This window comes from Theobroma cacao, chromosome 9 (assembly GCF_053813885.1).
Source record: "Theobroma cacao isolate CCN51 chromosome 9, ASM5381388v1, whole genome shotgun sequence".
NCBI classification, from domain to species: domain Eukaryota; kingdom Viridiplantae; phylum Streptophyta; class Magnoliopsida; order Malvales; family Malvaceae; genus Theobroma; species Theobroma cacao.
In genome coordinates, this window is record NC_142647.1 from 41,390,281 (window position 1) to 41,534,459 (window position 144,179).

A 144,179-nucleotide genomic window follows, 5' to 3' on the forward strand; every position below is an offset into this window, starting at 1 on the left:
GGATAATTGAAATAATAATTTCATGTTTAATAACTACTTTATGCAAATAACAGTGAAACTAATCTAGTATAAATAGTAAAGTTCATAAGTTACTTTCACATTAAAATATTTAAAGAGTTTAACTTGTTGGCTTATTTATTAAAAAACCTTCATTTTAATTTTTTTTTAAAGTATAAGTGTTTCTCTCTCTCACTCTTACCTTGTCTACTTATATCTTTTCATGTACATCTTTTTCTTTTAATTTGTTATTGTGAACTTTTTACATATACCTTTTCTCTTTTCCTTTTGTTCAAGGATAAATCTTTTTTTATTATTAGTATTTATGAAACTCATTATTTTAATAGTCACATGATGTGTTTCTAATTGTTATTCATTATATGTAATAAAATTACTCTTTTAATATTTATATAATAAATTTTAGTAACGGTTACTCATTATTCTATTAAAACCTACTTTTGAATAAACATCTTTTTTAACACCATATATAAAATCTTCACAATTCATTGTAAAGAGAGAACTTTTTTAAAACTATTACAATATATTTTTATCTAGAGCTTCTCTTTTTAAATTCTCTCTAATTCTCCTCTATTCACTAATTCTTCACTTATTCACTTCCACCTATCAAGACACGGTACTAAAATTGCTCCACCCTTCCTTTTATTTATTTGTAATATTTCCTCTCCCTTTCAGAAAGAACCCACTGGAAGGCCAAAATTTTCAGCGTGAAGAAGGTGAAAATGACATGTCATTTCCATTATTGTACCTCCTTTATAGTTGCGTCTCAGCTTTCACCAACCATAAATTAATGATCATCCTCGCATATATAAAGCCCATACACTCCAAACACTGATTTCAGTTTGTCTAGAGTATTTTTCACCCATTCAATCGTGGCTAGTGGCATATGTAAGTCCGAACACTTACATTCCTTTCTGTATCATATGATCCACCATTCAATCGTGGCTAGTGGCATGCTTCTCTAGTGGAATAGTACCTCAATTTCACATCAAACCCATCCTCTTCTCATTTTGCTCTGACCTACTGGGCCCCCCTACCCATGCATACAGGCACAGATACACAGACATAAAGCCAATTTACCGGAGTCTTCAACTTATTACCATCATACAACTTTTCTCATATATTCTAGACTTCTGCTTCACATCCTTAGTATTCCAGCACAAAGGTCCCAAACTTCCGCTTCATATAATCTAAACTTTCATGGCTACGCGGCTTTTCTCTCTAAAGAACCATCCAAAGTGCACCCTCGACCCTACCTTTCAAGGTGCCTTACCAAAATGCAAATTGAACAAAAAAACCAAAAATTTTATCTTCCAATACAAGCCCTGTTTTCCAAGTTCATCAACATGTATCAAACGTTCAACATCCTTGTCAAGTTTAACTCCACAGCTAGAAGAAGCTTTAGTTTTAGAAGAAGACGAGAGGCCTCTTTGCCAAATCTGGAAGGAAATTCAGGGCTGCAACGATTGGGATGGACTACTAGACCCCATGAATCCTCATCTCCGCAGAGAAATCATCCGCTATGGTGAATTTGCACAAGCATGCTATGATTCTTTCGACTTTGATCCTCACTCCAAGTACTGTGGTTCCTGCAAATACCAAGGAGCCCATTTCTTTGAAAAGCTTGGAATGGCAGACCGTGGCTACCAAATCAGTAGATACCTCTATGCTACCTCGAATATCAATCTCCCAAACTTTTTCCAGAAATCTAATCTAAGCAGTGTATGGAGCACCCATGCAAACTGGATGGGGTACGTAGCCGTATGCACTGACGAAGATGAGATCAAACGGCTAGGAAGGCGCGATATTGTCATTTCTTGGAGAGGTACCGTAACATACCTTGAATGGATTTATGATCTCAAAGATATTCTTCATCAAGCAAATTTCACCAAGGACCCTTCTATTAAAATGGAATTGGGGTTTTATGACTTGTACACCAAGAAAGAAAACGCTTGCAACTATTGCTCATTTTCGGCTCGTGAACAAGTGTTGGCTGAGATTAAAAGGCTTCTTGAATACTATGATGGAGAAGAAATTAGTATTACAATCACAGGGCATAGCCTTGGGGCAGCTTTGGCTTTAATCACAGCTTATGATATTGCGGAATTGGGGCTTAATCTTGTTGAAGAAGGAGAGCTTAGCAATAAAGTACCAATTACAGTTTACTCTTTTGCCGGTCCTCGAGTAGGCAATCTTAAGTTTAAGGAAAGGTGTGACGAGCTTGGAGTTAAGGTACTTAGAGCTGTAAATGTGCATGATAAAGTACCAACAGTGCCAGGGATTTTTGCTAATGAGAAGCTTCAATTTCAAAAGTATTTAGAAGAGGCTGTATCTTTTCCTTGGAGTTATGCACATGTCGGGGTGGAATTGGCATTGGATCACACCTGTAGCCCATTTCTCAAGTCCACCAACGACCTTGCTTGTGCACACAATCTTGAGGCCCATTTACACTTGCTCGACGGCTACCATGGGAAAGGGCGACGGTTTTGCTTGGCTAATAAAAGGGACATTGCCCTTGTTAACAAGGATAGCAACTTCTTGAAGAGCGATTATGGGGTGCCACCCTATTGGCGGCAGGACGAGAATAAAGGAATGGTAAGGAATAGCGATGGCCGTTGGGTTTTGCCGGAGAGACCCAGAGTGGAGGCCCATCCACATGATATCTCCCACCACCTTGAAAAAATCCTTAAGGTTGCTTCGACTTCTTCACAATCGAAAGATGCATAATGTTTCGTAGTAGTTAGACACTGATGTTTGATGTCAATGCTCAACTATGAAGATTCTTTTTTTTCTTTCTTCTTTTGTGGTTTTGTTCTTGTGCCCCATAATTTGTACATTTTAAATCTGCACTTACTCATTGCGCCATTTTCTTTGATATGATAAGACATAACACAGAAATGTGGACCTCCATTGATTATTTTCTTTAGAGGCTGTTAATGTGCAAACTTAATCGTCTGTTGTTCTACCTCAGTCTATAAAAGCCAAATATGAAAACTGAAAGCCTTATCCTCACATCTATATTCAAAGTGCAGTAGGTAGCAATCCCATCAACCACTGTCCTTATTGACTGAGGTATAATACTCAAACTAGATTACTACAATTCTCCAATGAAAGCACAGGAGAGATCTGCAGACCTCTTTGTAGTTTAGATTATTTAAACATTAAATGTACTTAACGAAAAATAAAATTGAAACCTTTCCAAGTTTTCCAACACAAAGCCAACAAGAGTTTATCTTGTTTGAATCATAAAGGCAACCCAACCCAAGATACCGGCGTCCAATTAGCTTAAATAGTAGAAGCGGAGCTAGATTTTTATTATTTTTTCTTCGAGACAAAAAGAAAAAACACATGAACACCAAAGGTTTGGCTGCCGCCAGTCTCATTTGCTTCACATATCACCAAAGCTAGTTTGTACTTTATTTGTTTTATGAACAATTCAAATTTTGTTCCCTTTTTTTTTTTCTCTTGAAAAAGGAACATTATTCAGCTGCCGTACCTATCCCTAATTAAACATCTACACTTACGACTAAGATACTTTTTTTTTTCTCTTTCCTTGGGTAGGAAAAAAAAAACGAAAGAAAAGAAAACAGAGAAAAAGAAGGGAAGAGTAAAAATAGAAATCTAATTGAATAATAATTTAATTGACAAAAAATGAATAGATTAAAAAATTATTAATATGATTAATGTAAAGAAAGATAAAAATTATTCAATTAATTTTAATTATTAATATGTATAAAAATATTTTGAATGATTTTAAAACCTATATTTATTGTGTGCTATGTTCCAGATATAATATTTTTATACATAATTGTATAAATAAATGATGATATTTACATCCAATTCCATGACTAAAATTGGCACCCAATTACCTCACGCTAGAGACCTTTACTTTCCGCAGGTCCTGATGGTTGATCACCCATCACTTTCTTTTATTTTCATAAACAGCATGCCACACATTAAGAAGTGCAATGATGATATCTCCACTATTAAAGTCTTCCAGATATATACGCCTTTTTGCATCTAAAAGGAGGTAACAAACAACATGATTCACATGCCAGTTTTCCCACTCTTTCTTCACGTTTTTCTTCGACAAACAAGAATGCTTTTTTGCTTCTTTTAACGAAATATCCAACATACCCGGCCGGCAGGTCATCCTAGGTCTTTAATCAAATTAGTGATTTCTTCATTAAAAATAATTGAATAGAAATTAAATTCTAATAAATATGTAAAAATATTATTTATAACAAAATTTAATTTTTATTTTTTCATTTTTAATAAGGAATGTTGTGAACTAAATTTAAGTGGCTTTATTTAAGTATTGTACACCCAGTCAACGTTAAAATTATAATGACCCTATGCTAAAACTGGAGTCCGAAGATCACAAACTATTTATGCTGTAGAGATGTACAAACTTACTAAATCAACCAAGCTCTTTAACAAAACAAGAATACTTGCTTTCTTGTTATTGCAACTAAAAAGGGGAAAAATCCATAGAAGAATGTTACAAAAGTTTTTCTTTTTGAGGAAATTGTGAAAAATGGTCAACTTCATAAAGTCATTTCAAAAATAGCCCATAATATAAAGTTAATTGTTTTTACTCAATTTTGTCATGATTTGACAAAAATGTCCTTAAAACCATTTTAGATAAATTAAACCATTTATCACAATTTTTCCTACTAATTTCTCTCTCCGGCATCCATTTGTTGTGCTCTAGATTTCTCTCTCTAAGCCATCTAGCTTTTCTAAATTTATCAATTTCTCTCCACCACATCTGTCTACTGTGCTCCAAATTTCTCTCTCCCACCATCTAGCTCTATCTAATTTTACCACCATCGTCATCTTTCTCTGTCTATTTCTCGTCATATCGTCATCAATTTACAAATCGAAGAGCAAAAATGACATCAATATTTGTTCTTGGGTTTATTGATTTACATTCACAAATCTCAAAATAGATGGGTTAAAGTTATATAAGTAAAATTTGTAAATTAGAACATTGCCTAAAGTTGTTACATATCATGCCTGCATGTAACAATTCTAATGCATTTGGCCTGTAACAAATCTATTGAATATGACATGGTTTAAATATGATATGTAACTTGATTTCTATTTTTGTATTTCACTAGGACATAAACTCTTGGAGTTAAACACCTTAAATACGGAGTGCACTAACATTTTTTTTAACATGGTGTGTAACAATTTTTTTTCAACATGATGTGTAACTTGGTTTCTATCTTTGTATTTCACTAGGATATAAACTGTTGAAGTTAAACACCTTAAACATGACGTGTAATAATTTCTTTTTTCAACATGGCTTATAACAACTTTTTTTTTTATCATGGCGTGTAACTTGGTCTCTATTTTTGTTTTTTACTAAGACATAAACTTTTGGAGTTAAACGCCTTAAATATGGCGTGTTGCATACCACCAGTACATCTTTAGTAATGCTGCTATCAAGGCTTTGGAATCCTTCCGCAACAACCCCACCAACTACAGACAAAAAAACAAAAGGCTTGTAGAAAACTAAAATAGCTTTATCTCCACTTTTCTTTTTCTTTTTCTCCATTTGTTCGTTTGTATGTGTCAGAGGATGATTATGATGATGACCCTTTTTTCCCTTTTTCATCATTTCTTTTATAATTTAAATTTGTTGTTGTTAACTTTTGCACGTCTATATCATTATTCCTGAGTAGTGGTGGTGTTGATTTTGTCTTTCTAAAAAAACAACATTTTTTTCCAACACACAGGTTTCATTAAAGTTAATTTTGTTTTAAAATTTTTTTCTTGGCTAAAACCAATAAAAATTAAGAAGAGAATTATTTTAGAAAATACCTTATCTGTGAGAGTTAAAAAAATTCGCTCATTTTTTTTTTAAAAAATGAAAAGCTTATCCATTAATCACATAAAACTACCTACTTTAAGGCAACTTTGTCTTGCTCTAAGACCGTCTTTATAAAGTTCATAACAATCGATGCCAACTTAGTTTGATGTGAGGTGTATCCCTGATTGGCTCCTTCCATGATGTGTAACTTGTGATTAAGTTTAATCTTGGCAATTTCCAATACATCTTCAATGGGAATTATCTCATTAGTAGATCCATGGACTGTCAAGATCTGACATTCTTTGTCAATCTTAAGGCAAGCTTCATGCATATCTGTTCTTAAACATTCCATCAAACTTTCCTTAGTCAGACGATATTCAGCATCTCCTATCTTTTTTTTTTTTGGAAAAGTTATTTATTAACACTAAGCCACCGTGCCATTGGGAGTCTTTAACTGTTTGCTAAAGACTCTCCTTAGCATAATACATTTGGTTTGTGCGACAAAGATATATACACTTACAACCAGAGACTGCATGAGCAGTTCCTTTACAATTTCCTTTTGTAACACCCCTTATTTTTTGATATAGCCTAAATGTGATGTTGGCCAAGTGATTTGATGAGTAAACTTGAAAATTTGATGTATATGCTTGTAAAGAAAGCATGTGGTCTATAGAAAAAGACTTTGAATTTCAATGTGCATTGAGGATTCTAATAATATGATAAAATAGTTTAGCTAATTGGCAAGCTAAATTGAATTTTTTATGTATCTGTTTAAGAGTTTAAGGGTATGCCTATGTCCATAGAACAATAAATATGATATATGAGCATGTGAAGGCCCAAAATAATGTTGTGCATATGTTTGGCACATGAATGGTATAGTGCATTGTTTGGCACTTAGATGAATATTATACTTAAGCAAAACTATGCTAAGTTTTGATTTATATACTATGTGACATAGTGCATAATGAAGATTTGAAACTGTGTGATGAGTTTATGCTTTGATGTTGAGCATTCTTGATGAATTGAGGTGAAAATGATAATTGTGATACTTAGAACACAAAACCTTAAGGCTTAGCTAAATTTTGAGGAATGGGTGATAAATCTTGAAATTTGAAATTTGCATTGAGATTTGATTGTGTGCTTGAGTATATGAATGAGGATTATGAGTTAAGATAGTCATTTTGAAGTATGACTTAAATAAGAAATGATTTTTGAGGTGTTGAAGTTCAGATTTTTAGAAGTTGAAGTATAGAAGAAGTGTAATTTGGGCAAGATGTATCAATACATTAGCAAATGTATTGATACATTCTTGATATGGTGAACATCTATTGATACATTGACCAATGTATCGATAAATTTAAAGCCGAGAATAATCTAAATAACATGTATCGATACATGTTCTCATGTATCGATGCATTTAAGGGGGGATTCGTTAAGAATATATCGATACATTTTCAAATGTATAGAGGGGATTCGTTAAGAATGTATCGATACATTTCCAAATGTATAGATACATCCCTGTATGAAGGTAAAATAAAAAAAGGTTTCGGGGCATTCGGTCTATTTTAAGAGAAAACCCATTTTTTCTTTTTCTTTCTCTATCCCAATGGAAACCTTAAGCCCCCAAATGGCATTTGGAGCCTATTTAAGCTAGATCTAAGCTCAGAAAATCAATCCAGAGGTAAGATTACATGTTTTTACCGATTCATTTTCGATTTAATTGGTTAATAACCTTGGATTTAAATATTTTCAGATTTGGTCAAAATTTCTCCCCTTGAGTTTATTGGAGATTTGAAGCCTAGATTTGGACAACCTAGCTTCTAAGGTAAGGTTTTAGCTCATTTGTTGAAAGAATGAGCATGTATATGAAATTTTGGTATTTTTGAAAAGTTGGGATATTTTCAACAGTTAGGAAACAATTATTTTTATGATGTTTTGATTTGTTCAAGGGGAGAATGGAGGCTATTAATGTGTTTGTGAGCTAGAGGATGGCTGAAGGCTAAAAGTTGAGTTTGATTTTGGTGTGCTTCCGATTGTCAAGGTGAGTTGGATTTAATTAAATGCATGTGATGCATCTCACATAATGTATGTGCTGCCATGGTACTTAAATGTTATGTGTATGCCTAGAGGAGAATGCCTAGGTTAAAGAATTGATATGTATGATATGTGTGTGTGTGTGTGTGTGTGTGTGTGTGTGTGTGTGTGTGTGTGTATGTTTGCCTAGAGTTGCATGCCTAAGCTAGAGAACAAATATGATTGTGTGCCTAGATAAGGATGCCTACGCTAATTAGTTATCAGAGATAAGAAATTTGTGTTTATGTGATTTGTGGTGAACCACAACGTGGCATTGTGTTAGAACCCATGATTTGTAGGACCTAGAGCGAGAGGCCTACACAAGGTGTGATATGAAATATGGATTAAGGACTGTGCCAAAATTATGATGAATGGGCTGCCAAGTAGGTATATGGCCTGATATGTGTTTAGGTTAATGGTACAACGATTGAGTGATATTAAATATGTGAGGCCGAAGGGCCATGATTACTTATGGACATGATATAGGCATAAATGCCCACATATTCGTGGTTGATTTGGGGATATGCATAAGGTTGTTAAGCCACGATTGATTGGATTGAATATGATGAATACTCATGTGGGGTTAAAGGCATGAGGTCCTATGGCCTTATTATGTTTCGTTTGATAATGCATTAGAAATTTGAAGGCACTTAGAATTGTACCAAGCTTAGAGATAATTGAAGCTCATTGAATTTGAAATATGATTTGAAATGGAAATATGGAATGTTAGAAACTTGATGGCTTGATTTGTGGATATGTGTTCTGTCCGAAAGATGAATTTCGGATGTTTATTTGATTTGAGGTTGAGTGGAGCCCCACGCCCTGTGACTATATGTGTGCTTGCATGGATGGTGGTAAGTAGGGACGATGATATTAGTCCCACATGTGATTCTTGCCTACAGTGTTTTGATCCCGCTCATTTGAGAATACTTTTGGTGATGCCGATCGTCAGGAGATTACTTCGATCGATGATTTTGATTCTCCACCAATTGCTTTGGCACGTGTGTGATTTGTTCTTCGCTAGTTACTTTGGCACTGTGCTTGATTTGATTTTCTACTAGTGACTTTGCCTTAAGCGTGATTTGTTCTCCACTGGTTGGCCACCGTGTGTGATTTGACGATGACCAGGGTAGGACCACTCATTTGATTTCATTTGACTATGACGATATGCATCAAGTATGGCATGACTTGATTTGAATATGAAATTATGTGACTGACTGTGAATGATATTTGTTGAAAAGCTTGAGATAAGCAATTTATATGTAAATGAAATTTGAGGTTGGGCTTGACAACTAAGGTGTGCCTATGAAGCCTAGTTTGATGGTAATGGCTTTAAGGGTAAGCCTTGAATTGATATGATTTGATGTGAGGATACAGAACTTGTAAATTATGGATACGATACGCCGTTGAGATGTAATCTGGCAAGGATTAATATGATAAGTTGTGCATGTAGGATATTAAGATGATCCTTGCACATTTTGAATTGGAGATGTTTGAAAATGAATATAGTATGGCTAGAAAGGCCTAAATATATAATTTATATATGAAACATTATGTTATTACAATATCCCCTCATTGAGTATTAGATGACTCACCTCTTTGTTGTACCATGTGCAGACAAGATAAGCTATGGGGTTGTGTGGCAAGTGTCATCGATTGGACGGACACATAATTGGCATTTGGTAGGTTTCCTTCCCATTGTGTCACTCCGCAGAGTTTGTATGGGCCTTCCACCTTCCAAGTTGGTTAGTTTGTAAAATATGTTAGACATGATGTGCCGTTTGAATTGTATAATGGTTGTTATGTGTGAATTCGATTTGATGGCCAATGTATGGCCTTTGAATATTTGTATGGATTGTGAGCCAGGGATAATGTAATATATCTTAATTTTATTATGACTATTTGCTTATTAAATCCCTTGGCACTTGTGTTGCATGATTTTGGATTCTATGGCTAGCTCATGTGTAGTAGGCTTGCCTGCTAAGCTCGCGCTAATCACGAACCCCCAAGTTAGGTCGTGACACCTTTCCTATTGTGACCTACAAAGAAGTCAAGTAGCTTTCAACCTTTCATTTAAGTGTTATACAAAAAGTGACATGGACTCAAAGTACCATCCAACAGAACAACTACAACTCCCCTAACCCAAAAATCCAAGATAAATGTGGCTATTCAAAACAAAAAAGAGACAGCAACTTATCTCATACAAAGAGTCTTCAAGACAAAGAAAACAAGATATCTAGGTGCAGCAAGTTCACAAACCAATACGCAATAGCAAGCTAGAAGGATAACCCAAACACAACAGAGAGGCATCGGGATTTGGAGAATGAAATGCTCCTCATCCCATAGAGTAACAGGAAATGCCACCCTTATAAGGACTAACCACAACAACCAAACATGTAATCAAAGGGCATTTTGACAAGCACCCTATTCTTAATCCCCTTAGCACCACGCATTTAAAACATCTATCGAAACCACAACATCTAGTTCACAACCAAACTAATCATCAGAAAAGAAACTGATAGCAAACAACAAAGCAAATCAAACCAGCTTGTATAGAAACTAGCAAGCAAAGCAAAATCCTAACACAACTCCACACGCCATCCCACACAAGCATTAAAAACTAGGGCATTTTAATAGCACCCTGCACTCAATCCCAGGAGCACCACACATTCAAAAATCCATCCAAACCACCACATCCAATTCACAAATAAACCAATCATCAGGAAGGAAACAAATCACATACAACAAATCACATTTGACCAGCTTGAACAAAACCTAGCAAGCAAAGCAAAATCTTTACCCAACTCCACAGTCATCCTACCTTTTTTTTCTCTGCAACATTACAACTCCCCAATCCAAGAAAGACTCCACAAGCAACACAAAAAGCAAAGAGAGCCTAGTAAGTCAAATTGAAAGCAAAGAAGGTCCAGTAACTCTTATCAACATTTCGCCAAACAAGCCCCCACTCTGTAACCCTTCCCTTTCTCACCTTGAGAACAAATAAAATCAACCTTCCTATGCCCCTTCAACCATTATGACTCCACTAGCAACCTTAACCAACCCATCATTTCAAATCGTACACAGTATCATAGACTTAGGATCTTTTATTGAATACCCCATTGCCTCTTTTCTTTTCTTTTCCACCTTCCCCCCTTTTTTTCTCTCTTACTCTTTTTTTCCTTTCACTTTTATTCTTATTATCTTATCAATTTTTCATCTTTGTTCTCCTTTTTTCTTTTTTCTTTTTTTTCTTTTTTTTTCTTTTCCTTTTTTTAACCTATTTAAAACAGAAATGGCACAAAACATATAAACATGCCAACAAAACAAGCACATCAATGCATAAACAGTCACACCTCTTTACAGAGAATAAACCTTATGCTTGCACATAGTATTGAGCCCCTATTCCCTTCATTTTCTAGAAACAGCCCTTGTAATCCCATCCAATAGATAAAACAAAAAGAACACGACTCCCAAGAAAATCTTGTCAAAACAACCTCACTCCCCACCTATCCCAAATAAAACAAAAAAAGTCTTGAAAAAAATTCAACCCGACATACCCATCCCCTAAAACCAGAAATATCTCCACTCACACACCTCTTCCCAATATTACACTTCAAAGACAGCACAAACTGTCAAGCCCTACTCTATTATATACTTGTCATGTCATTCATGTGCTTGATAGAATGTTTGCATAAGTGAATGTATCGAAAAATCGTTAAAAGTCGATATTATACCTAATGGTACAATTAAGTTGATTAAAGCCTTGAATTGGTTCAAATAGAGATTTTAAGATGCATTTAAGAGTTATTGAACCTTAGAATGTTTTAATATGATGATTCAAAATTTGAGGATTGATTTGGAGTTAATTCGAAAATTTTCATAACGTAGAGGCAAAATGGTTATTTTGCCACCCAAGGGCAAAATGGAAATGTTGGATGATATTTGACTAAATTTGATTAATTAGAGCATTATTTGAATTTGAGAACTGAAAAATTTTAATTTCGACATTTTTCCAAACATAGGGGCAAAACGGTCATTTTAGATGTCCACGGGGACGTAATTGGAATTTTTGAAATTTAACACCACCATGACACTTGTCAAACCCCTGAATTTCACTCATTATTTTTTTAAAGTGAGAGATTATATGTGATGAGACTGAAATAATTAATTATTAAGTTTTAAGCATAGACCAATTACATGGTGACACGTGGTAAATTTTAATCATTTTATAATTCCCTTTAAAAAAATAGCACACACTCCTCCAAAATCACTCTTATGGTCGGCCAAGTAAGGGAACAAAGAGAAAAAGAGAAGAACAAACCCTAGGAAGGAAAATTCAAGAGAAATTGTTAGATTTCAAGGAATCAAGCAAGTAAAGGTAAGATTTTTTAATTTTAGCTTGTAATCTACCTTTCCCATGCATTCTTTTTCATTCTCCATGGCCGAAATTCAAGTTTTCAAGAGGGAACCTTTGCTGGCCAAACCTAGAGAGAGAGGTTTTGGTGATGAATTTTGCTGGATTTCATAATATCCTAGTGTTTTTAGTCATTTTGTGATCTTTGGAAGGAAAAATAAGCAAGAAAATCACATGTTCTTCAGCCACCCTCATTTGGCCGAATTTTCTATATGGCATGTTGATGATGGATTTGGTTATATTTCATGTTATTTAGCTAGGAATTGATGAATTATGGTATTGGATATCGAAACCGGTTATTGAAAAGTATAGTTCCTTTAGAAATGGCTTGGTGGAAAATGAGAAAATCATAGTAAATGGACTTGGATTTGATTCCTAATGATATATATATGGATTTAAAAGACTGTGTAGACATTGATTAGTATGTTACTTCAGAATCGGAATGAATTTCAGAAAATGGTGAAGTTAGTCAAAAATCAAGTTCATTGTAATGCTTTGGTGTATTAGATTATTGGGAGTGTAATGAATATATCTGGAGTTGAATCAGATGTTTTGGTTAAATCAATGGTGTATAGTTCGAATTAGGTCGAATGCAAATTCAGTCCGATCATAATTGAACCCACGTAGAATACCGTCTTTAAGTGATTATTTGGACAATTCTCATTCAATGTCATGCATTCATATAGAGCCTGAAATAGTTTTATAACAGTTTGGCACAAATATATTGAATTACGTGTCGTGTATTATGTATAAGTGGTGAGCCCTCTGATAAGGGTAAAGATGTTGTGTCTGAAGATCGAGAATATGAGTACTCCTACCACTCCAAACTCCCGTTACTGTGAGTAATAAGATGTTCATCTTAATTATCTAAAGTGGTTTATACTTGTTTTAAGATTTTAAAGAATAAGGCACTTAATTTGTAAATTATTATGTTTTACATTTTAAATGTTGGTTAAATGAATGAGATTTATAAATTATTCTGAAACTAAATGTTGATTTTCGAAATAGAGTAAGTGGAGGCTATATATTCGTATTATATATATATATATATATATATATACATGATTTGAATTGATGGCTTATGAAATTGTGGTAGCATGAATGGCTGAAATTGTAGTTTTGTGAATTATATAAATTATTTTGTCATACATTGACAAGTTGGACAGTACTATATTAGCCATTTTATGCTGCCAAAATTTTATTAATTTGGTGGGTTATGTATTTAGCTTACTGTAGTGGGCGGGTTTCCGTGGACCAACCTATTAGAGGGGTACGGTAAACCCCGTTATATTTTACCTTAGTATGAGAGGCGCGGAGGGTATCTCCTAAGGTAAGTTTAGAGTTCACTTCACGCCGAACTACCACATGAGGATGAAACGCAACCAACACCAAGGAATGGTTATATTTTAAAAGTAAAAACATGTTTATGGGTATATGTCGTTTTAACATTCTTAACGGACTCGGTTGGATGCTTGGGCCGAGGTGTCCCCAAGTATGAGTTTTGGCACAAGCCAAGTTTTTAAAAGAATCATAAGCCTTGTTGATTATTTTGATGAAATGTAATTGTTTTATATGAATTGAAATGAGTTTTGGAATGTTATGAATTATATTATGATTGGATGATTTAACTGTCTCCATTTCCTCGACTTTAGATGTTATAGATGAATTTTGCTTACTCACTGGGTTTATAAAAACTCACCCTTTTTCTCACCCATTTCAAGCTCAGGATAGTCTGTAGATAGCTGATTTCGTCGAGGATCTACTTTAGGATTTACATCCTTAGAAATCGAAGCTTTACCCTTTTGTACATATTTGTTTATTTTGGGGGCCCACATGTCATTGTAGAATATTTTGTATACTTGGTTGCGTGTGCCACTGTATGTATGAATTTATTTTACTTTTACGCTACAAAAATTATTCATGCAGGATTCTATAAATATTGTTTTATAAGAAAATGAAATATTTTATTCAATATTTTTATTTAGTTTGATTAGTCATAATTTCATTCTTAATGGATGATTTAGATTACTAAAATTATTTTTAGATAAGAAATGTATACTTTTCAATTGTATGCTGTATTTTTACCAAGTTTCAAAATTTTTGTGTAAAAATGATCAAAATACCCCTGTGTGGTAGAAATTATTTTTTTGTTTGTTTTGATTTAAAAATAGTTTATATTCCCTTAAAACATTATATTTAATAACTATTGCTCATAGAAAAGATGTAAAATAGATGCGAGAACCTTATGAGGTTTCGGTCAATATTTCGGATAATAAATGTCTATCAAGACATCGCGGCGGATGTCACGAGCTCGAAGGGAGTACCGAGTCGTGACACAAACCTCCTGAGAAAAAAACAACAAAAGGACACTTAAACAGGAAGTCAACATCAAAAACGATCATTTGATCTCAACAAAATGCACTTGAACCACAAAATTCAATTGCTTGATTTTTGTTTTGTTTTTTTGTTTTTGGTTTCTTTTTTGAGAATTCACACTCAATTTTTTTTTTCCTTGCCTCTTTTTTCCTTTTTTGTTTTCATTTTCTTATCGAGATCCTTACTTACTATTGGCTTCAACTCACCCACAAGCTTGTCCTCCATTTGTGGATCTTAAAAACCTTGTACATCAACAAAAAAAAAAAAATTACAACAACAAGTAAACAGGTTAAATCCTTTAAGTAAGAGAAAATATCATCACACGGCACAAAAAACTTCTACATGCACCACCTTAAAACTTAACCTACTCAACCATCTACAATAAGTCAACTCTTCTCTCCACTCTTTCCTTTGCAAGCTCATCCACCAAATTATATGCAAAACTATTTACCTTGAGACCTTCCCACTGCCCAACTTGACTTCTAAGGCTTTTAATGCCAAAATTAGCCTTTTCATTCTCCATGAAGCTTTGTCCGGATTAACAACCCAGTGAACATTTTTTGATGAATTGCTTTCAACTACAAGCCTCACTCTATCCTTCCATTTAGACATTATAAAAATCTTAAGAGCCTCTTTAATTGCCATTTCTTCTATTGTATTCACATCCATAACCCCAACCACCTTAGATAACATGACTTTCACTGTTCCATCTTCACCTCTAAAAATCCCTTATCCCTGCTGGCGTTGGAGATCCACAAACTACCCAATCCATATTAAATTTAAAGGTTCCACTTAAGGGGTTTCTCCAACTGGTAGTGACTCTCAATCTCGTCTCCCTCTGCCTGATATGAATCACACTTGGGTTTTTTATCATCCCCAACATCTGGCCACTTTGCCTTTGCCACCATGCAAGCCTTGTTTCAGCCTAATCAAGACAGGGGTTTCCATACCACACTATACCTTAAAGACCATTTCATTTCTCATTAACCAAATGGTCCACCTTATCGCGAAAAAAGCCAACCTCTATAATTCTATTTCTATTTTGGACCATGTCATTCTACTAAAAAAAATGGCATTGCTTTTTCGTGGGCCACCCATTGCACACCCCATTGTTCACCCTATCTTACCCAAACCCTTCAAGTTTCAAAACACTCGAAGAACAAACGATCGACAGTTTCAATTTTTCCTTTATATAAAAGACACAAAGCTGAGTCGACTCTCATCAGTCCCCTTTTAACCAACTCTGCTTTCATTACCATTCTCCTTATAATGACTCTCCATCAAAAAACTTCAACCTTCAAAGGTGCCAACCCAGTCCACACTCTTTTCTACACTTCTTGGACATTGTTATTCTAGCTTGCCACCATTTTATAAAAAGACAACCAAATATTCACCTCCCAAGGTCCATCTCCTTATCATCCTATCCTCCAAATTATTAGCTACTAGACTATCTTAAATAACTTGTAGCAATTGTTCCCACTACTCTCTCTTTCACCCAAAAAGCTCCCTCTTCAAATTTATTTCCCATTGCCATTTTTGTTCCTTCACTTTCCCAAACTCTTTAACCATACCCAGTTTATTAACAGGTAAGGAATAAATTCTAAGGAAAACTTTCTTTCAGTCTCACCCTTTGATCCATTCATCCTCCCAATAAGAAAACCTCTTATCATTTCCTAAAATAACCCTATCTTTTCTATGATAACATCGTTTCACCTTTCCTCTTAATTCAAGTGTTTAACAATGTTCCTTCAAATCATTGATTATTTTCTATTTCTCTCCATTCTAAGAATCATAGCTCTACCATCATCACCCTGTTTCTCCACAATTACCTTCTTTCATAAACTTTCAGTTTCATTGGCCATTGCCATATTTCCAAGTCCACTTATTCAACAAAGCAATTTTTTTAACATGTAAATCAATCAACCCAAGTCCGCCATAATATTTATACTTGCAAATACACCCCTAATCAACATAATGAATCTTTTGGTCCGTAAATGTTTCACTACACAAAAATCTTCTCTAAATTTTATCCAATTCTTTTTTCACACCCATTGGCATCTTAAATAGGGACATATAAAAGATGAGCAAGTTAGTCAGCACCTTTGTTATAAGTGTAACACCCCCTATCTTATATATTCTTAACATCCATATATCAAGCCTTCTTAATTATTTGCATAAAGTCCTTTCCCAAGCATTCAACAATGCCTCTCGTCAAATCATAATAGCTAGAAACATTGACAACTATATGGATATATATCTCGATACTTAGAAGCATAAAGAAGCACCACATTACCTCATTAGCTATGCCTAATTACATTTACCACTCGATTTTCCCCAGAAAAATGTTGAATTACAACATGTAAATCATTAACTTCTTAGGAATAGTTATCGTGTTGAAGTGAACCTTCATTGCCACCACTTTCAGCAAAATCAAAATGAAAGACATTAATTCTATTTTTCTTTAAAGCAGTAGCAAGGTTCACCATAGTATTGTAGTCCTTTCTAGATATAAAATTTGTTACAAAATTTGTCAGGTTTTCTTTGATGAAAAGGGCCTTCGTTTTCACAGAAAGATTGTTAAATTATACAATTAGTCCTTATAAATTTAATAATTTGTAAAAATTAAGTCCTTATACTTTTTAAAATTGATAATGTCAGTCCAATTACTAACAGTAATTAATTTTTTCTATTTTCATGCAGGCATGACATTTTCTTGCTAATATGGCATTGAATATGATAATCTATTAATATAATGTGGCATTTTTTTTATCTATTTCACAACACTTTTTTCATTACTTTAAATTATGGAGTACATAAATTCAATTCTTCCTTATCTCACAACACTCTTTCCTTAACTCCTGGAAACTTATTTGTATTTTTTATTTATTTCTTTTCCAATCCTTTTTAAACCTTTACCTCACATTTGAAAATTCTACACTAGCACTTATAAATCTATGTCAGTGCTTGGTCACATCATGTCGACACTACTATTACATCATTCATGAAATGTCACATCATCATTACCGTGTCGTTAGATTCAATGCCACATCAACAAAAAAATGTCACATCAACACAACCAAACACTATTAGATAACAAAGAATTTTTAACGCATTGGACTAACATTTTTAATTTTAAAAAGTACAAGCACATAATGTTTATAAATTATTGTATAAGGACTAAATCTACCATTTTGATAAAGTATAGAGACTAATTACATAATTTAACCTAGAAAAATCTTGTTGCAGAAAGTAAGATTTGATATTTTCAACTCTCACAAGTTAGAATGATGCAGTTTTACTTTTTATCTTGTTATAAAAGTTTGCAAAGGAAATTTATGAGATTAAAAATGATGGGCTCTAATTTGATAACTTTATTTTGATGTTTGGCTTTTCAGAACAAACAATATCAACTCATTATTGCTTTTGACCCATGTTTTTGGAAAGGGAATGGGGATTTTTTTTTTTCTTTTATTCTAAATGGAAGTTTCAAAAATTTTTGGGTGTGAACTACTTTACTTAGATTTGTTTTTCTAGCTAGTCTTAATTGATTATTAATTGATTAAAATTTAACTACATATAAAAGTTAATGATAGAAATGTTAATACCAAACCATAATTAATTAGAGTACTATGCTCAAGAGAAGGTTTCAAAAATCTTTAATTTAACCGTAGTTCAAGTTAATTTTATAGTAGTTTATTAATTGAAAGTGATTCTGTAAATGTGAAAAAAATGGATTATAAACCCTTTTAATATATTCAACACTCTTTATTGAATTTAATCTTTCCTCAGCTGGCTATATCATTCATATATATTCAACACTTTCCCAAAAAGAAAATTTATAGATCAATGTCTTTCAAGTTAAATTCTTTATTATATACTTTAAAAAAAAATTTCTTGGTAAGGGGATAAATCACTAAGTTGAAAACATGCAAGAGCCTATTATTCAATCATCACATTGCAGGACAATTGTATGATTGAATCATCACAGGGCAAGATAATCCTCTTAACTACATGTCCCGCATGCTGGTAACAAATTGACAAACCATCTTGCAAAGTCTGGTGTGGGATGAACTGATGGCCTTCTTTAGATTTTTGATAGCCACCCTTCACGTGAGAATGATTGAGTTCTTGGTGGAATGAGAAGAATGTCAAGGTTGCTTTAAGAAACCTCTTTTCTTGATCTATATGAGTGAATTCACCTTAGGGGTTTGTCCATTCCTGAATATAAAAAATTACTACCAGTTGTAAAGCTTGACAGAGAATCTTTGCCTGAAGTTCTTTTATGGCTTTTTTTATATGGAAAAGGTTTTGAGCAAAGCTCAAGTTGATGCTTTATAATTGCATTGTTGTGTTATTGTTCCTAATTATGTGTTCAAGGCTATTGATGCTCTCATGTCTCAACTCATCCAATGACCTAGTACTAGTGTTATGGCACTCAAAGTTGAATTCTTATGGGTTGCTAAGCTAGTGTTCAGCATGTGGATAAATTCTTACGAATTGCTTATGACAGGGGTGTTGGTTCCACAACTCAATTGGAAAATTTATTATGCTAGGGTTCTTTTTCCTTTCCCTACAAATTTCTTAAAGGTTTCCTTTGTGTACAGGGGTGTTTCTCTTTTTCCCTTTATCTATTCCTTGTTGATTGTTGTGAATGTCTTTTGGGTTTGTACAAGGGGCTGTTTTGATTTCTGTTGTTGTGATTATCTTTGGCTATTGTTTGAGGTTCCGTTAACCTTTGTGTTTACATTGGAGATTGTGAATGTTAGGTGTTTTGAGTGATCAGGGGTGATCTTTTTTTGTAAAGTGATTTTTGTTTGTCTATAGATTTTTGTTTTTGGTGGAGGGAGTGTTGTCGACCTGTTGTTCTAATGTTTATTTTCCCTTTTGATGAATGAATTCCAACTTTTCAAAAAAAAAAAAAAAAGGGAGGAACATAAGCCACTAGACCTAAGTCCATGACTCTAGGAGATTAAATAATCTTAAGCAACATACTAATTACTTTTGGATTTGAAAAACAGGAGAACAAACTTTATACTAGGGAATTGAAGTGTTTGTTGGGGGCTAAAAATGAAGAGGAATGAAAGCTAAAATTTTTTAAAACTAAGACATTGCTTTTAAAGAACAATTAAAAGATTCATAATAGACAATAATTTTATATAAAATATAAACCAAAAGAAATAAGAAAAGAAAGATTCAGAAAAAAGTTGTGCTCGATGATATTTCCTAAATTCATAAAATATAATGCATAAAATATAAATAGTTAATACGATATACATGATTTCACACAATGGTTAAATATATAAATAGTTAAATAATATAAATAAAAAAAGATAAAATAAAACTTTACCTCCTTTTAATTTTATACAATAGTGGTGAATGGTCCTTATCTAGGCTCACAAGTTAAGAAATTTCTTTTAAAAAATGAAGTGTGTTCCAGTAGTGAGTTACATAAGAGAAAGTAAGTAAATATAAAAGAAGAAAAGAGAAAAAGAAAGAGAGAGAAAGAGAAAGAGATGTGAATAAATTTAAGAATTAGAATAAAATTGATTAGGGTTTGTAGGGTCATTTTATTATTTTTATTTATATTAATTATCAAATAAAAAAATTATTTTGAGGAGTATTAAAATATATATAATAAATATATAATTTTAAAAATTTTGGATATGGTCACTAAAAATATATATATAATTATGAAAAGTTTTTAAAATTTTTTACCATAAGCAAATGACACTCCACCCTCTTATATATATATATGAGTTTGAAAGAATTGTATTAGTTTAAATGTTTAGTTTAAGACAAATATGGAGATTAAATATCCCTCAAGAATTTGACTTGTTAGTTTTTAACTTTTAACTTTTTTTCGTAGAATTTTTAAAACGAATATCCAATCTAAAATTAATTGAAAATTGGTGGAGAGACCCTTGTTATACTTATATGTCTATGATACCTATAATTTAACAGATGTGAAATTTCTTTCATTAACTTTAATATTTCCCTTCACGTGTAGAGATCATTGATTTATCACGTGATATGAATCAACAAAAGGATGATATCAAACAACTTTACTTTAATTCATACTACATGATAGGCCTATAATCCATACAAATGAGGGAAGTATTGGAATGGTGATAAATAAAGTCTTTCATTTATTAAATTAAGAATATCTTGAGCATATAAATATGAAAATTGTATCTCAACCTATTGCCATTTTGTCTTGGATTGGATATTCGTTTTAAAACTTCAACATGGTATCAGAGCAAGTGCTACCTTCATTTGTTGGTCCCTTTGTAGACTTCTTTTCTGTTGATTCATGCTATGTGATTGGTCTATGATCTCTACACGTGAGAGTGATCCGTGAAGTAATGATAAAAGAGATTCCACATTTATTAGATAAGGAGTATGTTGAACATATAAATAGAACAATGACATATTTACATATTGGCAATAAATTTTAGGTTGGATATTTATCTTAAAAATTTAATAGTTCTATTTCCACATGTATGTTTTATTTATCTTTAAAAATTATTGTTTTATTCATTGATAATGGCTACAATTGAGCTTAATTGCATGTCACTTCTATATATAAAAATGATTAAGTTGGCTATATTTCTAATCATGTAGACACATAATATATATATATATGTATTTAAATTTACTTATAAAATTTTAAAATATGATCAATGTATTTTCTTTTAATAAAAGTGGGATTTTATTTCATTAAACTTGAATTAATATAGGGAAGCAAACCCCTAACATATCATACATCAGTAATCTCCTAACGTCAACTATAGGATTATTAAAAACAATAAAGTCTTTTGCCATTGTAAAGCCTCTATTTTCCATATGGTCCGCCACAATGTTCCTTTTCCTGTATATATGCATAATCAACACCTCCCATGGCCTTTGCAAAAAGTCTCGAATGGCCTGGATAACATTTAAATGTGCACATGGGTTAGTTGTATTTGCTGTGATGGCTTGTACAACTAATTTGTTATCCACTTAAAGCCAAAACTTCTTTATTCCCATATCCCATGCAATTGATAACCCATAAAAAACCCTCTAAAGTTCTACTCGGTAAATAGAGCATGGACCTAGCTTTACCATATATCCTTTCAACCATGTCCCATTTGTAGATCTAATCACACCACTTTACAATTGCTATCCTAATGGAACGTCTAAAAACACCATCCAAATTAAGCACATACCAATCTCGTGGAGGGGGTTCCACCCAATCAACACTTTTTCTTTCCTTCTAGTTGTATCATAGACCATATCTGATAAAGCAATAATAGAAGCAATGGCTGTTACCATGCTATGTACTATGTTTAGCTTACCTTCAATGGGCACAAACTTTTCCTCAAAAATAAAACTATTTCACCACTTCCACATGTACCAACATGTGGTTCTAAAGACGTTAGACCATGAGGCTTCATACACCGTAAGCTTTTGGTTGCTCAAGTCCCATAATAACCATTCTTCGAAAGGAAGATTGAAGAACTGGGTCTATTTAGATTACGAAACCAATTTCAACTACACAGCATTCTCCACATTACACTCTCAATAAGTGGATAATAGTTTCGGTATCCATACCACACTGTGTATAGAGATCCTTGTCCACTATATGCCCACATTTTCTTTCTTTATTGGTTAGTATCTGACCATGCAAATAATGCAATAAAAACATCTTGATAAGAAATAGGCCATGTCATTTCCATGCAACGTTCCAAAACTCACTTGGCAACACAGCACCATTGTCCGATTCTTCCCTCAAGTATTCATATGCAGAAGATGCAAAGAATATAACAAAAAAAGTAATAGCCAAATAATGCTCATCCACTCTAAACTGTAAAAAAAGGGAAATTAAGTTTGTTACCTTTAGAGCAATTTCTTCAAGCAAACAATGCAACAACTCATTGTTGTTCGACGCCCCATCTTCTGTTAAAAAATCACAGACTAGGACATGTTCAAAGGCATACTCATCCAAATTAATACCATGGACAACCAATGACTCCTCACCAAACGAAAGATTCTTCCAGAATCTAACATTCATCCTATCACCTAAAGCCCATCTAAGGTTGGCTATAAAAATTGGCCATAAAAGGCTTAATGATGACCATAATGCTAATGCACCATTACGATGAATGCTCCCAAGACGTCGATCTACATCAAACCCATACTCACCTTTCATGACTTGCACCCATAATGCATCAGGTCTTGTAAAAAGTTGCCAGACTAATTTCAAGAGAATGGCATCATTCATATGAAGATGTCGAATCCCTATACCTTCTTTTTGTTTTAGTCTATATAAATACAACCATATAATCAAATAAACTTTTTTTATTACTAAAATTTCCCCCACAAATAAATTTTCTATACAATGCCTCAATCTTCTTACAAATTCCTACTGGAATAGAGACCATTTGCATAACATAGAATGGTATCGTCATCAAGACAAACTTCACCAACGTAAGCTTCCTAACAAAAGATAAAGATATTGTTGTCCAACTACTCAATCGACTTCTCACTTTATCAATCAAATAGTTAAAATCATTCAAACCTTTCTTACCATTAATCAATGAAACTCTAAGATATTTCCCCACATCCTTGGTAAAACAAAACTCATACACGTTTTCAACTCATTAATATAGTTTATGTCAATATTCTTAAAACAATAGAAAATAGATTTTTCCACACTTACCTTCTCACCTAAGCAGACACAAAATCATTTAATACTCCTTTAATAATTCCATTTGCGAGGTCAAAGTTTCTGCAAAAAGAATGAGTTCATTTATAAAAAATAAGTGTGACAATGGAAGGCATTTAAGACTCAATTTAACTGGTTTCCATAATCTTTGGGAAACTGCTTTATTAATTCCGTGTAAAAGCCTCTCCATGCAAAGCACAAAAACGTAAAGAGACATCAAATTTCCTTACCTTACACCTATAGATAGGATGGATGCATCAGATTGCTCACCATTCCAAAAAAGTTTTGTAGCTTCTCCAACTTCTAACTAGGACATCAATTATCTTCCCAATAATGTTAGCATCTAACATGGTGTCATATATGAACTCCTAACATAACCTGTCATATGCTTTTTTTAACTCTATTTTCAACATCATCCATCCTTTCTTACTTTGCCTATGCCTAAAAGAATAGGCCACTTCCTGTGCCAATATCACATTATCAATTATTTACTTCCCCAAGATGAAGCTTGATTGAGTACTTGCAACTAAAGTACTCATGAAAGGCTTTAATATGTTAGTTAATTCTTTCATCAATAATTTAAAATAATTGAGAGCAAGCTTATTGGACGAAATTAGGAAATGAATTCAAGCAAATTCATCTTCGAGATCAACATAAGTAGAGACCTACACATGTCATCACTAATCTAATCTCTTTCAAAAATCTTGGTAATATAGGAAATCACGCTTGGTTTAATCACAAGCCATTATGATTTAAATAATAATGCATGATAGCCATTAACACCAAGGGCTTTGAGTGGCTTCATCTCAAACAAAGCGTTTTTGACTTCCTTGTCCTCAATGGGTCTGATCAACTTATTAGCTTCAGCCTCCGGTGTTATTGGAAATTGGTCTTTAATGGGATAACAAGGCACCAAATCCAATTCCTTGGTATGCAACTGCTTAAAGAAATCCATTGCAAGCGCCTTAAGCAAACTTGGATCATTACACCAATCCCCACTTGAGTCATGAAGGCATAAGATTTTTTATTTGTTCTTACGTCGAGCTACATGAATGTGGAAGTATCTAGTATTAACATCACCAAATTTTATTCATTCAGCCTTGGCCTTTTGCATCTAGAAGATTTCTTCTTGACTCAACACATTTTCATACTCAACCCTTAAATTGTGGTCAATCTCTCTAAATCGTTGAAAAGGGTTAGATTTTAAAGTTTTTTCCACCCCACCTAATCTAGTTAATAGTTGTTTCTTTTTCTGAAAAATATAACTGACTATCTCTCTATTCCAACATCAACTTTTATAAAAAAATTACTCATATCTTCTTTAAAATCCCTTGAATGAAACCACTCTTGATGCATAAAATTTCTGAAATCCTTGTGTGTCACCCATGCTGCTTGAAAATGAAAGTTGGGTTGCCTTTGAATCCATCTATTTTTAGATAATGAGGTAAAAATAGGCTTGTGATCAAAATTTTACATAGGGCAAAGAAGGAGAACTACCTCTTGAAAAAAAAGACGCTAATTGGAATTACACAAGGCTTTGTTTAGTCTCTTTCAAACTAACCCCACTGCCATGTAAAATTAAGACCCTTATACTCATATCTATCAACTCAAATATATTAATAAAATTCAGGAACTTGGTATAGGGCTGACTACCTCTCAATGATCCACTTATTTTTTTCATGAGAGTACAAAAAGCATTATAATCTCTAGTTAACATCCATGACCTGTCCACCTATTGAACAAAATCTGATAATTCTTCCCACAATGCTTGTTTACCATATGAGGTAGGATGGCCGTAAACAGCAACTAATATCCAATTGGAACTTGTGGGATCTTCGTACACCATATGCACGCACTAGGAATGACTTCTAATCATGAAACGTTGGATACTATCCCGCCATAACACTTATATTCCTCTAAAAAACCTTAGTGCTTCAACTATGTGAGACTAATCAAAACTTAATGCATCAATCGTCCTATTTGCATCCAAACCACTTATTCAGGGTTTAACTAAGATTAAAATAGAAAACCTGTACTAGATCATAAAATCCTTGATCAAACTAACACATTTCCTATCACCTACACCTTGGCAATTCCACACCATTCTTTTAATATCCATAAACAAATAAATCAAGAAAGTGAAGGGTTACCTACCCCCTGGCCTCTCTCTATCAACATAACATTATTTAAAGAAAAATAACTATTACCATAGCTAACTTACTTAGCTCCTCACTTTCTAATAATATGGTATAATCACCTTCCATATTCAAACTTGGAGAAAACACATAATTTTTTAATCCGACCTTCTTCTTAAGTAAAATTTTCTGTGGATGAACAACAACTCTTGTATTTGGTGTTCTTTCTTTTTTCTTGCTAAGAATGGCACCACCAATTTTCTCGACCATAGATTCCATGTTCTTAGAATGTACAACAAATTTGTCTTCAATAACAATCCCTGAGTGTTTACTTGGATCAAGCAAACGACCCTATTCTTCTAATTTATTCTATTGTGTTGTGCTAGATAAGACCAAGGATTTGTCTTCATTGTTAGCATCTTGAACCTCTTTACCTTTATTTTTCAATTTAACCTCAACATTCCTCACCAAAGACGTACCTTTAATTACCTTCATCCCTTTACTCAGTCTCACAAAATTTCTTTTTATCTCTTCATGCTTTTCCTCTTGTCCAGCACTAGGTCTCCCTACTAAGATATGTTTATCAAATTTTAGTTTATCATAATCTTTACGGGTCTTAAACATTGCATTAGAAACAATCCCTATTTGATACACCTGCACATAAAAACTTGGTTTTGCTTCTATTTTTCATTCAGGACTGGCCTAGCATCAAAAGCTTCACTGGTTTCTCTTTTCCCCCTTGAAATATCGAACTATGAGCCCCTAGTGCCTCTATTATTATTTCGAGCCTTAAAAGTAATGACTTTCCTCTCTTTCGTATCCTTAGGTTTCTTTTTTGTAACAAGCATCCTTGGCTTGTAAGGATTGTCCTTAAGTCCTTGCTCCTCACTGACTTGATCCCTTAAAGGATTTTCTTTCTGTTTTTCATCTTCCTTTTTACATTCCTCTTGTATATGCTTGTAAACTCCTCAAAAAAATAAAACTTATGGCAAACCTTCATATTCCACCAATTGAATCCTATCATCAATAATGAATATGGGGATCAGAGGTTTAGTTAAGTCTAGTTCCATGACGATCTTCACAAATTTTCCACACTTCTCTTACCCCATGTTATAGTTAATCTTTATCAATCTTCCCAACATAGAGCCAATTTGGCGTAACACAGATTTATGATATAAGTGTAGTTGCATTCTAGGAAAATGCACCCATGTCACTACAATAGACAAGTCCTTCGAACCCCAACGAACTAAAAAGACCACAGTTGAACCAACAAATAATGCCATCGTATCATCCAAGGGCCATTCAAAATGCCCCAAAAGTAGTCACCTTCCTTAGAAAACTGCACCAGATACAATTCCTCATCTAGATCTACCATAGAGTATAGTTTTTTAAGGTTCCACAATGCCATAATCTTATCACACAAAAGATGGTATGAGATTGGACGTCCCAACATGCTGAAGATAACCAAATGTTGTCACCGTTTAACCAACTCAGGCTTCTTCTTCTCAGATATTTTGATCATTGAGATCCCATTCTTTGGCTTCTGCCAGAAGTCCTCAAAATTCTCCTCACATCCATCTGTGTTATCCATGTCACTGTCATTAGACATCTCCTCTTCCATTTCCATCTCTTCATCCGAGAACAGGTTTCCATCAAATAACAAACCACTATTTTTCGAATGCATCAACGTCTTTTTAAAAGAAAGATTGTCATGCATTTTTACCATCGTGCTGCCAACCAAAGTCTCAGTATTTTCTTCTCTTATTCTAACCTTCTTCTTGGATCTGTTGTCTAAAAAAGAAGGGTTATGGTTTTTCTTCATGAAGTCAATCGTCATCATTATTTCTTTTATTTTTCATGTATTTAATTCGATAGGTGACAAAGAAGGACACAGTGATATTACTTCATCCTTACATATACACCTCTTGGCACATCGTTTCTTACTATATACGGTTCAACAGACTCGTTTTGTTGAACAAATCTAAATAGGAAGAGATAAAAGCAATAAGGATCTCAAGTGTATTACCCATAACCACACCAACCAAGTCAATCAATGAGGAACCTAACTTATTTCCATCACTTTCCTTGTGGCCGGTAACATATACCATTTCTCAATTCACCATAGCTTAATTAATGTGTTTTTTTTTATCAAATTTGTCATAATGAATAAATAGAGTAATAAAAATAAACAATTAACATATTCATGACAAGTAAAATTTATATGAAGTCTATTTGAAAGTAATAGGCTACTTGTTAACAGTAAAAAGATCAAAGAAGATAGTTTTGGTAGGATGAGTTTTTGGGTTTTTTTTATCTATCAAATATTTTAATTATTTTATAAAACTTATTATGCGTTTGAGGTTCTGGGATGGAGTGTTCATTCTCGATACTAATGGATTAAAAGTGAATTATAGTCAAAACCTAAGGGAGAGAGTAGTTTATCCAAATAAACAATTACATATTCTTGACAAGTAAAGTTTATAAGAAGTTTATAATAACACAATTTCTTATAAATGCTTAGGATAAAGTTAGTGGGAAAATAAATAAGAAAACCCATTACAGAATATAAGACAATGAAATATACATCTACTTGGGTTTCACCTGCTCTAACTATAATGCAATTCATCTTCTTGCATTGTTTTGATTGATCAAAATCCTCTGCCACTCTAGTATCTTCTTGGAGACAAGTTCTCTTGCCTAACACTAGCATAACCTACTTTTTCCTTAAACATGCCATGCATGTAGACATATGTAAGTTCCTTTTTGTGTTTTTCCATTTTCCTTAGATTACTTGTATATGTAGGAGTACAAATTAAAATGGCAATCAAACCATTCTCTTGTATCACACAGAAAAGAACAAACCATGGAAGAGAAGGCTACTTAACCGTTAGCACTATTATGCTCATAATAATTGGAAGATATTTGTACTAGTATAGATTTTGATATTACAAAATATCATAGTCAATGTATGTTGGCAAGGATTACTATTTAGATTTTACCTTATAGACATTTTTTGAGTTAGAAGTTCATGATAAATGAACCTACCCAACTCTTTATTGATATAGTACCACCCATCAAGATCGAGGTAGATCTGAATCAAACTAAATTATACATTTCATATCAATAAGAGATAGATAAAACTATAACTTATATATAAGAGCATTCCTCTAATGTTAAGTTAAAAATTATGTAATAGATCCCACGTCATTAAGAGATGGAACGAATCCTGAACTTATAAATAAAAACCTTCCACACAAAAAAAAAAATCTACAAAGTGTAAAAGTATATTGGCGTACATACAAGTAACAATTCCTGTCATGGTAAGAATATAAATTATATTGGTCAAAATACCTACCAAGTCTCTATACTCATGCATTTTGTTCAATTTAATCCCTATACTCAAAACCTAAACAAGTTAATCCTTTTTCCTAATGGCATCTAATTTTACCGTTAAATGGATGACATCAGCATTGACGTGGTACCAACATAATAGCGTGGTTATGCTGGTGTGGCACTGACATGCTGATGTGTCAGTGTCACGTGGTAGATCAAAAAATTAAAAAAAAATATATGCCATGTCATAGGGACTAAATTGAATAAAACTATATAGTATAAGGATTAAATTGAATAAAATTAAGGTGCTAAGGGACTAAATTGAAATTTTTTTTTGAAAAATATAAAATTTTAAGTAAATGATACATATACTTATTAATAAGATAAATGTTTAAGTTTAAAAGATTTATGGTGTTAAAAAATATATATAAATATTTTCTTACTTGATTATTTGATTTCAAAATATGTATATTAATTTATCTTCTTCGCAAAATTAAGTTTGAATTCCTCTCCTATAAAAAAATTTCAAAAAAAATTTTATACCTTAAGATAGATTTGGATGAATAACTTGCATTATGTTGGAAAAAAATAATATAAAAAAACTAAATAAATTCTTTTTTACTTCTATTTATAATAGTATAAAAATTTAAAATTTATTTGCCTTAGTTTTTAACTTGAGCTGAACTCAAATTGGTAAAATAGGTTGATTTAGTTACTATTTTCACAATTTACAAATATCCATTTTTTTGGAATTATTCAACCATTATCCAATTTACTTTTTATTTAAATTTATTCAAAATTTCTTATAAAACAATTTTATTTAAGTTCAAAAATCATAATCAAATTCTACTAAATTTAAATATAACATGAAATATTAAGCAAAATAAAAACATAAAAAATAAATAAATAATTGAAGATGTGGAGTAGTTCATATTCTATAGGTGTAATAAAAAGGTTTGTCATGCCCAAATTAAGCAAGTCAGATCGAAAAATTATTTTTATAATCATGGCTAACTCTATATCTCATTTCTTCATTTTTTAAAAAGAAAAAAAAAACTAAGAACAATACGGTTCAGACATGCACAAACATTGTTATTAAAGAGCTGTTTGGTCTTTAAATTAAAAGAATTTAAGAAACAAAATCCAAATCAGAATCTAGAAACGTAAATATGTCATCATTGTCCTAATTTCGTAACAATTAATTGATGAATTAAACTTCTCATAAGAAAAACAAAGAACAGAGAAGAAGACTAAGGGGTGGCCAAAGAGAAGAGTAGTTATTGCCTTTTATAATTGCGAAAACAAAAACATTTATTTTAAGCATTTTTAAGGTTTGTGTGAATGATGATGTTGTCTTTCTATAAGTATATATCCAAGATAAAATATTAAATTTTTTTTATAAAATGAGAATTCAAACTTAAGTTTTGCAAACTAGATAAATTAACAAACCTATTATGAAATCAAATGATCAAGAAAATATTTATATATATTTCTTAACACCATAACTTTTTTATACTTAAATATTTAGCTTATTAATAAGTATATATATCATCTACTTAAAGATTTGTATTTTTCAAATATTTTTTGTAAGTTCGTCTCTAAACACTTCAATTTTGTTCAATTTAGTTCAATTTATTCTCTATGACATGACAGAATTTTTTTTTTAAAATTTATTTTCAATCTACCATGTCTGTGTTGTCACGTAACATTGACATGTCAAAATGTCATTACCATGTCATCATATTAATACCATGTGACACTACCACGTCATCACGTCAATACCATGAGATGTTGCCACATCATCATGTTAGTGCCATGTCACCCAAATGTACCATATCGGCACTGACGTTACCTACTTTAATGGTAAAATTGTACACTATTAGGAAGAGAAACTAAATTATTTCAATTTTAAATACAAGGACTCAATTGAATAAAATATATAACTACAGAAACTTGATGAATATTTTGACCAATTATATTAATTTGTAAACCCCATAAGGATCTTGGAAGCTTATTTTTATTAATGGACATGTCTAATTTCAAATACACGTGCAGTGCCGTCAATGGAAACAGAAACAAGAAACTCCAGATTGGAAGATACAGACAGAGATTGGATGGCATGTTGGTGCCCTTCCAAGGTTGCTACACATTTCCCCGAGAGACAATTCCACAGGCGTATTCTCCCATCACAACACCCTGTAGCCAAGAATTTGGATGCTCCGAGCCAAGCCAAGCATGTCACTCCCTCCTGCACAAGGATGTTTCACCAGATGATAAAACTTTACCAAATTAACCATGGGTAGTTTTAGCCATGAGGCATAGACTAATTATTAGTGTGTAAAACATTAGTATGAGTTTCATTTTGAAACAAGTCTACTAACCTCGTGGTTACATATGAAACGCGGCGACGAGTGTTGTACATCTCATATGGTAAGGTTTCGATCCATGCCACCAGAAACAGCCCAGGGGAAGCTGCCATGTATAATTTTAACAGAAGGTCAAACTAATCATAGAAACAGAAAATTTTACATGGTGCAAAGATTCGCAATTGCCATGTTATGGAGATATAAGTAGGTATGGGCCATTTTGTGTGGTTTATGTGCTATCTTCTCTGAGACAAGAAACGGTACAGACAAAGACACCCTTGCAAGACTTTCTCATTACTTCACATTTGCATGCTTTCCTATTTTATGTTTGAGCCATAAGAATGTTAAGAATGTGCTTGCTAAGAGTTCTTCTATTCTCACTAATGAACTTTTTGGACACGTTTGGTTTGTGGAATAAAATAGTTATTACGTGAGAATAAAATGAAGTGGAAATAGAATAGAATAAGTATTACATAGTTTGGTATGATGAAGGGAATAGAGTATGAATAATTATTATAACTTATTACAATGTTTGGTTGGTAACAATAGCTTTGGAATAAGAAAAAAATAAAAAATAAAAAAATAAAAATACCATTTATTACATATAATTATTTATTTTTATTTTATATTTTAAATATTAATAATGTATAATTAATTAAAATATTAATAATTAATAATTTAAATATCAATATTTTAATATAATTTAATTATTAATATTTTAATTAATAATATTTTATTTATAATTTAATATTATTTTGATTAAAATATTAATAATTTTTATTTTTTTATTTATACTCATTAAAAATTTAATATATTAATAATTTAATAAATAAAACATTAATAGTTTAAAATATTAATATTTTAATACTTTAATCATATTAATATTAATAATGTTTAAATTATATATAAAATATTAATATTTTAAATTTACAAATAATTTATTCTTTTTTATTGTATTTTTTCCTTTTTCTTTTTTTTTTCATGGGCTGGTCATCGGAAAAGCGATCGGTGTAACAAAACGTCGATCTGGCGCACCATGTGGTCGGATTTAGCCACTACAGCACTAGATTGACGTTTCCCCGCAGCTGGATCTGGCCGTGGAGTGCCAGATCCAATCGTGAGATTTGGTCAGGAAGCACCAAATCTGATGTTTCCCACGGTCAGATCTGGCCATAGAGTGTCAGATCTGGCTAGATCTCGGTTGAATGTTGTCGAAAAAGACTAGATCGATGCTTTTCGACCATATTCGGTCGCTGCCGCCACTGTCGTCGGTATTGAGTACCAGTTAGAGAGAGAATGAGAGAGGAAAGAACTTGAGAAGAGAGAGAAAGAAAAGGGAAAATGGGAAAAAATATTTATAGATATAGGGTTGTAATATTTTTAAGTTATAAGAGGTATTTTAGTCATTATATATTTGAAAGCTATTTCATGTCTCATGGAATAGATATTACCGGGAGGAGAAAGGAATAGCTAAAGCTGACTTTTAACTAGTTTTATGAAATTTTCATTCCTGAAGAATTGTTATTTCGTGTGCTAATTTTAAAACAAACAAATGTATGAGAAATGAGTGAGAATAGATGGAGAATAGCATAGTTATTTTCCGTACCAAACGTGCAGTTTAAGATTTAGTTATTTCTCTCTGTTTTTCAAGTAAGTTCGAGACATTTGATCAGATTGATTGATAGTGTAATTGTGATAAAATCACAACATTCACCAAAATTTTTAAAAGAATAAATCTCTAATCAAAACCAGGCCACTACATTCAAACTGTTAAAAGGCCCACGATCGGGATTTGACATAGTAGACTTTCTCTTTAAATTAACCATATTATATAGAGAATATATTTCATATTCATCATAGAAAACTCTTGTCTCATTGCCCAAAAAAAGGTGCGTCTTTCTCATTTCTTAACTTGCCAGCACATAACTAATTATCTTTGAAACCTTCCACTTGATAATATTATTTTCTCCTCAGAATGGGGAGTATCCACAGCATTTTTTATCTTTTTTTCACTGTTCTAGTTCAGTTCTAAACATTTTCACGATCTCAATTCAAACTTATTTCACAAATAGAAATTCTCTTGTCAAGGCATGCATGTGCGCGTGCACTCACACAAACACACAAAGGAAGAGAGAGAGATTATCTACATACTTTGGTGAAAAAGAAACACATTCAATTGACTCTGGATTCCCTTCAGTTAACCTTGATTGAGATAAAACTCAATCTAGTTATGGGTCAAGACAGCCACATCGTACAAGGCTCCTATCATGACTCTTTACATGCACTCCCTCAAAAGGAAAAGGTGAAGAAATGGGGCACAAATTATTTTTATTTATATTTGTTTATTTTTTTCATTTTTATTTTATTTGTTCATATGTTCTAAGTTTTTATAGAGTTTTTTTTTTTTTTAATTTTTACAAACCATCAATCATTTTTTTTTCTTTCTTTTTAATTATGTCATATGTGGTACCTATCTTCTACTTGTTATGTTTTCTATTCGTAGAATTTATTTTCGATGATTTTAATTTTTAAAAATTAATAAATTATTATATAGTACTCAAATATAAGTTGTAATGTTACATTAATACTTAAAATTTTATCAATAAATTATTTTTTTATTAATCCTAGTTATATAAGAGAAAATTAATTTGAGTATTTTTTTTTATATTTTTTACATTTTATATTTAGTTGAAAAGAAATTATCTTAAATATATAGTCTTTAAACGACAATCTTAATTATATAAGAAAAAATTATTAATCTTATATATCGTATTTAACTATTTATATTCTACATATTATAATTTTATATTTCTATTATTGATCTTTTAATTGTTGATTAAATTTAATATATTAGTTTTTAAAATTTCTAACCTTTATTTTTCTGTGTTTGGCCCTCCAAACAAAAATTAGCTCACTCCGTCCTTGTATATATATATCCATTGCAAAATGAAATTAAGTAGAAAAATAAGATGCTGAAAAAAATTCAAGAAAATTCAAAAATTAGTGCCTTTATTTGGTGTTGGGCTATCTATTTTTCTTTAAATTGCATGAGGGAGTCATACCTTCCCAGTTGTGACATTCACTATGTGAACAGAACCATCCTTTGAACCAGTAACAGCAAAAGTTGAATCTGAACTTATAGACAAGCATGTCAGTCCATCAGTATGATGTGGCTGACCTACAGAGAAAAAGACTTATTGTCAACAATATGAAAGAAAACTGTGAAAAGGAATGCAAATAAAATAATAGTAACTCTTTTTACAAATTAAATGAAAGTAGTCAACATACAAGGGCTGGTCACAAGTCTCTTCTAACCAGATTTTATAACATATGAACTAAAACATTCTAGTACTACAGGTTGTGTTTGCAAACTCGAAAAAGAAATGTATTAATAAAATAGATATGTAGTGATATACTATGCAAATATAGAAAATTTTTTATTGCATGTCAGCATGTGTAAAAGGCAGTTTAAATTGAGCCAAATTGTTACCAGTGGCAACAGCCCTATTTGTCCAAAAATTTACGGAAAGTGAAATAAACACTTTCCAAGAATTATGTCCACTGCGACAGAGCTAGCTGTTTTGGATCCTATAATGGCTATCCGTTAAAAATTCCATCGTGCAGTATCTCAGGCTAAATCACTTAGTTTGGCAAGTGAAGATTCCACTACTTTGTGGTGTAACTACATATCATCTTTAGTGTCTTTACTTGATCTCAAGCATGCTTTCCATCGATTATGTTCAATAGTGTTATCTCAGATTGACTAAGTTCAGAGTTTGCTGTGACCATATATTCAGGTTGGGTCTCAAAAAGGACACTTCAAATTGGATTGGATTCCGGATGAATGCCTGTTACAACATGAGCGCTTTCATCACTTAGATTCCGTATCCTCAAGGTAGCATCTTCAGAACCAGTGCATATTGTTTTGCCAGGGTAAATGACATAATATTTATTAAATTTCCTGTAAACAGAAAAAAGAGATGCTAAAAAGAAAAGGCAGAAAAAATGCTCTGATAGGATAGAATGAAGAGTTAGTACCACAAGTCACGCTGGCTCCATAGCCTGAGAAAAGACGACACCTATTATCAGCATTCCACATCCAAACAGAGTAATCCTCAGATCCTGCCAAGAACTGATGTCCTTTTGGGCGCCACCTGACCCACTAACACGTAACAGGCACATAGTTAATTAACTTTCAATGAAAATTTTCAAATTATAATGATGCAAGAGGACTTAATGTCCTAGAATTATATGGTTTCACCTCAATGCCACCTCGTGGACCCTTGAGTGTGCATTTCAGTTTTCCTGATGTATCCCAAATTTTAACAAGTCCGTCAAACCCTCCAGGTGCAACTGTCCATCATTGCTAAAGGCTAAACTAGAGACCGAATCAGTATGGCCTGCACAAGCATTTACAAGAGGTTTAGTAGAAGAATAAAGAAATGAAAAATGCTAAAAATGTAAATGTGTTTATTTTTTCACATTTTGGCAGTAAGGGACAAACAATAAAGCACTTTTGGTTTCAGCAAAAAACTTATTAATTACTATAAACATAAAGCCTAAAGATGTTTGTATCATGGCCATACCTTGGAGTTCAGAAGCCCAATCAGCGTGACCTATTTTCCAAAGGAACAACCCATCGTCCCCATTCCCAGCTGCCACTAATACTGGATCTGTTGGGATACAGGCAACTGCACAAAGTTCACCTGTGAAGAGAAAGGAAAAATCAAGATTAAAAAAAATCCTGAGTAAGATAACACATGCAACATGCTAAAATTCACTATCAAATCATGAGTTTTGAAGCTCCTAATAATTCATTATTAGTTTACTTCTGTCAATCTAAACTCTTATTACCAATTAGAACATTACTCTCTTAATTATATTTGTTTATTGTGAAACATATCCTTCAAGGAGAAAGAAATACTGAGCAGAAAGTTAGTCCATTTTTAATATCAAACAAGAGAGATATTGCTTTATCAAGCCGGAACTTCTGTGTAGTAGACCGTAAATCAACAAAGAATAAAAATTCCAATAATCTGATGGGACACAACCCTTTTACACGATTCTAATCCCCTGGTTCCACATTGAAGGATTCATTTATGTTCATGTGCACACAAGTAAGTTTCCATCAAGAGAAACACTATGACAAATTTTTTATAGCAGAAAAATAAATTTTAATATATAGACAAAGATTTAATAAACTCTTCAAGCCACCTCTCATATAGGTGCATGTTGAATTTTATACTAATGTTTTATATAAAACAAGCTATATTTTAGAGTAGTTGATATATAATTTAGGATTTATATTATTATGATCAAACAGTATAAGCGTAAGAAATATAATGTCCGCACATTTAAATTAGCAAGTAAATGATTTTTTTTTCTTTTGTTTTGCACGCAAAAGAAAGTAATATGCATACGTTAATGATCATTTGATTTATTTAATCTAATATTTTACATATTTATCATGTACATTTTTACAGAAACGCTATAAAAGTGTATCATCTAATATTTTATATGTTTATCATGTTTATCGTCTAATATTTTATATGTTTATCATGTACATTTTTATGACAAATCTTAATTTCCATTAAAAGTGTATGTATAAATTAGAACGTAGATATTTTGTCAATTCAGCTGAACTCCCAACTAGAAGTTCAACCATTTGATTAAGGTAGCTGCACTACTGCTTTTAAAGGAAAAGATGGAGCTGCTTACCTTTGAACACCCACCGCATGATCAATTAATGCCCCCGCCCCACCAAACAAGTTGCTAATTTTTCTGTTTCCCCTTTAATCTTCTCTGTAAGAGGAAATCAACTTCTTTAACCATTTTTTTTTTCTAATTTGTATGCATATGTGATTTAAAAATAAGGTAATAAAAGGTCACTCTCTCTTATCTCATATGTTTTATTCTTTTTAATTTAAAAAACGAAAATTAGAATTTCAAATTCTAATTCTTAGGAAATCTGATGAGGGCTCAGAGTGTGTTGAACATGAAATTATTAAGTTATATCATGTCCTATTTAGTGACTTTTTATTTGTGTATATGGTTTGTTCGAGATAATTAATCACCTTGAGACAAAAATAACTGATCAAATTAGAGTTAAATATTTACCCCTGGAGTCTCTCTAAACTAGGTTTAGGAGAGTAACGACGTCTTGTGAGAGCAAGGTGATTACCAGGGTTGTTCTTTTACAATTACTGGTTTTCAGTTTTTTGTTCTATTCCAGTGTTGGTCATTACGTAAAACTCAAATTGAGGAAGTTACTACATGGTAGTTGTGGAGGATTTGAAGGATAGATAGAAAACTTTTAGGCTATTGGAGGATGAGAATTCTCACTTAAAAATTGATAGTAAGGCTTACAAAGGATCCTCGAGTAGCCTTAATGATTTTTGCTTACTGAGCTCGATATGGGACTGTAAGAAAATCAACAAGGATCAGATGATTAAAACCCTAGGGAATTTATGGAACATAAGAGGCAGTTTGGTTGTTAAAAAAATCAAAGAACAAATCTTTTTGTTCACTTTTGATGATAAAGATGATCTTGAACGTATCAAAGCAGGCAGGCTGTGGAGTTTTGATAGAAACTTGATAGTCCTAAAGGATTTTGATGCTGACTTGATGGAACTAAATGATATTGATTTTGGGACTGAGGAGTTCTGGGTTCATATTACTGGATTGCCGACTAGATTAATGTCAAAAGAAACCACAACTGCGATGAGCAAAAAGGTTGGTCAGTTTCTCAATGTAGATGGCGGAGACAATGATTTAAGAGACAAATTTCTGAGAATTAAAGTTGCCCTAAATCTATCAAAACCATTGAGAAAAGGAGTTATCATATCCATGGAAGATGGTCAATCCAAATGGATCAATGTGCAATATGAGACACTGCCAAAGTTCAGTTTTAAATGTGGCATTATTGGACATAAGGAGAAAGAGTGCAGGAATTCATGCTTGGATGAGAATGGAAATGAAATGCATAACCAATATGGAGTTTTCCCTATTGCTCCGCCACACAAAAAGGGTGCTGTAGATGTATTTCATGGATCGAAGGAGTAGAGGGGAGGGATTAGGAGGGGTAAACCGACTGGCGAAAATGGTAGCAGTAATGAAGATAGAGGAAAGGGTACCAAATTCACTTCAAGAACACAAAGTGAGATTTTGAGAGAAGATGGAAAAGATGACAATGAATCTTGTTTTGCTGGCAGGGACGCAAGAAAGCAAATGAAACCAAATAATTGGAGAAATTGTGCTGATGTGGGGGAGGAAAATTTTTTGCAAGATAGTAATGATAACAATGAGCGACAACTGAACACGGAGGATACCGATAAGAATTTTGTGTTTAGTGTCAATGAGGATGGGAATGATTTGTTAATCTCTAAGATAAAAATGGGGGTGAGCTTGTCGAGGAATGCTAAACAAAAAATGAAATTGATAGTCAACTAGGAAGAGGAGGTTGTAAAAAAAGTTTAAAATGGCACATGAACCAGCTTTTGAACTAGCAATGCAAAGTGGCCAGCATCGCTTAGATAAATGACGTTATTATGCTGGAATTGTCGAGGGCTCGGGAACCCTCAAACAATTCAATTGCTTCTCTACTATTTGAGAAGTCGAAATCCCGACGTTGTTTTTTTATGGAGACAAAGAAAAGTAATGTAGAAATGCAAAGAATTCGGGTGATGATGGGTATAGATAATTGTGTAGTTGTTGATTCTAAGCGTAAATCGGGTGGGTTGGCTTTGGTATGGAACAAGACGACAAACTTATTGATTAGTTCATATTCCAAAGATCATATTGAAGTCGTTATTGTGTCTCCAAGGTGTAAATGGAGAGTGACAAGTTTTAATGGGAGCCTGTGTGTTAAAGGAAAACAGGTTGCATGGGATTTATTGAGGTAGTTAAATACGTAAAATCAGATGGCTTGGCTTTGCATGGGAAATTTCAATGAAAATTTTTATACCAATGAAAAAGAGGAAGGATTAGAACGCAATGAAGCTAGAATGCAAGAATTTCGAGAGGCTTACTTTGATTGTGGTTTAAGAGACTTAGGGTTTCTAGGATCTAAATTTACTTGGTGGAATAATAGGGAGGAGAGAGAATATATAAGGTGCAGCCTAGATCGAGCTTTGGGTAATTCAGAATGGTGTGATATGTTTCCTTCAACTCCAATATTTAATGATGTGATGGGAGTCTCTGATCATGTGATGCAATGAATTGAATTGTTTCATCATATGAGGCGGACATGGAATCGAAGATGGCATATTGAATCGGCATGGACAAATGAGCCTGGCTGTGAGCAATTAATTTCGAATGAAATGGAGGATTGGGAAGGAAACTCAAACAGATTTATAAATAAGTTAGACATGATTCAGCAGAAATTGAAGTTGCTCAAACCAAATCCTATTAAATAAATTCAAGGGAAAATTAGAAAGAAAAAGAGAGAGTTGCAAGTTGCTCATGAAGTTGATGGCTAATTTGTAAAAGTTAGGCAGATACAGAATGAACTTCATGAAATTTTAAAGACTGAAGATTTGATGTGGAACTAAAAATCTAGAGTGGAATGGTTAAAAGATGGTGACAAAAATACTAAGTTCTTTCATAGTCATGCTTCTGAAAGACAAAGGAAGAATACAATTTAGGCTCAAAAAGATAAAGGAGAATGGACAGATTCGTAGGGAGAGATGCTTGATGAAAAGAGTGATGTCTTTGCAAACTTATTCTCTACCTTAAGGCTAACTCTAATAGATGATATTCTTACAGCCATAAAACCGAAGGTGATAGAGGAGATGAATACATAGTTGATTGCCGACATTTCTTTTAAAGAAGTCAAAATAGCCCATTTTCATATACACCTTACAAAAGCTTCTGGTCTTGATGGACTGCCTGCCTTGTTTTTCTAAAGATATTAGCATAAATTGGGAAAGTATATCCACAAATTTGTTGTTGAATTTTTGGAAGGTAAGGTGAATGGTCCGAATATAAATCACACTTTTCTTGTGCTTATCCTAAGAATTGCCCAACTAGAATAGGTAAGCCAATTTTGACCCATCCGTTCATGCAATGTTCTTTACAATATTGTTTCAAAAGTGTTCACCAACAGAATTAAATCTACCCTGCCTTATATAAGTGCTGAAAATCAGAGTGCATTTGTCCTTGGGAGGTTGATTTCAGATAATATTATTGTGGCCTATGAAATAATTCATCATCTTCATAATAAAACGCAAAGAGACATAGGTAAGTTTGCTTTGAAATTAGATATGAGCAAAGCCTATGACAGAGTTGAGTAGATATTTCTGTAGAAAATAATGAAGAAGATGGGGTTTAATATACTTTTCGTTGATATGGTGATGAGATGCATTACTTTAGTGACTTATTCAGTGCTGGTTAATAGAGATCCAGAAAAAATCGTACCATCACAGGGACTCCAACAAGGGGATCCTATATCTCCATAGTTGTTTGTAATTATTTCTAAGGCTCTTTCAGGTCTTTTGGCTATGGCTAAAGATGCAAAGGTCATCTCGAGAATCTAAATTTGTCGAGGAAGTCCGAATGTTACACACCTTTTGTTCACAGATGATAGCATGTTGTTCGAAAAAAAACAAAAAGATTAAAGGTGTTGGCTTTAAAAAATATTTTTGAATGGTACAAGTTAGCATCTGGTCAAAAGATTAATTATGATAAGTTTGCAATACTTTACAGTAGAAATACTAAAAAGGAAGATAGGGCGATGGTTTCCCAACTATTAGGTATTGATATTCGTCAATGAGGGAGCTATTATCTTGGGATGCCACTGATAAGTGGATGCTCTAAAAGGAAAATATTTGCATATGTGAAAGAGAAAGTCATGGAGAGAGTGCTAAACTAGAAGAACAAGTTATTGTTGACAACTGGACGTGAAATTTTAATTAAGGTAGTGGCTCAAGTAGTGCCTAATTATGTTATGAGCTGTTTTAAGATTCCACAAGTTATTTGCAGTGAGATTGATTCTATGATAGCACATTTTTGGTGGGGTGGTGACGATGTGAAGCAAAAAATTTATTAAAAGAGTTGGAGGTCGATGTGTTTATCGAAATTTTTTGGAGGTTTCTGATTTCATGACATGAACAGCTTCAATCTAGCGGTGTTAGCCAATCAATGTTGGTGATTGCAAATGCAACAACTATTGGCTCCATTAATTTTTGATGATAATAAAACATTCACATTTATTTGTATTTAATTTTTCTACTTGAGTGTGCAGGACAAGAATTGTATGCTTATGATAAATAAATTACTCCAAGGGACATATCAAAAAACATATTAATAAGAAGCCACAACTAATCAACAAAACAGAAGCCTTTTAGTTGGATAATAAAAGGTATTAGTCAGCAAAAATTCATATCAGAAGTTGGCAGGCTCAAGAGTATTAAGAAATAAAAAAGACTTAGTCGACCAAGAAATGGGTTAGTCGACTAAAGCTATTGTCAGAAATCTGGACTTCAAGACAGAACCAACTTAGTCGACCAAGAAATGAGTTAGTGGACTAAATGCTCACTGTCAGAAATTGGGATCAGAAGACAAAGATGACTTAGTCGACTAAGATATCAGTTAGTTGACTAAGAGCATTCTGCCAGAAAATTTGAATTATGCACTAAAGGATAGATTAACGGTCAGAACTCAACAAAACTGTTTCCAAAAGTCAAAAACTACCTAACACCTATCAGAGCTGATTATTCAAGTATTTAAGAGGCTTCCAACGGCTAGAAATATAATGAAGGCTTCCAAGAACTAAAAGAGCTAAAAAAAACCAGAAAATAGTATTTGCTCATTTACTGCACTCAACTCCTATCTTTGTAATTATGATTTGCACTTTACTTTATACCACTTAAATCAACCGTGTGGTCATAAGTACACTCTTATCACTTCTCTTCTTGTATTCTTAGAGTGAGCGAGTCACTCTAAGGGGTTGATTCAAGTTAGGATTGCTTGATTGAGTACAGGTTCTAACTTAGCCTTAAAAAGTTAGGTGTTGGGTTTTAGTTGATCCCGGTAAAAACTATTGTGAAAGGTTTTGGCTAAGCCTGGTAAAAGCCATTGTAAAAGCTTGGTGAAAGCTTGTGAATTTCACCATTCATAGTGGATTAGTTTGAAAAATCCTTGGTTGAATAATCAAGGTAGTGGATGTAGGTATTGGACCAAACCACTCTAAATTCCTATGCATTGTCTACTTTGTTTTTATTTTCATTGCTTTTTAAATTAGTTTCTCATCTTACTAAGAGCCAAAAAGTACTATTCACCTCCCTCTAGCACATTTACTTGGGACCAACAACAACCAACATTTGCTTATAAGATACTAAAAGCAAGAAATTTTCCAATGTTAGTTTCATAGAAATACCAATAGGGTCCAACCTAAGCTATCTATGGAAGAGCGTTAAAGCAAGCCAAGCTATCTTGGAAAAAGGTTTGATATGGAGGTTTGGCAATGGCAGGGATATAAAGGCTTTGAAGGACTCGTGGATACCATATGATACTCCAAGGGCTGCAATGGCATATGAGGTGAATGTAAATGCTTCGACGATGGTGTCACAATTTATTGATGAAGAGAAAGCCATGAGGGATATTGAAAAAGTAGTGAGTTATTTTCCCCCATATGAGAGCAACCTATTTCTATCAATTCCACTTAGTTGGAAGCTTCCACCAAATAGATAAGTATAGAGTGATGCTAAACACGGTAAGTATACCATAAATCTGGATATCACTTGTTGGTTTTGAGGTTGGTTTACTCTGAGTCTAGTACTTTTAATGGTAATTATGATGTTTTTGGGAAAAAGCTTCGGAGCTTAAATATTCCAAGAAAAATCATTATCTTTGTATGGAAAGGTGTGAAAGGAGCACTTCCTACAATATAAGCTTTAAACCAAAGAAAGGTTAATGTTGAGATAAAATGTGAGTTCTACCAAATAGCGGAGAAAAATGTATTCCATATCCTATGTTGTTGTTAGTTTATGAGAGCAATATGGTTGATATCCAAGTGGGGATTTAGAGATATTGAAGTACACTATCATTCGGCTTTTGACTGGTTATTTCAATTAGGAGGTAGTGTTGGTCAGGAGGACTTGGAAGAAATAACATGTATACTATGGGCAATTTGGAAATCAAGGAACCTAAGGATTTTTAAAAACCAACATATGGACCTTCTATAAGTTCTTCAACTTGGCCGCAACATGAAGAATCAGTACCTTTCTACTTCGACTAATGGATGGACAGATGGAGGAATCAGGGAGGATAATATAAGGTGCTTCAAGCCCAGAGGAAACACTTTACATGTTGCGTAAACACCTTTCTTTTCTTTTCCCCAATGATGAATAATAAATTAAATAAATAAATAATAAAATATAAAAAAATTGAAAACATGCTTGGCCTCCATAGCCAACAATCTACATAGAGGATTGAATGCTCATTGGGCAACCGGAGTTGGGGTCACTTTCGGTTGATTTTTTTTTACTTTGAGGCTTTTAATTTTCCAAAAATTTTCCAAGAACCCTAAAAATTTTGGTTCAAAGGAAGGATGAAAAAAAACTTAAAGGAGGAATCGAATCTGCAAAAACGAAGAAAGAAAAAAAAACAAAGTAGCTAGAAATATCTAGCAACTAAAAAACTTAAAGTAGGACCCAAAAATCTTAGCTTTTCACTCTAGCAGCTGGTGAAATGCCCAACAAATCACAAAAAGAAAACCATATTCTCTACCAACATAATATCCTAACCATAAAAAAAAAAAAGAGACAAAAGCAAAAAAAAATCAAAATCAATGGAGGGGAGGTTTTTTTGGTTTTGCATGGGTTAGAGATTTGTTGGTTGTTTGTAAGGGTGAGCAAATATAAACTGAACTGAATCGAAATGAGTTCAATTTTTTCGATTCAGTTAGTTTGGTTAGGATAGTTTGGTTAGTACAATTATTTCAGTTCGATTTAGGAAAATTTCTAACCGAACTAGCCGAACTAACCGAACTTAAATAAGGCTATTTTGGAGATTTTACATAAAAAATTCCTAAACCTAATACCTAATCTCAGTTCTCCTTTGGCCCTTTCTGTCTTTTTGGTTTTTGTCGACTGTCGTTTCGTCTCCACTCTCGCCTTTTCTAGTTTCTGCTGACAGCTGTCCCGTCTCCACATCACTTAATTATGTGATGGCGTCCATATCCAAAATTCATCTTATCTCATCACTTTTTATGCAATTGTGCACAAATAGGAAGAATGCTAGTTATAGTAACTGGATCCATCATTACCCTTTCCAATCTCATCTCATTCAAAACTTCTAATGCCTCTGCAGCGTTGCTGTTTTGACAATATCCAAAAATCATTGCATTCCAAGAACCCATATCTCGTACTAGCATATAATCAAACAATTTTCGAGCAGAGCCTACAATTCGAAACTGAGTATACATATGGACCAAAGAAGCAGTAACAAATACATCCCATTCAAAGCCCAGTTTTAGAACCAAGCAATGCATCCTCATTCCATCAACTGGATTTTGACAAGCTTTTAGAATAGTAGGAAAATTGTATAAATCTAGTCGAAGACCTAAAGTCGAGAAAAACTTATAGAAACATTCTACAGCTTTTTTAAAACGGCCACTGCGAACATAAGCAAAAACCATTGAGTTCTAGGTATACACATCTTTTTTGTTGATCTGATCAAAAGTGCGACAAGAGAATGAGACATCGCCAAGTTAAGCCTAAAGATTAATAAGCTTGGTTGAAATAAAGATGCTTTGAGCTTTTCTCGAAACCAAAACAAGGGCATGAAGGCACTTCTCAAGGTGCAATTAGGTGCAAGATTTGAACAGATGATTGAAGTCAATTGATTTGTCATTGTCTTCACATCCATTTGATGTACCTTGTAGAGAATTTGCAGCTGTTGAAAACAAAGGGCAACACACTTGAAGCAATGGCAAAACTTTAGAAACATGCCTAACTTTGTAGGTTGGCACCAATCTGAGTAAAATAGGCAATGCATAAGGCATACTACATATTACTTCTAAAATTTTAAACACACACCATGGCCTATTTATAGCTAGCATATATTAATATACAAACCAAAATAAAAAAATTTAGTAAGTTTGGTTTTTGAAAACAGAACCAAACTAACCGAATTAGTTCAATTTATGTTAGTTTGGTTAGTTATATAGTTCGATTCGGTTTCAGTTATTTTTATATAGGAGTTCGGTTAGTTCAGTTATTGGATATCCAATAATCGAACTAACGGAACTAACTGTTTGCACAACCCTAGTTGTTTGATTAGAGATAAAGAAGAGAAAAGTCGTCATTAGAGAGAGAAAAGATTGAAGGCTTAGGGTTAGGTTTTGTGTTTGAAAGAGAAAGGAAGAAGTGATTTTAGAGAGAAAAGGGAAGAGCCACCAAATAGAAAGAGAAAAGAAGAGAGGAAAATGAAGAAAGGGAGACAAAAATAAGCTTTTATACATAGGGTTAGATACTAAACGACATCGTTTTGGGTGTGAAAAGGGGAAAGAAATGGATTGGACCAGACTTTGGGTCATTCTTGAAGCTGGATTGAGCCCGTTGTCCACTTGAAAGTGGGTAAAGCCTTGGACAACTTGTTGGAGCACACCAAAGCTATGTGATTTGGGCTTGTTTCAACGTACTAGATAATGGGTCTCTTGTTGGATATTAATTGGGTTGGCTATTGGGCATGGCTTTGCTTGGTTTGCATATTATTATTTCCTTTGTTCATTTGTTATGCAATATTTTTTTTTATTTTATTGTTTTCTTAGAATATATATGAAAAGTAAAAAAGGTAAAAAATGAAAAATTGTAAATACTCATCCATAAAAAAATAGGTTGGTCAAGTAAGTACAAAAATATATATTTAACTATAAGAAAAGATAGGATAGGCAAATAGAAAATAGATCTAAAATATATTTAATTGCAAGAAAATAGGTTAAGCAAGTAGGCAAAATAAGATTTATTTGGTCAAAAAAATAAAATTTATAAGAAAAAAGAAAGATATTTATTCATAGAAAAGGGTAGATTAAATAAACTATACATGCATATAATAATAGAGTGGAATATTTAGTTATATAAAAATTAGATGAAGATTAAAAATAGACATTTATTGTTAAATACTAAAAATGGTAAGATAAGAAAAATAATGATAATAATAATATAAAATATATTGTTAGAATAGTATCTAGGTTTTATTTTTTAAAAAATATATTATAATATTAATAATTGCAAAAATTATAAGTCATATCGATGATGGGATGTTCATTCGGAACGTGAAATGTCGCAATTTCTAATGAATTTCTCTAAGTAAAGGATTTTGACTAAAAACCCGCCAATATGATAGGAGGGTTTTAATTTTGAATGCCGATATTTACAATTCTAAATAAATGAAAAACATATTAACTTAATTACTAATCAAACAAAATATAAAAAAAATAATAATATAATCCTAATGACAATAATAAATACAAGAAGGAATAAATGAAATGTATTGTTTTAAAATATAAAAGGTTAAGAAAAATGATGATATTCATAATGATAAATAAATAGTAAAAATAAAATTTTCAAAAATAGTAAATTCACAATAGTCAATACAACTAAAATATAAAATAGATTTATGAGAAAAGATAAACAAAATAGCTAGTCAAAAAAAAAGTAGGTTAGGTTAATAAAAAATAAGGAAGAAATTTATTTATAAAATATATATACATAAATAATAATTATGAAATACGATTTTTGGTTTAAAAAGAAATAGTATTTAGGTAAAAAGGAAAATTCATACAGTAAAAATAGATAAATACTTAAATTTAAAAATATATTCACAATAAAATGAAATAAAAAATATAGTTAGATAAAAATAATAGGTATAACATGTTTATCCGTGATATATATGCATACTAAAGAAATTTCAAAGAAATAACAAAAGAGTTGTAGGAAGATTAAGAAACAAATATTGAAATTTATGGGCATACCACACATCATTATTGTATTGTTAAATGCCATGGCATGTAGATGTATTGTGTACACGAATCAAAATTCCGATGACGGGACTTTTCGAGAGAGCTGGTAAAGGTGAGTTTCTTCGAAAAATTTTCTAGGTGAAAAGATATCTTTGAGTCTCACCAGTACGATAGGAGAGCTTGGAGAACGTTTTTAATAAAAGGCTTTTGCTCATATAAAGGACGGCATTCACGAAAATATTATTTTTACCTACAAACAATTATCCCGACAATATGACTTACCTAGCAAATTTGCGAAGGCGAGTTTTTTGAGTATTATCCTATGTGAGAGAGTACTCTCGAATCCCACCAGTATAATGGGCGGATTCATGAAGTATTCTCAATAAAATGTATTCGTTTGGCATTATCTAGATTTTATGCCTTGCATTTTATTATTGCATCATGTGCATGTCACACTCGTAAAACCAAATAAAATATCTTAATTTTTAATAAAATTAAAGATAAAATAAATAAATGATAATTAAGGAAACACAATTAAATAAATTTAAAAATTAAGGCTCTAATAGGATAACCTATAATTAAATAATATCGTTCGTGGAACGGGCATCACGAGGAGTTAATCCTTCCCCATGCATAACCGTACTCCCGAACCTAACTCTAAAAAATCATAGGCCAATTTATCATTCTTTCGACAAATCTAAAATTAATTTAGGGCCTCTTCAATTAGAACTGAGTCAACAGGTGATCAATCGCACCTAGAAAAAAAAATTTGATAACAACTTCCAAACTCTTGAATTTTTCAAGTCTAACGGTGAGGTTCTCGGACCTGACAAGTTACGACACGTTGGTGCTACACTAGACTAGGTTGCTGGAACAAATAGAGTGGGAGCGGGTTTTATAATCAGAGGCGTGGATGGTGACTTTCTTTTTGCGGCAGCAAAGAAATTACAAGCAATTTTAGAAGTGGAAGAAGCTGAGCTGCTGTCTTTGGTCTGGGCATTATCTTGCTGTTAAAAAGAAAATATTCTTGTTGCAGATATTTTTGTGGACAACCAATTGATAGCAGGGTGGATTAAGATGAGGAAACTTAGGGGAACATTGGGCCATCTAAATGAAGCCCGTTTTGTGCTGATGGAAAGAATTAGATGCCACTCGATTGGTTCTAGTCCAAGAGTGAACAATAGGCAAATTCTACTGCCCAGATTGCGAAAGGGATCGATGGGGAGCTATTAAAGTGGAACAAGTCAGAAGAGTTGCCAATGTCTATCCAGCATGCACTGGCTTATGATAAAAATGGATTTTTGGGTACAGAGGGGTAATCTGATTGGTACTTAAGGGTGTAACACCGCATGCTAAATGAGAACTCTTTTTCCTTAGATAATAAGGGTTTTTAATGAGGCTCTTTTTCATGGGATAAGCACCAAACAAGGTGGGGATTCGTTTCACTGTGGAGCTATATTTTTTTTATCAAATGTTCTCACTTTGTTTGATTGTTTGCCAAAGTAATGAAAGGCAATCTTTTCTTCAAAAAAAAAAAAAAAACTTATGATATTTGTATCATGTATGCTGTAGCTTTCTTATTACCTGTTTTATTTGTGTCTGCCTGATCAGTTACTTAGGCAAGGAAATTATGATACGAAGATCGGATAAGTGTATTGCTTGATTATATTCTTATCTATATTTTGTCTTCTCTTATGCTAAAACAAGTAGCAAGAATTAGTGTTGTTTCAGAAAGATGGCAACACCTCTGCCACTTTTTCACTGGTAGTTCAACTTTGAAATGCATGAGGATGCAGAAGGTTTTTTCATTTTTTGTTAAGGGTAGAAGGGTTCTTTGTAATAGGAAGAGAGGTAATGTTGCAACAAATAGAACGAGATGTACAGGAGGCAATAAAAGGGAAGATTGAAATAGTTTCTGAGACGATGATGGATAAAATTTTAAAAAAATGTGGAGAAAGTGAGGTGGCAAAGGAAGATGGAGAATATGTGGAAACAGCATAGTAAGTATTTGGAAGAGTTTAGAGAGGCACTTTGTTGAGTTTCAAGTTCATCTTTGACGAATTGTCATAACTCTATGTATAGACTAGGAAGGACTCGAGCATTTAATGGGCATCATGTAGAGAAACACATTTCCCCGTTATGCACAATGAGGCACATAGTGGAACGTATTGAACAAACCACAGTTGCCGCAAAAAGCAAGCCACTGTCGCACCATCAAACGCAGAAATTGAATATAATGCTGCTGCCAAACTAGCAGCATAAGAGTGCACTTGGCTTTGTAGGATGATTGCTGGGATTTCTCATTTATTTGACAAATCAGTCCAGATCTGTTGTGACAGTTTAGGCACTGTTCGTTTGGCCTATAATCCAGATGTTCATGCTAGAACTGATTAAGCGCATAGAGGTACATCATTTCTTTATCAAAGAAAAGGTGCTTGCACAAGAAATTTTGACCTTGTCAAGGTGTATAATAATGAGCAATTAGTTGCAGACATCTTTACCAAGCATTGTCTAAGATGAAGTTCGAACAGTTTAGAGTAAGTTTGGACTTCGTTTCCCAAGTAAGCACAAAGGGGGAGTATATGTGTCAACTTGATGGCTGCCGCAGATACTTTGCGGAGCTAACGCTGATATATTTTCTTGGGACTTGTAGCATGCATGTAACTTTGGTGCCATGTGTTGTGATTTTGTATCGTTAGCTAGTTGTTTATTTATTGTTGTTGTTTTTTTTTTTTTTGGGGGGGGGGGGGGGGGGGGGGTCATTGATTCTTTGCAAATTAATGGAACATTTAATCTTGTTATATTTTATTCGAATTACTCCTATTTTATGTTTTACCATATCTCAACTTTGAGCTGTATATATTGAATCTCTACAATGCTTTTGTGCCAATGACACAAGTGCACCGGAATGTGCGAAGATGTGAAATTTCATCCGTCATGTTTTGGATGTTATGAAACTATAAATTATAAGCTAAAAATCTTAATTATAACCCATGAGATTTCACCTCACAACTATAGCGAAAGTGACTGAATTAGATATGAAAAGTTAAAAATCACCAATTCAAAGTAATAATTTGAATATCCAAAAAAAGTCTTTTATTATAAAATTGTAAATAAAACTACCAATGTTTTATGATAATTTGCAATTAAAATACAATCAAAAGTTTAACCTATACTTTCACACTGTTTTTTTTTTCCTAGGAAATCATTTTTGCTGGATGTTTTTCTATAAAAAGTAGTTTATGAAACATTTTTCTTTTGCAAAGAAACTGGTAGTTAATTTATGAATATAAAATTTTATTTTATTCGCCTAGTGTTGTTTCTTTATCCATGCATTTTTTTAAAGCCATATCTTCATTAAATTAATGGAAAGGACCCTCCACTGGTGAGCTCTCATGTATTTTACCCGTGCATTCTTAACAAGCTTTTGATTGATGTTCAATGCACTATAATGTCAAAAAAATTATAAAAAAATAATTTATAATATTAAAAAAGAATATCAAATGTCTAAAAAATATTATTTTGATAAAATGAAAAGGAAAAGGGAAGAAGTAAATATAACAAAAGAAACAAAATGCATATAAAGCAAAGTTTTTTTTTTTTTTTGATACAACCAGAGTATTGTTGAAAGGATCTTAGCTTTAGACAGTTGTCTTGTGCTAGGGTGGCAACTGGCAACCAGGAGACATTTGACTTTAACTGGCTGAGACTTCCCAAGTTCTTGGAAGTTATCATTTTTTCCAACTATTCTTTTGTTTTTTTTAAAAAAAATTGTATTTTTTATAAGAAAATGTTTGTATATCTTTCACTTCTTTTTTCACTTTGTATCACAAATTGTCATTAAAAATTATTATACTCACTAGGACTTTGTAATTATATGTGCAACATTATAAAAAAAAATGGTAAGGGGAGGGGGGAACAATTAAAATTGCTTTGCATATCCAATTATAAGTAATTACAAAAGAATTGTAAAGTATTATTTGTTTTTTGTATTTTATTTTTTACAAAAAATAAAATAAAATTCAAATAAACACAAATTACCAAATCTGAGTAATTCTTAACTATAAGCATATAATATAACTAATTTTGTCTCTAAAAGAACATTCAGCACAAAAATTTTTTAAATTTCATTTTACAAGTCTCGTGTTTAAGTTCTATAAGTTCTATAGTTAACAAAAAGTCATGATCTTTTTTTTCTTGTATTAATAATATTATAAAAATAACAAATTGTTCATTATTAGTATTTTTTAACAAATAAATATTTATTAAAAATTTCAACATTTAATGAGTATATTTATTGTTTAAAATCTAATTTTACAAATATATAAATATTATTCCATAAATACTTTTTCAAGAGTCTTTTGTTCTCTTAATAGAAAAAAGAAAAAGACTCTTTTGTTCTTATACTGCTTTAAAAAGATTCTTTAATTTTTTTAAATAATTAAATTCAATTTTTAAAGATTCTTGACAATAAACCTAAAAGTCAAGACCTAGCGGAGTCCACAGTGCTCGAGTGGCACCCACCGCAAAGCTGTGGTTACCGTGTGCATTCTGTAAGTCTCACCAACCCCGTCATGCCACAAATAAATGGCTTCTAAACGTCTGTCTTCGAGGCGGTGTGCTACACGTTCCCATTGATAATTTATTTTCTTACTTTTGTTCTATTATATTAGCAGTAAACTTAAGAAAGCATCTAATTATAGTATATCTCCTAGAAAAAAATTAAATTAAAATTTATAAGCTACAATCTACACCAGAAAATAAAAAGATAGAGACCCAATCTGTTAAATTACCCTAAAATTTGTCAACTTTTTTGATTATTTTTAATAATAGTAAAAAATTATTATTATGAAAATATTTAGCTAATGATATAGTGCACTTGAGTATTTGACTCATTAGTTATTATATGATTTTCCTATTAGTTAGTGTATGACCTCTCTATCTAAAAAATAAAGTTCGAATCCCTCTTCCGTTAGTTATAAAAAAGAAAAAACCTAACCAATGATATAGAGGGATATATATAGAAGTTCAAGTAAATTAATATTGGTTTCTTGTTTATTAAAAAATTTTCAATTCTTAATTATTTGGATAATCATTTTCTTGCTGAATTTTTTTATCATATTTTGATAATTTTTACATTACAAAACTATTTATAAAACAAACTTAGTTTATAATTAACTTGATAATGGTGATTTTTAGTTATTGTTGTATTGGTTTTCAGTTACAACCATTGACAATTTGTCTCCATTCATTTCTCATGAAGTTACAAATATAAGTAAAAATCATAATTATAATTAAGTATTACAAGTCATATGGAAAATCAATGATTAAATACAAATCAATTATTAAACCAATATATAGATGGACAAATTCAACATAAAATTAGACTAAATTCACACATGTTGAGATTTAAACATGAGATTTTAAAATCATCTTTTTATTAGTAAAACGAGATTCATTGACTTGTCATAATTTATTTTCATCAAGTATCAAACACAAGATTTTAGAATAAAATTAAAAATGATTTTGTTGTTAAAAATGAGATAAATCATTTTATTGAAAATTAAATTTTCTAATATGACATTAGTTTGCCTAATCAAGGATATCATTAAAAAACCCATCCAAAATTTTATACCAAATAGAATGAGGTATAAAAAAAATTATTAAATTTCGTGAAGTATAAGCAACTTATTAAATTTGTGTTACACAAAATACTGAGAACCTCTTCCATATTGTAAATTTCTTTTCTTTTTTCAAGATTTGAATATAAAATCTCCAGAATTTCTCTAAATATTTAACTATCTTTTCTTATTAAGAACAACTATTCCTTCTATTTATAAAGACACTTTTTTTCGGTATATATTGAATTAATTGGTGTTTAACTATAAAGAGAAATAATTTTCTCATTATACGAATCATATCTTTCAATTTGTAAAATTCGAAAATAGAATTGTAATGAAAATTTATATATAATGTAAGAAATTCAACTTCAATTTAAAAAATATATTATCTATTTTAATCTAAAAAATTTGATTGTTTTATTCATAAAAGACGTTTCGTAAGCATGAGTGTCAATATCTACAAATATATATTATAACAAATATTTGGAGATTCATAATATGATACTTGATCGGGGTCACAAAATACAAAAATAAGTCAACTTTATCGCACAGACCAAAACAAAAACCTTTAGTACTTTTTTGGGTTAATTATTAATTTTTCTTCTTTGATAGCATAGAATAGCAATATTTTTGTTTGATTAAAGTAAGAGGTATTATTTTTTCTTTTCTTGATAAAATCGTCAGACAGAAGAAGGAGCGTGAAGTTTAGAGGACAGGAAAAGAGAGTATGAAAGAATTTAACCCTAGAGTTGAATTGCAGACAAAAGCCCTTTAGGTAGCCGGTCTGGCGTCTGCTCAGATCCTTATGTTTGAAAACTAACGCCCACAGAGAAAGCAACAAACCATAACACATACTCTGAAAATAACGTAAGGAAAATACACTCCAAACTCTGACACAAACCCATCACCGCCGGCCACCGTCAGCCACCGCAACAATGTCCATCGCCGCCGGCCTTTTTACCCTAACCCCTTCCCCCTCCTTCTCTCCTCTCCCTAAAACCACCCCAAAATTCTCCAACACTTTCCCTCGCCACCTCCCCCTCGACCTTTCCTCCTCCTCCTCCTCCTACACCACCAGTCTCCGCCACCGCCAACCTCCCCCATTTTTAGCCTTCTCCACCCTTCCCGGCGGCGATGGTGGCGACATTAACAACAACAACAACTCAGGTGGTGGCGGTGGAAACAATGACAATGGAAGAGGCAAAGGTGGTGGTGAAAATGCAGGTGATGAGAACAGGGAAGAGGCGATGATTTTGTTGGCAGAGGCTGGGAGGTCATTGGAGAGTTTACCGAAGGACTTGGCGGCTGCGATCCAAGCAGGGAGGATTCCTGGGTCGGTTATAGAGAGGTTCTTGGGGCTTGAAAAATCGGGGCTTATGCAGTGGTTGATGCAGTTTGGTGGGTTTAAAGAAAGGCTTTTGGCTGATGATCTTTTCTTAGCTAAAGTTGCCATGGAGTGTGGGGTTGGGATCTTCACAAAGGTTTGTGTTTTTTTTTACTTTTGAATTTTGAGTTTTGGGGGTTTTTTTTTTTTTAATAGTACTGATGATGATATGAATGGGTGGTGAAGATTTATTCATTTGTTTTTCAAAAAAATTGGGTTTGAATTTGTCAAAAGTTTCCTTTTAATTCTCTTTCCCTTCATCATTTGTATTGCTATGACAACTTATAATGCGGTTTTCATTATTTAATTTATTTTAAGTAGTTTATCATGGTTGATTTGTTGTGAAATAAGTAAAATATACTTCGTAGTATGAATCATGGGTGATTTTGTAGCAAGGATAGGTAGATTTTGGATAAATGAAGAAGAAAAACTTAAGTTCTCTTTCTGAACCTTGTATTTATTGGAGTTACTTTCTTTTTTCTTATGATATTTGTCTGCATGTTGAATTCTAGCCAAAATTTTGGAGTACTTTGCGTTCTGTTCGCTTTGGAATTTATATCAGAATTTACGATGGAACATCAATAAAATAAGAGGTATGTTGGGAAGAAAACTGCCTAAATAAGGCAATGATGGAGTGGAGAAGTGCTACCAAGTTGGAAGGTTTTATCCATGCTGAAGCCCATCGGTCTTGCTTGTGGATGTATATGGTTTTTTTAGAATTAGATGTTCCTAATCCAGCTATGAATCATGGCAGGTTCGCATCTCAGCCTGTGTAAGCTAGTAAAACAACTTGGTTGAATTTTAGCCTAAGCAATTGAACCTGCAAGAGCCATGGTTATGCATGACCCAAATTTTGCTCTCGTGCATTATCCTAGGTTTAAAGGGTTGTTTTCTGTAATGACCTCTGTCTCTCTTGTACACCATGCTGTGTGGCTTGTTCAGTTTTGTTGATTCAATCTTAACAACTAATATGCTTATGTTTATTTCCTGTTTTCTAGACAGCTGCAGAATATGAACGTCGCAGGGAAAACTTTTTCAAGGAGCTCGAAATTGTTTTCGCGGATGTGGTATGATTGTTTACCATATAGCTAGTTCATTTGAATATGCACTTTTTCAGCCTTCTTTTGGTCTGAATAACAAGGATGACTTGTTTGGATAACTTAAAAATTTAACTTCAAGGATGTCTTTATGCAAAGAGATTGATTTCATGGCGGATGCTGAATTTTGATGCCACTTTAAGGCTATTATTGTGATCCTTTAGAAATTCTAGATTGACAAGCTATTGCTTTCTCAAAATGCAAAATAAAAATTTCTTTTCATGACTTAAGGAAAATTAATATACTTCCATTTAATGCTCTTTTTCCCACAAAAGGTAAGAAGTCGGCGGCCTAATCATTGTTAGATGAATTCTATGACCTGCTTAAATTTTTCTTTGATTATGAACTCTCAACTAAATTAATTCAATATATGCATTGGTAATTATAATTACATCACATACAAATTTTAAGCATTGGTAGGAATGTGCACTATTTTTTTTTTTTAAAGCAAAAATCTTGTCATCATTAGGTTAATTGGATGAACATGCTGAATTCACTGATGAAGCATTGTATATAATTTTTCTAAAAATAGAAAAAGATAGATAGGATAACCACTTACCAGCCGTGGCACTTCTAACTTGGTTTGAGTATGGGAGCCCCTATCCTCTTGGGGACCAATGCCAGGAGGGGCCTTAAAATGTTAAGCTTGTAGACCTTGGACTCTTCCTTCAGGGCTTGCTGCAGATGCTTTATGCCATCCATCAAGGGAATTGAGCTTTAGCTTGCCTCCTGAACCCATTGAGGGAGTGGTAAAGAAGTTTATGGTTCAAGATTAATGTGAATGAATGATTCTCATTCTCCTCAGCAACCAACATGTGACTTGTACCCATATGCATGTCCTACTAGCAACCAAACCATAGAGGAATAAGTTTTTAACCACACCTTTCTGTTATTTTGCATGCTCATCCTCTACTAGGCTGCTAATTCTTCTGAGACAGATAAGAGACTGAGCTTTGTTGAATGTGAAGGGGAAAATAGCATGATTAAAAGGTTTTATCAGAGAATTTAGGTCTTGAGAATTGAGAATTCAGATCTGGTTGAGTTTAGTTTTATGAACTCACTAATTGACACAAAGTAGTAATAGAAGATAGATTTTTGCCGTTACTGTAAAAGGATCTAGGAATTTCTCCTTAGAGAATAGTGCCTTGCATTTTTTAGTGATTGTAACATCAGACAGCTGCAGCCTGCAGATTCTGGTACTTCAACGGACTGTGAAATGATGTGAACTGATATAATAGGTAATGATTTGTTATTTTGATTTAATGAAGGCTGTTGGTTAATGAGAAACATCAAGAAAGATCCTTCTTATCTTTTTTTCATCTGTTTCTTTTCTCATAACTATAAAATATATCAGGTGTTTTGGCCCCCATTATTATCTGTCTACTTTTTATTTATGAGCAATAGAATTAATTGCAGATGGATACCTTTTTCTGAGCAATATTGATAATCTATCAGAAATTGATAATATGAGGAAGCAATGAGGCTCTCTTTGAAAATTTATGCTATTTTTAGCTTCAGAGTATTGTGGTGGTGTAATGTATATTTTCACCGAGATCCATTAGCACATAACATATAGATTATTATGAAATATGAATTACATGTACAACTACGTTATTTTCACCATTTTAAATTTCCAATTTGTGTTTCTAGGTAATGGCAATAATTGCAGATTTCATGCTTGTTTATCTTCCTGCTCCTACTGTCTCTCTCCGGCCTCCTCTTGCAGTCAGTGCTGGAGCTATTTCCAAGTTCTTCTACAGCTGCCCTGATAATGCTTTCCAGGTTTCTGTTTTTTATCTTCGCTGATGAGTTTGCATGGAGATTGTGCAGAGTTTCTTTCTAAGATGCTAAAATACAACTGTTCTATGGTCATAAAATTCTGTCTGCAGGTTGCTCTTCATGGAACTTCATATTCACTTTTGCAGAGATTAGGTGCAGTAATGGTAAGGAGATCTTTTTTGTCTTTTAAACTTTTAAAAGTTATGATTTCTGCATATCTGAGTTAGGAATAAACAATCATGTTGTGTTTAAATTGTGTGCGCTCTGCAGCGTAATGGAGCAAAACTTTTTGCAGTAGGCACCACTTCTTCACTGGTAAGTTTTTTGGCTGTTCTTACACATTTTTCCCTGATAGTTGGTGATTGAGAAAATTATCTGCAATCTAACATTTACAGTAATTAAGCTTATTTTCCCTTTTCAATTTTTATCAAATCTTATTATCTCTTCTGTTTCTATCGAGAATATCATTGCTTCTTGCAAATCACTCTATCAAAGTGAAAGGCCAAATCTGGATTTGCTGGCATTTAACGGACTTTGTTCTCTTGTAGGTCGGCACAGCTGTCACGAATGCATTGATTAATGCAAGAAAGGCTGTTGATAAGTCTTCTGCAGCTGAAGTTGAAAATGTTCCCATACTATCCACCAGTGTTGCCTATGGTGTATATATGGCAGTTTCTAGCAACCTCAGGTTTGTAGATTTAATATTTTTAGTGAATAATGGTTCTAAGGCATGAATTTTGCTATTTCTTGTGGAACCGCTTTTACGATTATTGTTAAAGTGTTCAATTCTGATAGTTTGAGATAATGCTGGGCTACACAATTGGAGGTGGTCTTCTGCCATCCTAAGATAAGAACTGTAGACCTCCAAGTTGGAGTCTTAACTTCTAGCCATTGGGGTGTCCTCTTGGGACTCATGCTGACTTGCTGATTTTTTGTATAGAATCATTTAAGCATATTAATAAGTCTGAGGTCTTGCTGGAAAATTAGTTTTGCATATTATCTCTGGCTAATGGATAGCTAGAATTAGTTTTGCATATTATCTCTGAGTATGTGTCTAGCTATACATGTAGCTACGGGGTTGTTTGGCCCTAAATTTAGCTATTGTAAGAGACTTTTTAAGTATGCCGATTGAAGAATAGATGTATCTTCTCCTTACAGAAAATTAAGTATGCTTCCTTGGAATTATGGAATTTTGGTAAAATAAACCAATAGGGAGGTATCTCCAATGTAGTGTTTTAAGTCTATTTTGTACTGATTTATGCAAAGTTATAGATATAAGTAGAAGGATGATTTCTGTTTAGGCCAAAACTGGTGAAATTTTATGTGCAAGTCATCAGTACCAATAAGGGTTCCTTTGTCTCATCGCTCTCTGTTGTGATATACTTGTGAGCATTTGCTTGGGACATTTTGATTGATATATACAAAATTAAATGAGCTGGATATTTAATCTTTTTGATAGAAATAGAAGATAATTAAAAATGTTCCTGTTTTAAATATGCTTTTCTGATCTTAGTCTTTTGTTTGAATAATCTTTTTCCTTATTTTGGGCTTTAAAACTTTTATTTTCTTGTGTTGCGAGAACTTTGTGTTGCTTATTTTAGTGAACTGGGAGTCACCACAATCTGCGATGCTTTTTTCACTGTGATATTCTGTTGTTAGGACTGATATTGACAATATCAGTTTTCCAAACCCATTGAGAAGTCAAAATGATGTTCTACTTCCCCCTTTTTTGCACTTTTAAAATCCATTGGAATCTTAATATGTACCTTGATTTTCTTCATTCAACTTATTTTTTCCATTTTGATGTTGTCTTAAATTTATTTAAATACTAATTTATGCCTCGCTGAGGTTGACATCTTTCTAATACTCTAGCAACTTATTTCACACTTCAAAAATGAACAAATATTGAACCCTTTGAAGATATTTAGCTTTTAACTTTTAACACTTGGATGTCACAGAATACTTTGCACCCTCCTCTGTAAGTTTTTTATGGCATGCATTCTTGAGCATAATTCTCTGCCTGTACAGGAGAAGTTTGATGTTTGAAGCTGGTATGTGTATTTCCAGATTAATACCTGTGAAGCAAACATGTTTGAAATAGTAATTCTATGCTGTGAAAAGGCTTGGAATTGAGTGTTGTCAGATTTTGGAATGTTTTGCTGAGGGTTTGTTTTGTTGAATAGGTACCAAGTGCTGGCTGGTGTAATAGAACAGCGGATTTTGGAGCCTTTGCTACACCAGCACAAGCTTATGTTGAGTGCAATTTGCTTTGCTGTTCGAACAGGCAACACATACTTGGGTTCCCTGTTGTAAGATTCTATATTAATCTTTAAATATTTTACTTGCTAGGATAGCCATTTTGCTGGTTAGAGTATCTCAGGTTTAACAACCTCCAACTTGCTTCTATAGGTGGGTGGACTATGCTCGATTGGTAGGTATTCAGAAGGCTCATGAAGAGAACACTGCATTGGAGTGATTTATGTTGATTAAATTTTCCAAGGTTGGAACTACTAGTGGTGTTGCCCATCACAGTTGCATGAAAGTAGGTTTGCTGGTCTCAAGATTTGAGTGATGGGAAGCTTGGCTCCCATGATTGGTTTTTGGTTGACAACAACTACATTGTCTAGATCATGGCTGAGCTGACGGTTGAATAGTTTGAATTTTCTTCAGCTTTCAGTTTCTTGTTAATGCGCCGGCCCCTGATTAGGGTGGCCTAACCAATGGGGGAAAGAGAATTCTCTTCTCAAATGCCTGTGGTGGGGACCTTTACTATAAAAGAAAGTTTTGTCTGGAGATTCTTTCTTATATGTGTATTGATATAAAGGCAAAGGCGAAATTTTCTGTTAATTTTTTCTTTATTTATTTTCGGGGCCAAGCGTTAAAATTGAGTTGTTGTCCTTTTGAAACGCTCTTGATTAGCGTGGGGGGAAGGTCAAAGATGCGTTGAAGCAAAATGAGCTTTTTCTTTATGATATGACCTCCCTCAAGGATCTCATTAATATATACACTGTATTGTTTTGCCCTCTCTTGACAGAGTCAATGCGCAAACCCCTCCCCATATATGTGTTCCATTTTTGTAAGATACCATAAGAAGGGGATTGAGCATTTGTTTCTAGTTTTCCTACATACCAGAAGAAAAACAAACGAGCTTCTTCCTTTTATATTGAAATGAGGGATCACATTCCATTTCTGTACTTTCTTCTTTTGAAGAAAATATAGGTCATCCTGAATTTTGGTCGTAACCCACTTGATTAGCCTCCTCAAAGAATTATATCTCATAATTCTTTTTCTTCTTTGCGCTTCTTCAAGTGATTAGTTTTTATCAAGTAACATGGAAGATAGAAACCCAGCATGGGTCTACCTTTCTAAACATAGCAAGCCACCCAGAAACCACCTGAAAAACAGAGGACAAAAATCAAGACACAGGTTCCATAGCTGGAATCGGTCCACCTAAAACAGCTGAAACTGGGAAAGACAACACCTGGAGACACAGATAACAAGAAGGGTGAAAACAGATCAACACCCGGTCCCCCCCCCCCCCCCCCCCCCCCCCCCCCCCACACAATACCAAAGACACGTTACACAGCTTTTTTTTTTAATTCTTAAATTGCTACCTATCTTAGCTGGTGCATAGGGCGTTGTATGGGACACAACTGTCGATGGATCAGGATGTTTCATGCTTTCTTCTTCCTCTTCGCAAAGAAGGTAAGTTGAGAGCGACACGTTAAACAGCTTGCAACACAAGAAACTCATATAGAAAACGTGTCACCCAGAACCACTCAACGCCTGCAGATGGAGAACCATTAGTCCACAACTGATAATCTGGCCATGCATGTAGCTTGTGACAGGAATGAAAGGGCCTACCTGCATCAGTTCCAAACGCAAAACCACCATGGTAGCGCCATGCTCGAAGACGTCAGAGCTATCAGTATCACCACCTTTTGTAAAATATTTCCCCTATCCACCCCAAATCGAGCCAAGAAAGGACTTAATACACCCCTAGCCACCCCCTCAATGCCATCCTCGTATCTCATAATTCGGGTAAGCACATTTCCTTCATTCTAGACAATCTACGCTTCTTTTACCCATTCCCATGTCAAAATTTCTCTCAAGCCTTTGATAACTTATTGTGAAACTAAGTACCAGCAACTTTCAATCAATGAAGCCGAAATTTCGAAGCCCTTTCCTTGTTCTTCCACACATTCTTGTATAACCTTCCCTGCAATAAAACTTCTGATCTTTCCTCACCGTTTGAGGTCAAATGGTCGAGTTCACCTATAACTGTGGATTATCCCACCAATGTTAGCCACATTAAGTTTGTTTTAGTCGGTAGCTTAAAAACATGGAAGCAAAGAAGAGCATACACTGAAGCCTGGTGGAGGCCAAATGAAAATAGGGGAAATATCTTTCTGGATTCACCTCCCTCAGAAGAATTTCTACCTTGGCCTGAAACTTCTCCTCATTTACAGGTCAATGAAGATGCCACTAAGCTAGCAGTATACCCTAAGCTTGCAAACCCGATTGAAGCACGAATCTTCCGTTCCGTTTTGGATTCATTCAGACTTGGAGATAACAAAAATGTGAGATGGTTTGTAATAGCAGATGATGACACTCTTTTTTTCGTCGATAATTTAGTAGAGGTACTAGCAAAATATGATCATGCTAAGCACTATTATATTGGAATGTATTCGGAGGCTGTTATATCAAACTTTCCTTTCTCCTTTGATATGGCTTATGGGGGGCGCTGGATATGCTTTGAGCTATTCCCTGGTAGAAGGACTCGCGCCATTGATGGATGATTGCCTTGAGAGATATCCATTCATGCATACCAGCGATTATCTATCATTCTTGTGTTTATCAGACTTGGGTATTGGTCTAACCGTTGAAAGTAGTATTCATCAGGTAACCCTACTTCTGAAATGCGAGATTACTTTTCTGGCTTCTCAAGAAGTACTACTATTAAAAACCGATAACAATTGTAACTCTAGACAATAGTCTGATAGTTTAGTGGTCAATGTAGTCTACTAGAAACATGAAATCAAGGGCTTGAATCCTTTTCAAACCGTTTACAAGAACAAAATTATACAAAATTATGAATAAAACATTTGATGACAAGCTAAAGAATTTCCTCTTGTGATATTTTACACTGCAGATTGATCTACTTGGTGATATATCAGGCATCCTATCATCTCATCCTCAGTCCCCAATTGTTACACTTCACCATTTTGACAACATAGACCCACTTTTCCCTTCCAAGAACTGCACTGAATCAATAAATCATCTCATGGAAGCAGCCAAAGTTGATCAATCACGTCTGGCACAACAAACAATCTGCTATCACAGGCCAACCAACTGGTCTTTCTCAGTGTCATGGGGCTACTCGGCGCATATCTATGAAAATATAATCCCTCGGGAGTGTTCTAAGGAAACCCCTTGAGACATTAGCACCCTGGAAAAACGGTCCGCTTCCTGTTAGAGGATAACACCTGCATGGACACGTGCAAGCATTCTGACAACATAATCAGTGCTTAGTATGCTTACTTTCTGTCAACACCTCTGATGTTAGAATAGGATAATGCTGTGCTGTTTTTATCTTAATTGAACACCTGTTAAGCGGTTGTTACAGGTGTTATAAACTCTAACATCTTGTAATATATATGATCACTGTGTGATCATCATGTGCTGATATGAATACCCTGTTTTGCTTATTAGCTCACTAGTTCTCTCTAGCCTTCTCTCTGCTTTAAGTTATCGTAATATATTATGACATTAACATGGTATCAGAGCAGCTCCCAACTCCTGTAGGACCTTAGACAACTTTCTTTTAATACTCTTGAGTTCTCAATGGTCTTTCTTTAACCTCTTGTTTCCAAATTAGTTTACTGTTATAATGTCAACACCTAATATAACTCAACAACCTCTACAGTCTTTGATGGCCCTAATTATGGTGTATGGGCTGTGAAAATGAAAACTTGTTTGAAAGGTTATAATCTGTGGAATGCTGTAAAACAAAATGTTGAACCCCAAGTACCAAAGGATAATGCTCTTGCCGCGCAAGTTAAGCAATATGAAGAAAAGATTGCAAAGAAGTTCAAAGCTCTTTCATTCATTCAATCTGCTGTCTCAGAGGACATTTTCAGCAGAATCATAGATTGTGAAACAGCTAAAAGTAGCTTGGACAAGTTACAGGAAAAATATGTTGGGACATCTAGAACAAGTAAAAATTTTTGCCAAATGAGTGGTGTCATTTGACGCCACTCTCATGAAGGTGGGTCCATCCATGACATGCACCAACAGTTGCTTAAATTTAGTATAAGGACTCTCGTTTTTTATTGTTAACTTACTATCTACTTTTTACTACTATTTACTTGACATTTTTTTTCTTCAACAGTTGTTAAAAGAAAAAAGATTAAAAAAAAAGTAAAGAGTATAATTAAAGTAAAAATCATATTTGAAGTTCTATTAAAAATGAAGAAATGACTCACATGAATATGAAGAATTATTAAATTTTATACATCTAATGGGATATGTGTCAATCCCTTAAACTTTACCCCTAGAGTTATCGATGTCTAATAATATAATAATCCTTCCAATATAATATTATTAGGAAAATAAAATCACACACCCTAATATCCATGAAAGGTTTTTCTTTAATGTTTAGTTCTTCATAATATTATTCACTTGCATCCAAATATACTTTTTGTTTTTCCTTAGAAAAAAGCAAATAATAAAAATAATAATCAAACATATGTAGTCTTTGCTACGTAAGAAGGATAGAAAATTGGAAAATTGGAAGAGGACAAAAGTGAACAGACAGAAATCATGCTTTTTGTGAGTATGGATTGAAAATGGCTATTTCTCTTACTTTCTTTCCTCTAGCTTTTCTCACTGACTAGGCACTGGTAAAAGGCAACTTCTTTCCACTTTTCGACCCACTCTCTTTCATCCACCCAGTTTTCCACCTTACCAATCAAGCCTTAAATTTTTTTCTTTTACTAGAAGGATTGATGACAAATAAAAATTTCAAGGAGGAACACCAATTCAGATGTATTGAAGCAGCGAACTCTTGTATTTTTCTGGTATTCCTTCTGACCTTTCACGAGTTCAATGCATGAAACTCCTCCCTTGATAGCGTGAAGGCTTTCGAATAAAAAAAAGCCACACTTCACGTGCAACTTAACCGCTTCCCTTAATTCCGAGTTGAACGGACAAAGCACCCCCCATTTTTACAATTTTATAGTCACAAAATTTTGGTTAATTCACATGATTAAGCTGACTTAAACCAAAAAAATAGCTTTATAAACCAATTTCAAAATCAATCTTAAACTTCAAATGCAAGTTTTAACCTCATTTTCTGGAGCATATTAATTTTCTTTTATCAAATTACCTTCTTCAATATCTTCCTGTATCTATTCATAATCTCTTTTGCTAGTACAACCAACTTCAGTCCAATGCAGCAAAAATTTAGATATCTTTCTCTTGGAGCTTTATGCAAATTTCTACCTGTTTCAGGTCTCGTTCTTTTCTTCTTTTACACATTCTTGTATAGCCATTTTTGCAACCAATCTTCAGCTGGCCTTTTCAGTACTCCCTTTGAGCATAGATGGTTAACTTCATCTACAACTACTAGCAATTCTCCAACCAATATTAGCCACATTAGGTTTGTTTTAGTCGGTTGCTTAAAATCATGGAAACATAGAAAACCATACATTGAAGCCTGGTGGCGACCAAATGAAACTATGGGTAATATTTTCTTGGATTCACCTCCCACAAAAGAATTTCTACCTTGGTCTTCATCTTCTCCTCCTTATCAGGTTAATGAAGACATCGCCAAATTAAGAACATACCCCATACTTGCGAACCCTGTCGAGGTTCGAATCTACCGTTCAATTTTAGATACATTAGATTAGGGGATAACAAAAATGTGAGATGGTATGTAATGGCAGATGATGACACTCTTTTTTTTGTTGATAATTTAGTCGAGGTACTAGCAAAGTATGATCATACCAAGTACTGTTATATTGGGACAAATTCAGAGTCTGTCAAGTCCAACTATGATTTCTCTTTTGACATGGGATATGGTGGAGCCGGCTATGCTTTGAGCTACTCGCTCGTGGAAGCACTCGCATCGGTAATGCATAACTGTATTGAGAGATATCCGCACTTTTATGTCAGTGATCATCTATCTTCTTCGTGTTCAGCTGATCTACGGGTTGGTTTAACTATTGAGAAGGGTATTCATCAGGTAATCCTGCTTAATTTCGCATTATAATTTTGAAATTACTTTTCTTGCATCTCAAGGAACAATTAAGATCACAATTTTTATTAAGGATATTTCATCTTGTGATATTTTGACTGCAGATTGATGTAGTTGGATATATCAGGCCTCTTATCATCTCACCCCCAGTCTCCTCTTATCACACTTCACCATTTTGACAACATAAACTCGATCTTCCCCTCCAAGAATCGCTCCGATTCCATAAATCATCTGATGGAAGCTGCAAAAATCGATCAGTCTCGTCTGCTGCAACAGACAATTTGCTACCACAGGCCAACCAACTGGTCTCTCTCGATTTCATGAGGATACTCTGCTCACATATATGAAAATATAATCCCTCGAAGTGTTTTAAGAAAGCCCCTCGAGACCTTTGCTCCTTGGAAAAAGGGTAGGCCTCCATTCTACATGTTCAACACTCGACCACCTTCTAATGATCCATGTGAAGCTCCTCACGTCTTCTTTATGGATTCCATCAAGAAAATGGAAAATAATTTGGTTCTTACTACCTATAATCTGACGTCGCCCCGAAACCTACAACCTTGTTCATCATCCGGTAACCATTCTGCAGATTCTATCACCAAAATTCAAGTTTTTTTGCAGGCAACAACGCGTAAAGAGGTCGGTCTTCCCATTCTTTAGATTGCATTTAGTATAAATTTTTGTTATAATTAATCATAAGCTTTCGCTTCAAGTACTGATGTTTGTATTACTTCATTTCTCAGGCTGGAAGAATAGAATGCTGCGATGTTAAATATGTGACTGGCATGAACGTTGCCAGCATTAACTTGAGAGGTTGTTTGAAGGGTGAGGTTATTGCATAATTGGATTTGATTTAATAAAAAAATATATTCCATTTACCCCGATCGACTAGTTATTGAAATATAGTTCTTATTGTTTTCCTGGAAAAGTAAGATGTTCAAAATTTTGGATGTCTAATGTATGTTATGGAGCGTACAAAACCAAACATTGTTTTTACGGTTGGGATGCTAAGTTGGTTTACAAGTAATCCAGGTAAAATGTATTGGTATGTAATTTATAGAGTTCTAAAGTACCTAATGAGTACCATAAACTATGGCATTTGTTATTAAAGTTAATTTTCCTTGATGCTAGTTGGAACTCAAATAAAAAAAATTATACCTCTACAGGTTGGATTTTTACAATTGGTGGGAGTGCCGTTTCTAAATGTTTTAAGAAACAATAGCCTTAGGATTTACTGCTCAAAAAGCGGAATGGTTAAGAGATTGTGACAGTGAAACTACAGTGTCGAAATGGAAATAATAAATACATTGGACTTCAACACAATATTTTAAGATAATGTATTAGTGATGGTATAATCACTATAAGTTATATGACTTCAAGTCAAAATTTAGTAGATCAGCCTACCAAAGGATTTACAAGGGATTTGGTATTAAAAACCTCCAACGGGATGTGTCTAAAGATAATTAAAAATAAAAAATAAAAGATCTAGTAACAGAATAACAAAATCTAAGATTTTTTTGTTCTCTTTGAGATTAAGAGAAAAGAAAGTCCAAAATTCAAAACTACATTCACATACTATTTAAATATTTTCTTTCTTTGTTTTTATATGAATTTCTTTGATTTTAACATCTAAAATTGTATATAAACTCGAAACAAATTTATTCTGCTTTGGTTTATTGGATGATTAAAGATGACATCAATACACTTTATGATAATTTTAACCAGAATTAGAGCTTATATAAATTATTTTGTCAAAAAACTTACTAAATAGCTTTAACTTAATTTTAAAATTTAAACTAAAAAAAGCTAAGCCAAACAAGTTACATGAGATCAAAAAGTTGGTCATTGTCCCACATCAAACCATTAAAAACCATATTGTTTAGAAAAAGCCAAATAAACCACACAATTTCAAAGAACGCCATACGCCAGATCTTACAACTATCACCATAAGGAAAAGCATCAAACCAAGCTTGAATAAAGGTTCCAACCATTGCAAGGTGCTGTCCATGAAATTCCCCAACCGTTACACTAAGCGTCCCAAATTTTCCAACTCTCAATACAATTGAAAGAGATGATCAATGGTTTCGATTACCTGTCTACAAAATACACAAAAACCAGAGGAACCAGAGAACACACCCAACCTAATCAGCCCAGCTTTAACAGCAAGTACACCATGAAGTAAAAGCCAGCAAAATGCTTCCACCTTAGAAGGAACAAGGCCTTCCGAAACGGATTTCCAAATCACTTTGTTGCTGCGATCACCATTGCAAACAGCCTTGCAAAAGTCTTTTGCATTATAATTTCTACCGGAATATCCTTTCCAAATAGTTTTATCCTTCCCGTTAATATCCAACGTAATGTCCTTGATCTTCGAGTTGAAACTAGACCACGGGTTTGCTCCCCAACTGAACTTCTTAATTTCACATCCCAGATCCAAACATTATTATCCCAGCTACCACACTCGCACACCAAACCTCCTTTGTTTATTGCCAAGGCATGGATACGAGGAAAGATGGATTTAAGAGGAACGACATCCAACCAATTGTCATTCCAAATGAAATATTTCAACCATCACCAATCGAAAATCCCAAACTTGTAGAAATCACATTAAAGTAACGGTTAGTGGGGGAAAGGGGAGAGACGATAGCCACATGGAAGAAACTCTCAAAATCATCTCAAAGGGATTGGATCCGTTCTTCTCAACAATCACACATCTCCACCAACTTTCTATCTCATCATCGTACCTTCAAATCCAGTTATTAAGGAGTGTTCTATTTTTTATCCCACGATCTATGATGCCCAAACCTCCACAATCAAAAGGTTTGCAACGGTATCCCAATTAACCAATGCATCTTCCTCTTGCCATTTGAAGAACCCCACAAGAAGCGACGCTGGATTTTGTCAACATTTTCTTTTACGTAGATATTTTTAGTTTCACCATTTTCTTGTCCAATTTTATTTTTCACGTACATCTCCCTCATATTTTATTTAGCTTTTTGTCAAGCACTTCGATCATGATTAGAGTCAAGTTGCATTAAAATTTTTCTTTTTCTTTTTTTTTTTTTGGTTGTGGGTAGTGCATATATGTACAAAATAATTTTTGTATATATAAATTTAAATAAAATAATATGCACATATGTATAAATTTTTTTAAGACATACTGTTTAAATAAATCTCTAAACTATTTAAAAAAATTCAAATAAACCTCTAAATTATTTAAAAAAATTCAAATAAACCCTTATTCTTTTATTCCAATCAATCAAGTTCTTGAACGTTTATTTTGGATCAAATAAGCTCCTTTGACTAATTGTCATTAATCTAAATGAGATTTATCATTTTAGATCCACATGACACTGACATCGCGTTGATGTGGAATATGAAAAATGTTACATGATCATATTTTCATGCCAAGTTAACATATTATGTCATTATTAGTTATAATATATTAACATGTCTTATCATAATCAATTATAATATTTTAGTATGTTACGTCAGCTTTATGTGATGTAAAATAACATATGATATTTTGACTAAGTTAATTATTAGCCATAAAGATTTATTGGACTCAAAATAAAAGTACAATAGCTTATTTGATTCAAAATAAAAATATAAAAGCTTATTTGGATCAAAATAAAAATATAAAAACTTAATTTAACTCAATAAAAATATAAAAATTTATTTAAATTTTCCTAAATAGTTTAGAGGCTTTCTTAGATATTGTACTTTTTTTAAATTAATACATATAAACATATATATATATATATATATATATATATACACACACATATCAATAAAATTTTATGCATATTCTAATTTGTGTGTGTGCACACATATTTAAAGAGTGGTAAAATTAACCACAAGCTAGTGTACTAATAAAAATTACAATTATAAGCAAACAATCTATATAATACATTCAATAGAAGACATTATAAATAAACACACTAACACATTTGTATAAAGTTGGATAATATAACCTAATGATTTAATTTCTTTTCTTTCAACCATAACTTCCCATGTTTTTTCTTTCATTTTTTATTTTTTTACAGAAATCATTTTGACTTTTGCGCGAAAATATTGTCTGCTTAATTCTTAATTTCAAATGTTGTGGAAAAGGAGAAAAAAATAAAGAAAAAAACTTATTGGGTTGTAAAGAAAATTACAATTTGTTGTTTATATCTCAATGCATTAATATATATATATATATATATATATATATATATATATTATACAATAGCTGTTGTGTTATAATGTAACTATTGTCAGAGATTTAAACTTAAGAGATTTTAAGTTCGAATATTGGATTAAGAAATGAGATTTATAATATAATAATAAGACTACGTACCTTTTATTATGTAATCTAATATCATATTTATTTAAAAATAATATTGAATGTTTTTCATTGGAAAAAAAGAATTCAAATTTTACTTTTTAAATAATGATACATGTATCAACCATAAACCAAATATTTAAATATATATATATATATATATATATATATATATATATATATAGAACTCCTTCTAACTTCTTCAATACTGCTTAAATTTAGTACAAGGACTCTAGTTTTTTATCGTTAACTTACTATCTACGTTTTACTACTGTTTACTTTACATTTTTTTTCTTCAAAAGTTGTTCAGAGAAAAAGATAAAAAAAAAAAAGTAAAGAGTAAAATTAAAGTAAAAATCACATTCGAAATTCGATAAAAAATGAAGAAATGACTAACATGAATATGAAGAATTATTATATTTTATACATCTAAAGGGATATGTGTCAATCCTCCTTGTTTTCCATCTTACCAAGCAAGCCTTAATATTTATTTTTTATTTTTTTACTAGAAGGATTGATGAAAATTAAAAATTACAAGGGGGAGCACCAATTAAGATGCCTTGAAGCAATGAACTCTCTCTATATATATTTTTGGGTTTTACTTCTGACCTTTGACGAGGTCAGTGCTCATGCTCCTCCCTTGAAACCGTGGAGACTTTCGAACAAAAAAGAGCTACACTTCACATGCCATTTAACCGGTTCCCTTAATTACGAGTTGAACGGACAAAAAACCCCCCATTTTTACTATTTTATAATCACAAAAATTTGGTTAGTTCACATGATTAAGCTAACGTAACCGAGAAAAATGGCTTTATAAACCATTTTCAAAGTCCATCTTAAACTTCGAATGCAAGATTATCCTCATTTTCTAGAGCATATTAATGTTCGTTCATCAGATTACCTTCTTCCATATCTTCCTGTAACTTTCATAATCTCTTTTGCTGGTACAATCAACTCCAGTCCAATGCAGCAAAAATTTAGATATCTTTCTCTTGGAGCTTTATGCAAATTTCTACCTGTTTCAGCTCTTGTTCTTTTCTTCTTTTACACATTCTTGTATAGCCATTTTTGCAACCAATCTTCAGCTGGCCTTTTCAGTACTCCCTTTGACCTCAAATGGTCACCTTCATCTACAATTACTAGCGATTCTCCAACCAATATTAGCCACATTAGGTTTGTTTTAGTCGGTTGCTTAAGAACATGGAAGTATAGAAAACCATACATTGAAGCCTGGTGGCGACCAAATGAAACTATGGGTAATATTTTCTTGGATTCACCTCCCACAAAAGAATTTCTACCTTGGTCTTCAGCTTCTCCACCTTATCAGGTTAACGAAGACATCACCAAATTAAAAATATACTCCAAACTTGTGAACCCCGTCGAGGTTCGAATCTACCGTTCAATTTTAGATACATTTAGATTGGGGGATAACAAAAATGTGAGATGGTATGTAATGGCAGATGATGACACTCTTTTTTTTGTTGATAATTTAGTTGAGGTACTAGCAAAGTATGATCATACCAAGTACTATTATATTGGGACAAATTCAGAGTCTGTCAAGTCCAACTATGATTTCTCTTTTGACATGGGATATGGTGGAGCTGGCTATGCTTTGAGCTACTCGCTCGTGGAAGCACTCGTACCGGTAATGGATAACTGTATTGAGAGATATCCGCACTTATATGTCAGTGATCATCTATCTTCTTCGTGTTCAGCTGATTTAGGGGTTGGTTTAACTATTGAAAAGGGTATTCATCAGGTAATCCTGATTAATTTCGCATTATAATTTTGAAATTACTTTTCTTGCATCTCAAAGAGCAATTAAGATCACAATTTTTATTAACAATATTACATCTTGTGATATTTTGACTGCAGATTGATTTAGTTGGCGATATATCAGGCCTCTTATCATCTCACCCCCAGTCTCCTCTCATCACACTTCACCATTTTGACAGCGTAAACCCGATCTTCCCCTCCAAGAACCGCTCCAATGCAATCAATCATCTGATGGAAGCAGCAAAAATCGATCAATCTCGTCTGCTACAACAGACAATTTGCTACCACAGGCCAACCAACTGGTCCTTCTCCATTTCATGGGGATACTCTGCTCACATATATGAAAATATAATCCCTCGGAGCGTTTTAAGAAAACCCCTCGAGACCTTTGCTCCTTGGAAAAAGGGTAGGCCTCCATTCTACATGTTCAACACCCGACCGCCTTCTAATGATCCATGTGAAGCTCCTCACGTATTCTTTATGGATTCCATCAAGAAAATGGAAAATAATCTGGTTCTTACTACCTATAATCGGACATGGCCCCGAAACCTACAACCTTGTTCATCATCCGGCAACCATTCTGCAGGTTCTGTCACCAAAATTCAAGTTTTTTTGCAGGCAACAACGCGTAAAGAGGTCGGTCTTCTCATTCTTTAGATTGCATTTAGTATAAATTTTTATTATAATTAATCATAAGCTTTCATTCCAAGTACTGATGTTTGTATTACTTTATTTCTCAGGCTGGAAGAATAGAATGTTGCGATGTTAAATATGTGACTGGCATGAATGTTGCCGACATTAACTTGAGAGGTTGTCTGAAGGGTGAAATTATTGCATAATTGTATTTGATTTAACCCAAAAAACACTTCCATTTTACCCCATTCGACTAGTTATTAAGATATAGTTCTTATTGTTTTCCTGGGAAAGTAAGATGTTCAAACTTTTGGACGATTAATAGTTGTAAATCTTTTCTTTGTTTGCAAAGTCATAAAACAAAATATTTTTCTCTACCTTCCTATATCTCCCACAGGTCCTAAGTAATAAATATTTTTTTCCTTTCAATTATTATCTCAATGAAAATAATTTATTTTTCCTTGTCATTGTTATTTTCTTAATGAGATTACATATCATAAGGTAGAAATTATAATCATAAATAATATCTTTGTGGAGAAAACCAGTAAACAAATAAAATAAAATTTACATTTAGTGAGATAATTTGAACCATAGACTTAAAAAGTATCAGAACTTCCTCCATACCGTTAGACACAAAACCTCAATAAATTTAATGATTAGAAAGAAGAAAGTATAATACTAGAAAAAGTCCTTGAACTATTAAAAAATATTCAAATAAATCCTTATTTTTTATTACTCCAATCAAACCTCTTTACTTTTATTTTAAGTCAAATAAACTCTTAATTATTACCAATGATTGCTTAATTGTTATTAGTCTAAACGTTACTTGTTATTTTATATCCATGTGGTACTAATATGAATGATGAAAAATGCAACTTAATCATGTTATCATGTCACATCATCATATATTATGACATATCAATATGTCATGTCAATTCCATGTGGTATAGAATGACAAGTAATTTTTTCTTTATTAATCAACTATTGGTTATAAGAATTTATTTGATTCAAAATAAAAGTATAAAAGCTTATTTGAATCAAAATAAAAATATAAAAATTTGATTTAACGTAATAAAAGAATAAGAGTTTATTTAAATTCTTTTAAGTAGTTTAAAAGTTTTTTAAGATATTATGTTATGAAGATATTTAAAATGAAGACCTAATTAATTTTACACGTGAAAGAATGAGAAAACAAAAATCTTGAATGATGTCCAATGCATTACAAAAATGTATTTCACTTTAAAAAAAGGGAAAAAAAAAAAGATATTAGTGAAGGTACAAATGGGTTGGGTCAAACTTATTAGACACGGCTGATATCTTAAAAATTTAAAATCAATCAGGCTTATCTATCCATTTAAGTTAATTGTTTTTGTTTCTAATTATAAAAAGAGATTCGAATCTTGTTTTTTAGACAAATATTATATACCAATCAATAAACTAAATGTTTGAATGTATCATTTAAGTTAATTTATTATTAAAATATAAAAAAATATTTTTATTTAATATTTAATTTTTAAGATTGAATATAAACTATTAAATACAAAACAATTCTCTGGTTTTGTTCTTTCTGGTAGTCTGGAACTTGATTGCATAAGTATTATTCATTTTCCAACATAAGGTTAGTTGTTTTGTTTTGTATCTGAATCTTTGTGTTTCTATGTAAATGTGTAATAAATCTTTGAATATCAAAAAAAAAAAAAGAAGAGAAAATCTAAACACTTCCTCAGTATGATATTTGTGAGTGAATAGGGGGAGTTGACTTAACGAAAAGGGGTTTTCATTTGCCCCATTTGGCGGAAAGTTCCATGTTTCCTGCAAATCGGAAGATGTTTAACATTTTTGACGATTAGTACATATAGTAATCTGTTCTAATCGACCAACCCAGCCTTACCTTCTTTTATTTTTTTTTCTTTGGTTTCTGTCTTAATGTACTTTAAAAAGTAATCATTTTTCAATGATTTTGTATTTTTTGGTATAAAAAAAAAAAAGATTTTCTCTGTCTTCCTACATCTCTCAGACCCTCATACTGCCTTAGGTCTTCCAGTTTTCTAAATCATGTTTTCTTCATTACTAAATCAATAAGGATGCTATAGCTAGTTTGCTCGTCCTTGTTATGTTACACAATTAGGCACCTTATGAGAGTAAAATTCATAATTTGCAAGAAGATATAAATATCGAAAGCCTAATTTAGTTACCATTAGTTAGAAAAAACCTAATTTAGTTGAATTGTTTACTATCTATGTACTCGCAGTAAACTTTTTAACCTTCACAAATAGATTAAATAGTTGACACATGCTTATTAATATAAAGAAATCTAAATTCAATGATAGCGTGCCATACAGCTAGCAATTACTTCACCGCTCGTACAGGGCCTTTTAACTTGATGTCTGCAACATGTGCACCACCCACTATTTGACATCGCAGCATTCTACTTTTGCGGCCTGTAAAATAACACAAACAACTGTTTTGTTATTTTCTAAACCTCGTGTGTGTTTGGTTGGTACGAATGACAATTTCATTACTCTTGTTTCTTATTATCTCTCTAAATTTTCTCCACCCTTGTCTCTTCCAAACAGATCCTCTGGTGGCGGTGGTTGATCTATCATTCACGGCCAAATCTAGTCACATGAAGCACCAATCTAGCACTCTAACAACTAGATTTAACTGTCGGAAGCATCTATCTAGTCGTGGTGGTATCAGTGCGGTCGATGGAGGAAATTCAGACACAGAAAGAGAGAGGTAAATGAGTAAAGAGGGAAATAAAAATGGAAGATGAATAGGTTTTGTCTTATACATAAGGTAGTAATTGTTAAAATTGATTAAGGGTATTTTTATCTACCAACTTTTTTAACCTATTCCCACGGATGGAATAGTTATTACCAATGAAAGATAAGAATAGCTCTTCCGACTTATCCTTGAATGACTATTTTTCTCGAAATAATTATTTCTTTCAACTAAACATGTCATGAGATTCGAGATTTATAAGTCTCATCAGATGGTTGAGTCAACTTAAGTTAATTTTATGCTGGTTCCTTGGTTGATTTGTTTAATTGATATAATTCATTAAATTCTTATATAATATGCATTACTTGACTGCGTTGGTGACTTCTGCTTGTTTCTATAACTTCATAAAAATAAAATACAACCACAGAAGTTGTACAGGAGGCCAACCTGCTGATGCCTTGTTGCCTGTAAAACAACATGAATCTTGGTGATGGGATCCGCAGAATGATTGCCACTTGATAAACAAGGTGGCAGATTATACCGTGATGTTCGACTGTATGTAGTAAGAACTTGGTTGCTTTCAGTATTCTTGACAGATTCTAAAAAGAAGAGACGAGGAGTTTGGCAGGGATCATTAGAAGGAAGCCGCGTGTCAAACATGTTCAACGGAGGCCTAACAGATTTCTTGAATGGTGCAAATGTCTCAAGGGGACTCCTTAGAACACTCCGAGGGATTATGTTTTCATATACATGAACCGAGCAGCCCCATGACACTGAGAAAGTCCAGTTGGTTGGCCTGTGGTAGCAGATTGTTTGTTGTAGCAGGCGAGATTGATCAAAGCTTGCAGCTTCCATGAGATGGTTCATCGATTCAGAGCGGCTCTTGGAGGGGAAGAGTGGGTTTATACCGTCCAAATGGTGAAGTGTGACAAGAGGAGACCGAATGTGAGACGAAAGGAGACCTGATATATCACCATGTAAATCAATCTGCAATATTTACAATATTCCAAAAATGTACAATAATATTCACAAAAACTTGTGCCTTGGGATATGATACAAAATCCAAAAAGGTATAGGAAATGGATTATATATCACCAGAAGCCATTCGATTTTAACAATTTGAAAAATTATATTCTCCGGAAAGCGAATATCATAAATGGAAAGCGTTGATTACCTGGTGAAAACCCTTTTCGATGGTGAGATCAACTCCCAAATCAGCCAAACAAGAAGACAATAATTGATCACTGACACGCAAGTGAGGGTATCTCTCAATACATTCATCGATGGTGGGCGCCAATGCTTCTACCAAGGAGTAGCTCAAAGCATAACCACCTCCACCATACTCCATATTGGAGAAGTCGAAATTAGACTTCATAGCCTCCGAAAGTCATCCCAATGTAATAATATTGGGTGTGATCATATTTTCCTAGCACCTCAACCGAATTATGTACCGAAAAAAGAGTCTGTGTCATCATCCCCCATTACATACCATCTCACATTTTCGTTGTCTCCAAGCCTAAATGTCTCCAGAACTGAACGAAAGATACGAACTGCGGCAGGAACAAGAAGTTACGATGTACTCTTAGCTTCTGGACGTCTTTATTGACCCGGAATGGAGGAAGAGACGAAGGCCAAGGCAACAAGTCTTTTGCGGGAGGGGAATCAAAAAAAATATTTCCCCTAGTTCGGTTTGATCGCCACCAGGCTTCAATGTATGGTTTTCTAGAGTTCCAGGTCTTTTTGGAGCTGACTAATGTGAACTTAATGTGGCTAATGTCTGTAGGAAAATTGACAGGAGAAGTGCTATTATTATCCGGTGAAGTTGACCATTTGAGTTCAATGGGACTAAACAGACCAACAGATTGGGTACAATTGTGGGTATACAGGAGACTAAAAAACCAGAAAAAGATGGCTGACATTGCTATAGATATGTAGGAAGTTCCAATAGATAAATATCCAAATTTTTGTGGCAATGGAGTTGCAGAAGACATTGGAACTGGTTAGGAAGATGAAAAATGAATGGGGAAAATGACATGCATGATCTAAAATTGATCAATATCTGAAGGAGGATTCTTAAAATTTAAGTTTCCATAGATTTCATAATAGTTTAAAAGAGCAATTTTTACATTTTCAAGTTACCTAATCATGTGCAACTCCGTAGGTGCAATAAAATGATGAATTGGGATTTGTACATTTGCTTATTGAAAGGATCAACAGAGCTTCGAATCAAGCATAGAGGGCCAATTTGTTAATGAAGGTTTATTATTTAATCGGCAGCTTTATGTTCATTTGCTTATCTCATGTTAATTTATTGAAATAAATAGATATTAATTATGTTATATTTCATTATATTTATTTCTATTGCTTCTACATTCCTATTAAGGTCTTATATTAGCTTTTTTGCATGGTATTATAATTATTTATAAATATTTTGTTACTTCATGTTGCAGCATTGAGCCAATTTTGAAAACAATCAAATAGCACTACTTGAAAACAATATCTCAAATGAAAGAGACAGAAGGGGAATAGGCTGGTAGAAAGGAAACCATGCATTTTCCCTGTATACTTAGAAATAAAAATAAAGAAAAACTCAGACATGTATCCAATGCTTGTATTTTTGAACCTATATACTCTGTTTGACAAATTTTTTGAATGTAAAATACTACTATGCCTCTCTTTATCTCATAATGATATACAGATATAATCTCTTAACTATAATTTTCGTTATCACCAGCAGCAAGGTAAATACATAGTTCCTTTCTTCAACCTCAAGGGGAAAACTCTTCAAATGTAGACACTAATACTATGATAAAAAGTTACAGCCATTTGAATTTTTGAATTTATCTTTCCCCTTCCTACAATGACACTGAAACATATAACATGTATTAGTTAGAATTCCAACTAGAAATGCTGAGGCTTACGTTTGGAATATGTCCTATAAATCCCGAGGACCATCAAACGACTGGGTCTTCCTCAGATTCCAATGAAGGCCATCGTGGATGCTGCGTAAAAAATCATTAGTAGAATCAACTTGACAAGCTGTAGGAACAGGCCAAGGTGCCATACTGCACAAAAGAGCATCCCCAGCAGCCAACTGTTTTCTGTCCTTGCCATCAAATGATGCCCAAGCAGGACTTCTGCTATTAAAAGGCACCACTATTCGCACTGTTACATGCTCAGGCAATATCAGAGGTCGAAAGGATAATGAATGTGGACAAATTGGTGTGAACAAAATACCAGGGACCTACAATTATAAGAGCGTACGAGCAATATATTTTTAGCTAAATGATCACGATCAGGTTCTGAAACCAAACAGAAAAACAAGTAGCAATAAAACAACATTATGAAACACCTATGATAAAATAGCAACCGTTATGTTGCCCAATGTTCATTTAGAAGATCTCCACAAGCAAAAAAAAAAAAAAAACAATTCATTTGTCAAAGATGATAAATAAACCAAGAACAATACTCCATTTTTAAGTAACTACAGATTCTTTCACCCTTTCATTGATACTATCCGTTTCAAAAGATAATATTCCACAAAAAGCCCACCTTGTGCCAATTTTATCCATAGATGCCCCTGCCTTGAACCATTCTTCAAGGCTTAGCTGACTAGAATCAGAATTAAGTACAGCACATGTAAATTTCGTTTGACATCTCTATCTCAAGCATCTTCTCTAATTGCCTTGCTGCTATCTATAACTTCCAGAAAATGTCAAGTTTTAGGCTTCTAAGTATTACCAGGCATTTGTCTTAACTTTTTCATTCTTAATATTTCATTTCCTAGACATCTAATTTGGTTGAATAACAATCTACATCAAGAATTACTGATGCTCTGAAGGATTAAACTTTCCAACCAAACACTCAAAAATGTTCTTTTAATTCATTAACCTTGCAGTTAAAATGAGTCCTGACTTGAGCAATCTGTTACTCCAAGAGAGCCCTGAAGCATTTGGTATCAGCCTTATATCCATCAAACTGTTGCTTCCTGTCAGTGAACATCTGGAATTCTTTACAAGATATTATACCATAACATATGACCAGATCTAAAGCACATTTGAACCTCGGTCTTATGCTTAACACGCATCATGCACGATACGAAATTGACTTCATCAGGGTCTTATTTTTCACCAGGAAATTCCATGAGGATCCACACTTCCCAAAGTGTTACCGGGTAGGCAGAATAACAGAGAAATCATTTAATAGAAGTCCACACATAACCCAAAATTATAATTTGCAGAAAATGACAATATTTTCATTGTCATTATCATTGACATTTACTTTTTCTTATTACTGTTGTTATCATTATTGTACAATCTGCAAAGCATACTTAAATACTGTTCTTGTGGGCAGTGGCATTATCACCATTTCTCTACTGTATAAATAGACAAAATTGTTGTTTGTTCCACTATCAAGGAAATACACTAGCCATCTCGTCTAGCAGTCTGAGTTCAAAGGGAATATACTCATCTAATTTCCTTTAAACAATTTGTTTTGCTTAATGCCCTCGTCACATGTTAATTGTTCATTAGCTCTTAAACCATAGCTTATAAGTAACCATTTAATTAATACAGTGTTTCAAGGAAGCTGACCAGCACTGACTAGTTTAAAAATTTTTAAGTACTAGCGTAAATCTTTGTTTCAATATAGTACCATAAAGTATTATATTCCAAGAAACCAATCTATATGGAAGCAACATATAAAAATTTAAGTCATCTGACAAGTTCTTATGTTCTTTGGTCAAGCATGAATTTTCCAATTTGATGGCAGTTATGACAATATCAGAAAGTACCTGTGGATGGACCATTGATCCGCCAGCTGCCAATGAATATGCAGTGCTACCAGATGTTGTTGATAAAATCAAACCATCCCCTTGCACGCATGTCACAAAGGAATTGTCACAGTAGCATTCCAGATTTGTGAGGTACGACGATATCCCACGATCAATCGTAACCTCATTTAGAACAAGGATAGGTTCTTCTGTGTCGTACTCATTTTTAGCTGCATCTCTAACAACACGGCACAGCAAGCGGTGTCGTAATGTTATACTGATAGGTCCCCTCAGGACAGAATCAAGGCATTCTTTGTAATGTTCACTATCTAGAACAAGTCAAAGAATATCCTTTTTAATTCTTGTAAGCAAGTTAAAAAGCATTCTCAATTTAAAATCCAAAAAGAATGTTCAAACAACCATTTTCAATCATCAATTCATTCATCTTTCATTAAAGAAATACTTCAAAAAAATGAAAGGATACGAAAAGGAGTCATAAAGCCCAAAGACCCTAAAGAAAATGGAACGATTGGAGGAACCGGTCCCTTGAACATTGATGCTGCCTGCAAAGAAAAACAGATGACAAATGCTGCTAAGCATAAATTAAGAAGAAATTAAAAATAAATAACAAAACAACAAACATAAGTAGCTCAGAAGAAATTCGAAGGGTGCAAGATTTATTTGCATTGATAAGTTCTGTTCCAATGATTTCAGTCATGTTGAAGAACCTGTCTCCATATAAAGACTTGATGGTTTAAAACTTTGAGAAAAGAACCCAGGGATGGATTCAGAATGATGTCAACTGGGGCAGTTTTGAATTTCATAAAAACCACCAAAAACAAACAAAATACGTATTTTTTTAATTTCATAAAAATGAAAATAAAATCATCTTAGAAAATTTATTTTTTAAAAAAAGCACAGAATGTTATTTTGTCTCAAGCTATCAAAGTCTTGAAACAAATATTTCAACTCACAAACCTTCTTTCTTTATTTTAATTGTTTTTGAAAGATCATAAGTTTTGAGGAAAAAGAAGTTTCAAGAAACTAACAATCACATAGCTTTACATAAAAAATCTGATTAATATAGACAAATAATTCTCCTATACACAAGTATACCTTACACTTTTGGCACACTAGAGTAACCAATTATCCATATGTAATCTGTAGTTTCCAATTTAAGAAGGGGCAAATCTTAGTATTTTTAGAATTATTTTCAATAGTTCTAATATTTCTTATAGAATTTCAGAGGGCCAAGGAGGTTCTATGAGGATCAGTCCCTTAATGAATCCATTTTCAGAGTTGCAAATTTTCAACATTAAACAAATGATTAAAACCATGAAAATCCCCATAGGATTGGGATGAAGATGTGCATTACTAATATTAAGAAAATTTTCCCTTTCGGTGATGACAAAAACATAGATGTGCTCAAATTGAACAAGGTTGCAACTTACAAAGATTGTGCAGCCATGAATATATATATATAAGACTTGTCAATGACAAATGAGAAAGTATTTCAAGGATGTGTCAGCCGAAACAACACAAGCAGCAGAGAGCCACTGGTTTTTCACATTTTCTACAGACCAACCCTCCCCAATTTAGAAATAAGGTGTCTCAGAATCAACTGCATAATGCAGTCAAAGTTAGTTTTACTAACTTTCCTTGCATTAATGCAAACAATTTTCCAGACTACCTATCTCTTCTCATGTTTCCAGTAGGCTCTAAAGGGTACTCATCATTAGGATGGTACACCACAAGCATCAAAACCCAGGCAGAGGGCACAAACATTTAACAAAGTTTAAAATCCCTCATAAAGATATGTAGAAAAAACTAAATGTAAATGCCATCTGTTCTAACACAAAAAGTGAATTGTACCAACCAAAGTTCAATATTCTCAACTGTAAATGTCAAATGTAAATGTCATTTGATATTCTCAAAGGTTTATCATGTCATTAAAAAAATATGAGTTCAATCAAACTGAAACAACATACCCATAGAACAGTTCCATCGCCACCAAGAGTTATCACTAGATCAACTTTTGTGTGTAGGAGCAAAATTTCCCTATCTAAAAAGCAACATAATAAACTTGTAAATAAGTATAAAAAAAAAAGTTACATGACAATATACATCAAAGATACATAATAATTAAAAATTAAGTACACAACCATCAGCTCCAAATTCCAATAAGCACTGAATTTAAAAACAATAACTTTCAGATCTTATTTTTGAAATTTAAGAACCAATTTAATTAAAACTATTAGATAACTCGAAATACTGAATTTAAATTCCATTTTATAACCAACTTTATCTTGTAATACTAATGTTACATACATTAAAGTATATATTACTAATGGATGATAACAGAACCTGAGGAAAATAAATTATAACAATCTTAAGAGGTAATAAGGTCCATGTCTAAAAGCTTTAAACATGGTTTTAACTTCTAATAAAATGCTAAATTCTGTAATAAGTCCTCCCTTCACCTTCAAATTTCACTTAGAAAATTGTGAATTTCAATTTTCAGTAATTTAAGCAGTTCACTTAAAGGGCTATTAATAAAAGTGCATGTTCCGCATGGAATAATTTTACATGATTTTCGTCAGTTCTTTGCATTATGATATGACCCAGAATATCGTTAGTAGTGGAAGCCAGAAGGTATATATGTGAATACAACAAAAGGAGGCACTTCATTTTTTTTTGAAAGAATTATATCAAAAGATAATTGACATTAAGGACAGCAATTCATATTGAGTTTGTTGGATTGGGTTGGATAAAATTCAGTTCAATAGATGTTTGGGCCTAGAATAGATCTGATTTCCTTAAGAACAAGGCAGTCAGATTGGATTGGCTCTTAGTTCCACAAACAAAAACATTTTTAGTTTTTTATTTTTGGTATTTTTTTCATCCTTTTCCCCTCAATTTTTGTCAAAGAATTTCAAATGAACATTATAAGAATTATCGGGACAGGTTAGTTAACCCAATTTCTAAGAGTGGACCTGATCCAATTGGATTCATGAAAAACAGGAACCCAGAAGAAATTAATCGACACAAAAGGTTGTGCTCAGGTTGAGCCTTGGGTTGCCAACCTCAAATGACACCCTTTATATGCTGGCATTTGGCCCACAGTTAGCTCAACAGCCAAATCAGTACTCTAACCAATTTAGGAAAATTAAACAGCAGGTCAGGTATTTCCCCAATATAACAAGTGATGGCACATCAGTTTAGATAAAATTTATCCTCCTAGGAAACCAAAGGTTAAGATCAAGATTCTTCATCAAAATATAAGCCCCTTTGGCCTAGGGAAGGCGTCTTTGGGGTTAGCAGGTCATTAGCATAAAAATTTTAAGAATTTAAATAAGGTTTGGCATTTCAGGGGTATTTTGGTAATTTTGGATTTAACAGAATGGGCTTTAGTCATGGCTGTTGGGGTACTTTAGTTTTAGTTGAGTAATTAGGGCTTTATGTGAACTTTAGTTTATAATACCTGTGCTTTTTTACAAATTTTAGTCTAGATGTTTGAGAGTTCTATTTAGAACAAGCTAATATTTTCCCATTTACATCTCTTTGTATTGCATATTTAATACAATTGATTTATAATAAATGCTTTTGTTAAGGAAAATTCTTGGAGAATTTTTTATTAGAGTAAATAGAGAATTTCCTGCATTCTTTCTTCTTCTTCTTTTTCTTTCTTGCTACAATGTTCCCAGGTTACTGTTTCGCAACATGGAAATCTCTTAAACCTAGTTTTTTCTCTTGTTAGCAACCTAAATCACATTCTGTTGCTTGTGACTTTTAACTACGAGTAGAGAAACAGTGTATTGAAAGTCTAACAACATAAGCAAATCAAACTGAAAATGAAACAAAATAACCACAAAGACTTCTGAGCCACCAAAACAAACCAGAGAATTTAACATCAATATTTAAAGCTACTGTACAGCCAGCATCGAAGATATAATGAGCCAAGGATCAGATATTTGATTCATGAGGAATTAGGTGTTAATGTAAAAGCAACTACTTCAATAAGCAGAATTTGATTAAGCATCAATGACTAGCTGCTCACCATCTTTCCATGTTTGTACATAGTTGAAGTCAGATGACTCTGTCAGAAGCTCAACTCTCACGCGTGGTTCGACATAAATGTTTAATTTTTTCTTCTCTTTCAACCATCTGGATTAAAGATGAAGAATGAGACAGATAGAATGAAATATGCAATAAAAGAAAAAGTTTTGGCCTTTAAAAGCCATGCTGGCATGTAAGAGTATAAAGACAACAGCCAACACGGTTAAAGAAGTTAATGCCAATCCAGAGAACTAAAGTGACCAACAATTAAAGTAACGTTGAAAAGCCTTAGAATAATAAGTACAATACCAAGATATTGGAAACTTTATCTTAAAACATTTAATATCACATACAGCTCAACCAGCTCAAACACCATCACCCTATAATCTAGTAGCAAGAACTAGGACACCCTGCAGTGCCTTGTTTTTTTAAATAATTAGGACCTTTAATTTTTAAGAAAACAAGCAAAAGCAGAAATTTCTTCACAATAAACATTTGTTCTGACCAGGTGGTCAAGTGACAGTGCAATCTAGCACAAGCACCATGCAACCCTCCAGGCCAAGTGCCCTAACTTAGGCATTTGCCCTTTAAAGAAACAAGCTTCACAAAAAAAAAAAAAAAAAGAAAAAAAGAGCATGCTTAGCTCAGGTCCCCTTTGTTTTCTTTATTTTCTATCTTCTATGAGTTCTATTTTAAATTTAAGGAAAAGGACAAAAGATGTGCCACTTTCAATAAAAAGAAAAAGGAAGTATTGTTCATTGATAATTTCTTGTTCGATATGGAAGTGAGAGTTTGAATAAACTTATTTCTCAAACAGAGCTGATAGCAATTTCAAGTATTGGGTAACCTGCAAAAATATTTCAAGGGTGCATTTGGACAAGGGATTTTAAAATTTTGAAAGATTTTGAAATGAAAGCATTTTAAAATGCGTCAATTTAACATGAAAGCATTTATAATTGTATTATCTGAATGACTATTTTTTAGAATGAAATTTGAGTATTGGAATTTGATAAGATAAAAAGGTAATTATAGAAGAAGAATAATGATATTAGGATAGAAAAAAATAAAAAACAAATGCAATATGGGTGTCATTAGATTTGTAAAAATATATAGATATTATAAATAACTAGACTATGGCCCGTGTGTTGCACATGGGCCTCTTTCTACGTGTTTTTTTCTTTCTCTTTCTACCTCTCTTTTTCTTCCTTCAAGACTTTTTTTCTTTTCTTCTATGACCTCCACGTGGCTAGAGGAGGAAGCCTTCGGGGCTTCCTTTTACTTATGTAATGGATATAAAAAATTCAAGAACTATATTTGAAAGTAAGTTTCTTTAGTTAAAATTAAAGAAAGAAAAAGTTGTGTAAAACAAGGAAACATAATAAATGTTGATATCATAATAAAAAACCAAGGAATTTTACAAATTCCACCTCAAGAGGTAAAATTTGAAATGACATATTTGAGCCTTCAAAATTCCTCATCCAAATTCCAAGAATTTTGACAATTCCCAGTTTTATATTGCCGAACAAAGTAATTTTGTTTTTAAAATTTTGAAATTCCCTCTACGAATGAATTTCCTCCAAATCCCTCATCCAAATGCACTCCAAAGAAACTATAACCTTTTTAGCTTTAAAGATAGCAAATACATTTAAGAGCATATACGCATCTAACCTTGGATGGCTCCTACTTCCCAAAGTACAGTCACATCAAACAAATACGACAGGTCCCAATATTAAACCATAGGACATGGATGAGTCATTCAGGGAAGGCACAGAGAAGAGAGATGGCATGGTATTGACAAGCCACTTCAATAAAGATAAAAAAGCAGGATGCAAAAGAATTGATTCCAAGCAAGAACACAAGAAACTCTAAAGCAAGTGAAGCACAATAAAACACAAATTATTTTGAATGTCTTGAAAAGATTTGCAGTGATTGGCATAAGACTAAAAGCAAGTTGCATGAAAACTCACATTCAGAATTGCACAATGAAAACTAGTTATCAATTTCAACTTCGTACCTGACCATTTGTGCACAAAGAATTCGGACAGAGACTGAATTTGGTTTTGTCAAAATAAGCAGAGTCTGTGGGTCAGATTCCCACTTCAGAGAAATCTGAAAAGAAACAAGGATTCACTAGATGACAGATAGGAGGCACAATAAACAAACATATTCAAACGATATTCTAAGAGAAGATGCTAAGAAACAAAACAAGCTTATATCAGTACAATATAGAAATTAAATTACTTACAAAATCGCAGCAAACAAAAGCTTCCTAACAGAATATAGGAAGCAATACCTGTTTACTGCTGCGTTCTGCAGTCGTAATATTCCCCTTTTCAAAAGAGACAATGTCATGCTTGTGCTGATCACCATTCTCACCCTTGCACCACCATGAAAGTTTAAATGATGCCTGTCTCGGGAAACATAGTTTTTAATTATGTAATCTAAGCATTTATGGTAGTAATAACTTCACAGTCTGTGAATTGGATATTGTTTCTTTGTTATGACTTATTCTGTATTTGTTTACCTAAAGGCTACAGTTGTAGGTACCTCAAAATTAGTTTGCAAAAATGCATACATTGTTATGGAAAGAAATATGGAAAAACAGAATCCTGAAATAAGAGCAACAACATGAAAGGAAAGCTTCCCAAAATTTTGTCCAAACAAAACAAATAACATAACAAACATCAGGAAATGGTAAAATTTAGACAAAAGATCAAAACAGACAGGTGATAGTGTACAAGACCAGAAGAGAAGCTAACTGATTTAAAGTGGAAGGCTAATAAGAAAAACCAGTACCTTTCTCATCATCTTATTATGATCCCCTTTGGAATTGGAATCTGATTCTCTGTCCCGAAGAACCTCGTGGGAGCAAATCCCATGCTTCATACAGCCTTTCTCGGAATGCTCATCTGGTTCATTCTGCTGTACCAATTGGTTGTCCGAGTTCTCTACCTTCCCACAATCAAAATCCCCATTTTGCTCTGCAGAGAACCGCTCCGCAATTCGAGCTAGCAATTTTTTAAAAAAGTAAAAGCATTTATATGAGACTTTAAAGCAAGATACAAAGGTCAACACATACAAGAGCAAGAAGTGCAATAGAGAACCATAATCATGACTATGAAGTACAGGAACTTAGTGCTCCTCAGAGGAAGTAAAAGCATATAAGACCTAAAGTTACCAGTTAGTCAACGTATTCAAAAGCAAAAAATGAGAATGAGAACAACATAGATTAATGGACATACACAAGCCTAAACAAATAGGCTTTCCATAATTTTAAGAATTTCACATGTTTAAGTCAGGTTCCTACGGCCATATTTATAAGACTTAAGTATGGCTGAGAAGCAAGCACTAATCTGGAGTGCAAACCAAACCCCCCACCCCACATTTCTTGAATGTTGACACAGAAGAGTACCGTAATGAGGACAACATTCAATGTCTCCTGATCATATATTTATCTCTCAAAATCAGATGGGTTTAAGCTGTTTCCTAACTTTTGTACAGATCCAATATACCTTTCCATATTGGTCTATAACATAAAGAGACCAGTTTCTACTCCAAACAAAGCAAGTATCTTGAATTTTCCACACCAGCATAATTCCTCCCAATATTTAACATAGGGACGAACACAAGAAACTAAGGACTCTTGACATCTCAATAGTAGCAATGTACAAACAAGATCTTTATCAAGGATTTATATGGAAGATAAATTGGAATGCCCCACTAAATGATATCTGTTGGAAAGTCCAACAATTTTTCTCCTGCCTAAAGTGCTAGAAGATTTCTGATAAAAGATCTGCTACATCCCATAAGAGTTTCCTGAAAGAGGTATACCATCAATCGTATGCTTGACATCTGCAATCCATACAACAACAGAATGTAAAGCTTTTTTTTATCATTTTCCCCTGACCCAGTCTACCGAATACCATCATGATCCACTATTGTTTTTGCTTTTCGGTGGCGCCAACTTTAGATAACAACATCTATTTGAAGAAGATCCCAACTATATAGTGAAGTGCCTCAATCAGCCAGCTTGCTATTTTGCCCAGGGGGGGGAAAGTATAATGGAAAAATGAAATATAAAAACCAACAACTGCAAGTTGGTTCAGCAATATAAAATGTAGGAATGGCCAGAAAAGGATAGGGTTCACGATACGGTACTTAAAGAAACTCAATGCTATCCAACGTAATCTATAAGGGAAAAAAAGAAGAAAACCTCTGAAAACCACTTTAATTACTTTTACTCTGATTCTGAGAGGTCATGAGCTAGCCCATCAACCAAAATAGGCACTGAGAGTAAATATTCACATGAGGAGGTTTATTTTTATAATCAAATAGTCAGTGTTTTCTTGCCAGTGGGTTAGCATGACTAAAACATAAAAAAATTATTAGAAAAAACATTGGCCTCAGATAATGGCTTCTGCCAATTCAGGATTGAAAAGAAATAATAAGAAATTAAAATAAAACTAGGTTGGAAAGGAAACAATTAATTACTCATATTGTAGTAACAAAATTCAATATGAGATGGAGAAGCAATAAATGACGACAAAAACTTGAACAGATTATTACAGGGGCATTTCATAAAACTAGTTGTAACAGAACGCACACTAGAAATTTAAATGCCAGATACACCACATAAAGAAAGTTGAGAATGGAAGCCTGAGCACAAAAGTAATTAGTGAAGAGCTAGTTACAAATCTATTGTATTTTAAGAATTACACATGAATTTGTACTGATACACAATGACACTTAGAGATGAGAAACAGAGACGTTTGTGCCATTCTCTGATGCAATAGAAAACCTTCCAGAGCTCTGAAGCCCAAATAAGTGTGTTCAAGTAACTCGAGTAGCCAATTTCATGCAAAAATGTTGAACATTTCCAATAAACCCCTAAATAGACCCCACTTTGAGAAGATAAAATATGGATGATGACAATGTCACCCAAGTGAATGATTGAAGTCAATTGAAATTTACAACTAAAACTCTTAATGCGTATGCTAAGGTATGCCATATTACTAATATACAAGTAGAACTCTATGGAGCTATTACCATCCCTATTTAAGCATTATCACAGGGAAGATTAACTGCATAGTTTACACCTAATTTGCTTCACTTGACGAATATCTCCAGAATCCATTATCCTCCGCAAAGAGGCCAAGGGTGCAACAACCAACCTTTCACTTGGCTTCCATTTCAGAGAACAAAAAATACATTTCTTAAACACCCAAACCATTTCATTTCCTTCTAACCATTTATACAACTCTAATAGAGCTAATTGTACCAAAGACTTGCATAAGCATCAGATAAACCTTTAACCATAGACTCCCAAAAACTCTTGCAAGTGAAGTAACTTTAACAAAGCATTGTGGCTTTGACAGTTTTTCAGGATGCTGTGAAGTTTGCATGAAAACTAATCCCAACCAGTGAAACAAATATCACATTCTTTTAGATAGGCCGTGATGATTCTTTAATGGAAGAAACAAGATGACTGATAGTACTGCGATAGTTTCAGCAAATACCTTCCGATACTCTCTTATTTCGTTCTTTCCAAACATCCCAGGAGACAAGACATGGAAGCATAATTCTTATCATTCCTGTTGCATTATCTAGAGAAGTCCGAGTCCACCAACTTCGAAGCATTTCACAAATATTATTGCCTGATACTGGAATAGCCAGAATCTGATAATAATGAGTCCAAAATTTGATTAGCAAACTTACAAAAACCAAACAAATTGTCTAATTTGTCATTACGTATGAAACAAGAAAACTGGAAGGTCCGAAAGCTGCTCCCACATAATAAAGCGAGTACAACTTTATCCTCCTTATGATAAGTAACTATTATTATATAGCAGGAAGGAAAATCACACAAGACGAGCAGAGCAGATCTTCAAAGAAGAAGAAGAAGAAGAAGAAAGCAAAATTGTTCATGAGAAAAAAAAAAAAAAAAAGAAGAAAGAAAAACGAAGACATTGTCCAAATATTCAGAGTGATGAAAAATTCTTATGATGTTTTCAAAAATCAAGCCTATTAGAAACCTCTCCATATCATACAGTAAATCCAATGAGAAATCCAAATAAAGTCTTAACTTTATTCTATATCGATCCAAAATATCTTTTGGACTTCGTGCTCCACAAAATTGAAGTAGAAAACTTGAGAGACACATTCATAACCAGGCTAGATTGAAAGTTAAGAAATCAACGAGGCTGGTTAAGAATGTTCTGACCAGTATCCAGTTTAGACGCAAAGGATGAAAAAAGATTAGTAAAATATTGATAGAATAAGAGTCTCTTTGGCCCAACTTGAGTTGCCATAAAAAGTACTGTTGAAGTTTAGCTTTTCGACAAGTGTTATCGTATTAGAATTATTTGAAATAACTTAAAACATAATTTGTATATAATCATTGCATTAAATGTGTCTACCAGCTTCACATTGCAACTCTTTTGGAAATTCTAGTTTGGAGTTTCAGCTTTTAGTCTCCAGAAACTCACTTTCAACTTTTAAAATACCTAAAAGTTATTTTACAAACCCCTGTTTCACCTGGCTTAAGCATCTTAAAGTTGCTCAAGAAGTTAACTGGCAGTAAGAATTGCGGGTCAAATCTTGAAACAAATAAAATACATCAAGACAAAGATCCATCTAAGCAAAAGAGATGACATGAAGCAAGGTCAAGTGAAGGAAAATGGCATAATGTTCACAGGTAGGGCTCACACTTCAAGCAAATATTTGGAATGACCATTTAGTTCCATCACAGTTATAACCAATGTAGATGGTGGAGTAGCCAATTAGTCAAAAGCAAACAGGCTTCATATATGATGTTTCTTGTTAGGGTTTGAAAAATAATGGGTAAAAAAATGGTACTATAATATCAAATATAAGCTATTAATTAGATAAAAGTAAGCCCTTCAAAGACCATAAAAAAATTGTGAAGGCTATATTCAAAGTTAACAGTTACATTAGAATCAGACAAATGGGGATTCCCTAACTTATAGATAGAGTGCTAGCTAAAAATTATCAAGTAATGGAAGAGTAACCAATTAATAAAAGAAGGGTAATCTTAAGATGATTTATCATCAAAATTTTATGCAACTTATTGATAGGAGAATGTTTGGTTAGGTACTAAGTATTAACCAAATTTTCTTTTCCTATCCCCAAATATACATCCATCTTAGTCTAATTGGTACTTCTCATGCTTCAATCAATTTGGTGTACTTCATCAAACTTCGAAGAAATATCAAGAAATCGAAAGTAAGGATCCTCATGCTAGTTTTCTTCAGTCTGAGTCAGCATGTCACTGACACATTAACCCCAGTGAGACCTCAGATAAGAAAACTAGCCCACCACATTTCCTCTATTGCTGGTCATAATTTCATTATTTCACTTCCAAAAAATTATTTAGCAACTATAAAGTTCCTAAGAACAACTATTACTTCTCTTAGCAGCCTCCCGAAGGGCTGACATGCAACTTGTCCCTGCAGAACTTTAAAATAGAAAACAGATCATGCTTTTGAGAACTGCCTGGTTTAACTTCAACTCTGTTGATTATTTTCTTTATGAAGATTATATTTTTATCAAAGGTCATAGTAACTCAAATAGACTAATTTAACTTTAAAAGCACCTTGTCATCCTTCCTTCCTTATGCACATTTTCAATCAGGTGCATAGGAAAAACATGTGAGCAAAGAGGCTTTGTTTTGGAGCCTTTTGAGGAGTATTTTAAATTACATGAGTCTAAATGGAATACCGCATTCTCCAACTAAAATATGTTAAGTCTTTAGGCAATGTAAGATGTATTAAATTCCATCTTAACTGGTATTCAGTTGGAAGTCAAATCTAGTGACTTAATTATGGAAGGAAGCCTCCTGATAGCAGTGTCAAGGGATTTCCAATATTCAGCAAACAAATTATTGGCAACATAAAATTGCTTGCCGAAGCTAACTGATTAGCAACATCTAATTGCATAGAATCTAACTCGCAGAACACCCAAACCAGACCTATCTATTATCTAGGACCATAGCAGAATCCTCAAGGTACTAAATAGGTAAGTGGCATTAATTGATTTTGTTGCTTAAGTAACCCATAGCTATGAGAAATCAGAAACTACAGCATGAGTATTTCTTCAGTTAGTTCAAACAAAAACCTTTCAATTATCTAGTACCATAGCAGAATCCTCAAGGCACTAAATATGTAAGGTGCATTAATTCAATTTGGTGCTCAAGTAACCCAAAGCTATGAGAATTCAAAAACTACAACATGAGTATTTCTTCAGTTTGTAACTAGAAATGAAATAACATCAAATAGAAGTGGAGATTTTCATCACATTAATTTTTGTATTAGCAGTTCAAGGAAACATACAACAAAGTAGTAAAAGGAACGTGAATACTTAATGAAGCAAGTGATCTTTTATCATATCAAGTTTATATATTAGCCATTAGCATTATCATTATCCATTAACCTTCTTTGGTGCATTTACTAGCTATAGATATCTTGATTTGACATATCCGAGAAGAGATCCATAACTTTGATTAATGTGACAATAGGAGCCTTAAATTATAGGGCTATATAACTTGAAAGATGCTTTACATTTAAAATACTCAAATTAACAAACTAAGGAAAATTTTTTATTTAGTTTAATGGCATAAAAATCACAAAGAACTGTGTAAACAAGATACATGACATTCCAAAAGTGACTCATTACCTACCCTGTGCAGGGACATTTTCAAGTAGAAATATAGAAAGATAGATGCATAACTGCTCATGAAGTGTTTTCCTATGAATAAATACATACGAACAGATGCCAAATTGAAAAATAATTCACATAACGAGGAACATTGCAGGTGTTTTTTTATACCTTCTTAATGGTTATAAGGTTAAGAGGCTAAATACCAAACATCGGGCCATCAAGAAACAAATTGTCTATAAAACAAGCATGTTCTTCTAGGAGGAGGAAGACCAATGACAAGTACAGATACAAACCAGACAAATGAAGTTGGATATGCACCATTCAATTAAGCGATTGACAATCTCAGAAATATCTTTTAACTGAGCTAGATTAGGTTGTAGGTATAAATCAAACAGCTAGCAAAAGAAACCTCATCTGTAGCTTTTCTCAAGTCAGGTTCAAGCTTTTTTTTTTTTTTGTCGTGTAGGTCAATTTGCATCATCAATAATTATTTATGAAATACCTAACATATGAAAGACATATGACAGAAAAGCTATGCAATTTAATCTTAAAAACCTTTACGCTCCATCTGTATATTCCTTGTTCTCTCCAGCTCATATCTGCGCTTCCATTCAGCAGCCTCAGCTTGTGCAGAAGCCTTTCCTTCAGCAGCTCGTCTTAATGCCTTTGCAACAGCTAGTATTGTATTCAAAATAATATAAGCATCAAGAATGAAATAAACAACAGATAGTTCAATTGGAAAACATAAAGGCTTACAAGAATGAAATAAACAACAGATAGTTCAATTGGAAGACATAAATGCTTTCAACAATGAAATAAACATACTTCTCAAAGCTTCTGAGAACTCTATTAGATGTTCATCCATTCCTTCAACAGGAGTTTGTTGAAGGAGTTCTTCCACTGCCTTCTCAGAATGGAAAAGAGAAAGTGAATCAACCAAACCATTCTCTGGCTTTGAGCAAGAAATACTTGCATCCCCATTTCCAAAGGAAGCCTGTTCAAAGTTGATATATATGACATTGATCCCAACCATAAAACAATATATGCCTTTTTAAGATATATAAACCATTAATGAAGGATATAATTGATGACAATGATTGCAATGTACTTTATGGTAATACATGTTAACTCGCACAAAGAACCCATTGATGAAGGATTGCATCTCATTCTCTATGGCTGTGGTTGATTATTATATTTGTTACTTGATCAAAAAAGTATGATTTTACGTCTGCACAGAAGCATTTGTTTGAATACATATTACAGTTTAGTCATTTGCTCATTCTCAATCAAATATGATTTTGCATTACACTCTTTGCTTGTGCTTTATAGTTTATAGAAAAGCCTAAAGATGCAAAACGCACGTAGATATGCAACAATCAAATAAAGCCTAGATTAATTAATGCATTTTAAAGATTGAAAAATAATTAGTAGTTTCACCTCATTCACTTTTATTTTTTTTCATAATTGTTCCCCATCCAACACATTAAAAAGTTAGCAGTACCTATAGATTTAGAAATAACAATGCAAAACAGACTGCCTCATGATTCCATAAATGTCTAAAAATCTATTAGAAGGAAAGAATACTGCCAGCAACATACGTATCCTAATAAAGAGAAAATCATCAGTAACTCTTCCACGTGGCTTCTTATACGGAAATTAGAATAGTTCCAACATTAAACTTTGGTCAATTCTTCCATAAATATGTTGATCCAAGATCGGATTTAGAAACTGCTAAAAGCAGGTTGGCTACTATGCAGCTGAAACGACTCTAACAACAGAAGCGATGAATTCCGACAAAATAGACATGGAGAAAGAATTAAACATCCTTTTGCCTGTTTAACAGGCCAACACATACTTCGGGTCAACCAAAGACAAATAGTAATGAATCAACAGTCAGAGATTATAGCAGTAATCATACATCACATGTGCATGAATACGCATAAAACTTACTCTGCAAAGAATAAAATTCCAACAAGATAATTTAATTTCATAGTTTATGAAAAACCACAAAATTGTAGGAGAAGTTCAGAACTTCCAGAAGCCCTATGTTCTGTATTACATGCCCAATTCAATATTTTCATCCATTTATCCGTTTCTGATCAAATTAAAGTTTCCAAAATTTCTGTTATATCAGTTTCATTACCGTAACCCAAAAGTTGCTCTACCAACGACAAAAAATAAAAATGAAAAAAAAAAGTGATCAAAAAAGACAATAATTCAGCAGCAACTAAACAACTCAACAGCAGATAGACTGAAAAACAAACCCTTATTACAGCAAAGCAAACAACCCAACAAGCAAAGTCAAAAAATTTGCAGAATTAAGCATCAAAGACATGTAAACAAGCCATGTAAAACATGCGTATATGAATGTACAAAGACGAAGAGAGAGAGGGAGAGAAAATTTGATTACAGTGGAATCAAGCTTGCTGGGAGACATGGTTTCGAGTGCTGGGAAGGAGAGAAATAGCGAAAAAAGGGAAGGGGTTTTATAAAGTTGCGAGAGCTGCAGCTACTGCCATCACATGAACATGTGCCATAATATTGTTGAGGGGATTGACGTTGTGGATTACGTAAAACTGGTGATAGTAATAAAGATCATTCCTTTTTCATCCTTTCCTTATCCCAGGAAATTGTTTGGTAGTCAGACAATTAGCGATTTTTGGGTACGGGCCCCACTTTGGGTGTTCCTCTTCTTTGTGTTCCTATTCATTCTCTTGATCTGCATCTTTTCTTTCTTTCTTTCTTTCTTTCTTTTTCCATTTTTTTAAATCCAAAAAAAAAAAAAACAACCCGTATTCACTTGCCAAGTAATCTGCTACTGAGTGGCGTAGCGTGGTCTGCCTCTTGAATCTCCACGTGTGGATACCGTGTCATGTCAAAGTTGGCATACTATACCATCACCATCTTAATCAATTAATTTATTGATTTGGATTATTATTTTAGTTTATAAAATTTACTTTGTTAATTTAGATTAAATATTAAAGTCCTCGATTAAATTATGCTGAAAATAAAAAGAATAACATTAGGAATTGTTGAGACTAATAGAACAAATAATCCATGAAAAAGCATTTTTGTAATATATCTATGCCTGCCAGGTAGGTTTGTGGTGATCGGAGGGTGAGAAAACGAAGGAGACAGGCGGGTGAGAAATGGGCAGATGGGACATGGAACGTGCCCAAGTGAGACATTGGGCATATTTTTGGCTGCTAGTTGTAGGAAAAAAAAGCGTCTGAGTCTGACAAATAAAAAGGCTGCTGACTTTGTATTAGCTGGATGGGAACTTGAAGATCTTAATTTTCGCATAATTTGACCGAACAATGGTGGATGAAGGATTCCAGCATCACCACTGACGCAACTCCACCATTCTTATTTTGGTTCTGTTTATTTTCTTTTTAATATATTAATGAAACTTTAGCTTCTAGATTACAATTAACCTAACAAAAAAATTTTTGCTTAGATAACGACATATAAATCCTATTGGCATTTAGGTTTTTTACTCTTAATTAATAGATAACGAACGTTCTAGCAGTTTTAAACTTAAATGTAGCTATATTATATAATTGATTGGATTTTATTATTGAAGGAATTTATTCATCACTTTGCCAAATAAAGAAGTAAATCGTCAATTATTATAAGTAAATACATTTAGTTAAAAGAAGAGTAATACTATGTGACCTTTAGTTTATTCATTAATAATATTGCTTAACATTAAACCAAGACGGACCACCTCCTAAAAATTTTTATATATTACATATATTTTTTAATGAACCCTAAAATAATTTTTTATTAAATTATTAATACAATATATTTTTTTTATAGATCTCTAAAATAAATTTTTTTATTATATTTTTAATATAAATAATAAATAATAAATGACCTTATAAATTCATTTAATTTTATCCAAACTCTTAAACTTTTCCCTTTTAAGTTTCTTCACACTTCTTCCATCTCTTTCCTTTTTTTTTTCTCTTCTCTTTTGTCCTTTTATTGTAAAATTACAAAGAAATAAAGTTTTTTTACTTTTTTTTTCAATTTATATTATTATTATTTATTTATTTTTTCAATTCTATTCTATTTGTCATATGTTTTAAGTTTCTATAGATTTTTTTTTCAAATTTCTACAAATTATCTATTATATTTTTTTTTGTTATATAGTTTTATCTTCTACTTGTCATATTTTTCTTTTCTTTTGATATGTGTTCTCAATGATTTTAGTTTCTAAAAATTAAAAATTATTATGTAACTTTTAAATATGCATTATTTTGTTACTTAAAATTAGAATTGCATTATTGATTGTTGTTTAAAATTTTACCAATATATCAATTTTTTTAAATCTTGATTATATAAGATTTTTTTTATGTGCTTAATGCTTTATATTTAGTTGAAAAGAAGTTATCTTTGAGTATTTAGTCTTTAAATAATATTGATTATATAAAAAAATTATTAATCTGGTATATCGTATTTAATTATTTATATTCTATACATTATTTCTTTTCATCGTTGACATCCCAATAAAAGTTAACTAGCTCAGTCTCTGCATTAAACCAATGCATTTTTGCCACAAAGAATAACAAATAGTAAAAGTCAAAAATTAAGTATTTTTTAGTTAAAATATGATGTACGGGTGTAAACGAATTAAGCTGCTTATGAGTTATTTTGGTTCAATTCAATGGATACTCAAATTTGATTTGTTCGGTTTCAAGTTAAGCTCAAGATCAAGTTACTTGAGTAACAAGTCGAGTCAAGTTCAAGCTTTGTAATAATGGACCTAAGTGATCTGCAAGTTTTTTTTAGTTTTTTAATTTTTTAATATATATACATAAATAAATATAATATAATATTTATTTATATATTTTAAAATTTTAATTAAATTTTTATTTCCGAAATTAAAATTTAAAATTGAGTTAAATTTTGAACTTTTTATATAAATTAATAATAATCGAATTGAGTTTGAATAGTTTATTTAATTTTGAGTCACGTTGAAATAAAAAAAAAAAATAAGACTCCGACCAAGCTTAAGCCGTTGCCTGTTTTGGGCAAATACCTAACAATTATCCTACCGAAATTGCGCCGTTGGTAATGCCTCCAAAGACAAATTAGCTAAACAACCTTCAAAGTCCAAAGTTATATTTGTCTTCTATTTGCTTTGAAAAATAAAATGCAATATTTCTATCAAAATTTTAATAGTATTTTGTTAGTTTCCCTTTCAGCAAGTAAAGCATATTCTCAACATACGATGTCCAAGGTCTCGGCTCCAATCATTGACTAGCAAGTATATTTTTTTCATGATAATGACCGTAGAGACTTTTGAATAGTTTGTCTTCTGTTTACTTGGGCCACCCATGATGACCAAATAATACACATGTGCCGGCAGAGACTAATTCAACATTTCCTAATTCCTAGCCATTTTCTTCTTTCTTTGACGACACTTTAATGGGTTGTCGAAGAAAGTGAAATTTTGACAAAATCTCATGTCAAGAGATTAGACATAAATCATATTATTATCTGTTTTAAAGTATTATAAGAAGGCAGTTAAGATAACGGAGGGGATCATATTCCAATGGTAAGAAGTTGGTTTTTATATTTTTATATTTTTACAAAAAATTTTAATTATTTCAAAAAATTAAATAAATCCTTATTTTTTAAAAAAAAATTGGTATTCATTCATCATAAAAGAGGAAAATAAACATGAAAGGAAGGAATCGGAACTTCCTTCCACCTAAACACAAACTACAGACATACAAAAAAGGATCAATAGATTCCAACCATCACCCTTAACTTCCCCAAAACCAAAAACATTTACAACCTTTATTAACAAAGAGGTTAGTAGAACCTTTTACCTGCAATCAGAGATCACAGAGACAAAACTAACCCCAAAAAAAGCCCTTGTACATAACTAACAAAACATTTACAGCAAGAACACTCAAGCAAAAGGGTAATCACAAGATTCAAGACACCCCTACACATTTCAAAAACTCTTCTGCAACCATCACAACAGAACTGCACCATCTGCATCGGATTTATGATACATTCCAATCGCAAGAGCATGCACCGAAAATCCCATCAACAGCTGCAACTCAAACTTAACGTAGTAAGTCGCAATCCAAAACCCAGCATTGAGTCCTAAACCAACACAAAAATAACCTATCACAAGAAAGACGATCCAAAATTCCAGTATCAAAACCTAAGTTGCACCCAGCAGTAACCAGAAAAAGTAAAAGGAAAGCAAAGAAACAGAGGATCCAAAGACTTCCAACATTAACTTTCATTCAGTACAGCCTGTGTTCTTTCTTCATCATCACTAATAACCAAAAGGAGCTCTTCATCTCTTTGCACCCTAGCTTAGCAAAAGAATCAACTAAACCATTCGCAGATCTTAGGATTTTCACCACACACCAATTTTTCAGTTGAGACTTGAAGTATTCCATACTCATTAAAGTGGCATTAATTTTCCATGCTGTTGTTGTTGCCTCCGAAACCCATTTCACCGTGTTCTGCAAATCACTTTCCACAATAACCTTATCCATAGTGCTCCCGTAGCAATTTGGAAGGCCTTTTTTATGGCCAAAATCTTAGTTGTGTTTACATCAATAACCTTAATCGACATGGAGAACTAAATAAGTAATTTTCCTCCTTCATCCTTAAGAGCACCACCAATACCTACCTCATCCGGGTACCCTCTCGATGCCCCATCTACGTTAAATTTCACCATTCCTTTTGGAGGAGGCAACCACATCACAATCGATTTGAGGTTTTTCAATTTTTTAAGATGACTCCCTAGATTTGACATTATTATCATATCTATAATAGATAAATTCATACTTAGTCACTTCGCATTAGACCACCATGCAACTCGTAGTTTTATAGTGTCATAAATTTGCTCAAGATCCCACATTTTAGCTTGAAAAAGGACCTCATTCTTAGCATGCCAAATGGACCAAGCTATTACAAAAAAAACCATTCTCTATATATCACCACTACTTATCCCCTTGGCAATATCGTTCCAATCAAGGAAAAAAAGCAAGCGAGTCACAATGGTTAACTTATTTAAATCCCCAATTTTCAGCCCACCAACTCCATAGCATCCAAATCTTGACTCAAGGAAAAAACAAATGGCCAAAAAATTCAAGCTCCCTTTTGCACAAAAGGCAGCACGTTGCATCAACTCTTATGTTTCCTTTCTGAACAAGGTTTCTCTAACAGCCACCTTCCTTGTGATTAAGTGCCAACTGAAAACTTCCACTTTGAGTGGAGCTAAACCTTTCCGAAGGTCCTTCCAAAAACTATCGATAGCGTGATTAATTTTCAGCACATATCTACAATTGGATTTAGTGGAATACACCTCACTAAGATTTCCTTTCCAAATCAAATTTGCTCAAAGTTCCTTCCAAGCACTTGATCATTAAGCAAAGCCATAAATGAATTCCATTGCTTCTTTTCCCAACCCAATATGTTTCTTCTCAAATCAATCCTCCATTGCCATTTCTCACCAACCTACTCACTAAATAGATCAACAGAGCCCCCCATTTTAACAAAAAGTGCTTACATTCTCAAAAACTCTTTTTTCAACTTAACCCCATCAATCCATAGTTCATTCCAAAAATCAGTTCTTTTGCCATTCCCAATGAGAAAGCCCATACCTTCCTCCATCACCTATGATCTATCCTCTTTTGCCGACAATAGCTTCATAATATTTCTCCACACCCTCAAAACCATTCTAGAATTTTCAACCATAAATAGTATGGTTTCACCATTCCTTTCTTTGTTTTTCACAATTATTTTCCTTCATAAGTTATCAACCTCATTACTAAACCTTCAAATCCACTTGTTAAGTAAAGCTCGATTTTTTATGAGCAAATCAACCACTTGAAAAGCTCTCCCATCTTTATACAAGCAAAAGGAATCCCAATCCATGAAATGCATTTTCCTTTAATCCCTTGTACCACTCCAAAGGAACCTACATTGAATTTTATTTAATTTTACTTTAACAGAGGTAGGGATTTGGAAAGTGACATGAAGAAAATTGGAAGGCTCCTTGAAATCGACTTAAAAAGTGTCACTCTCCCTCCCATGGAAATAAACTTTGCCTTCCATGTTGACAATCTTGACTCAAACGTTTCCACCATTGGTTGCCACAATTTAATTAAGTTCACTTTACCTCCAAGTGGTAAGCCTAAGTAAAAGTAAGGCAATTTACCAACCTAACACATAATACTTTCAACCCATTCTGCAATTCCACCCCTATTCCCACCAATGAGCTTTTTTGGAAGTTAATCTTTAGCCTCGAGACAGGCTAAAAACATCTCAATATTCTTTTAATGTTAAGCAAACGAATGCACAAAGGCTTACAAAAAAGTACTATATCATTAGCATACTAAAAGTGGGTGATGGATAATCCATGTCTACCAATATTCACTCTTTCAAGGCCCACCTCACTCACAATCTTATGCATCAACAAACTAAACACCTCCGCCATCAAAGTAAACAAATGGTGATAGTGGGCAGCCCTGCCAAAACACTTTTTCTTTCGAAATTGCTTAGTAAGTGTCTCATTAACAAGTATTAAGATAGAAGCTGTGGTTAAACACCCTATAATCCATGCTCTTCGTTTATCATCAAGTGTCATACTTCTCATTATCAACTCAAAGAAGCTCCACTCCATATTGTCATAGACCTTTTCGAAGTCAACCTTGAAAATAAGCCCTCACCTCCACTTTTATTCATCGAATCAACAATTTCATTTGCAATTAACTACAGTCAAAGAGCTGCCTCCCTTTGATAAACACAAACTAATTCTTTCTAACAACTTCCTCAGTTACACTCCTTAGCCTATTAGTTAGGACTTTAGCAATGATTTTGTAAAGGTTACCCATAAGACTTATGGGTCTATACTCACCAATTGACGATGGGTTGACACATTTTGGAAACAAAGTTAAAAAAGAAGTGTTAACACATCCCTCCATGTAAGCAAAATTATAGAAATCTTTAACTAAACGTATGACATCATCTTTCATAATCTCCCACTAATTTTTAAAGAAATTCAAGTTAACGTCCAGTCTTAGGGCTTTACTGCCATCACAGCTCTAAATTGTTTCCTATATTTCTTATTTAGTAAACGATCTCTCTAGAAGCTGCATTGAACTCTCTTTTAGCTTCTTAAAACCACAATTAAGTTCCCTTAATCGCACTATGACTTTTTGATGTAGAACGTCTAGTAGACAATTTCTTAGAGCAGGCTGGGCATCAAAAGCCAAGACAAAAGCCCAAAAATCATAAATGGGCATAATCATAATTTTAATGTCTTCCTTATTTAGTTAGAAGTCTTACATAGGAATTATAAGTATAATAAATTTTTCTTTTATTTTACTTTACTTGGACGACAAGTATGCTTAAGTTTAGGAATTTACTTTTCTTGTACTCTAAGAAAGTCTAGGGTAAAATATTTTTTTATTTCAATTTACTTTACTTGCACTTCAAGTTTAGGTTAAATAGGATTAGATTATTAAAAATAGCACCCTTAGGCTTAGTTTTTAGACAACTTAACTTATTTTCTTTGAATTATTCAATAATATTTTATTTTCTCTCAAATTTTAAGTGTAAGTTTCTATGTTTGAAACTTGGTTATCAATCTTAAAGGCTCTGTCGAGTGCAAGTCTTTATTTTCACACTAACTCGTTGCGTCAGTTGGTATCAAAGTAGGGAAACTCGCCCAATCTAATGGCAGATGACCCAGTTATGATAAGTAGCAGTTCTCATGGCGAAGATCATAGAACTGAGACCTTGCGATTTGTAATACAAGATCAAAGGGTGGTGTTAAGAGCTTTTGAACAACGAATGGATCTCAAATTTCAGCGTTTGGAATGACATTTTGAAAAAATTACAGATCGATTTGATGCTTTTGACGTAGATGCCAACAAAAACAGGAATGACGAAAGGCCACGTACCAGAGATGATGTAGCTCACAAACAGCCTAGCAATAGACCTGTTCCTATAAATGGGCTTAGACAACAGGTCTACATGGAAGCCTCCGACGAAGAAAATGATTTTTTTGTATAACTTGTGAGATACGCTAAATATGGAAGGAATAATTTTGGTGATCGAGATATCAAAGATTTCAAATTAAAGGTGGATATTCCTTACTTTAATGGGAGTTTAATATTGAAGAATATTTGGATTGGATTGTCGAAATAGACAGGTTTTTCAAATACAGAGATTCTAAAAGGAAAAAATGTGAGACTTGTCGCTTGCAGATTAAAAGGTGGAGCTTTTGCACAGTAAGAAAGGTTACAGTCTAGAAGAAATCATGAAGGAAAAGCACCAATTAGAACTTGGTACAAGATGAAGCAACTGTTACAGAAGGATTTTTTTTTTTTTTTGCTGATCATGAGCAAATTTTGTTCCAAAAATACTAAAGATGCAATTAAGGTCAGAAAACTGTACATGAGAACACTACTGAATTTATGAGGCTTGCCAAAATGAATGACCTTAGAGAGACCAAAGGCAACATGTTGCTAGGTATCTTGAAGGGTTGAAGCCAGTTATCAAAAAAAAGATAGGGGTACAAGTATTGCGAAATTTATCTGAAGCACGTAATATTGCTTTAAAGCCTAAACTAATGTTGCAGGAAAAGAACAGATTTGATTATTCTAGCAAAAGTTAAAATGGGGATAATTATAGAGCATCTAACGATAAGAACAAATCAGTTCATGATAGTTCTACTCACAATGACCAGTACAGAGAGAAGAAGGCAACTGGAAAGCAGAAATTGATAGATGCGAAGGAAGGGTAGAAAGCTACAAATCCCTATGTCAAACTAACCTCGGGAAAGTTTTTCAAATGCAATCAACCTGGTCACAGATCTAGTGACTGTCTTCTCAGAAAAACAATTCATGTGGTGGAACGAAGAGAAAATGATGATGAGATTTGTTATGATCCAAATGGGGATGATGACGAGTATGAGGATTATGACGATGGCCAGAACTATAAGGTGAGACGAATGATGTTGTCTCCAAAAAAAAAGGATAACACTCAACAGAATCAATTATTTTGAATCAGGTGCACTATTACTAACCATTTACTTGATGTGATTATTGATAGTAGTAGTTGTGAGAATATTATTGGTAAAGATGTTGTGTAGAGTTTGGGTTTTAAAGTTGAAAAACACCATAATCTCTACACTATTGGTTGGATTAAGGTAGCAGAGAAGATTCAGGTAATAGAACAGTGCAAAGTACATTTTTCCATTGGTAAATATAAAGATGAGTTATATTGTGATATTATGGATATGGATGCTTGCCATTTGTTATTTGGTAGACTATAGATTGGAGAAAGATGGCATAAAGTTTACTTTATTACCAATGAACGAAAGTGACAAAACCAAATCTTTTAAAGTGGAGGGGCAAACTTTCTTTACCCTTACTCATTCAGGAATGAGATAGAGGTTGCTTTCAAGGAGTTAAAAGAGGTGCCTGCTTTAATTGTGAAATAGGTGTTGTCAATTGAAGAGGATAAAAAAATAACAGAGTATCTAGAAGCAGTTAAACTGTTACTAGAATATTTTAGTGAGGTGATGCCAAAAGATCTACTTGACTATTTACCACCCATAAGGGATATTCAGCACCATATTGATTTGATTCATAGTGCTAGTTTGCCAAACTTGCTTCATTATAGGATGAGTCAAAAGGAGAGTGAGATTCTTAAAGAGAAAGTGGAGGAACTACTACGTCAATGACATATTCAAGAAAGCATGAGTTCATGTGCAGTTCTTGCCTTACTAACCCTAAAAAAATATGGAAGTTGAAGGATGTGTGTGCATAACCTAGCCATCAACAAGATTACTATTGGATACAAGTTTCCAATTTCTAGACATAATGATAATGCATATGTTGTGGATTTGCCAATACAATGGGAATTTTCAAAACATTTAATGTAGCAGATATTTACCCATATCATCCATCAAATGAACTTTTGTATCCAGATCTACAAGTTAACTTGAGGTCAAGTTTTTCTCAAGTTGAGGGGACTGACGTAGAACGTCTAGTAGACAATTTCTTAGAGCAAGCTAGGGGTCAGAAGCCAAGACAAAAGCCTAAAAATCATAAATGAGCATTTTCATAATTTTAATATCTTCCTTGTTTAGTTAGGAGTCTTAAATAAGAATTATAGTTATAATAGATTTTCCTTTTATTTTATTTTACTTGGATGACAAGTACACTTAAATTTAGAAATTTACTTTTTTTGTACTTCAAAGAAGTCTAGGGTAGAATACTTATTTTATTTTACTTTACTTACACTCCAAGTTTAGGTTATGTAGGATTAGATTATTATAAATGGCACCCTTAGACTTAGTTTTTAGATAACTTAACTTATTTTCTTTGAATTATTCAATAATATTCTATTTTCTCTCAAATTTTGAGTGTAAGTTTCTGTGTTTGAAACTTGGTTATCAATCTTAAAGGCTTTGTCAAGTGCAAGCCTTTGTTTTCATGCTAACTCACTGCGTCACTTTTCTCTCATAAATTTTAGCAAAATAATATACTATCCCATTCCTAAACTCCTTTGGCTTTTCCACTATTTGCCCTTTAATGTTCAGATATTGGACAACATTAACTTTTTCCTGCATACATGCCACTGCGTGAAAGTATTGGTCTTTCAAGGAACAACCACATTTTAGCCTTCTAGTACCAAGACCTTTCCTCCATTTTAAAGAGCTTCCATAATTTCCCTCTTAGTTTGCAGATTTCTTTCCTAATCTCAGCATTATGTAAATCACACTATAATTCAACTTCCATGTCATGAATAAGTAACTCTAAATTCTGAATTTTCCTTATCATACTCTTGTATTTATTCTTTTGTTATGCTTTAATGTCAATCTTTACACCCTTAAGTTTGTGCCAAACCCCAATTTTTTTTTGTCCCAAACTTTCTACCTGCTATCCTATTTTAGTGAACATCTCTTAGAAGCTTTCGTCCTCCATCTAATAGTCAAAAAAGTGAAATGGTTTGGGCTTCTAATTTTCTTCTTCCTTTAATAACTTGATCGGGTTATGATCTGAAATCAAACTTGGCAAGCATAATTGCTGTAAATTTTGACACATTTCCAACAATTTCGTGGTAATTAAAAACATGCCCAATCGACTATATGTCGAGACCTCTCTGTTGTTGCTTCTGTATAACTCGCACCATTCATTGGCATGTCCACTAACCCAGCTTCTTCAATGAACTCCACGAATTGACTCATATCCTTGTCATTGATCGTGACACTAGTTTTTTCTTCCTTATACTTTACAATATTAAAGTCCTTACCAAGTACCCATGGAACCTCATGACCTCTCATTCGATCAAGTAATTCCTCCTATAGTAGATATCTTTTCTTGTCATTATTAGAGGCATAAACATCTCCGCGTCCATAACATTGACCATTCTCTTTAATTTTTCCAACTACCAAGATGTATCTCCTATGAATTAAGTACTCTACCATATCAAAAAAAAAATTCTTATCCCAATAAACTAACAACCACCTTACTGTGCCTTCAGGCTTAAACGCCAACCACATCCCTACTTTATTGCCCCATATTCATTCTACCCATCTAGACCTCAATTTCCTTAATTTCTTATAACATCAAAAATTTCGGTTTGTGCTATGCAATTAAATTTATGACTGCTCTATGTTTTTCGGTCTTCTTAAGCCCTTGACATTTTTAAGATATATAATTTATGGATTTAAAAAGAAACCCAACACAAGGAACTCACCTTAGGACAAGCGAACCTATCTCCTTTACACTTCTGCCTCCCTCATTGGGGCAAACATCGTAAAAAACACTCTGTTTATCATTCTCATATACCATCTTAAGACATTCCCCGAAAGCCATTTCTTCAACTACTTTCCTTTTTGCAACTAAGATCCTTTACCCTGTGAAACCAGTTGAAATAGAATTATCAAAATTTCTCACTTCATTATCTAAATTCTTTAGATTTTCTTTAACTTGTTGTCTCAATGCCCTCTTGCTCTAGCCTATACTCCTTATGCTATTAATTAGAGCACTAGCTAGCTTATTCTCAAATAAAGTGTATCTAGCTCAATCTTCCCTACTTTAGGTTTTAAAAAATTCTAATTGCATTAGGCCCTCAAAACCTTTCAATTTTCTCCTATAACCCACATAATTAGGCTCAGACCAATACTCAAGTTTTGAACTTGTAGACTCATCACCACTAATTAAGTAACTCTTTGCCTTTTAATTTGTAGAAACTCAGTTACCCTGCACCATTCATGAGCTTTCACTATCCCTAACACCATTCCATGTCCTCTGTACCTAATTCGCCTTAGGACCCACGATATACTCTTTAGCAAATCTCTTATCTCCTTTATTATCACACGTGTGGTTCATCGATTTGCTAGCATCACTTTCTTCAGCAAATATTTGAAAATTTAAAACTTCAAATGGAAATGACATCTTTGTCCTTTACATTTCTAGCCCATAGTATTCCCATTTGTTAGACCGCGACCAACCACCATCTTAGGGGCCTCCTCAAGCTTTTTCAAGTTTCATACGACCAACTTTTCAACCATAACACTAAGATTAATTTGCCTACCATTGATTTTCAATGTCATAGAATTAAGGATTTCCATCTCACTTTCTTTTTCCACCAAGATTCTGGTAGCATCAAATCATTCCACCTTCATTGTCGCTTCATCCACCCTTACAAATTTTCCCCACATGCCACCCACAGCTCTAAAAAAATCCATATGCCAAAAGCTCAACGAGATATAGTAAACTTTAACCCATTATAGCATTGTATTTGCAGACCTAGGTTCAATAAACGATTTCACCCCCATCAAACTGCAATCCCCACATCATTGGATATTCATTGATCAACCATTCTGTTTCTTCCTTTTCTTCGAAAGTGATAAGAACTTCTGACCTACCCATTGGTCGAATACTCACTATAATACCCTGATTATAGAGTTCAGATTGAATCTCTCTCTAATTAAACTATGATTTAGCAAACCCATGACGTTCCTTTTCAATCAATCAATATTACCTTTTGGGATCGACATCAAGATTTCCACCCCTTTTGTTCTGTTGTTGAGCTATTTCTCATACCTTTCTCTTTTGTTTCTGCAACTCATATTCTCTAATAAATCTATTACCCAACTAGACTACCTTCTTGTAAGATCTAGTATTCCTTCTTCCATTTGCATTTTGAGGCGCCTCCTTTTGTTTCACCCTCAAAGTATCTTGTTTCTTTTTTCTAGCTTTCCACCCATAAGTTACCTTTTTAACCACCATTTTATGGCCATCAACAATCCTCAAATTTTCCAAAGCAATCGTTTTTCTCATTTCTTTTTTGAATCTATAGCGGACAAAAGCGAAAGTGCTCTTTGTTCTACTTGACCCATTGTTTTTCCATACAATATAGATGTCAACTACTTTTCAAAGTTCTTTAAATATCTCTCTTAAATCTTGCCAGGATAATCAGAGGCTGATGTTGTCCATAAACACGGTGAAGAGACGATCTCTCCAAGCCTGTTTCTCCCTTCTTGCCATTTTATACTTTTTCAGTGAAAGCCCATAACTTTGCTTTCTCTTTTACAAAAACAAAGAATGTAAAGGCAGAAAGAACTATGGGTCCATTTTATAAGCAATTCACGAGAGTTTCTAAACTTCAAAAGAATGACTCCAAAATCAAAATTTTATTCTTTATAATGCATCCATTAATCTTTTATTGTGTTTAATCAAATTTTTGTATTTTTTTTAACCAAATAAGTTGACTAATGATTAACTTATTATTAGTAGTCAAAATGTCTCTTGTCATTCTATACTACATAAAATGTTAACATATTATAATAGATGATTACGTGGCTTATTAATGTGGTATGATGACCAGTGACGGACGAAAAAGGGGTCTAGCAAGAGCCCTTCCCCTCAAAAGTTTTAAATTTTTATAATATATCTTTGTTTGTTTAAAATTTTATAATTTTGCCTCTACAAACATTGAAGTTCTAGTATGATTGTCTTATAAACATTATCTTTGCCCCAAACATGAAATTTTGACTCCATCATTGATGATGATTGTATGACATTTTCACTTTCCACGTCAATATTATGTCGATATCACATGGATACAAAATAACAAGTAATATTTTAACAAATGACAATTAATCAACTGTTAGTCATAAAAACATAGTTGATTTAAAATAAAATTTTATGAACTTAATTGAATACAATATAAGAATAAAGATTTATTTGAATTTTCTTAAATAATTTAAAAATATTTTTTAAGTATTATGTGTTTTAAATTCAAGTCACATCATATATAGATTTAATTTAATCTTATGATGACTTATTAGTTCAGTTAATTTGTTCATTAGTTATCTATATTGAATATTTATATGAAATTGCTGAATTGTGATTGCATAAAAATAAAAAAGGTTGACTGGACTTTTATTGGTTACAAGTTATTGTGGGTCCCAAGTTCTGTAAGTCTCCCATGAAAGTACGTTTGCACGTTGCGCCCAACTTGTTGGATTCTTCTCAATTGTTCAATGATTAGAAAGCGTTTGGTGTATGAGAACATAATTGGAATGGCAAGACATGACTTTTCCATTTGGGCGACTAACAAGTCCCGAATTTTGACTTGAGGAAAAAGTATGGGACCAACGAAATAAATAAAAATACAATGTATAATTAAAGTAATGACTTCCACCATATACCGCACTACTTGGATGGTTTTAGTCAAATGAAATAATTTAATCACCTATTCCATCTTTCAATTTTCTCTCCTTTCTTTTCTTTTGTTTTTCCCTAACAATTTTGATAAGCAATAGCTATTTGTGACCATATGTTATGGTAACTTTGGGTCATAACCCACCCAACTTGTAAGCTATAATGTTGGTCCGAAAAGTCTCAGCACAAAAAACGTTTCACAGATGTAGACACAAGTTTATATATATATATATATATATATATATATCACCTCTAATACATCACACATAAGATTGGAATCACACTAGATGATGCAGGATTTTAGATGTGGCTACCAAACTTCCAATTACGTGAGTCTTTTGATACCAATTACATAGAATTATACCTGAATTGAGAAACATTATTTGTTTTGATTCAAAGAGTCTCATTATTTGTTTTTTTTTTTTTATAATTAAAAGAGGTAGGGGATCGTATATCAATTAATAAATCAAATGCTCGAATGCAATATCTCATTATTTGTTTCGTGTAAAAAATTTCAAATTGAGAGAATTTGATTATCCCTTGTGATAAATTGTATATGTAAAGTTAATACAATATATTATATAGGTAGAAACTTATACTTAAAAAAATTAATTTTTGTCGATAAAATCATAAAATCATTCAAGCCAAAATAAAAAATCTCTTACGAGTTGAAAGAGCTAGTCCAATAGCCTTTCATATATACCAAAAATAGGGTGAATGAAGGCCAATAAATTCATATTTCATAGAATGGCAACAACAATTTGAAGGAAAGAGAGGTGTGTGGTTCATAATTTTTCTGTTTCTCGGAGTTGCAAACAATAATTTTGTTTGGCCTGAATTTAAAGATGAAGGGCTATTTAATAAGTCTATTCTCATTTTCTCTTAAAACCTTTCTATTTTTGAAAATCTTTTCAAGTACAAGTGTGGGAGTAGAACCAACTATAGCAATAAAAGCCTAGCTAAAAGGATGGAAACCAATAATTTGCCTATTCCCTACAGCTTTCAAGAGGATAAGGTGACCACAATGATAAGGGGCATGTGATCATTGGCCAACCTCTTTTTCTTCTTTATGATGCTAATAAACATTAGTTGGAATATCAGCTAAAGTAATTGAATACTTTTTGGTAAAGAGTCTAAGTTTTCAGTCCTTTTTTCAATGGAGCAAGGGTCGTTGATCGAATTAAGCAAGCCCATATAGAGAAACAAAAACCCAAAATCCATCTGACAGTTGAGCAAAGGCCCAAAGACCGAAACATAACGCATCGCCGGAAGCCCGCTTTTGTCCCTGTTTGTTGTTTGGCCTGCCAACTCCATTCTGTTTAAAACACTTCCCTTTCCCCTTTTCCCCAACAGATCCCCAATCCGAAACCCCCAACAAAAACCCTCTACTTTTCCTCTCCAATGGACTCTCTCCAAGCCACTTACAAAGACGAAGACGACGAAGAAACCGTTCCCCAACCACCACCTTCTACCACCACTGATTCCACTGCTCCATTACCACCTAACACCGTCGAACCCAAAAAGGAAACCGAACCTCAAAACGACATCACTACCACCAAACAAGAAACCACCCAACTGGCCGCAGCTTCCTCCGATTCTCTATCCGAAGAAGATCCGACCACCACAACCACCACCGCTTCCGACGACAACCAAAACCCACTTAAAGTTCCCCAAAATGACGACGAATTCTACGACGACGAAGAAGAGCCTCCGCCCAAGAAGCAAAGGCAACTCTCCTCCTTAACAATCCCTTCCCAAGGCCCTAATTCAGTTCCCAGAATCAACGATGATAACCCCATCGCAGCGGCAGCTGAAAACAATAACAATAACGGCAATGCCCCATCAAATCCTTCCTCAGCAACGAAAACGACAACAACAAAGAAGTCTAAGAAGAAAAACAATAATGTTTGGGTGACGAAAACGTCACGAAAAGGGAAAAAGAAAAGCAAAGTGAATAACCAGAATGCTGGAAATGCGGAAGACACGGTTTTGATAACCCCTGTTCCGAGATTCCCGGACAAAGGGGATGATACCCCGGAGTTGAGCATATGTCTTTCCAAGGTTTATAAAGCCGAAAAAGTGGAGTTAAGCGAGGATAGGATGAGTGCAGGGAGCACAAAGGGGTACAGAATGGTTAGAGCCACAAGAGGGGTGGAGGAAGGAGCTTGGTACTTTGAAATTAAGGTGGTGAAGTTGGGTGAGACCGGGCATACACGGCTTGGATGGTCTACGGAGAAAGGAGACTTGCAGGCACCGGTAGGGTATGATGGCAATAGCTTTGGATATAGAGATATTGATGGCAGTAAGGTGCATAAGGCTTTGAGAGAGAAGTATGGGGAGGAAGGGTATAAGGAGGGGGATGTTATTGGGTTTTATATAAATTTACCGGAAGGTGGGTCCTTTGCTCCCAAGCCGCCCCATTTAGTCTGGTATAAAGGGCAGAGGTATGTGTGCGCCCCTGATGTCAAGGAGGAGCCGCCTAAAGTGGTGCCTGGTAAGTTTCTCATAGTATTCTATTAAAGCCTGTTCCTTGCGCATTATATTTGAATGGATTGCATATGTTTGCTAGTTTTATGTTTATTGTTCTTATTCATTTTACTATGTCTTGTACGGTTTTTATGTATGCTCAGATTTTATATTACCTTAAAAGGGAAGGCAGCATTGTACTAAGAGAAAAGAAAGTGATGAGTGATGACTGGCTTGTGAGTTACTGATTTTGTCGGTGATATATAATAAAAAAAGAAAAAAAAAATAACAAACACACCTCAACTTTTTGTATGCTACTTTTGAATTTTGATTTTTAAAAGAGTTCATAGAACAAAATTGATCGTGAACCTCTTATTCCTTTGTGCATCTATTGCTTGTTTTTTTATTGATATTGTCTTCATGATATTGAATTTACTTTCCATTTCAATTTTCTTTCAAGCTAGCACTTTTTGGTTGCCTTAAAATTGTATAAATTCCAGAATAGCAATCTGATTAATGGCAAGTTGAGTGTTTTAAAGATTTGAGATATATCTTTTAATCAATTTTAGAAATTAGTTTAAGCACTTTCAAATATTATTACGTGTTTGTGACATAGGACTGTTGTAAAAGTGCTTTTTCAAGCCTTTAATCGTACCTAAATTGATGGTTAAAGGGTAGGAAATATTTCCTGTCCTGAGTTTCTACTAGCATAGATGCCAATTTTTGCATTCTTGGTTGGTTTTAATTAAATGAAGAGCATTGAACAGACAGCATGAACAATAACTGTATTTTTCTGGTGGGAATTGGATTCTTACTTGGATATAGATTTGGTTGGGCTTTAAAAATTGCTGTTATTGGGTTTCATGTGTTAGACTTGAAGTTGATTTGATGCATGTATAATTTCTAGTGCATAGCTTGCTAGAAACACCTGAAGATAGTCCTCTGAGTAATTGAACATTCGAAGAGCATTTTGATTTCGTAAATAGAAAATGGTATATCTAGATTGATAGATAGACATTTATACTTGTCTCATAAGGATTTATGTGCTGTGTGGTAAATTGTAAATTTAATGCTGAGAAATTAAGTGCTAAATTTTTCATATTGTAAAAATTAATTGATAAGTTGCTGAAGAGTAAACGCTGAAAGAGATATATATGATTTGAAAATTCAGCCCAAGAAAAGAAAGAGTTGAAAGAAGAGATGGAATAACAATTTTAAACAATTTATAAAGGTAATGTAGTCAATACAAGTTTGAAAACAAACTAGATTGAATAGATTAAATAGGTTTCTTAATATTTGCAATAATTTTTCTGTTGAAATCATTTTCTTAAATGATTCTGAAAACAAGTAATAAAACATCTTGGACAAATTAAATCATTTGAAAATTGAAATTCTCAACTATCTGAATTTTTAATCATTATCAAACCACATTTTATACTCCAAAAATAGATTTAGCTGATAACAGCGGCTAGTTAATTTGAATTAGCCAGAAATTAATCAAATTCTATGCAGGATTTGGTAGGAAGGGAGGAAAATGAAGGGAAGGGACAAAGGTGAGAGAAGGAGAAGGGAAGGGAAGGAAGGGAGTTTGTTTTTCCCTTCTAAGACTATTTCCATATTTCAAGTTCATTCCAAACAGAACAAAACATAACACTCAACTGGATTCAATAGCAAATTAACAAACACTTGGTGTGCAACTGGACAAGTAGTAAATGCAGGCCCCATGGAGTACTGGAGCTATGCCCAAATGGAGCAGGCAAGCAACTATACACTGACAAAGCACCAAAATATAATTAGATAAAGTTAAGAAGAAGCAGGTAGTAAGGGGCCTTATTTATTGAATTTTTAGCATACAAATATCTAAGTACTGAAACAAGGGCTTCGCTAAAATAAAGTATTGAAACATGAAGGGAGTGGAGACACATATAAATGACAGGTTTTTCAAATAAGCTCAAACTTATTCTAACTTTAAAGAAGGATGACATGTCCTGGGAGAACCCTTTCTCTAAATCCCAAATTTCTAATACTCTATTATGATAAAAGAAATTTCAAATGTCTATGATTTCTCTCCATTTTATAACAGGGGAAGAGATGGGAGATGAAGACTTAAATGTGAAAACAATGGATTTGGTTTTCTTCAAGATTGCTTGAATGGAGATCATCTTCATCATCTTGTTCTCTCAAACCCTAGCTTTTCCTGGTTTTATTTTTTTATTTGGTTAGCCATTTATCATTAACGGAGTTTGTTGATTTTCCCCTCTTTGGATTAGCAATTCTTGATGTGGTGTAATATTATCGGATTGGCCTACTGGTGATGTGGTAGGAAGGTTTATGTAATAATTTCTTCATATGGAGGTTTTGTGCAATTAAATTTTATAGCTTGTATTTCTATCATTCTGTTAACACTTTGCAGTATCCTACCCTAACTTAAATCATGTGGAAGATTTGAAAAAAAGAATGTCTGATCATCATATAATTGAAATTTGTTGCATGATTTTGGCTAATGATTTGGATTCTATCTTCTGTGTGGTAAGATTGCACAGGGTGCTAGGTTCTTTCCTTTTGTCCTTTTTTCTACAGTATGGCATGCAATAATTGGTAAAGTTATAACCCATTAGTATAAAGTCTAACTTGTAGCTACTTGAACCTATCTAATTGGTTGTGTTATGTTTTGCCTGTTCAACCTGGTCACTGCAATATTTCCGAGTGAACTCATTATAGAGCAATTTCTCAAGAATTGAGTTATTTGTTCAAACCTGGCATTTTAGTTAAAGTCTGACGTGTTGTGACTATATTGTATAGTTTTTGACTTGCATAACCTGTTTGGACAGGCCATTAGGAACCTCTTCATACTTGCAATGAATTCAGCTCTTGTCCTTGTAGTGAAACAGATGCATTGTTTTGACTAACTTGCCTCTGAAGTGACTCTTTATTCTATGTTTCATGAGGACTTGTTGAGACTATAAATTACAAGTTACAGAAAATGCTGCTTTTTATGTGGTATGCTTGAAGTGTCATTATTTACGATCAGCCAAATGTTGATTTTTCATGCAGGAAGTGAAATTTCTTTTTTCAAAAATGGGGTTTGCCAAGGAGTTGCTTTCAAGGATCTGTATGGTGGTCGCTACTATCCTTCTGCTTCAATGTATACTCTTCCCAATCAACCAAACTGTGTGGTGAAGTTCAACTTTGGCCCAGACTTTGAATGCTTCCCGGAGGACTTTGGTGGATGTCCAATTCCCAGGCCCATGGTTGAAGTTCCTTATCATGGGTTTGACAACCGAGTGGAAAATGGTGAATCCATTGAGAAGAAACAGTAGCCAGTTTGCACCATCAATTAACATCGTTATGAATTGCCTGCTAATTTGAGAGACTGTCATTATATTGTAATTTAATTAATTACTCTTGAAATTAGGGCTGATAAGTTGATTCATTAGTTCTGTAAACTTTGACTTTTCTGTGAAGGAGAAAAAGAAAGATTGATTTCCTGCTTGCAACTCCTAAATCTGCTGCATGAGCTGATCCATATCTTGGTATCATTTTTATTTCTAATTTTGTCTGGGTTGTATATCTTGATATGATTTTTTAATAGAGCGCAATAAAGTTTTTGGCTTCTGTGCTATAACCTCCTTTTTCTTATGTTGAGTACTTTTAATTTGATTCAGTTCCTTTGCGCTAATAGTATAGATATCTTTGTGGAATTCTTGATTTTGCATTTTAGACTTTATCCAGACAGGATTCCTGCAAAAATTTTTCAGAAACTATGGCTTATAGATGCCACTGAAAGTATTCCTTTATCTTGCAGTCTGGTAACTATTGTTTCTCTATCTCACTGTTATATTAATGCTTGCACCTTTTCTGGGTAAGCCAGATTGCTTGCAGCAGGATGCAATTATACAGATCTTGACAATCAAAATGTTAGCAATTCTTTAGCTTCTGAAGTGGACTCTTCCTCCCAAAACAGTTAACTCTAACTTTTTGCTTTTGCTTTTGCTTTTTAATAGTTTATTTTTTTTGTTTTGTTTTGTTTTGTTTTTGTTTTTTTTGCAGTTGCTGGTAGGATGGAAGGAATTCCTGGCAATTGCAATTATTGGAACTGTTGCTTGATTGGTAATTTGTGATTCCCAATTGAATAGCTTCTTCAAAAAGTGGTAAGATGTTCCTGAGGCAGCAGAGCTATGAATTCTGAATGAAGGAAAATGATCAGGTTGGCCTTATTGCCTTTTAGAAGAAATTCTGTAATAAGCTACTTTTTCTCATCTCCTGAATTTCAACTGTATCGGTTATAGAACTTTAAACAGGATGTGATTTTACAGCTAAACTGTATTTCAAATCTTTTTGCACCAAATACTATTTTCTTAATAATTTACTAATTTTGCTAGCTTTTTATTTTTGTTTCCAAATATACCAAGCAGTTTTTGGTAGTGAAGCTAGTTACATATGATTCAAAATTGAAATGGTGGTTACAGTTGATTTTGTGGGCCTGAGTCACCTTGCTCTTGTAAAATTACCGGTCATGTTGGAATAAACAGAAAAAGGCGGAACCAAGAAATTCAAGGACTTGTTGTTTGAATCAGCCCATAATCTTCCTTCTGAGTCACTCGTTCTTTGTACCTTTTAAATCATTGTTAGTTTAAAGAGTCATGTTTAGTACAACTGGTAGAGCAAGAGATTAAATGCTATCATGGCAGAATTGTGGTAGCTCTAATTCATATCTTTATATTAATTTAGTATATTCAATTCAAAGTTACATATCCGGTTTCTTTGTTTTCTTGTCTTATTCTGATTCATGTCAGAGATGTATTTCTTTTTTTTTTTTTGATAGATACCCATTAGCTTAAACTATAGAATGAGAGGTGACTATCTCCCATCCCATAAATTTCAAAACCTCCTTCCTGAGATGCAAATTTGAGACCTTAACGTTGAAAGTCTCAAATTCTAACCTTCAGAGTTTCATATTGGGGACTTCAACCAGGATATTTAGGCTTATGTATATTAGGTCAGATAGGAGGTTATAGACGTACAGGCTCCTCTGTTATTTTGATGAATGTTTGTGCATCTATGCTTAATGGTGTAGGATAGTCTCTGAGTTAGAAAAGTATTATAATAACCTCATCTTTTATTATTATTTTCCTAGATTACCATATTATTTTAATCTTTGTTTCTTGAAAAAGATTCAATAACTTTGCTTTAAACTCTTGCTTCAACTAGTGAAATGGAAGAAATGTATGTTTGATTCCATCTCTTCACTTTTTGATGATTCTTATCACTGTTGTAAATTTTTATGTGGAGCCAGAGTACAAATAATGGCTATATATTTGATGTAAATTCAACTGTAATTTATGAAAATCTGAAGGGTTACATAGAAGTGTTTACTGCATTCAATGTGCCTTTTCTGTGGTGGTTTTTCTGGATTAGATAGCAGTACATGGTCTTTGGATGGATCAGCTAATTTGTAGGTGCAAAAAATCAAATCAAGGTGAAAATGAAAACGAAAATAACAAAGCAGCTCCTCTATCTGATGTTTAATGGCTGTGTGTTTGAAGGTGTTGATGTCCCTGTACTCAGAATTGTACTGAGTTAATGACATCTGATTTCATTTCTCCTTCCTAATTTTAGGGACTTAATGTTGTTACGGTTGAGGGTGGTATTTCTTTTGAATGCTTCCTAGTTATTTCAGAAAAATTATAGTAGAGAGTCTGGAAACATGGAAAACTTGATACTTTGCTTAAGATGCTATGATTTAGTGGATAATTATATTATGTGTAATTCTACTTGTCTTTCTTAGTTGATTGATTAAAGGAAGTGAAGTGAAGAAATTGGCTTGTCTAGCAAATCCTGGAAGTGTAAGTCAAGAAATTGGTTTGTCTAACCAATTGAGGAAGCTTTGTATCAGGAACCTAGGCTCAAAGAAAAACTTTTCTAGCAGAAAAAGCACGAAAAGAGGCTTGGAGTTGCTAATACTACTACGAGTTGGGCTTAGGGTCCAGGTAACAAGCTCAGGGGCAATCTTTGTCTTTAAACTAATTGCTTATCTTTAACAGAGCGGGCCTGTCGTAAATTTGAGGTGCTAAGATTCTCTGTGCATTACTTGATGAAGTCTTAGAGTAGTAGGTCAAATTGATCAAATGTAGTGCACAAGAAAAAATGGATACAACCTGTAAAATGTTCTTGCAAATTCCAAAAGTAGTGCACTCATTGTTCTACACGAATATTTGACGAACTGTAACTGTTTCTCTTTATACTGAAGGTCTGGTCATGGGAATGGTAATCTACTAATTGTAGAACACAATCAGCAAGGAACAATGATAGAAAATAGTAGAATTGTGGGTGAAGAACAGACCAAACAAATCAGTTTATCCATCTTGGGTTAGCACTGGAATGACAAGAACAAAATGCTATTACATATAATGGTATCATTAGATGTTACAATACCGTGTGATGGAGGCATCTGCAACAAATATTTTTGCACCACTTGTAATTTTCTACTAAGAACAATAGGATCTTTTCTATATCTGTTTATTTTATGTGGTTACTGCAATGTGTTGTCTGCCACAACAGATATGAAGTTTCTGCTTTCCACTGTCATGGCTAGAGAGTTCCAAAAGGAAAGCATTCTTGGGTGATGGGCGCCTCCTCTCATTAACACTAGAGCAATTTGCGGACATGAGAAGGGAAGGGAATGCCATTGAAGAAGCACTTAAAAACCAAAGCTGATATATCTAATTTATTAAGTAATCTTACTATCATTCCTGTCCCTTGTTTCTGTGATCGAATCAGAGTATGAGCATTTCTAGAGTACTCATGAGCTATTGGTTCTTCTAGTGAATTGGAGAGTTAAGACCCTCTTGAGAAGATAGTGAGTGGAGAACTTGGTGCCTCTTGGATGGGAAGGCTGATGTTTTCCTGAAAGAGGGTCTCTTTTTGAGATGTTGTATAGTTCGTTTGGCATAAAGAGTTCGAAAGAAAGGTGAGGCTCTCTCCTTGAACTTGAGAATGACAAAGAAAAGAAATCTGTAAGCTATCAAAATCATTATAACTGCTGCTAAATCCCACCACTTTGAATGATCCAGCTGAATGCCAAGCATGGTTGTGAGGACAACATCACCTTTCAGTTTTGGACCACCAGGTATGAATCCATCAAACTCAAGCCCGACCATATCGTTCTTGTATGCTCCCTGCATTCTCCATTTTACAAAAATGTCAATTCAAATTGTTTGATTGGGACATTGTTGCATTAGGGCAATAAGCACTGCATTTCTTATGCATAATTTTAACTCTTGTATCCTGTTGCTTTGGATTGCAATGTAAAATTTTTCCCGAAAAAAAGAAAGGCTCATCCCAACTAATTTTCTGGAACTTTTTTGCCTTTAGAGTGGGTGAATAAGCTTTAACAAGAAATTATTTGTTAAAAATTTTTAACAGGGCTTGATGTATTGTATCAGCAGATTGCTTTTCGTCCACAAATATATCAACTTCGCTCACATTTTATGCCTTAGACATAGTGCAAATGAAATTTCATCTACTAGTCTAGTCTTAGCTTGTGCTGTTGAACATATTTTTCTCATATTTTAATTATAAACTGCCTTAATTGTACCTGTCAGTTAATTATCCAGGCTCAGTGAAGTTTATTTCTGGTTCTGGAAGTAAGAATGTTTATTCTTCCATGTGGGAATCTGCTTTTCCCTGTTATTTTGTCTGGTTTTAAATTGAAAAAAATACCTGATGAGTTTATCCTAAATGCATTTTTCTAAGACTTGTTCAAAACATGCCACTCCAATAAAAATTACCTGTAATGCCCATGCACCATAGTTGATGTATGAAACAGGGTAACGCCAAAATATCTTAGGAAGATCCGGTAGCAATCGGAAATACCCTGCTGTCATCAGCATAACTCCCTGTGTACCAAAATATTACTTATGATTATAATCAGATATGAAATGCTTGGACATAAATGCAGGAGCTCTTACAAATTTTCTGAAGTTCACGGTTCTTACTATATAACCAGATCCAATTATGACTCCCATCATGAAGTTGGGAACTAGTGATGCTATCATCATCATGCAGCTCTCCACAGCTGCAATGGAGCTGATAAGATCGAGGGAGACATATGTAAAATGTGAAATTCCTGGACGAAACTTCACCATGTAATAGGTAATTGATGATGTGGCGAGGGTCATGAGAGTCAAGAATGGGAATGAAGAGAGGAAATTCGACAGTATATAAACAGCAATCCCATAATGTCCATTGCGCCTTTCTCGATAAAAAACCTATGTTAGAACACCGAAAGCAGAAAAGAAAGTTAGTGGAAGCCTAGAAACTATTAGTTTTTCTTTTTCCTTTAACCCTGATATGAGATACTTACCTTAAGTTCTTCAATAAAGGATGGGAAGCCTCCTATAGACAGGAATGTCATGAAACCTGATACGAAACCGGCACAGGCTCCACGGGCTAAGATTGCATTGTAGTTTGTTCCAATATTGAAAAATATAGTGCCAACGCAAATAGATAAGGCCACATAGATTGCTATCCTTAACCAGTAATAGCCCAAATCCCTAGACATGTTTACAAAGGACCTCTGTGTCAATGTTGATAGTTGCTTCAACCATTTTGCTTCACTCCTAAGTTTCTTTTCAATCACGAGTCCCTCCTGAAATACAAAATAAGTAAAAGCTAAGGAACTCTTTATGGCATATTCTCTCTTCTTGATATATTTAGCCAGTTGTGAGTAAACCGTAGGCTCTGTGAGGAAGAAAACTCATGTTTATCACTTTGTTTAACTTAGGCCGTCAAAGCTTGTAAACAAGTGAATGAAGTGAGATGGACTTGCACTCTAATTAAACTTGATTTTATCCAGAGGATAAAGGTAGATGCTAAAAGCTACATCTCAGTACACGTTTTATGATTAAGTTTGAAGTGCTTACAATGGTTGAGATTTCTTGAATTCTTGCTCTTGCTTGTGCTGCATAATCTGAGCTTCTGTATTTCATAACAAGCAATGCTTTTATCTTTGCTGTTGGTAAGTTTGTCAAAGGATCTAATGTATTTTGAAATTCCTGCAGTCCATAAATGAGAAATATATTTAATTATGACAAAATTGAGATCAGCAGATTGGAGGATAAACTTTGCTGGATAGCCTGAGTTCCTATAATTTCACTTTGAAATGATTAGAACTATGTATTATTTTGGAAATCTATTAAATGAAGATTACTCTGCTGCATTTCTATGTTGCATGTTAAATCTAATAGCAATGCAAGAAACCAAGCGACTGCTAATTGCTATCTCTTTGAAAAATGAAAAATGAAAAGCAAAGAAAATGGTACCGCAGGCATACAGATATTATATGAGATCCCTTCAAAGTCTCTGCAACAATGTCGAAATCTGAATTTATGCAACGAAGGAAGTGATCGGAAGGATTTCTCCGACTTGGACATGGAAATCCCGATTCAGCAAAGAACTGCAAAATCAACTTTGTTGCTAGAAATGAACAAATTTACTTCCAATTATATTTTTATGTGGAGAAAGCACTATCATCTAGGAACAAGTTTGATGAGATTGTCCAGATATTTTAGATTTTTCTCTTGCATATATATATATATATATATATATATATGAAGATATGTATCATTTCATACCTTTGCAGCCAGTTTTGCGTCTCCAAAATAAACTTGTTCTCCACCAGAGAGTAAAAACAGGTCATCAAAGAGTGAGAATACTTCACTACTTGGCTGATGGATTGAAGAGATGACCGTTCTGCCATCACGGCCAACATTCCTAAGAGTTTGTATCACGAAAAATGCCGAGGCACTATCTAGGCCACTGGTAGGTTCATCAAGAAACAATAGATGGGGCCTTGTCAGGATTTCCAGTGCAATGCTTAGTCTCTTTTTCTCCCCACCACTTACACCCCGTAAGTGCCAGTTTCCAATAAGTCGATCAGCGCACTCTTGGAGACCCATTTCCATGATTGTTCCCTCCACAATGCCATCAATCTCTTCTCCGCTCACTGATGGTGGGAGCCTCAAATGAGCAGAGTAAGTTATGGTTTCTCGTACTGTTAGAGTTCCCAACAGTACATCCTCTTGAGTCACATAAGCCTGAATTTTCAGAATACACAATATCAGTAGTTGGATTCATTGCTATATCGTTCTTCCCACATTGAATCCCAAAATTCAGTCACTTTACTTTCTCATATTTTTTATTATTAGCATTGTCATGCCAAGTTAAAATGATATGTTGGGTACTTACAACACTGCCATAGTCCAGCCTCTTCTTCTTCCCATTAAGAAGAACGTTTCCGGTCATGACAACATTTCCAGATAGTCTACCTGCATACATTTCGAAGATTATCTTGATGTCCGACATTATAATGCAAATTCTTGTACATGTGGGCCAATAGTCATCATTCTTCTCACAGAGTGTACACTTTTAAATTTATACCAACAGAGCTTAAAAACAGCTGATAGCGGTCCAGTAATGAAACTTTGGTACCACAGGACCTGGATCATACATACTCATTCAGCTTTTTCATTCCTAGTGGGTAGACTAGGCCCATTGTGATGGACCTGCCATAAATAAATTCATCCAAATCTGTTGCTCACATAAGAAATCATTTACTGTGTGGGTAGAGAAAAAGTGAGTGAATAGCAACAGTGAAATGATTAGATAAGTGGATAAATCATTATTCAATATTTACCATATGCTTTAAATTTAGAGTTTTTAGAAAGATGAAAACAATAACAAATAAGGGTAAATACTGGAGTTATGATTAGTATGTGGATCCCTGCTAAATTCATGTCTTGAATGATTGGTTAGATGAATCTATCGAGCATTGGAATGGGATGGGGGATGGTGTTTTCTTTTTGATACTGACACACTACATGTTGTAGTGGCCTAGGCATTGGTTCCAGCTGCGGCGCCTTGAGTCAATTCTTTGTACGACTCAGTAAATAGTTCTGTGTCGGCCAAATTTATTGCTGCGGTTAAAGCAAGAATTGAAGTGGTCGCTGGGATTGACAGTAATAACCGTTTTAATGGCTTATCTTTGGGTAGTTAGACCTCTTTTAATTAAAAAAGTACCAACTCAATCAGACCAGGCGAAGTAGAATCCTTGTGGGTAAAAAGAATAAGAGCAGCTGTACAAGTAGAGTTTTGGTTTAAATTTTAACCAAGTAAATTGCAAACTGCATGCTCCTAGCTAGCCCGGTAGATAGAGAGGAAATTAGTGTGTTGTGATAAAAGATTGTCTAAAGCTCAGAAAATGTTTTCGTTAGTGGAGCATTAAACTCGTTAAGTGAGATGTTCAGATCTATTTCCAAAAAAGGCGACTAAAACAAAAAGCGAAGTATGTCGTAAAAGTGTAGGGGATGAATCCGCCCATGGTCAATTCAACCAAAGGACACGAATTACAATTACTGTAATAAATACCAGGTTCCGTGTTGGTCTCTTTTCAATTAATTTCACCCTAATTTCCATATTTAGATGCAAGTTCTTACCACTGATCTTATGGAAAGCGGTAAAGAACCCCAGAGAAAGAGGTCCTAATAATAGCCTTCTCAACTACCGAATGAATGGATTTATTAAGATCAAGATACAAGATTGCAGCACTTGTGCATATGGATTGAGGGTAACTGCATGCATTTTCTTCCTCAAGGAGAACAAAATAAAAAAAAAAAAAAAACAGAAAGAAAAAGGCAGAAGATTGCATGAAGTGCACTTACTTGTGAATATATGCATGCTAAATTTAGCACAGGCTAATGAATGAAAGAAAGAAAATTTTATCCGCTAAAGCTACTATATAGTCAATCTTCATTCGTGTTTACGTGCTTGCATATGCATGATAGATGTATAGAGATAGGCCAAACCTGCTAATGCATCGAGCAGAGTGGATTTTCCGGAGCCAGATGGACCCATGATAGCCATGATCCTACCAGGTTCAGCACAACCGGTTAGTCCATTGAGCAATCTCCTGGTAGGTCCATTGCCAAAGTTTGGCAACAGCACCGTCAAATCTTCCCACACCAAGTACATATTTCCTTTATCTCTGCCTCTTGGCAAGCCTTCCTGATGAGGTTGTGCACCGCCGGCACGGCCATCAACCTCCTCTATCTCCACCTCAGCCATAAAATATCTCTCAGAAGAGAATAAGCAAAGAAACAATGAAGAATATATAGGAGAAGAACGAAGAAGCAAAAATTAATATCGCTTTTCAGTTTTTCTGTACTTTTGAGTGAATGAGTGTCAGAAACAGATATTTGGCACTGGTGAGCGAATTAGTTCGGTAAGTAAGAAAAGAGAAGAGAGATTACTGAATACAAAGAATAAATGGTTTGGTTCCTACCATATGGTTGATCAGTCGGCGAAGTGAATGGCATCAGCTATATGTTTACCAAAACCTGCACCAATGTATGCTCTTAAATAGAGCTGTGGCAAAGGAAGATGACAGTTAGTCAAACAGAATTAAGTAATACAAGTAAATATTAATTTGAACAGTGAATATCTTTCTGTCATTGTCTTTTTTTTTTCCAAAAAAAAAAAAAAAAAACTCAGACAACAATCGGGTATTAATTCTTGCAGTTATGACCAACTCCTACAGCCAACTAAACCTCTAGCATCTTAAAGCACTGTTGTCTGCATCTGCCTGCGTGCAACAAACGGTTCAACTTTGCTTTCTTGGATTATTTTCTTGCGAGGAGAAGAATATGATCAATTGGGGGACCAATTAATGATTTGGTTCACGTTTTCCAGTGTTCAGAGCACACCATGGTAGCTGCCGGTGCCATAAATCAAAGAAATTTCAAAAAGCTTTTATGAAGACTACCAAAGGCTTCAATGCGTTAAAGAAAATTGATTGGAGGCTCTAATGCTAGGAAATTAAGTAGGAAGCCACCCCCACTTTCCGCTTTCCATTGAAGCACTCGGAAATTTGGCAGAGACAAAGTGTAGCAATATTTGGTTTTCCTAACAATTCCCTCACGGCATTTTGTTAAGCTAAATCAAGAGTCCATCCTGGATTTATGGTAACCACTACACCATCAAACCACTTGCTTTGTTAAGTAATATTAATAACAACTTTTATATTGTCATGTGCCTTACACGCCATATTTGTTTTTTTTATTTTAAATAATAATTATACATAAAATATAAAGTTAATTATTTATTAATAAAAAGATAATTATAATTGAAAGATAATTATTTATAACATTTTTTTTTATAATTGGGGGAGGGAGGATTCGAACCTTACTCTTTAAGCAGGGATCGTGTATTAACCAATGAGCTAAATACTCGAGTGCATTATTTATAACATTTTAATTATATTTAATTGACATTTTGTAATATTGATCTATAAATTATAATTCAATACTGTTAGAACTAAGAAGGCATAATACCTAGAAATGCTCTTAAATTATTCAGAAAAATGCAAATAAGTTCTTATTCTTTTATTTTGTTTAATCAAACTCATATACTTTTGTTTTGAGTCAAAAGTTTTTTGAATCAAATTAGTTTTTATGATTAATAGTTGATTTAATCAAAATGCTCATTATCATTTTATACCATGTAATGCTAATGTGACATCCTTGTTATTCTATATCACCTAATGCTAATGTGATACGTTGAAATGTCATAATTGATGATGATGTGATATGTTAACATATCATTATTGATGATGATGTGATATGTTAATATGACATGATCATATGATCATGTGGTATTTTTCATCCTTCACATCAACGATACGTTAGTGCTATATAAGTATAAAATGACAAGTGATATTTTGACTAATAGAAATTTATCAACTATTAGTCAAAAACTACTAGTCATAAGGATTTATTTGACCAAAAATAAAAGTATAAAGCCTTGATTGAATGTAATAAAAAAAAGAGTTTATTTGAATTTTCTTAACTAGTTCAAAAGTTTTTTGAAGTATTATGCCAAGTAAGAAAAATAATTATTAATTAGAGTCATTCACTACTTTTAGAATTCTTATGTACAAAGGAGATAAATCTTGTTATTATTTATAATAAAAAGTATTTTTGATCAAAAGTTTTTTTATACAATTAAATTTTATATATTTAAAAATTAGATAAATCTTATAAATATTGATAATAAAAATATTTAGACTTGATCATTTTAAACACGATCTATTAACACAATATGAGAATGACATGATGTTAAGCGAGTTTGGATTTAAGGATATCGTGTTTTGTGTTTTAATCGTGTTGACATGTTTAAAACACAATAGTTTCGTACCTTACACAAGTTAAACCTGTTTATCATGCATATAACACATTTAAACTGATTAACAATTGTGTCATCGTGTCAATTCCTATAATATGACTTGTTGTTTATGATACCCAATCAAACAGGTTAATAACGTTCATTCTATTTAAATGAGTTTATTGTGTCATATCTATGTCGTGTAATATGAAATTTATATTAGACTTATTCACTAAATATTTTAATTGTCTCATGTTATGTAACATGTGTAAATAACATTTTCGTAAATATCTTTAGAATCATGATCTGTTTAATTAATTATATTATATTCGTGTTTATTTATATAATTGTCAAAATATTACCTAACCACAACAACAAGAATTGTCAAATCTAAAAATATATAAAATGATAATTTGAAAATATAATGAACAAATATGACTATTGTCGTCAATTAAAACAGATTTCGATATTCATACTTTTGTATATATTATAAATGATAAAATATCATAAAGTATATTCTATATGAATTTCTTATAGTATGAAATTTTCCCACATAACACAGCTTGAAGATTGTTTTTATTTTTCTAAACAAAATCTTGTGTTTTTCTATTGTTCTCAAGAGAGTAACCATGTGAATTTATTGTAGGTGACTTGAAGAAGAGTAAAAAATATTTTACAAAATCCCCAAAGCACCTTCCAAAACCTTGTTCACACATTGGAGTTAGGAAAGCAGATAAAAAATGGTGGGGGGAGAGATGTAGAAAGAAAGAGAGAGAGAGAGAGAGAGAGAGCAAGGTTGTAATAATTTTTTTTTGAAAAGTAAAAGGTTTTGATAACGAGGAGATAACTTATGTGATATTCGCAGGAATTAAGATTACAAAAACAACAAAAAATCAAACACAACCTTTTAGATGCCCAATGAGATGAAATCCAGATTACAGCCTTAGACCAACTGCCCCGCTTGAGGTCCTATTCAAGTTCATCACCCATGAAATTTTATTTTATTTTATTTTTTTGGGGCTGGTTGTCTTAATTTTGAGAAAGAAATGTCCTTGCTACGTCCACTTCCCATTTACGCATGACATGCTGACTTACATTTAATGACTATTACACGTGACATGCTGGCTTACATTTAATGACTATTACTGAGTTGTCGATACAACTCTCCTCCAATTCCTTCTCTCCACCTAATTTTGTTCTTGTTATGGTAAACAATAAAAGAACAAGTTTTGTTTTGGTACTACTCTACGGTAAACAGCCATAACCCATTTAAAGAAAATATGAAAACGTTTGTTGTCTTCCTTCAACTATAACGCAATGATTTCTGAATTTTCCTACAACTATAATCTTTTTTTCTTTTTTTTGAAAAGCAAATAATTTCATTCAAAGAAGAAACCTCAATACATAAAACTACCCAATAGGTAGTTAACCGGGGATCTGACCACTTAGCCATGCACATCAGAAATGCAAGAAGCCAACCTCAACACAAAAAGGTCATTGCAAATCCAGAAGAGACACAAGAGAGACTCACAATCCAGAGTCCAAAAAATCGATTTTAATAAAAATCCTCACAAACTTAATCCAAGAAATCTTTAATTCCATAAAATTGTTCATCCAAGTAATCTATATTCGCTTAAACTTTTTGGAGAAGAAAAAAAATGATCCAAAAATTAGGCCAAGTGCAGACCTTTGTGCCACGGCGCTATTCCATAGACTAATTTATCAGATATTGCTTGATTGACATGCGTACCAAGATTAAGCCTACTATAGCATGTGATTTACCAAGAATTATTCATATGCTCAAAGTCATGACCAAGACCATGAATACCTCAAGAAATTGATGAGAGGGTGCAATGCTAGGTCGCCCTCTGTACTCGTGGCTTTTATTGAAGCACTCAGAAATTTGGCACGAAAAAACACATAATGTAGCACCATGCATTATTTATGCCATATACATTACGATTGGTTTTCAGGCATTTATGAAAGATGTCTCAAATTAAGGAACAGTCTTGCCCATCACTCAGCTTTTCAAAGGCTCAAAGTTCCTTAATTAATTAAGACATAGTTAAGATTTGAAGAGAGAAAACAATCGTTAGATTCTAGCCTTGGATTGTTATTGTTACCCGCATCTGACTTATTTTACACAACCTTAATTAGTATCACTTGTCCAATTTATTAAATAGCTAGGAAACATATGAATCATCACATAGTGGCCAATTATCAGTGCTCGGCTGAAAACCAGACTTCATTGTCAACCAATTTATTACCCAACCAATCCTACGTCTTTGACAATTTGATCCATATTAAAACATAACATCTGTTACACGTGGAAGCAACCTAAAATACTTCTTTGAATGAGTAAACAGTCACATTAATTGACATGCATACCATGTGTCATTACATTATGAAATCTCATAACCGATCGTCAATGGAGATATAAAATTTGGAGGAGGCCCATATTTCACCCGCATGGCGATATCAATTAGAATTACTAGAATAAATAAGCATGGTGATCTCAATTAGAATTACTAGAAGACTCCCTTGATTTTATTCGGGTATCTATAGCCGTTTAATTGTTAATATGTATTACCTAAATTTTTATTTAATTTTTTTATAATATCAAGTCATGGTTGGCCAGTTGGGAAGTAATTAATTACTTTCACCAAACTCCCCATTAAAACAATCATGTGATGTTCTGTACAAGGAGGAATTGAGAGTGAAGATTGACAATGAAAGCTGTTTCTCTTATGTTTTCTTTCTTACATATTTATGTTCTTATCTTAATTATATGCTTATGACAGAGATATCTGTAATAAGTAAGAAGTTTGAATACAAACTTTAGAAGAATAAAAAAAAAAGAATTTAATTTCCTCGGGATTCTTTTAAGGATAGTATTAGGGATTACAAACAGCTGTAAGAAGAAAAGGACAATAATATTAAAAAGGGACGGAGAAAGCGGACAATTCGTTCTCTATGTACTTTCCTTTCCATGTGGAATGATATGAGGGACAATTATCATATTCTTTTCTCCTCTTCCTTTCACCCTTTCATTCACTCCCCCCTCATACCAAATTCCATGCATGTTAATAACTTCAATTGCCTATTTATTTAGAAATTGCAAAAGAAAAAAAACTTAATTAAAAAAGTAAAATGAGCGTTAAATATTGCTTCAGTAACTAATCTTGTTACATTATTTTAAGACAAGTCGTCAATAGTTTCTAATTAAAGTCTAATTATGCCATCTCTATACTCTTGCATAATTAACTTGATTTTCCAAATTTTCTTTCCATTCACGGAATAAAATATTCTTTTAATACTCTTGATATCTTGATAAGGGACAATTGAACATTACAATTCACTATTTTGAAACGGGAGGTGCACTTGAATATTTCATTCAATATTAAATTACATGTATCTCATGTTCATAAAGTTTAATTGAAAATCTTCTTTGTGAAGATGTAAATTGAAGGGTATGTCCCTAGTCTTCTTTTTCAAGATTTGAACATATATAAGACTTACAAGTTAAATCTTGAGTTTTAACTATCATGACACCCTGTTGAAGAGACGTAACAAGTTTTAAGTTACACATTGCCCTCTTAACTCAATTAACAAAATGCATAAAGTTATATACATGTAATATTCCTAGGTTTAATTCCTTCTAAAATTTTGCAAAGATGATATTTGGCAACATGCAAACTGTAGACACCCCTTTTTAATAATATAAAAAAATAAAAAAAAATTAAAAATTAAAAATTAAAAAAAATCAAAATTAAAAAAAGAAGAAGTTGAAAGCATGCTTAGCCTCCATTGTCAACAAAATACAGAGCATTCAATGCTCGTTGGGCAGTCGGGATTTGGGAGATCATGGCCGGTGGATTTGTTTTGACTTTAAGGCTTTTGATTGTCCAAAATTTTGGACAATCAAACTCTGAAGCCTTTGGAAACCCACGCATAAAAGGAAAAGCCGGATTGAAAACCAGGAAAGCCTAGAGAGAAAGGGAGTTAGCAAAAACAAAGGCAAGAAAGAAAAACAGAGCAAAAAAATCTAGCATAGATCCTAATTATGTTACTCTAGCAACCTGTAAAATACCCAACAAATTACAAAATAAAAAGCCTTATTCTCTACTAACAACTAAAAGCCATAATAAAAAAAAAATCTAAAGATCAACAAAATATAGCACGGATCGGTGTTAGGAGGAAAAGGTTATGGGTGTGGTAGGTCGGCTGTGAGAGGAGAGAGAGCATTTGGTAGAGAAGGAAGGAAAAGAAAAAAAGAGGGGGAAAGGGAAGGAAGGCGTCGGCGACAAAGAAGAGGAAAGAGAAAGAGAGAAGAACAAAAGAGAGAAGAGGGAGAAGAGGAAAAGCCCGGCAAAGAGAGAGTGAGTCGATCAGTTAGCCAGCAAAGGGGAAAGTGTGGGAAAGAAGGAGAAAGGGAGCAGCTGGAAGGCTTAGAGAGAAGTGGGAGGAACGACGTTATAGAGAGAAACAGATGAGAGGCAAATGGGGAAGAAATGAGAGAAAAAGAGGATTAAATAGTTACGATTGGGGAAGTATGAAACGACATCGTTTGGAGCTTGCGTAAAGTCCTCCTTCATTGATTCGAAACGACGTCGTTTTTGGCACCAAAAGGGGCAACTGTACAAAGCACCGAGCAAATCATGGGCTAGGCCAGTTTAGTTTGGGTCAATTTAACCCAATCAGGTAGACTTTTACTTAAAAAGGGTAAATAGTTGTTTCTTTTGGGTGGACTTCTTAGGTGCGGAGTTCGATACGGATTTTCACTGAAGCGTTGAGATGAATCCGAATTCTATACTCCAATACCTATTAACTCAAATAATCGTTGTTAAAAAATAATATATATTAAAAAAATAAATTTACATAAAGTTCGAGATGGATTCTCACCGAAGCGTCAAGATGAATCCGAATTCTATACTCCAATACCTATTAACTCAAATAATCATTGTTAAAAAATAATATATATTAAAAAATAAACTTACATAAAGTTTGAGACAGATTCTCACCAAAGCTTCGAGATGAATCCGAATTCTATACTCCAATACCTATTAACTCAAATAATCGTTCTTAAAAAATGATATATATATATATATATTAAAAAAATAAATTTACATAAAGTTTGAGAAGGATTCTCATCGAAGTGTCGGGATGAATTCGAATTTTATACTCCAATACTTATTAACTCAAATAATCGTTGTTAAAAAATAATATATATTAAAAAAATAAATTTACATAAAGTTCGAGACGGATTCTCATCGAAGCGTCGAGATGAATTTGAATTCTATACTCCAATACCTATTAACTCAAATAATCGTTGTTAAAAAATGATATATATTAAAAAAATAAATTTATATAAAGTTTGAGACGGATTCTCATCGAAGCGTAGGTATGAATCCGAATTCTATACTCCAATACCTATTAACTCAAATAATCATTATTAAAAAATGATATATATTAAAAAAATAAATTTACATAAAGTTCGAAACAGATTCTCATTGAATCGTTGGGATGAATCCAAATTCTATACTCTAATACCCATTAACTCAAATAATCATTATAAAAAATAATATACATCAAAAAATATATGCATAATAATAAATAATAATAAATATATGAACAAGGTAATAAATCACCTTAAATTATTAAACATATTATCGCATGAATAACGAACTAACTAAATTAATAAATGCGTTCATGTAGATATCATCATTTTATCTAATCATAGCATGCCACGTTTATCTTGTTAATGGGGCGAGAATTCAGATGATGGGATTTCCTCGAAGAGCTCATAGAGACAAGTTCTTCTCAAGATATCTTTAGGTGAGAAAAATTTCGAGACTTCACCAAAGCGTTCGGATGGTCTACGAACAATTTTTCGAAAAAAAGATTGCTGACCTCATCATTTAAAATTGAACAAATCTTAACATCATTTAAAATATAATTAGGGATAGGCCTTGAACGGTGTCTTTGCTTTTAGTTGTTGTAGAACAGAAAAAAGGGCACTTGAACAGCACTGTTTCTTCGATATGAGTATAAGCCCGATGATGGGACTTTCCAAGGAAGCTTGCGAAGGTGAGTTTTTTCGATAAACTCCCTAGGTGAAAAGATACCCCCGGACCCAACCAGTATGATGGGATGGTTCGGAGAAATATCTTTAATAAAAGGTTTTTGCCCGTATTAGGATTTGCATTCATGAAAATATTGTTTTTACTCTCAAATGACTACCCCGATGATGAGATTTACTCGTTAAACTTGCGAAGGTGAGTCTTCTGGGTAATTCCCTAGGTGAGAGTATATCTTCGGATCCCATCAGAATGATGGGCGGATTCAAGAAATGTCCTCAATAAAAGGTATTCGTTTGACATTATCTGAATTTTATGGCATGCATTTCACAATTTGTATCACGGGTACGTCATAATAAAATATTTTAATAGAATAAAAGATAAAAAAATAAAAAATAAATAAATAATAACTAAGGAAACACAAGAATAAAATTAATTGGTTAGGATAATATATGATTAAGTGGTACTGTTCATGGAAAGGGCGTTATAGGGATGCTAATCTTTACCTGTGTGTAACCGTACTCCCAAACCCAACTCTGAATAAAATACGTAGACTAGTTTGTTGTTCTTTCGACAGACCTAAAATCAATTTAGGATTTCGTTGAATAGAACCAATTTAATAGGTGACCAACCACACCTAGGTAAAAAAGATTGGTGACGACTCCTTAAATTACGCTACGTCTAGCAGTCAGGTTCTCAGACCTGCACGTTATGACAACATGATCATCGAAAAAATTTAGTTCCCCATAACTACTAAAAACATCATCCAAAAAAGAATAACTATCAAAACTAAACAAAGAAAGTATAAATATAACAAAAGAAGAAAAAACTCCAAGATTTGTCAAGTCTTTGATCCGTAATTTTTCTTGTTTTCCTTACTTTCTTGCTAGCTTGAATGCCTCCTTTTGTTTTCCAAGAAGCCTTTCTTAAATTCCTTCTAAAATGTGCTCGGAAAGATGGGTTAATTAGAGCTCGAATCGATGTCGAAATAGAAGTCCGGTGGCATGAAAACTCCTATTTGACTTGCAAGTGCCACAGCCCTCCTTCCTTGGGCATCGTGGCGCCGTGCTCTCGGTATTATTTTTTTTCAGATTTTCGTTTTGGGTGTCGCGGCGCTCCCTCCTTGGTGGACGTGGCACTGAAGCCTCTGGTTTTCTGAAGTGTACATCCCTTATGGGGGTGCCGTGGCGCCCTATGCTCTATTTCTCCAATTCTGCTCTACTGCACTACTTCAACTTGTGGCACAATTTTCTCCTTCTTTAAGGCTGAACTGAAAAAATAGTAAACATGAAAGTTATAGCCATATCTCTTAGCTTTTCAATAGCTCAAGAATGAAATCAATTGAACTTTGATAGTAAAAGATATACTCGAAATATCAGAACATGTGCAGTGAAAATCTACATCTTGAATGTATTCTTCTTCATAAATTATCAAACTTTTCATAGCACACCTACAAAAGTAACCTACTAACTTAAATAATAACTAAATTTAAAGTAAAATATTATAAAATAACTTGAAGCAATTGAACCCAACATAATAAACTTAAATAAAATAAATGACTAAAAATAACTAATACTTAAATTAAATCTCAAGAATTTAGACAAAATACATTTATAATTGTGAGTAAATAACTCCATAAAATAGAATTATTAAGGGACGCCAGTAGCAGGAAGGTACATTTAATTAGATGGAGCAAAATATGTAGACCCAAGAAAAAAAGGAAGTATGGGCATTGGGAGATTGCACTTGATGAATGACGCATTTATGCTAAAAGTATGGTGGCAGATGCTGACAAAGCCTGATGCATTTTGGGTGAAAATTTTGTCTAGTTTCAGCTCCTTGGCATTCTCAGTTAACACACACAGGAGTGGCAACTCATCCTTATGGTCTTCAATATGTCGACTTTGGCGTGAATTTAAGAACAATGTAAGGTGGGCTATTGGTGATGGCTTAAATACAAAATTTTGGTCAGACATCTGGGTAGATGACATTTGAGAGCCTATATGTTAGAGAATTTACTACGCCAGAAGGAGAATGGGATATGGACCGTTTAACGGAGGTGCTACCCGAGGATTTTGTGCAGCAGATAGCAAGTTTGTTACCACCCTTCGGTTCACATTGTCCAGATGTACCAGAGTGGGCACATTCCTCATTAGGCTGTTTCACATTGAGCTCGACGTACGACCAATTGAGGACGGCTGCTGTTTTGAGTAATGCAGTCTACGATGATGGATGGAACTTAGTCTGGAAATGGCAAGAATCCCAATGTATATGTCTGTTTCTTTTCTAATGTCTCCATAATAAAATTCTTACAAATCATGAAAGGGTGCGCTGCCGACTGTCAAATATTGCAACTTATTCTCAATGCAGGTTGGAAGAAGAAACAATCTTACATTTGCTTCGTGATTGCCCAATCGTAAGTTCACTATGGATCCGTCTGCTACCTCAGAATGAAGTGGATAACTTCTTCTCTTTATCTATGGGTGAGTGGTTCTCCATTAATCTCAGAAGTCGTAAGGTATCTGCTCATGATGTTCCCTGGAGAATTATTTTTGGAGCAGTTTAGTATTGGAACTTCGACTACGTGTAGTTGCGGGAAAATTATTTTATTTGAATGATTTTTAATTTTAATATATATATATCTTAAGATATATGCTAATATCAATATGCTATAAAATCATTCACAATATTTATATATCAGTAATTACTATTAATTAAATATATTTTTTATTCATATTAATCATTCCATTGTTGATACAAGGATTAAGGCTCCCAAGAGTTCACTATGTACATAGCTAATAGCATGGAATATAATAAGGTAAAACATCAAGTTAGCACTTAAGCATTTTATATAATAATAAGTGTATATATCTTCTTATCAAAAGCTAGTTTTAAATCCCCATCCTCAAAAGTTTACTTAATAAAAAATAAAATTAAGTATGAATTTGATTTTTTTGCATCATATCACTTATCATAAGATAATTATACTATGCATAAAATAAGTAAACATTTCAAACGTATTACTTAATCTTATCATTATATTTTATTTAATCAAGCATATCTTTTTTATCTTACACATTTTTCCCTTTCATTTTTCTTTTCTTAAAATTATAAAAAAAATAGTATGACATAAGTACTCTTTAATATAACATATAATCTATTCAAATAAATATATAAGCCTATTACACTTACCATATAGAAATAAAATAATTAGAAGAAAATCAATTTTAACATTTATATAATTAATATGAAAAGATTAAACTGAATTTTAACATTTACATTATAATTAATTAGCATTGATTTAGAAATTTACAAGAAAAAGTTGGGCACAATTATATTACTTTGGAAGGGTCATTAATTTATTAAAGAGATATAAACAACATAACATTATATATATATATATATATATGGAGCAATAAAAAAGAAAAGAAAAAAGGATCCATATATATGAAAATTCAATACAAACTCTGTATTTTTCTTATTTTTTTTTGTATAAGCAAAGATTTAGTAAGCTACACAAACAGCAGATATTTCAACACAGTATTAATCAGTAATAGCAATGGCACGTTTTCAATGCCTTATAGTTTTTTGTTTTCATTTAATTTAGTGTAATGGAGAATTAAGCCCCTCTTGAGAAGAAAGTGAGTGGAGAGGCTGGTGTCGCTTGGAAGCAAAAGATGGCGTTTTCCTGAAGGAAGGCCTTTTGCTAAGATGCTGTAGAGTCCTCTTGGCATAAATTTCCTGCACCAGTGGTGAAGCTCTTTCCTTGATCTTGAGAATGCTGAAGAAGAGAAGCCGGTAACATACAAGGATGAGCACCACTGCACTCAAATCCCACCACTTGGAACGATCTACTGGGACCCCAAAATATTTTGTAATGATTTCCTCGCCGGTTAGTTTCGGATCACCAGGTAGTAAAGGGTCGAATTCAAGGCCAATGAAATCGTTCTTGTAGGCACCCTGCATAATTAGATTCATCAACGTGATCACTTCTTATTTTATTCTAGGATTTTGTTGCGTGAATCCTCGTGCTAAGCTTATCATCAGTTATTATAATCCAGGTCTTGCCTGCTTTAGTGCTTGTTTGCTAGCTACTTTGCTTCCATTTCCGAGGTTATCATGTCACAAAACCTAAATTAAATTATTTTTGTTGTTGGAGAAGCATTTTTCAACTGTAATTAAGGTCAAATTTGTCATTATATTATGGGTTACTATAGTTTAATTTTATTGAATTTTGTCATTATAAATTCAATTTCATTTATTTTTAGTTAAAAAATAATGAATTTGGTAAAAATTTGTCACTTGTATTAATAAAATATTTCATTAAATATTCTAGTTCCGTTATTTTTTTTGTCTAAATTCAATAAATTGAAAGTATAATGACAACATTCAATAAAATTGGCTAAGCCAAAAAAAAAAATTCAATAAAATCCAAGTAACAATGATAAAATTCAATATTGAACCATAGCATAGTAGTAAATTTGATTTCAATCAATTTTCATTAGTTTCAAGATTCAATTTTACCCTTATGCATTTAAGTATCAATCTTTTTCTTCTAATCTTCTCCTTGTGTATGTATATATTTATATATATTTGTCAAAAAAGAAAATAAATGTCCTGAAAAGATAGTATAAACTTCTCTCCCGTCCAATTTTAGCCTACGGTATTTTTGACAAAAAGGTGGCATGAATAACCTTTAGATAAGTATTATTTAGGAACATGCAAAAGTAGTTATCTTGATGAGAAATGATTAGAGCATAAGTACTTGCATATTAATGAAATATACCTGAAGTGCCCATGAACTAAAACTGATATATGAAATGGGGTAGCGCCAAAATATCTTAGGAAGATCAGGCAGCAACCTGAAGAACCCAGATGTCATCATTATAATTCCCTGCACAAACAACAGAAATATGAAAACAATGGTAGCAAAAACATCAAATGGAAACAAATCCTCAATTACTTGTTTTCTCACTTACAATTATTCCGGCTCCTGTCACAATTCCCATCAGGTAATTCGGAACCAATGAAGCTACCACCATCATCAGACTCTCAATCACAGTGATGCTGAAAAAGATATTGAGGCAGAAGAACACATAATGTGAAAATCCGGATCGAAATTTCACCAGGTAAAATGTTATAGTCCCGGTGATAAGTGCAATTGCAACCAAAAATGGAAATGAAGAGAAGAAATTGGAGAGGGTATAAGCTGCAACTCCATAATATCCATTGAGCCTTTCTTTATTGAAAACCTGTTTCAAAAAATTGGAAATGCAGATATCAGACGCAGCAATGTAACATGCCAATGTTAATACTTTATTTAAGTCAGCTGACTTATAAAAGTTAAAACAGACTGTTTACCTTTATTTCTTCAATGAAGGAAGGAAAGCCTCCTATAGACATAAAGGTCATGAAACCTGTAATAAATCCACCACAGGCTACCCGAGCGAGAATTGCAGTATTTCCATAGCCAACATTATGGAAGACGGTTCCAACACATATAGAAACAAGTATATATATCACTATCCTAGCCCAGTAATATCCTGCATCTCTACACATGTTGACAAATGATCGTTTTGTCAATGTTGTAAGTTGCTTCAACCATCTTGCTTGACTTCCACTCTGTATTTCTACCTCAAGTCCTTCCTGCAATACATAAATTTTTTCAGGCAGCGAATTATATTTTAGCAATTAGCGTGATAGGAGTGATTGATGTCAGGGAATATGTTGAAATTTGTGGTTGTTTTAACCATTGATTGCAAGTGATCAACAACATTCTCAGTTGTAATAAAATATCCATGGATACCCATGTCACTCAAAAATTTAAGCAGTTTTTGGTTTAGAAAATCAACGAACAAGACCGAAAAGCTATAGTTTTGATTGCTTACAATTTTGGATATTTCTTGATTCCTAGCTCGGGCCGTTTTTGCGTACTTTGAGCGCCTGTACTTATCAACAAGGGCAGCCTTGATCTTTGCTGTTGCCATATCCAAGAAAGGGTCTGATGATGTTGGTTTATCCTGTAATAATGCAACAGAAGATTATTTGTGACAATATTTAGCTTATTATCCAAGAAAAAACATACGTGCGAAATTCTACAAATGGTTTGAACATTAATTGCAATCTTAATTCCTAACACAGCTGAAAACTATTATGTTCTATGAGACATGCTTCTCAGACAACCTGTTATGTAGGGCAAGTCAGATATTTAAAAGTTTTATTCAAGCATTCTAAACTGAAGAGCCAAGTTCTTTGACAAGAATTGTTTAAGCAGATGCCTGCTGGTGTTTGCCAAAGAAATACAGTATCCAAGTTCTTCAAGTGTACTCGAAATGTCATGGATAAAAAAAAAAAAAAAAATGAAAACAATGCTTCAGCTTTCAAGGAACTAGTTATTATTGAGTAGCATATGGAATTGGTGTTGAGCGATACATACACGCAGTCTTTGAGAACCCTTCAATGTAGCCGTTACGGCATCAAAGTCTGAATTTATACATCGGAGGAAGTGATCAGAAGGATTTCTTCTACTTGGGCATGGAAAGCCAGCTTCAGCAAAGAACTGTGAAAATCAATATTGAAAAAATTACATTACAAGAATAACGTCAAACTTATGTAGGTCGTTCATGAAAATCACATGAAATGCCTTTTCTTTATACCTCAACAGCCATCTTTGCCTCTCCAAAATAAACAGTTTCACCACCAGATAATAAGAAAAGGTCATCAAACAGCGCAAAAACCTCACTACTTGGCTGGTGAACAGAAGAGATAACTGTCCTCCCATCGCGAGCAATGTTTCTGAGAGATTGAACTACAAAGAAAGCCGAGGCACTGTCAAGGCCGCTAGTAGGTTCATCCAGGAACAATATTTTTGGCATTGTGATGATTTCAAGTGCTATGCTAAGTCTCTTCTTCTCCCCACCACTTATTCCCCTTAAATGCCAATTCCCAATCACTGAATCAGCACATTCTTGGAGACCCATTTCCATAATTGTTCCCTCCACAATGTCTCTCACTTCCTCTTTGGTCAAGTTATTTGGAAGCCTTAAATGAGCTGAGTAGCTTACAGTTTCTCTCACTGTGAGAGTTCCCAACATCACATCCTCCTGAGTCACATAAGCCTGAAATTTCCATATGCATCAAATTAAATGTCAACATAAAGTGAGAGTGAAAAATATTGCTCTCCAATTTAATTATTTGAATTTGTTTCCGAAAGCCTTAAGAGAAGAAAAAAACTTACAACACCACCATAGTCTAGTCTCTTCTTCTTCCCATTTAGAAGAATATTCCCGGTCATGACCACATTTCTGGCGAGTCTACCTGTACCAAGATCAAGGTACTAAAATGGTTAACAGAAAAAGTAATTTAACAGTGCTGATATTAAATGTGTTTATCAAGTATTGCATCACTAAAAAAATCAATTTTACATGGCTTTTGATTTCTTAAAGGAGACAGTGATAGAGTCAAACTTTTATGTTTGAACAGCGAACATAAGAAATTTAACATTTGTAAAGATGAAATTATAATTTTTTTTAAAAATTAAAAAATAAAACTATAATTAAAAAAAAAAAAACAAAGAAGACTAATTAGACATTGAAACAGTAATTCTGGGTTCAAATTTGTATGAGTTGAAGACTTCATTTACTTTTTCCACATCACACTCACGTGGGTGAGGGTGACCATTTACATTGTAGTTGTCGGCATGAATGGTAGATTTCCTGTTGAATTGACACCAATTTAATAATAACTGCTAACTGGAATAATAATGTTATAATAATATAATTATGAAATGAAAGGTCCCACTTTGAGAACTATTCCATCGATGTCGATTTTTATGTTCTTTTTTAATATATATATATATATATATATATATATATATATATATATATAAAATCATGTATTTTTTTGTTCAAAGAGCTGAATTTGTATTTTATTTTTTTAAAATTGAAAAAATTAAACACTGTAATTGACAAAAAAAAAAAGAGAAATTCTATAAACTTTGATGCAAATAAATGTTTTCTATATGCCAAAAACAAAAATTTCACGGGATAATGTGCCAAACTTGAGAGGTATAATACAAATTTCACGAGAGTTTGGGTGACTTTGAAAGGTGCATCACATAAAAATTAGCACACCTGTCATGAATATGGGGGTCCACTTTATTAAGAGACGGACTTTGCTTAATTAAAGGGGACCCTTTGCAGATGGCAGTTCGTAGTTAGCTATCTTTTTGGGCGGGCAACTAATTAATGAGGGAAATTAATTTCTTCCCTCTACCATGCAACTTACTGCAAACACCAGCCCATGCTTTTCTGCCACACTGTTCTATTTTATTAGGTTAACCAACAAAGTGATGGTATTGAATTTATATTTTGACAGAAAGGATTGATTTTATTATTATTATTATTATTGTTGTAAGACCATAGAATTTCTACAGTGTCAAAAATCTTTAACAATGTATATGTTTGGTAGAAGACCTAATTCCTACATATGTATGATTAATTTAATCCTACCTCTAAAATAAGAAGCGTTTTGGGACAAAGTTTACATTGACTGTCAATGTTAGATTTAATGTGTCTTTCTTTTTACTGACATATTGTCAAGGTATAATAAATGTGGTAATCACCCCTTCTGTTCATGTTACCCCATCAAAAACTAAAGTAAATTGATACTAAAAAGAAAATTATAATTATTTAAATAACTAAACTACAATAATTATTTTAAAAAAGGAAAAGTTTAGCATTATATGTAAAGGTAATTTGTCTTGGAGCTCTCAAGGCACTTGTTAGAAAACCACTTCTTTGTTCCCAATCAATTTTCCTTCTTTGTTTTTTTTTTTTTTTGGTTTTCCTTTGATGACAATAATTCTTTGTTGTTCCTTTTGATATTGCTAATCAATTTTGTTGCAAAACCCAAAAGGCTTTGAAAAGGAATTTTTACTAGGTAGTCAAGCTTATTGTTATAAGACACATGAATGCTCCAACAAATCGAAAGCAATCCTATCCAAAAGAAGAGAGTGAACAACATTTTCCTAGAATAGCAACAACAAAACTTCTAGTAAACTAACCGTTCCTCATATTTTATTTCTATTAATTAGTATTTAGTTAAATGATAATAATATATACCTATTTGATAAAAATGAAAATCATCTTTGTCTTATGCATATAATATTCACCAAAAAAAAAAAAAATGGAAGAAAGGGAGAGAGCAAACTAAACCTGCAAGAGAGTCAAGAAGTGTGGATTTTCCAGAGCCAGATGGACCCATAATAGCCATGATCCTTCCAGGCTCAGCATATCCACTAAGTCCTTGAAGCAGCCTTTTCGTTGGTTTGTTAGCAAAGTTTGGCAACACCACCGTGAGATCCTGCCAAACCAAGTAAACACCCCTGACTTCTCCCTTAGCACCGCCGCCAGCAGCACCTTTCTGACTGCAGCTCGCCACCTCTATCTCCATAGCAGATCACTGGCTGAGGAAATCCGCAGCTGAGCAAACTGGAAAAAGAGGTAGAGAGAAGAGAATAAGAACATGAAAATACGCCCATCTACACTTTGAGAGTTGTTATTGGCCTGTTAGTGATTGAACGAACGATCACCAAACAACTAACCATTAATGCGGCTCCTGTGAATTGAGGCTCATACCAATAGCATGGGACAGAGAGAGAAATAAAAATAAAACTAAAAGAAAGAAAAAGAGATTAATGGGCTGATTTCAAACAGATCAGAGTCATATGGGTGGCAAGTGAATGAAATAAATGAGTGTGGATGGAATGACACTAGATAGTACTAGACGTAGCATTCATGACTGATAGTTACCAGTACCTTCTTTATTTCAATTTTACTAAACCAAGGTTTTTTTTTTTTTTTTTTTCATACTATAACAGTACTATACTATATTTCTATCTTTTATATGTATTTCTGTTAAAATACTATTTCATATTGCATGTAATTTAAGAAAATATTTTTTATTTTAAATTTTTGTAAAAAAATTTTAGAATTTTAATATTGATAGCTATTTTTTTTAAAAGAGTATTGATAACTAATTCTTTAAATGTAAAAAAACAAAATTCAATATTGGCAGATAAAAAAATGTAGGAATTTGAGGTATTCAAGATTTTTTGTTTTTGGATATCAGGTTAAGATTTACAAAAAAAAAAAAAAAAGGTTTTGGCCCAAAAGGAAGATTTTTAAAAAGAGAATTTATAAGTGTTTAAGAAGTTAAACATGTTTTAAACTAATATCGAGGTATACTACTTGAAAAAATATTTAAACTATTCAAGAAATTTAAATAAGTTCTTATATTTTTATTTTTGGTTAAATAGGTCTTTATGACTAATGACGACTAATAATTGACTAATTGTTATTAATCAAATGCAACTTATCATTTTATACTCACGTGGCGTTGACATGACATTGATGTGAATAGTAAAAATATCATATGGTAATATCATAATGTCATATCAGTATATTGTGTCGTCATCAATTACAACCAGTGGCAGAACTAGGATTTCTTGTTTGGGAGTGAAGACAATGTTTGTAAAATAATCATACTAAAATATCAATGTTTGACAAAAACATAAAGTAACTTAAAAAAATTCATAACAAAATTACACAAATAACTCTAATTACGTGTTAAGTATAAAATATAAGATATTTTTTTAACAACTATTGCATGCTAAGATTGGACATTTTATGAAGGGAAAAACTATAAAATTCTAAAAAAACGTAAAGGTATACTATAAAATTTTAAAACTTTTGGAAAACCGCTACTAGTCCTTATTCCCTTTGTCACTGATTATGACATGTCAACACATCAATATCACATGACATAGAATGACAAGTGACATTTTGACTAATAACAATTAGTAATAAAGATTTATTTAACCTAAAATAAAAAGCCTAAATGTTTGATTAAATGCAAATAAAAGAATAAGAACTTATTTGAATTTTTCACAAATAGTTTATGAGTCTTTTATAAATGTTATGTCTAATATCTATGAAAACATAAATCAATAATAATAATAATAATATTAATAGCCTTTCATATCTCAAAACTTGAATCCAATAACTTGAACCATTTATATTTAATACACTGATAATGTATAACTTCTATACATTATCAGCTCACCAAATATTATCATCTCATTAATGAGATAAAAATAAAAATCTTTAAGCACTTAAACTTAAATATTAAAAAAATTTTAATAATTAATTAAATAAATAATTTTTTTATCTCTCTCCAACTCCATCACAGCTTTATCTTTTTTTTTTTATCTCTCTCTAATTCCATCTCCATCATCCTCTTCTCCTCTTCTTCTTCTTCCATTAAAATTAAAAATTAAAATATTTTTTACTTTTCCCTAGAACCTCATTCACCTTCTTTTCTTGTTCTTCAACAGGCATCCAACCTAAAATCCTACTAAATAGAGTGCCACTGAAACCTAAAGAAGGAGAAAAAGTGATGAATTTGGTATGGAGATTTTCTTTTTGATGAGAGAAAGAGAGAGAAAAACAAGGAAATAATTCTTTTATTGGTTAGCATTGGAACCAGATTGGTTGGCTTGTGATAGAAGAATCCTTCATTAAGTTGTGACAGTATTATCTTTGGGGGTAGTATCAGTGTTGGAAAAATTTGGTCACAACTTCTATTAGAATTAGAATTTGATAATAAGTTGATGTTGGTTAATTACATTTACCATTTTATCATTTACTCTATAACCCAAAGTCAAACTAAAAGTAACTCCTTAATTTATTTATTTGAAAAAAGGAACAATGGGTTATCACATTATAATCCTATATCAAATGTAGAAATCACTTAAAAAAATATATCACTAAAATTAACAAGTAAAAATAATCTTGAAATCTTTTGAAGTTGAACAATTTTACTAAACCAAATTTTAATGAAAGAAGAAGAAGAAGAAGGGGAGAAGAACATGATAGAGTTAGAAAGTGATAAAAAAGAGGAACAATAAAATAATGTTGTGAAGAGAGAGAAAATTTTATTTATTTAATTAATTATAAAAAACTTTTAAACATTTAAGTTTAAGTCCTAAAAATTTTTAAAACTACAGTATTTGATGAGCTGACATATATAGAAATTATAGACAATGCATCAAATAGAAACCCTAACTTATAATACTACGTACTTTTTATTTAAAAAAAAAAGAAATAAAGGAAAAGAACCACAACAGCTTAATGAAGAACCGTATAGTGGACTTGGAGAATGAGGGAGATTTCCGAAAAGGGGAAGTTGTTCCCACTTTTGCAAATTAAAGTAAATTTTCTTAATTCTAAAGATTTGATTATTCGCTACTCCTAAAAGTTGGAAATTTGTCTTATTGGATAATTAGTCAGCTAGTAACTGCTAAACTCTTTTTCTTCTAATTTCCATTGTTTGGTA

At 33.2% G+C, this 144,179-nt stretch overlaps 8 protein-coding genes, 1 long non-coding RNA gene, 1 other non-coding gene and 5 pseudogenes across 15 annotated transcripts; 8 read left to right on the forward strand and 7 right to left on the reverse strand.

Annotated features, from left to right (window-relative positions):
• The first annotated feature begins 878 nt into the window (after window positions 1–878).
• On the forward strand, window positions 879–2,925 carry LOC18589868 (alpha/beta-Hydrolases superfamily protein). The gene has a single exon (XM_007015033.3). It carries the CDS (start codon window positions 1,216–1,218, stop codon window positions 2,740–2,742), a length of 1,527 nt encoding a protein of 508 aa, XP_007015095.3. The 5' UTR covers window positions 879–1,215; the 3' UTR covers window positions 2,743–2,925.
• A 2,999-nt stretch (window positions 2,926–5,924) lies between these two features.
• LOC148760976 (uncharacterized) lies at window positions 5,925–22,956 on the reverse strand (annotated as a pseudogene).
• A 6,835-nt stretch (window positions 22,957–29,791) lies between these two features.
• Window positions 29,792–29,885, reverse strand: LOC148760977 (small nucleolar RNA snoR8a). The gene has a single exon (XR_016028710.1). It is a non-coding gene; the product is annotated as a small nucleolar RNA snoR8a (small nucleolar RNA).
• A 1,003-nt stretch (window positions 29,886–30,888) lies between these two features.
• LOC18589871 (uncharacterized) lies at window positions 30,889–36,971 on the reverse strand (annotated as a pseudogene).
• A 707-nt stretch (window positions 36,972–37,678) lies between these two features.
• On the forward strand, window positions 37,679–38,296 carry LOC148760978 (uncharacterized protein At4g02000-like). The gene has a single exon (XM_088809719.1). It carries the CDS (start codon window positions 37,679–37,681, stop codon window positions 38,294–38,296), a length of 618 nt encoding a protein of 205 aa, XP_088665845.1.
• A 15,212-nt stretch (window positions 38,297–53,508) lies between these two features.
• Window positions 53,509–59,923, forward strand: LOC18589872 (protein RETICULATA-RELATED 4, chloroplastic-like). Its single transcript, XM_007015037.3, has 8 exons — window positions 53,509–54,297; window positions 55,199–55,267; window positions 56,948–57,079; window positions 57,187–57,240; window positions 57,347–57,391; window positions 57,625–57,764; window positions 59,260–59,385; window positions 59,486–59,923. Exons 1-8 carry the CDS (start codon window positions 53,752–53,754, stop codon window positions 59,550–59,552), a joined length of 1,179 nt encoding a protein of 392 aa, XP_007015099.2. The 5' UTR covers window positions 53,509–53,751; the 3' UTR covers window positions 59,553–59,923.
• An 812-nt stretch (window positions 59,924–60,735) lies between these two features.
• On the forward strand, window positions 60,736–62,768 carry LOC108663287 (uncharacterized; annotated as a pseudogene). Its single transcript, XR_016028334.1, has 4 exons — window positions 60,736–60,781; window positions 60,915–61,101; window positions 61,242–61,978; window positions 62,229–62,768. The product of XR_016028334.1 is annotated as an uncharacterized LOC108663287 (transcript).
• A 1,759-nt stretch (window positions 62,769–64,527) lies between these two features.
• On the forward strand, window positions 64,528–66,175 carry LOC18589873 (uncharacterized; annotated as a pseudogene).
• Window positions 66,176–70,591: 4,416 nt separating this feature from the next.
• Window positions 70,592–72,446, forward strand: LOC108663288 (uncharacterized). Its single transcript, XM_018126887.2, has 3 exons — window positions 70,592–71,419; window positions 71,536–72,072; window positions 72,177–72,446. Exons 1-3 carry the CDS (start codon window positions 70,625–70,627, stop codon window positions 72,273–72,275), a joined length of 1,431 nt encoding a protein of 476 aa, XP_017982376.2. The 5' UTR covers window positions 70,592–70,624; the 3' UTR covers window positions 72,276–72,446.
• Window positions 72,447–74,389: 1,943 nt separating this feature from the next.
• Window positions 74,390–76,784, reverse strand: LOC18589874 (uncharacterized; annotated as a pseudogene).
• A 522-nt stretch (window positions 76,785–77,306) lies between these two features.
• On the reverse strand, window positions 77,307–95,005 carry NADK1 (NAD kinase 1). 4 transcript variants are annotated; one of them, XM_007015041.3, is made up of 12 exons: window positions 94,707–95,001; window positions 93,122–93,290; window positions 92,852–92,971; window positions 89,137–89,280; window positions 86,417–86,628; window positions 85,914–86,027; window positions 85,635–85,729; window positions 83,622–83,728; window positions 81,553–81,626; window positions 80,049–80,127; window positions 79,586–79,893; window positions 77,307–78,037 (listed from the first exon to the last, which is right to left on the reverse strand). In XM_007015041.3, the coding sequence occupies exons 1-12, from the start codon at window positions 94,731–94,733 to the stop codon at window positions 77,729–77,731; spliced, it is 1,758 nt and encodes a 585-aa protein (XP_007015103.3). In that variant the 5' UTR covers window positions 94,734–95,001; the 3' UTR covers window positions 77,307–77,728. The 4 variants fall into 4 exon arrangements, with proteins under 4 accessions (XP_007015103.3, XP_007015102.3, XP_007015105.3 ...); XM_088809860.1 differs by having other exon boundaries at window positions 77,971–78,095; window positions 94,707–95,005; XM_007015040.3 differs by lacking the exon at window positions 89,137–89,280 and having other exon boundaries at window positions 94,707–94,998.
• A 15,355-nt stretch (window positions 95,006–110,360) lies between these two features.
• On the forward strand, window positions 110,361–114,986 carry TRO (histone H3K4 methyltransferase TRAUCO). The gene is made up of 2 exons (XM_007015045.3): window positions 110,361–111,517; window positions 114,544–114,986. The coding sequence occupies exons 1-2, from the start codon at window positions 110,425–110,427 to the stop codon at window positions 114,807–114,809; spliced, it is 1,359 nt and encodes a 452-aa protein (XP_007015107.1). The 5' UTR covers window positions 110,361–110,424; the 3' UTR covers window positions 114,810–114,986.
• A 2,885-nt stretch (window positions 114,987–117,871) lies between these two features.
• On the reverse strand, window positions 117,872–123,802 carry ABCG13 (ABC-2 type transporter family protein). The gene is made up of 9 exons (XM_018128097.2): window positions 123,354–123,802; window positions 121,738–121,817; window positions 121,125–121,586; window positions 120,824–120,946; window positions 120,414–120,545; window positions 119,855–120,139; window positions 119,487–119,759; window positions 119,280–119,387; window positions 117,872–118,667 (listed from the first exon to the last, which is right to left on the reverse strand). The coding sequence occupies exons 1-9, from the start codon at window positions 123,610–123,612 to the stop codon at window positions 118,311–118,313; spliced, it is 2,079 nt and encodes a 692-aa protein (XP_017983586.2). The 5' UTR covers window positions 123,613–123,802; the 3' UTR covers window positions 117,872–118,310.
• Window positions 118,134–118,824, forward strand: LOC148760979 (uncharacterized). The gene is made up of 3 exons (XR_016028145.1): window positions 118,134–118,223; window positions 118,315–118,459; window positions 118,563–118,824. It is a non-coding gene; the product is annotated as an uncharacterized LOC148760979 (long non-coding RNA).
• Window positions 123,803–135,205: 11,403 nt separating the features above from the next.
• LOC18589880 (ABC transporter G family member 15-like) lies at window positions 135,206–141,533 on the reverse strand. Of its 2 annotated transcripts, XM_007015049.3 has the most exons (10): window positions 141,388–141,533; window positions 140,999–141,274; window positions 139,021–139,100; window positions 138,440–138,901; window positions 138,220–138,342; window positions 137,672–137,803; window positions 137,145–137,429; window positions 136,763–137,035; window positions 136,570–136,677; window positions 135,206–135,743 (listed from the first exon to the last, which is right to left on the reverse strand). In XM_007015049.3, exons 2-10 carry the CDS (start codon window positions 141,234–141,236, stop codon window positions 135,387–135,389), a joined length of 2,058 nt encoding a protein of 685 aa, XP_007015111.3. In that variant the 5' UTR covers window positions 141,237–141,274; window positions 141,388–141,533; the 3' UTR covers window positions 135,206–135,386. The 2 variants fall into 2 exon arrangements, with proteins under 2 accessions (XP_007015111.3, XP_017983616.2); XM_018128127.2 differs by lacking the exon at window positions 141,388–141,533 and having other exon boundaries at window positions 140,999–141,362.
• Between the last annotated feature and the right edge of the window lie 2,646 nt (window positions 141,534–144,179).

Coding starts and splice junctions, on each gene's coding strand:
- ABCG13 (XM_018128097.2), bottom strand. CDS start 123,612: ATGGCTGAGGTGGAGATAGAGGAGGTTGATGGCCGTGCCGGCGGTGCA. Junction 120,947..121,124: donor ACGCAAAACTGGCTGCAAAG/GTATGAAATGAT, acceptor TTGATTTTGCAG/TTCTTTGCTGAATCGGGATT. Junction 119,760..119,854: donor CCTTTATTGAAGAACTTAAG/GTAAGTATCTCA, acceptor GTTCTAACATAG/GTTTTTTATCGAGAAAGGCG.
- LOC18589868 (XM_007015033.3), top strand. CDS start 1,216: ATGGCTACGCGGCTTTTCTCTCTAAAGAACCATCCAAAGTGCACCCTC.
- TRO (XM_007015045.3), top strand. CDS start 110,425: ATGGACTCTCTCCAAGCCACTTACAAAGACGAAGACGACGAAGAAACC. Junction 111,518..114,543: donor GCCGCCTAAAGTGGTGCCTG/GTAAGTTTCTCA, acceptor TTTTTCATGCAG/GAAGTGAAATTTCTTTTTTC.
- LOC18589872 (XM_007015037.3), top strand. CDS start 53,752: ATGTCCATCGCCGCCGGCCTTTTTACCCTAACCCCTTCCCCCTCCTTC. Junction 57,080..57,186: donor GCCCTGATAATGCTTTCCAG/GTTTCTGTTTTT, acceptor TTCTGTCTGCAG/GTTGCTCTTCATGGAACTTC. Junction 57,241..57,346: donor AGAGATTAGGTGCAGTAATG/GTAAGGAGATCT, acceptor TGCGCTCTGCAG/CGTAATGGAGCAAAACTTTT.
- LOC148760978 (XM_088809719.1), top strand. CDS start 37,679: ATGATTAAAACCCTAGGGAATTTATGGAACATAAGAGGCAGTTTGGTT.
- LOC108663288 (XM_018126887.2), top strand. CDS start 70,625: ATGCAGCAAAAATTTAGATATCTTTCTCTTGGAGCTTTATGCAAATTT. Junction 71,420..71,535: donor TTGAAAAGGGTATTCATCAG/GTAATCCTGATT, acceptor TTTTGACTGCAG/ATTGATTTAGTTGGCGATAT. Junction 72,073..72,176: donor AGGCAACAACGCGTAAAGAG/GTCGGTCTTCTC, acceptor TTTATTTCTCAG/GCTGGAAGAATAGAATGTTG.
- NADK1 (XM_007015041.3), bottom strand. CDS start 94,733: ATGTCTCCCAGCAAGCTTGATTCCACT. Junction 93,291..94,706: donor CCAGCAAGCTTGATTCCACT/GTAATCAAATTT, acceptor AACTTTGAACAG/GCTTCCTTTGGAAATGGGGA. Junction 80,128..81,552: donor GCGATGGAACTGTTCTATGG/GTATGTTGTTTC, acceptor TTTTCTTTGCAG/GCAGCATCAATGTTCAAGGG.
- LOC18589880 (XM_007015049.3), bottom strand. CDS start 141,236: ATGGAGATAGAGGTGGCGAGCTGCAGTCAGAAAGGTGCTGCTGGCGGC. Junction 139,101..140,998: donor ACTTCTTGACTCTCTTGCAG/GTTTAGTTTGCT, acceptor ATCTTGGTACAG/GTAGACTCGCCAGAAATGTG. Junction 136,678..136,762: donor TGACAGGAGCCGGAATAATT/GTAAGTGAGAAA, acceptor TTGTTTGTGCAG/GGAATTATAATGATGACATC.